Consider the following 138,653-nt stretch of genomic DNA (forward strand, 5'->3'; position numbering starts at 1 on the left):
ATCTGAACCAGTGAATTCCTGGGGTGCCAAAGTGGAGCACACAAACTTACCCACTCGGCCACAGGGCCAGCCCCCAGTTGCTGTTTTACTCTGATGTTTTTGCAAATATGTTTCTTCTTCAGAGAGATTCATGCAAAGGGCTCTGACCCTTGCTCTCAAATGCAGGTTTCTGATAAACATTCAGATTATGAAGCTGACGTGGATAAGTAAGTACAGAACTATAATGGAGAAGCCTCATGAAACTGCTAACAGAAGATCGAAAGTTGATTGTATGGGACTAAATAAATTGATGAGAATGATTATAATATTTATGAGTTTTTGTTTGACATATTGCTGATTTTTTTTAATGTCTTGCTTTTTCAGGTTTAAGGAAAACGTTTTCTCTTTTCTCTTCAGCTAACTATGACTTACAACAATTCGGTAAATTATACTTTTGTAAACGAAATTGAAACATTTACCGTTTCATCCCTATCTGATCCCTCCAGAATTTAAAAACTCTTGATGAGTGAATATTCTTATATTCGTGGCGACATAGTGATTTGCATAAGTTCAATAAAACCTGTGCTCCTGATAGCAGGACCAAATTGGAAACACTGGTTATATTACCAAGGCGTTGCCTGGAATGTCATATTTGAAACCGAAAATGCAGACTCAGATATGAGAAGACAACTTTTGAGGAAGAAAGGTTGGACTTAATGGAATAAAGTCACTTGGAAATATTGGTCTGGTACCTTGCTTACAGGATCCCCAGCAACCTTACCAGGTGAGTAAAGAAGGTCACTTCCCTGACAGGTGCAGGAGCCCCAGGATGTTTTGGGGACCTCGAGAAGAGAGAAATTCACCCAATCTGTAGATATTGCAGGCAGAATATATCGTAGTGTAGTTTTGATTTGTGTTTCCTTGATGATTAGTGATGTTGAACATCTTTTCACGTACCTCTTGGCCATCTGTATATCTTCTTTGGAAAAATGTCTGTTCATATCCTCTGCCCATTTTTTGATCAGGCTGTTTGTTTTTTTGTTGTTCATTTGTGTGAGTTCCTTATATATTATGGAGATTAATCCCTTGTCAGATACATGATTTGCAAATATTTTCTCCCAATGTGTGAGTTGTCTTGTTGTTTTGATCCGAGTTTCTTTTGCCTTGCAGACGCTCTTTAGTCTGAAGAAGTCCCACTTGTTTATTTATTCCTTTGTTTCCCTTGTCTGAGAAGACAGGGTATTCGAAAAGATCCTTTTATGTTCACTGTCAAAGAGTGTACTATCTATATTATCTTCCAGGAGTTTTATGGTTTCAGGACTTATCTTTGAGTTTTTTATCCATTTTGAGTTTTTTTTTGTGTATGGCATGAAATAATGGTCTACTTTCATTCTTTTGCATGTGGCTGTCCAGTTTTCCCAACACCATTTGTTAAAGAGACTATCTTTTCTCTAGTGTATGCTTTTGGCCACTTTGTCGAAGAGTAGCTGTCCGTAGATGTGTGGTTTTATTTCTGGGCTTTCAGTTCGGTTCCATGGCCTTGTGACTATTTTTGTACCAGTACCATGCCGTTTTGATTACTATGGCTTTGTAGTGCATTTTGAAGTCAGGGATTGTGATGCCTCCAGGTTTGTTCTTTTTTTCTCAAGATTGCTTTAGCAATTTGGGGTCTTTGGTTGCCCCATAAGAATTTTAGGATTCTTTGTTGTATTGCTGTGCAGAATGTCATTGGGATTCTGATTGGGACTGCATTGAATGTGTAGATTGCTTTGGGTAGTATGGACATTTTCATTCTATTTATTCTTCCAATGCATGTGCATGGAATCTCTTTCCATCTCTTTAGGTCACCATCTATTTATTTCAATAATGTCTTATATGGGGCCAGTTCCATAGCTAAGCAGTTAAGTTCTCGTGCTCTGCTTCAGTGGCCCGGGGATTTGCCAGTTTCAATCCTGGTTGCAGACATGGCACCGCTCATCGGGCCATGCTGATGTGGCATCCTACGTGTCACAGCTAAAAGGACCCACAACTGCAAAATACATAACTGTGTAGCAGGGGGCGTTGGGAGAAAGAGGGAAAAAATAAAATCTTAAAAGAAAAGAAAATAATGTCTTATAGTTTACATTGTATAATTTCTTTATCTCCTTGGTTAAATTTATTCCTAGATGCTTTATTCTTTTTGTTGCGATTGGCAATGGAATTGTTTTCTTGAGTTCTCTTTCTGTAAGTTTGTTATTACAATATAGAAACACAACCGATTTTTGTAAGTGGATTTTGTTCCTTGCAACTTTACTGTAGTTGTCAATTATTTCTAATAGCTTTCCAATGGATTCTTTAGAGTTTTCTATAGATGAGATCATATCATCTGCAAGCAGTGAGAGTTTCACTTCTTCACTCCCTATTTGGATTCCTTTTATTACTTTCTCTTACCTAAATGCTCTGGGCAAAACGTCCAGTGCTATGTTGAATAACAGTGGTGGTAGTGGGCATCCCTGTCTTGTTGCTGCTCTCAGAGGGATGGTGTTCAGTTTCCCCCATTGAGTGTGATGTTGGCTGTGGGTTTGTCATATACGGCCTTTATTATGTTGAGAAAATTTCCTTCTATCCCCATTTGGTTAAGAAGTTTTATCATAAATGGCTGTTGGATCTTACCAAATGCTTTCTCTGCATCTAGTGAGGTGATCATGTGGTTTTTATTCCTCAGTTTGTTAATGTGGTGTATCCCATTGATCGATTTGCAGACGTTAAACCATCTTTGTGTCCCTGGTATAAATCCCACTTGATCATGATGTATGACCTTTTTCATGTATTGCTGTGTTCAGATTGTTAATATTTTGCTGAGGATTTTTGGAACTATGTTGATCAGCAACGTTGGCCTGTGAGCTTCCTTTTTTGTGTTGTCCTTGTCAGGCTTTGGTATCGGAGTGATGTTTGCCTCATCGAGTGTAGTAGAAAACATTCCATCTTTCCTAATTTTTTGGAATAGCTTGAGAAGGATGGGTATGAAATCGTCTCTGAAAATTCGGTAGAATTCTTCAGGGAAGCTGTCTGGCCCTGGGCATTTATTTTTTGGGATGCTTTTGATTACTGTTTCAATCTCCTTAGTTGTGATTGCTCTATCCAGATCATCTATTTCTTCTTGATCCAGCTTCGGGAAGTTGTAAGAGTCTGAGAATTTATCCATTTGTTCTAGATTGTCCATTTTGTTGGCATATAGCTTTTTGTAGTATTGCCTTACAACCCACTGTATTTCTGTGGTATCTCTGTTCCTTTTCCTCTTTCATTTCTAATTTTATTTATCTGAGCTTTCTCTCTTTCTTTTTTTTCTTGAGGAAGATTAGCCCTGTGCTAACATCTGCTGCCAATCCTCCTCTTTTTGCTGAGGAAGACTGGCTCTGAGCTAACATCCATGCCTATCTTCCTGTACTTTATATGCGGGACACCTACCACAGCATGGCTTGCTAAGCAGTGCAATGTCCGCACCCGGGATCTGAACCGACGAACCCTGCGCTGCCAAAGCAGAACATGCACACTTAACCACTGCACCACCCGGTGGACCCTCTCTTTTTTTCATTGTGAGTCTGGCTAGGGGTTTGCCAATTTTGTTTACCTTCTCAAAGAACCAGCTCTTTGTTTCATTGGTCCTTTCTACTGCTTTTATTTGTTTCAATAGCATTTACTTCTGTTCTGATTTTCATTATTTCTCTCCTTCTACTGACTTTGAGCTGTGTTTGTTCTTCTTTTTCTAATTCACGTAGGTGCAGGTGGAGATTGCTTATTTGGGATTTTTCTCGTTTGTTAAGGTGAGCCTGCATTGTGATGAATTTCCCTCTTAGGACAGCTTTTGCTGCATCCCATATGAGTTGGTATGGTATGTTTTCCCTTAATTTATCTCCGTGTAGTTTTTTATTTATCCTTTAATTTCTTCAATGATCAATAGGTTGTTCAATAGCATGTGGTTTATTTTCCACATCTCTGCCCCTTTCTCTGCTTTTTTCTTGTAATTAATTTCTAACTTTGTAGCATTGTGATCAGAAAAGATGCTTGTTATTATTTCAATCTTCGTAAAGTTTTTGAGGCTTGCCTTGTTTCCCAATAGATGGTCCATCTTTGAGAATATTCCATGCACACTTGAGAAGAACGTATATTCTGCTATTTTTGCGTGGGAGTGTTCTATGCAGGTCTATTAGGTCCAACTGGTCTGGCTTATCATTTAATTCCACTGTTTCCTTGTTAACTTTCTTTCTGGATGGTCTATCCATTGATGAGGTGGCATGTTCAGGTCCCCTACCATTATTGTGTTATTATTAGTATCTTCTTTTAGGTCTGTTAATAGTTGCTTTACGACCTTTGGTGTTCCTGCGTTGAGTGCATAGATATTTATAGGTGTTATGTTTTCTTAGTGGAGTGTCCCTTTGATCATTACATACTGCCCCTCTTTGTCTCTCTTCACCTGTCTTATCTTGAAGTCTACTTTGTGTCATATAACTATTGCAATACCTGCTTTCTTTTGTTTACCATTAGTTTGGAGTTCGTCTTCTATCCCTTCATCTGAGCCTGGGTTTGTCATTGGAGCTGAGATGTGCTTCCCAGAGGAAGCATATTGTTAGGTCTTGTTCTTTAATCCATCTCGCCACTCTGTGTCTTTTTATTGGAGAATTCAATCCATTTACTTACTGGGTGATTATCAATATATAAGTGCTTAATGCTGCCATTTTATCACTCGTTTTCTGGTTCTCCTGCATTTGCTTTGTTTCTTGTCCTGTGTATTTTGGTCTACCCATTGAATCATGTAGTTTTTTGGTGCTGTGTTTCTTTTTTTTCTCCTTATTTATTATTTGTGTCTCTGTTCTGCTTTTTTGTTTAGTGTTTTCCATGAGGTTTGTATTCAAAATGTCATAGATAAGATAGTCTGTTTTCTCATGGCCTCTTATTTCCTTACACTAAACTAATTCAGTCCGTTTGCTCTTCCCCTCCTAAGTTGTTTTTCTCACATCTTATTCCATCTTGTGTTGTGAGTTTGTGATTAAAATGACAAGATTATCTTCATTTTTGGTGTTTTCCTTCCCTTTTTCTTTAATGCTATTCTTGAATATTTGCTAACCTGTTCTGATGTATAGCTACAATTATCTGATTTTGTCTACCTATTTGTCTCCTTACTCTGTGCAATGTAAGCCCTTAGTCCCTTTTTTTTCAGGTACAAGGGCGTTTGTGAGGATTTCTTGTGTGTGTGTGTGTTGGGGTAGGGTCTTGTGGCTGTGAACTCCCTTAGCTGTTGTTCATTTGGGAAAGGTTTTATTTCTCCGTCATATTGGAATGATATTTTTTCTGGTTAGAGTATTCTTGGCTGAAAATTTTTGTCCTTCAAATGTTTGAAGATGTCATTCCAGTCTCTCCTAGCCTGTAAGGTTTCTGCAGAGAAATCCGCTGAAAGCCTGATAGGGGTTCCTTTGTAGGTTATTTTCTTCTGCCTTGCTGCCCTTAGTATTCTTTCTTTGTCATTCACTCTTGCCAGTTTCGCTACTACATGCCTTGCAGTAGGTCTTTTTATGTGGACATATTAGGAGATGTGATAGCCTCTTCCACATGGATTTCCATCTCCTTCCCTAGGTTTGGGAAGTTCTCTGCTATTATTTCTTTGAACAAGCTTTCTGTTCCATTCTCCTTTTCTTCTACCTCTTGAATACCTAGCATTGTTATGTTGCATTTCCCAATTGAGTTGGCTATTTCTCGGAGACTTTCTTTACTCCTTTTTAGTCTTACTTCTCTCTCCTCCTCCATCTGGAGCATTTCAATATGTCTATCCTTGATTATGCTGATTCGCTCCTCTATGATGTCCACTTGATGTTCAGGGAATGCATATTTTGTTTTCTCTCTTCCATGTGTCTTTCATCTCTGATATTTCTGATTGATTCTTCTTTATAGTTTCAATGTCTTTTGGGAAGTAGCTCCTGAACTCGTTGAATTGTTTCTCTATGTTCTCTTTTAACTCATTGAGTTTTTTGATGATATTGATTTTGAATTCTCTGTCATTTAGATTACATATTTCTGTGTCCTCAGGAATGATTTCTGTGTGCATGTCATTTTCTCTCTGGTCTGGAGATTTAATATAATTTTTGATACTACTGGAGGGCGTGGCACTGTCTTTGCCCATCCTAGTATTATTTGGTCTCAGTTACCACCTGTCGCCAGTGGGTGGGGGCCAAGAGCTACGTATTCTGAGCACTCTGCATTCTGCTGGGATCGAGGGGGCGAGGCGGATGGTTGCTTTCTTCTGCATGCTCACCTGCTGCTCTCGCTCTGCCCTGGTTCTCTGCTCTCCCGGGGTGTTGGCTTGATGGAGTCACCCCCACCTTGGCTTTCAGCTCTCTAGGGGCTCTCCCTGAGGCTGCACAGACCCTCAGGCTCCTTAATCTTCCAGCAAACGAATGTCCCCTCCCTTGTTCCTTCCTTCTTGGAGGCCACTCACAGTCCCCAATCCAAGTCTGTTGGGGAGGGAGCGAAGTTTTCTCTTGCCCTGTTCCACCTCCTCAGAGGGGGGCTGCAGCCTCTCCACCCTCCATCTTATGGCTGTGAGAGTCTCAGACGTCTTTTGTGTTGTGTTTGGATGTCTTCTGTTGGAGTACGGATGTCTTTTTCCTTGTATGGGGGAGGGTAGAGATTACCGGGAAAGCTTACTCCACCACGATGCTCAGAAATGATGTTTTAAAACATGTATTGAAGGCTGAAATCAAATCCAACAATTGTGTCTAAAAGACAAGCTATAATTAGAGATTTTGAGAAATATATATCTTAGTTCTCTAGGAATGGAATCCTCCTGAGAATGTAGAAGTACATCATTCCTTCCAGACAGTCTTCCTTTTCACTTTCTTCAATGACTTCTTGAAGGATTTTATTATCAGACGGTTTCCACTGTGCTCATTTTCTGCAATACCAGATATTCATTGAATGTGTCGTTTTAATGACAAAATTTTTAATATTTTAAACATGGCTAACACAAGTTATGGTTATAATAGAATTAATCAGTAAGCAGGAATTCAGGGCTAGTAGTGTGTTCTCACAGCTGACAGTGACCTCCTGGGAAACAAGATGACCTTGTCTCGGGTACCTGTCTTCTTGGTCATAAGATCTTAAATGAGGATATTCTCTCTGTACGTTCTGTAACTTTTAAATCCCTTTTGACATAGTTTTGGTTATGCCACAGTCGACATTCTGAAAGGGTAGCAGGCCCAAGGATTTCCCAGAGGCCTAACATCTGTTTCTAGAGTTAGACGGTGAGCACGCTTCCATCTAGTAGTGACGGGAAATACTGATGGCCCCAGAGCCTTTGCAAAGGCAGGAATAACAGGGTTTGGCAACACACGCAGAGAAGAATCCAGAGAGACTCCCGAAGCACAGGCCCGGAGCCTGGGGAGTCGGGCTGGAGGCGCCGACTTGGGGGCCATGGCAGAGCAATCACAGGTGGGCTCCGAGATGACCCCAGTTCCTGGGGGAAGGAGCCAGAGAGGGCGGGGGCCTGGGCTGTGCTGGAGAACACCCAGAGAGAGGCCAGGGGGAGAGGAGCGGCCCTCGGGGGTAGGAGTTGCCTTCACCAGCTGGAAGCCCAGGGAGTAGAGAAAAGAGGACACTGCCTGGCCACTGCCAGGGTGGGGGGCCTGGGCTGCCATGGACTCCATCATCCTCAGTGTCCGTTCCGGATTCTGGGCTCTGTATCTTCCTGTCTCCATTCCCACTGTCATTTGCATTCTCTGTCCCCAGGAAGCTCCCCTTGGTCTCTGAATCTCTATATATCTGCAGACGGAGGGTCTGCCCTGACACTTGGTGGGCCCACTCCTTCCCTGACGTGGTCACATGCCCCCATGTGCACACACACACCGTCAGAAAAGGGACCTGCCTGTATTTCCCCCAGGACTCACCTGGTGCCAGGTCTCTGCATTGCCTCGGGTCGCAGGGCCCAGAGTTCCACGGGATGCTTAGAGTCTCACACTGTGTCTTCCCTGACGCCAGGGCCCAGCACGTCACAAGAATCGCCCAGACCCAGATATGGTCAATGTGGGTTGCAGGGACGAAAGCCAGGAGGAAACAGACAGGTCCATTAGTGGGTAAGCAGTCAGGTGGCCCCTCCTGGGCACTTCCAGAGGCCAGGAGCAGGCCAGACTGACCTCTGTGCCCTCTAGGGCCCAAGCCCAGGGCTTCAAACAAAATGGGCGTGCACTGAGCAGGGTTGCTTCACAGAGCTGGAGGGCAGAGAAGAGACCCTGGTCTTGGAATTGGACAGCCGCCTTTACCCCTGGCTCTGGGGGGACCGGGAAGGAACGCTGGCTGAGTCCCCTGTCTTCCCTGGTCAGGTCCTGCCCAATTCGGTCATCTAATTGTTGAATTAACTGTGGGTGGGAAGTAGTTTCATTGCCGTTGAAGAGGTGAGGAAATAGCAGCACTGACAAGTGGAGCAATGACATCCTCAGCGTCACTGAGACTGTGAATGCCAGAGTGGGCTTTCACAGAAAGATCCAGAAGGCTGGAAAGCCTGTGCTAGGTCACTCCACCACAGTGCCGCCCGGATGCTCACAGGACACATGCTTCAATTGCCGGCCCCTTTCTGGCTTTGCCCAGGGCTCCCCATGAGCCCAAAGCCAGACCTGCACAAGGACCCCCTCCCAGGACCCGTCTACAGTGCAGTGTCTTAAAGAGCGAGTGCTTTGTGACAGTCGATTAAGACGTCTCTCTACAGAATCCCTCCTTCCTCTCCTTTGCAGCTTCCTGCTCCCTGCCTCTCCTCACTCAGGCGTCAGGCCCCTGAAGGGCCCCAGTTTGGACAGCTAGTGTGGAAACGCTCTCTAGAGAGGAGACAGAAATCAGCATTTTCCTGAAAACGCTTGGCTGGGCACTGAACAAGTGCTGATGTCGTTATTTCAGATGCAGTTTTCAGGGGCTCCTCTGCCCCGACCTGACCAGACTCCTGTCGCCTGTCTCTCTGGTGCTTTTCTTTACAGAATCCTGGGGACAGGAGTGTGGTTCACTCTATCATGTTGGGTGGAACAGACTTTGGTGACCACTTTCCGATGCAGGGCTCTGCCCATTGGCTCTGGACCAGTTCCATCTCCCAGGGATGGATTGACAGGGAGTGCTCGATTGTCCATGTGGACTTTCGTCTTAGCAGTCCGTAAGTGACAGGTCTTTGTTTAAATTGTGGGTATTTCCTTCATTAAGGAATTTGCATTAATCTTGGTTTAAACTATTGCGTTAGAATAGGATGCATCTTGATGATTGAGTTTGTGGAGGTCCTGGAGCTGGGTGCTGAGGTAAGTGCCTTCAGGAGTCTCACCTGGTCCAGGTCCACATGGAGGAGATGAAGAGGGGGTGGGGGCAGCGGGGAGGCCAGGTGATGCCGGGGTCATGAGCCTGATGCCACGGACGTGGGTGCTTCCTTCGTGGAGGGTTCCACCTGCTCTCCATCTACTCCTCTCCCCTGCCCCAACCTGTGCACCAAAACTTCTACAAGCTTCTGCTCTGGGCTCCACCCTGTGCTGAGCCCAAAGTGTGAGGTCCTCACTGTGCAGGGAGGAGCAGGGTGAGGGGCGCCAAGGGGAGAGGAGCCTGGGTCACGGGATGAATGCCATTGTTAGGCTCACAGGATGCTGGAGATTTGCCCAAACTGCAGAGTGACATATTCTCAACCGGAAACCGAGAAGAAGTCAAGCAGGCAGTGCTAGTGCAGAGACCTAGGGCGAGAGTGTGATGGGTGCACGAGGGCCAGCGGGGAGTCTCTGGGTTCAGAGCAGCTGGCCCTGCAGTGGGGAGAGCAGCGCCCTTGCCAGGATCTCCTACGTACTGGGCAGGGGTCTTGCCAGGCCCCCAGGAAGTACCCAAAGGGAGCACTGGGAGCCAACAGGACTGGCACTCTCAGACCAGAGGCTGCCCCAGGACCCTCATCCAGAGTACTTTCCCTCTGTCCAGACCTATCCTAACAGGCACAGCAGGAGGGGTTGCTGGAGCCTGGGGTGACACTGGTCTGGTGGTGCCACCCTGGGACACTGTGACTAGTTTCTGCCATATGGCTCAAAGGCACAAATCCCAGCAGAAACGGACCCCACCTGACCCCAGGTGGAGCCTGAGCAGCTGTGGGGACGAAGGGGCTGGAGCTCTGTTTGACATTCTGTGAGCACCGAGAAGCTTCTCCCCTGAGGGTCCCAGGACTGGGAGGTCCTGCCAGCTGCAGTTGGGCTGGATGAGTCTCCTTGTTGCGCAGGAAGCCCTTGTCCTGGTCTGGCGGGACCCTGGAGTAGCCATCTGGGAGCTCCACCTCATAGCACAGGTAGGTCTTGCATGGCCTGTTCACATTCTGGAAGTTCTCAGTGAAGGTGTTTCGTCCATCAGGCGTCTGGACAAAGGTGAGAGAAACGCAAAGACACCTGGCTCCTGCAGGTGCCACTCAGTTCTCTTCGCTCTGCCCCACACCCCTTCCCTCTCCACCCTGAGCTCCTTCCCCTGTGGCCACGTTGCAGCCAGACCTGTGGAGGACTGGCTTCCACTCACTTTGCTGGAGCCACCAGGCCTTCCTCCCTGACACCACTGGGGCCCCTGGGGACATCAGCCCTGTCCTTTAATCTGGGTCTCCCCCAGGAGTAGTGCAGGGGGCTCAGCGCCTCTGAAGGGGCCCTCTCCCTCTGCTCTTCAGAGACCCAGGAGCCTCATGTACCATCAAAGCACTTCCCTGGAAGCTGCTGAGTGTGTGATGCTGGGCCCCACCTCTTCCTGAGCTCAGGCCATTCATGCCACCCTCGGGAGTGGCACAGAAGCAGGAACTTCTCTGCCCCAATGTCACACCCTAAGTCCTCAAGGACAAGTTTAGGTTTTGGTTTCTCTGTTCTGACCACAGCCCTACCTGGATCCCTCCTGGACTGACCAGGGGATAATGAGGTCTGGGGAGGCAGTGGTCCCTGGGAAGCAGGGACCAGCAAGGCATGAAGTCAGAGGACAGGTGTCCATACCCTGAGGAAGGCCCCGGCTCAGTACACAGAGCCCCAGCGGGCAGGCTCCAGGGCGCCCATCCAGCATCTCCCACAGCAGCAGCACAGGGCGTGGCCTGGTCCAGGGTTCCTGGGGCCAGCTGGTGGAGGGGCCTGTGGGGAGCCAGTGTGGAGGGAGCAATCGGGTCTGAGAGGCAGCCAGCCAGCCTTTACCCCTCGTCCTGGAAGGGAAGTGGATCAATAAGTGCTGAGCTCTCCTGAGGAGCCAGCCAGGTAAGGACAGCAAACTGGACACGAAGCCTTCACTCCCTCCCTGGTTACACGGAGGAGAAAAGGACAGCTCCCAGAGGGGTAGGACAGCCATGACCACACAGGGAGTAGATAGATGCAGGATGGCCACCCATCTGAGAAAGGGCCTCACCTGTGCTCCTTTCTGTCCACCTCACGCCCTGAGGAAAGGGGGAGATTTGTATTCCAGCCCCAGGCGGGACTCTCAGCCCAATTGGCCATGTGTGTCCCCAAAGGGCTGCCCCTCTGTTCTGGGACTCCCCCATCCTGGCTCCTCTCAGACCACACTGTCCTGTCCTGGTGCTCCATCCCAGGGGAGGTACCTTCCTGGGAGGGCTGGAGTGGCCCCCGAGTCCTGCCCTGGACGCCTGCACTGAGCCCAGGCTGCTCACCTCCGGGCTGGCCTCACATCCTCAGGGTGGAGGCCCCAGCACCGTGTCCATGCTCTGCCTTCTCAGGCCGGCAGCCCTCCTCGTGGACAGACCACAAAGGCTGTGCAGGAGCATTTTGGGGGAGACCAAGAAGGGGCTTCATTGCAGGGAGAACGCTTTGCTCACCGGGCATTCCCGAGGGATGTGTTGTCCGTCTCCCCCACTTCTACCTCCGTAGCCACCTGTCCAAGTCTCCTCTTCTGGAATGTGCCCCAGCACCTCCTCCCTCCCCATCCCCACATCCCAGCCTGGCTTGATCACTGCTGGGCTCGTGCTCCCTGCTGAGCCTGCTCATCCCTCTGTATGCAGAGAACCTGGCCCACGTGTCTCCATGTGCGGGACGTCAGTTCTGCACTGAGTGACCAGTTCATGGGCGGCTCAGAGAATCCGTGTCCTATGAAGACTCGAGGGGATGTCACGTGTAGCAATGTCTTCACCTTCCTCCAAAGGTTTCATGTCCTGAGTCACGTATCTGAGTCCCCGCAAGAACGGGCAGGTGGCTGAGGAGGCGTCACCTTAGACCTGGGGGAGCCCCCTCTCTGGGCTCCGACCCCTTGTCCTCCAGGAGCCCCCCCATCCACCCGCACACTCTGGACCCTGACTCCCTCTGGCAGCAGAGGCCCAGTGACGAGTGCTCCCTCCTCCGGTCTCCTTGAGGCCTGGGGAGGACGCACGTCTTAAAGTCATCCACAGGCTGCTCATGAACCCCGGGTCCAAGTTGGCCCTCAGCACCGCTGATATGATGAGATGAAAGCAGGCCGCGTGCGGTCCACGCAGTAAGAAGTAAGACAGAGAGAAATCCTGTTGTTTCGAGGGGATGACGGTCCCTGCCCCCATTTCTGCCTCTGGAACATTGAGTGAAAATGTGAAAAATGCTCACATCTTGCTGGAGTTCCCACCAAAGCATGAGATGGTGTCAGATGGGCAGAGTGGACTGCGGTGCCCCCCGTGGCCGACAAAGGGTGGTCGGAGGAGGGTCGCCCCCTAAGCAGGGTCAGGTTGTGCCTGGATTTGCCTTGTTCCCCCATCGGGAAAACTGGGAACAGGGCGAGGTACCCTGATGGAGCCCACACTGGAGCCAAAGGAACCAGGGCACCTGCAGTGTCCCCTCAGCCAGCATCCCCCTGGGACAAGAACGGATGAGCCTGCAAGCGTCTGGCATCCAGGCCAGGCTGCTCTGTGTGACGTCTCAGCTTTGCCCTCTGTAGGTGGCCTTGCTTCCCCAGAGCCAGGACAGAAGACTGGCTGCCTGTCCCCAGCCCAGGGTCTCAGCAGTGTTCCCAGGCTGTGCCATGTCCTTTCTTCAGGACCTCAGGGCTCCTGTGTCATCGGCAAAGCTCTGAGACCAGGGGCCTCTGAAGAAGGGTGTTACTGGGAGATGGGGCCTAGGGAGATGGGGGCCTGGGGTGCTAGGGAGATGGAGAACACATCTGCATGGACTCGAACCTGACAACACAGGTTCGGGTCCTTTCTCCCAATGTAAGACCACCTGGTTTCCACCCAGGCTGCCCCCTTTGCCCAGAGTGACTGCACATTGTGGATTTTTGGTCACTTGCTTCCAGGAAGGAGGGAGGGCTGCTGACAGAGCCCAGAAATGGAAACCAGGGGGCAGATCTGACGAGCTTCCTCCTGAAACCCTCTCGGGAAGTGTTGACGTCCTCTGATTTCTGGCAGAGCTGAGATGGGTGTTGGGTGTGTCCAGGAACCCTGAGGAGGTTCCCCTCTGTCTTGTGCCCGAGCGTGCGCAAGTGTGTCCTGTGTGTCTGTGTAGGAGGAGCGGCAGAGCCTGTAGCGCAGGCACAGCTGGGTGCAAGCCCCATTTTTTGTCACTTATCTGGCTCCTGAGGTTCAGGCACGTACTGAGGAGGAAGCCACCTGATGTCCACGCCCCAGAGCTCACAGCCCGGGATGGAGGCAAGATGTTCTGCCTCACCACAGCCCCGGGAGGAGCAGGTGTTGGCTGTGATGGGGACACGCTGGTGTCCCTCTTTCTCCTCCCCACCACGCCTTCTCCGGGCTCATAATCCTCCTGCTCAGCCCCCAGTGCTACCCCAGGCCTCCTCCTCTGCTGGATTTGCATCCTGACGCTGGTCCAGCGAAGCGACCCTCAGCCTAGAACAAACACTGGCTGATTGGCTCATAGTATTGATATTCACTTTACCAGTGCACCTCTGCTCAGACAGACACAGATACTCAGGGAGAGGAAAACCTCACAGATCTGTCCAACATACCCAGTTTTCCTGGCTCCCGAGACGAACCTCAACCCCTCCCACACCCTGGGCCCTCCTGCGCCATCTCCGAGTCCTCTGAGGAAGTGTCCCGAGGCTGTTTCTGTTCCTCAGGCTCTGACGACCTGATGTTGTTCCGGAAAGCTGTGGCTGTCACCAGTCCCTGAGTCCTGGGCCAGTGAGAGTGTGGTTCTGTCCTCAGAGGGACCCTCCTCCTTGGCATGAGGACCGAGGCCTCAGGTCTGTGAACTCCTGGATCCATTTCCGCATCCATCTCAGCTTCCTCTGTTGTGCACACAGTTGGTGCTCAGTGTGTGTGTAAATTCAATGACCTGCAGTGACCCCGGGGTAGACAGAAGGGTCGGGGCTGGGAGGCAGGACTCTGGCTTCCCTCCTGGCTCTCAGAAGGAGAGGGTCGAAGCCAACTGTCATGGCTAAAGTGTGGTGGGCATTCCCTCTGTACTGGGCAAACATTAGCTCGCACGCTCCCTGTTTTTCTTTTATTTATGGCATCTTCTGCTGCACAGAAAGCTTCATTTCATAAAGTCAGTGATGCTGTCAGGACCCGGTCCACAGCCCTTCCTCCCTCAGCTCAGCCTCCGGTGCTTGTCTTCTCCTTCTCCTCATGGCTCCAGATGGCTGCCCACCTCCAGACATCACGTCTCATGCCAGGGGGAAGACATCACATCTCATGCCAGAGTCTGTATGAGCTCCTGGTGGATAAGTGTAGTTAGCTACTTTGAGTGTGGCTGATGAGAAACCCACTACCTTACAATTTCTATTGCTGTTTTCATTTCGAGGCCCAATTTGTCCTCCTCCCTCTCTGAAGCCTTCCTGCCCACCTCCCCCTCCTACTGGTTGACCCCCCACCACCACTACCCCCCACCCCCCCGCCAAGGCCCTTGTCTCTCGTGGAGGGTCCTGTCCAACCGCACCCCTCACCTCTCTGTGGTGCTCCTCACCTGCGGCCCCATTCCAATCACTGACCCCTCCTCCTGGGCGGTCCTTCTTCCCCAACCCTGCCCCCTCTGCTCCTGCCTCCCCAGTGTCTGAGCAGCTGCTTGAGTCTTTCCCGTGAAAAGTCCCATGGGCGTGCGTCACAGTCAGAAGGATGTGGCCCTGAACCTGGGCCCGGCCTCCTCCCAGCTCAGGGACCTTGGACTGGACTTCATCTCCGGGCCTCAGGTTCCTCGCCTGGAACTCAGAGACGATGACAGCGATGGACTGTGGGGGCTGTTGTGACAGTTACATGAAAACGTATATGTCAGGGCTTAGGACAATGTCTGAGAGTGAATCCTCAACGAATGATCCTGTTATCATAACAAGAAAGTGGGGAAATCCATCATTCAATAAACCACTCAACCCGCAAATTGTCCACCATGCTTCCAGCACCTTCTGGCTCCTACTGTGTGCAGCCGGACACTGGGGGAGTCGGGGTGCACACGCAGTGTGGGGGCCTCAAGAGAGCAGTGAGGCTGAGACCTGGGACAGGGTCAGTTCCTGGGGAAGGAGCCAGGGAAGGGACGGGTGTCCGGGGCTGTGCCCACGGGAAGGGGCCGGTGGGCACGAGCAGCTCCCAAGAGGCTGAACCACCACACAGGGGAGGGGAGCACAGCCCTGGAGCAGGAGGACAGGCAGCACAGACAGACCACAGTGCCTGGGCCACAGAGGGGTCCCCCGCCCTTCTGCACTGCTTCCTGCCTCTGTGACCTGTGGCTTAATTGCTTAATTACAGCTGGTGGTCCCACCACACGATGTCCTGTGGGAGCTCAGGAGCTGCGTACCTGACAAAGACGGGCCTGGCACACAGCTGTTAGCGGGCGAACAGGCCCAACTGCTTTCCTGATCCACAACACGTGTGCACATACACACACACGCAAACACACACACACGGTGACATGACAAAAAGAATCAGGCTCGACCAGATCCGAGGATGTCGACACTTCCCAGGAGGTTCCGAGAAGAAGCTCATCGTCAGATCTCTCCTTGGTTTCCCTTTCTGGCCTCTGACTCAGCCCTGCCTCCCTTCTTAGAAGCGAGTGTGCAAAAATCCACAAGGTGCAGTCACTCTGGGCACAAGGGGAAGCCCGGGTGGAAACAGGTGGTCTTACACTGGGAGAAGGGACCCCACCATCAGTGCTGTCAGGGGCGGGTCCATGCAGAACTGTTCCCCCTCTCCCTAGGGCCCTGGTGTCACCAGGCTGCCAGTCTCAGAGCTCTGCCCGTGACATGGGGACTGCATCAGAGAGGGGAGCCGGTTGTCAGCAGGGAGCAGAAGGTCCAGGGTGATCTGGGCAGGCGAGGGTGTGGGGAGCAGAGAGCGAGGAGGTGCTGGGAACATTGCAGAATTGGAGATCTGTAAGCTGCTAGCTGAGAAGGTGGACTGGTGGGGAGGTGTCCTCCCAGGGACACAGGAGCAAAACACTCTCCCTACACTATGGCCTTGGTCGCCCTGCCACATGCTCAGGCGCCTTTGCGGTCACAGCTTCAGGGCTGCATTTGCTGGGGAGGGCCAGTGAGGCAGGCTGAGTCCTGCAAGGCTCTGGGGCTCTGGCCATAGGAGCCACCTGGGGAGGGGGGAGCAGGCATGGGGCTCTGACCTGCAGGGCTCCCCAGGACACGGGCTTTGTGCACAGCAGCCCCTCCCCATGACGCCTGCAGCGGGGGGCTCAGAAGCCCTGTGAGGGATGAGGGACTAGAGGAGAATTTGGGGTGAGAGGAGAGCTTGCCCCAGATCACGGTGACATCCTTCCCCCGGGAAGGCAAGACCAGGGGGACCGTGTTGGGGAAATTCTCAGGGACCCCGGGCCTGGTCTCTACAGCCCTGGCTGTTGCAGACATGCTGTAGAGACGCTGCTGGATGTGCAGGTGTGCTGTGTATGGAGACGGTGACCTGGGCAGTGTGGGCGCTGGTCAGGACACACAAGACTCCGCAGACAAGTCCTCACCCTGAAAACACCTGCAACAAAACGGGGGCTGAGCTCCCCCCAGGGCAACGATGTCAGGTTAGAGAGGACCAGGTCTAGAGCAGAGAGGAGATGGGAGGTGACTCCGCACAGGGTGGGTTGGGAGGACACCCTCCTGTCGATCCATGAGGAGAGGTGCCCACCTGAGAAGGTGGGGACACTGTGCTGAGGTCTCCACCCTGAAGATGTGAGGCCAGCCTGGAGGTCAGCAGTCTGGGCCCAGTGCCGGCGCCCAGGGCAGGCTTTGGGGGCTGGTCCAGCTCTCCCAGGACGGGCATCTCCCCTGAGAGTGAGCACCGGGCCAGGATGGGATGGTCTGAGGGGAAGCAGTATGGGGAAGTCTGTGGGACAGAGGGGCAGCCCCTCAGGGAAAAGCACGGCTGGCTGGGGCACAGGGTCCCACCTGGGGCTGGAATACAAATCGCCCCCTTTCCTCAGTTCCTGAGGTGGACAGAAAGGAGCACAGGCGAGGCCCTTTCTCAGGCGGGTGGCCATCCTGCATCCATCTGCACCCTGTGTGGTCATGATTGGGCCGTCCCCTTTGGGAGCCGTCCTTTTCTCCTCCATGTAACCAGGGAGGGAGTGAAGGCTCCATGTCCACTTGCTGTCCTTATCTGGCTGGCTCCTAAGGAGAGCTCAGCACACAGCAGTCCCCTTTCTTTCCAGCATGAGGGGTGAAGGCCGGCTGCCTGTCTCTCGGACTGGATTCTTCCTTCCCCACTGGCTCCCCACAGGCCCCTCCACTCAGCAGGCCCCAAGGAACCTGGACTAGGCCATGCCCTGTGCTGCTGCTGTGGGAGATTCAGGATGGGCGCCCTGGAGCCTGCCCGCTGGGGCTCTGTGTCCTGCACCAGGGCCTTCCTCAGGGTATGGACATCTGTCCTCTGACCCGGTGCCCTGCTGGTCCCTGCTGTCGAGGGACCACTCCCTCCCCAGATCTCATTGTCGCCTGGTCAGTCCAGGAGGCTTCCAGGTAGGACTGTTGTCAGAACAGAGAAACCAAAACCTAAACTTGTCATCGAAGACTTAGGGTGTGACATTGGGGCAGAGAAGTTCCTGCTTCTGTGCCACTCCCGAGGGTGGCATGAATGGCCTGAGCTCAGGAAGAGGTGGGGCCCAGCATCACACACTCAGCAGCTTCCATGGAAGTGCTTCGATGGTATATAAGGCTCCTGGGTCCTTCAAGAGCATCCCAGAAGGAGGACACCCACTGTGAGCAGGCAGAGGAGCAGAGGACACAGAACCAGGGACAGTGAAGGGACTGAGACATGGAGGCCAGTGCAGCGCCCATGGCCAGGTACCACCCATCCCCCCAGCACTCCTGCTCTGGAGCCCCCTCCTCCGGGTTCACTGATGGGGACTCGCCTGCTCCCCTCAGGGCTCCTCCAGACCCCCGGGGGCTCCTCCTCTTCTCTGTCTGTCTCCTGCTGGCCCATCTTCGGTCCAGCTGTGACCCCTCAGCTGATGCCCAGTCTGCTTGTCCAGCCCGCATCCCCCAGGCTCCTGGGGTCTCCTCCTTGCTGGTCCCCGTTCCTCCTCTTCCTCCAATCCCCTCTGAAATCTATCATTTCCGCTTAGGCATCGCCTCTGAACTGTGGGTGAGGAGGTCACTTTCCCTTTAGGATTTGGATTTTGTCTAGGACACACATGATTCCCACAGGTAGAAAAATGTTCGGTGATTCTGTGAGGAGCATAGTCTCTTGCATTCTCTTTCCCCCGTGGTCCCACTCTGGACTGTGTTTGGCCCCGATGCAGCTTGTGGCTCAATTTAACCCTGAAGACAAGAGGAAAAAGCCCCAGTGGGTCCACTTCCCGCAGGGGAGTGGGTCAGCGGGGAGCGAGCTGGGAGGGTGAGGCCAGGAGAGGTGACCCGGCTACTCCAGGCAGAGGGAGAGGGCCACATCGGAGGCGCTGAGCCCCCTGCACTGCTCCTGGGGGAGACCCTGGCTCAAGGATGAGGCTGATGTCCCCAGGGGCTCCCAGACGGTGTCAGAGAGGGACGCCTGGTGGCTCCAGCAAAGAGAGTGGAAGCCAGTCATCTCTTGGTTTGGCTGTGATGTGGGGGCATGGGAGGGAGCTCAGGGTGGAGGGGGAAGGGGTGTAGAGGGGAGGGAACAGCACTGAGTGGTCCCTGAGGGAGCCCCACGTCTTTGGGTTTCTCCCACCTTTGCCCCAGACGCCTGATGCCTGAAGACACCTTCACTGAGAACTTCAACAATGTGGTTTGGCAGAAGGCGACCTATCTGTGCTATGAGGTGGAGCTCCCGGATGGCGACTACAGGGTCCCGCCAGGCCAGGACAAGGACTTCCTGCACAACCAGGTGACTGACCCAGCCCTACTGCAGCTGCGGGACGTCCCAGTCCTGGGACCCTCAGGGGAGAAGCTTCTTGGCTCACAGGGTGTCCCACAGAGCTCTCCCTCCTCGTCCCCGCAGCTGCTGCGGCTCCACCTGGGGTCAGGTGGGGTCCGTTTCTGCTGGGATTGGCGGCTTCAGCCACACGTCAGGAACTAGTCACAGTGTCCCAGGGTGGCACCACCAGCCCAGTGTCACCCCAGGCTCCAGAAACCCCTCCTGTTGTGCCTGTGAGGATAGGTCTGGATAGAGGGAAGGCAGTTGGGACAAGCGTCCTGGGGCAGCCTCTGGTCTCAGAGTGCACGTTGTGTTGGCTCCCGGTGCTCCCTCTGGTGACTCCTGGGGCGCCTGACCGGACCCCAGCCCATTACTTAGGAGATCCGGGCAATGGCGCTGCTCCACACACTGCACGGCCGGCTGCTCTGAGCCCAGGGACGCCCCGCTAGCCCTCGTGCCCCCATCACACTCCCGCCCAAGGTCTCTGCACCTGCACCGGCAGCCTGACTTCTTCTCAGCTTCTGGTGGAGAATCTGTCACTCTGCAGTTTGGGCAAATCACCATCCTCTGAGCCCAGGCACCTCTCCCCTTGGCTCCCCTCACCCCTCTCCTCCCTGCACAGCGAGGACCTCACACACTTGGGCTCAGCACAGGGCGAAGCCCAGAGCAGAAGCTTGCAGAATTGTTGGTGCATGGGTGGGAACAGGGGAGGGGAGTAGACAGAGAGCGGGTGGATTCCTCCACGGAGGAAGCACCCATTTCTGTGGCATCAAGTCCATGAGCCTGGCGGCACCCGGCCTCCTCGTTGACTCCGCCGGCTCTTCATCTCCTCCCTGTGGGGCCAGACCAGGTGAGGCTGCTGAAGGCACTTACCTCTGCACCCAGCTCCAGGAGCTCGACAAACTCAGTCATCAAGATGCATCTGATTTCCTTTTTTCTTTTGCTGAGGAAGATTGGCCCTCAGCTAACACCTGTGGCAGTGTTCCTCTACCTTGTTTGTAGGACACCACCACAGCATGGCCACCGATGAGTGGTGTAGGTCTTCACCCAGGACCCAAACCTGGGCCGCTGAAGTTGAGCATGCCAAGCTTTACCACTTAGCCACGGGGCTGGCCCTATTTTAATGCAATAGTTTAAAAATAAAAATTAACACACATTCCTTGATGAAGGATTGCAAAGAATGTAAATGAAGACTGATCAGAGCCACCCCTGAGGGCCCAGCAGTTACAGCTCAGCGCGCTCTGCTTCGGCGACCCAGGATGGTTTCCCGGTTGAGAAACCACAGCACCCATCAGTCAGCAGCCGTGCTGTGGTGGTTCACGAAGAACTAGAAGGACTTACAGCTAGGAAATACAGCTGTGCTCTGGGGCTTTGGGGAGGAGAAATAAAGGCTGGTCAGTGTCAGTGCTGTGGGGATCCACAGAGAGCTGAGCTGAAATGAAGGCAGCGCTACGGAGCCGGCCCTGTGTAAAGTGGGGATGTGTGTTCACCACGGAGTGTTGCATTGTGTTTGATCATGTAAACACTGCATGGACATCTGATTCATCTTGATGCTGAGGTGGGCGCCCCGCCCCTCTAGTTTTGTGCTGAGGCCAGTGCCTCCCCTGCTCCCCCTGTGCTGCCCTCCCCCTGTGCACAGCAAACGACAGAACACTTTTCTTCTTCTTCTCCACTCAGGGTGGTCACATGGCCGGGCCACCCCGCCACGCAGAGATGCGCTTCCTGGACCTGATCTCTTCTTGGAACCTGGACCAGGATCTGTGCTACAGGGTCACCTGTTTCATCTCCTGGAGCCCCTGTGCTGTGTGTGCTCAGAGACTGGCTGAGTTCCTGCGGGAGAACAGCCACGTGAGCCTGCGCATCTTCGCTTCCCGCATCTACACCAAGGGAGAGAATGGAGACTACAGGGAGGGACTGCGCACCCTGCAGGAGGCTGGGGCCCAAATCGCCATCATGACCTCAAAAGGTCAGCACTCCTGTTCTGGGGATGGGGTCCAGGGGCAGGGAGAAGCCTGTAGGAAGTTGCTAGAAAAGGATGGGCAGGATGCAAATCCCTGGGGGAGGAGCCTTTGTCTGTGGCTTGCAGGGGTGATGCTAGACTCTGGAAAGGACTGTGGGGCTAGTGGAAGGGAGAGTTCAGGGAGGCGAGCTGGTCCTAGGGAGGGAAGGGAGGTTGGGTGGAGGTGCAAGAAGGATGTGGGGCTTCCAGAAAGGAGGAGAATTGGGCTGGCTCAGCTTCCAGTTGGAAGAAAGAGTTTGACGGCTAAGTTCCTGGGGAGAACAGAGAAAAGAGGGCAGTGAAATTGATGGGGAATACTGTCCCTAAGAGTCAGCCAGACTCTGGCCCTTGCCCCTCCCAGGTGGGTCTCAGCCTCATGTCCCCTGTCCCTTCAGAGTTTGAGCACTGCTGGAAGACCTTCGTGGACAACCAGGGAAGGACCTTCCAGGCCTGGGATGAGCTGGATGCTGAGAGTCGCTACTGGTCCATGGAGCTGCAGCGCATTCTACAGCCGACTGCTCCTCCCTCCCTGCCTCCCCTCTACTTTCCTCCCTCCCATCCTGTCCCTGGCCCTTCCTTTCACTCACTCAGAGGCTCCTCTGGGTGATCTAGTCCCTCCTGGGTGGCCAGCTCCATGCCTCCCTTCCCTTCTCACAAGCTCTCTGCTTTCTCCCCTCCCTCCTCCTCTCTCCTCCTCCATCTTGGTGACTGCCCCGCACCTGTGTCCTCTTTCCACCTTTCCACTCCCTGCTCCACCCAGCTACAACTGCTCACCCTCGACTCAGGAACAACAAAGGATGGACCTTACTCTCTCTAAAGAAGGCAGGAGCCCTCCACTGAACCACACATCAAAGCACTTTCTATCAAGAAATGCGAACACACCATTCACCACCATGTCCACATTGATCCAAGGAAACCAGCAAAAGCCTCGGAAGCTCCTAAGAAACAGTTTCAGAAAAAAAACCTCCGAGTGGATTTACTTTTCATAACATCTGTCTTAGGTTCCGGATAAACATCAGTAAGACTACACTCAACACTATCAGAATAGTCTTAAATTTTTAGAGAAATAATTATTCTAATTGATTTTAAACCCAGAGCAGTACAGTGAAATACTAAGAATCTAACGCTGATTTTTTTCTCTGTAAATGTATGATGAAGTCCATATATTTAAATAAACACCTGCTAATGTGCCAACTCCGTGCTCTTTCTTAGTGGACCTTCCGGGGGCGGGGGGGGGCAGTGGTCGCACTATTTCCATCTGTTGTGAGTAACAATCAGCTAAACCCTGTAGGAGGGGAATCTAGAAAACCTTCCCTCATGGACAACCTATCACACTGCTAGCAGTACTGTTTTTGAAATGACCACTGTTTTTGAAAAGGCCACGTGATAAGAGACAGAGAAAGACCAAGTCTAAGAATTGGGAGGGAGCATTTAAATGTGCAGCTAGACGGGTGGCTGGGACTCACTCCAGCCTTCTCCTCGTTCCTAAGTCCTCTGCCTTGGAGAGGAAGCTGAGGGGGAGTTTTGCTGCTCAGAGGATGGCTCCGCCCTTTACGTGCAGGAACCACGCGGAGTCCAGCCCTGGCAGCTGGGCGTCCTGCACAAGGCGTTCCAGGCAACCGGGGCTCCCAGGTCTCTCCTCACAGACATCTGCTGACATGTCAGGGGCCAAACTGTGTCCCAGCCTCACCCAATGACTGTCAAGGGCTGGGGGAGAGGAGTCATTTAGTATGAGACACGGGAGGTATACAGAATGGGGGCATCCTTCAAAGAAAGGATTAAAAACCTTTCACGATGGGATGCAGTCTTTGATTAAGATACAGAAACTTCTAAAAGACAAAATGATTTCAAAAATGGCTACAAAAGACATCTGTTAGCAAAAAGAAAAAAATCTTTGACAGAAGTCGCTTGTTATCTGAACAGGTCCAACTTCCAGAAAAACAGTTTGGATCCAACCGTTCTTTTGAGGTTTTTTTTTTTTTTTTTAAGATTTTATTTTTTTTCTCCCCAAAGGCCCCTGGAACACAGCTGTATATTTTTAGCTGTGGGTCCTTTAGTGGTGGCATGTGGGATGCTGCCTCAGCACGGCCAGATGAGTGGTGCCATGTCCCCGCCCAGGATCTGAACAGGCAAAACCCTTGGCACCCGCAGCAGAACGTGTGAACTTAACCTCTCAGCCACGGGGCTGGCCCCACTTTTGCGTTTTGTACGCGAGACCTGGTTCAAATTTTGAATGTGTCTGTTTGCGTCTGTGTGTCTCTGCCTGTATTTGTCTGCCTCCAGATGATCTAAGTTCTAAAGGAGCTCTATTTAATTGGTTTGGAATAAACACTTTTATAAGTTATTTATAAATGTAATAGAAACTAGCTCAGATGTTTTTCAGGACATGACATAAAATGATCTTTGGTAAAGGCAAACTTGCTTAAGTTTATTGCTTTGATAAAAATAAATATGTTTTCAGAGTTATCAAGTTGGGATGTGGTACAAACATTCTCTCTGTTACATAAGTTGTCAGCAAAACATAATAATTGAGAATAACAGCTGATTTTGTCTGATGTCTCATGAAGGTTTTGTAGGCAATAAAAATATAATTATTGGGAAGAAGAAAACTAAATAGATATGAAGAGGTTTCTGGAGGAACTTTTTAACAATAATTGTGTGTTATGGTAGAGGTACTTAAAACAAGTCAAGATGACGGCTGACTGTCTTAATATCACATTAAGATTTTGAGAGTAATCTAAACATAACTGTTTGGAACACAATTTAAATAGATACAAACTAGAAATAGTTTTGGGTGCAATAATTACGTTTTATGGTGTATGTATATATATATATATATGCTTGAAAAATAGCTTGCAAAATCTTTTTGGTAATTTGAAACTTAGAGTTTTGCTACATTAAGTTAGATGATAAAAATTTGTTGACTATCTCAGCCATTTCCACATAAGATAAAATATTGGAAATTGACTACTAAGCATAGATTTATCTGCCTTGATTTCTTGGCTCAAAGAAACTAAAAGATGCTTGAGTTTATTGATAAACATGTTTTGCACATGCTGAGAAATTTTCTATTAGAAAGCACATGTTTCTAAAAGGTCTATATGCAAGGAAAGTAAAATGTATGTTTTCAGTAAAGAAGGTATAAAGAATAGAGATATTTTGTTTGTTCTATTAAGAAAGATAAATTTGTCCTAAAGTACTAGGAAAGAAGAAAAAAGGAAAGAAGGCATGGGACAAATTCTGAATGTAAAAAGTAATGGCAGAAGGTTTGTGGAAGGAAAACCCTGAGGAGTTTTGTGCATGGTCAAGTTGGCTAAGATTGAAATTAATTTAATTTCAGTATCAAAAGTAAGCTGGTACAAAAGTAGAATTTGGCTTCCTCTCTCTCTCACCTATAAAGATAATTCCCTGGGACTTTTGGTCTTGTATTGATAAAGAGGGTAGAAAAGGACTTTTTAATTTTTGAGTAAGTTTACCTAAACGACAGAAAATGTGTGTTTTGATAAAATAATTTCCTACGTTTACAAGGACTGAGGTCCACCTATGACGGGTTGTTTGAGTGTTTGACTCTCTGTGCCTTTGACTGCTTCTGCTGTCATCCTGAGTCAATCGATAGCTAAACATTGTTTCCATTTTACCAAGCGTTTTAAAACGTTTTGATATTTTTGACAAACTCGCCTCCTCCAAATTAAAGTCTTCCTTTTGACTTAAAAAGGAAACTTTGAGAATTTCCCATCAGCCCTAGGACTTCTCAAAGAATTGGTTCTGTCTGAAAAGAGGGAGATAATAGACTAATTAAACTTATTTGGCATGTTAAATTACATGGAAAGCATTATCAAATAAATGATAACAAACCTTCTTGCGTAACATTGTATGGATAAATGTTATTAACACAAATATTTTAAAAATTACATAACCTTCTGAAAATTCTGATCTCTCCTGAGTGTCAGTCATAGTTCTAGTTATTATCTCAAATTGTTTGTGACGAAAATAACCAAGTGTTTTTGTCAAGCCCAGGGGAGGTGGGGACAGTCCATGTCCTGGGACGGGAGGGCTGGGGGCAGTCATCACACGTAGGAGGGCCTGAGGGAGGGAGCCGCCAGCCCTGGGTCTTGGAATGACCGTGGCCCCAAGTCCAGCAGAGAAAAGGATGAGATGTAGCCACAGGGACCAGCCTGAATTCAGGGCAGGGCAGCTGGGAGGCCACCAGCAAAGGAAACGAAAGCTTCTTGGCTGGGCCCAGGCGTGGGGCTTAGAGAGGAACAAGGGCCTGCAGGGACCCCAGGACAGCGCTGCAGCCTCCCTGCCTCCTCCCGCTCTGGCCCCCAGGTGCCCGAGGCCTCCAGGGGCTTCCACCTCCACCCACTGGCCACAGGGCCGAAGGGCCAAAGGGCAGCACAACCCCTACCCATGCGTCTGGAGCAACTGGCTGGTGTCACCCCGTCTTGCTAGACATTGACGTCCTTCACAGCAGGTGTCAGCCAGGGACAGGCACAGACACGCCCCATGTGCAGGGAAAAAGGTAAAACTCTAGAGATTTCCTCCTTCGGACACCTTTCTTCCCATCAAGTTTAGACCTAAGACGCTGGCAGCGTGGAGTTGGGTGGAGGCGACACAGAAGGAACCCCGAGTCCCAGGTCGCCCCTCAAAGTTCCTCCCACACTCCCACAGGCCTCCCTGGACCATGTTGGGGTGGCCAACACCAGTCACAAGGCCGCCAGAGCCATTCCCTCCAGCCCTGGAGCAGAGCTGCCACCACGGCCACTCGGGGATCTTCCCAGTCTCCCCTGGGCTGGTCTCCAGGAGGTCAGGCCCGGTCACCCCTGCATTCCAGGCCCCCAACCGAGGCATGACCCCGAGAAGGTGCTCAGTTCACCATTACTGGTGAATGAATGAGGCATCAGCCTCGCCTTCCCTGGGCAGAGAGCAGGGTTCCAAAAGGCTGAGCCTGAGGACCCTCATCTGGCTTGCATGGTCTCCCAACCTACCGCCCCGCTCCCTCCTCCTCTGGGGGCCGGGATCTTGCCCCGTGGAGATGCGCCCGTATTCCCATGGACCTTCGGGAGAAGCTGGAGCCACACAGGTGCGTTTCCTGGAGCCCTCGTCCTTATGTGCCCAGACCATGGCCCAGATCCTGACTGAGCACGTGACCTCAGCCTGAGGCCCGACTTCTACAGGGACCTCCAGCAGATCTGCAGGAGCTGAGACCCTGCCCACGCCTGAGGCCTCATGGAGATGATGGCTTCCAGGGGTCAGCTGCCTGGCAGGGGTCTGGTGAGGAGGGCCTAGCTAGTCCCCAGGGGAGTGTCCTGAATTAGGACTGTAGGTGACACTGGGGGCGAGATTTGGGGTCCGAGACATACAGGCGCTGGAGAGGGGCATGTGTGGCCGGGCAGCCTCTGCTCCCTCCTGGAAGCTGACCATCTCCTCTCCCACGGAAGTTTGCAGAACGCTGGGAAGACTTTGTGCTCCACCAGGGAGGGCCTTTGAGCCCTGGCCCAGCCAGCACACAGGCACCAGCAGGCATCCTGGGGGGAGGCGCCCCCGGCCCTCTCTCTCTCTCCCTCTGGCTTACTCTCCCCACCTCCCCGGTCTCTGGCCCTTCCCACCCTTTCTGGGGAGACCTTCCTTCTGTGGGTTTTCCTTTGTCTCCCTTGCTCCCTGCAGCCTCTCTTCTGTCCTCCCTGTGCTCACCTCAGCTTCACTCTCTGCTTTGTCCCCAATCCTGTGTCCCCCTTCCATCCCCTCTGCCTCCCTCCCTCTCTCCCTCCTTCTTTCCCTCTACCTCCTTGCCTCCATCTCCTTCCCTCCCTTCTGTTTCCCTCTTTCTCTCCCTCCCCTCTCCCTCTCTCTCTCTCTCCCTCCCATCTAATTGGTCTTAATTTTCATTTCCCTGATCTCTAGGGAGGAGATGAAAGTGACGCTTTTGTTCTAAGCTCTTTTCAAGGGAAATCCTATCTTTCGCTCACTTCTTTTCTTCCTGTGAGATCTGGCTCTGCTGGCCTGCTATTGGCTCTCCTACTAAGTTCAATGGCCTCATTCTAAAAAAATTTGCAGGTCTTCCAAAATACAGAATGACATAAGCTAGCGATGAAAATGTCAGGGGCTGGCCCCGGGAGCGAGTGGTTAAGTTTGCACGCTCCACTTTGGTGGCCCACGGTTTTGCTGGTTTGGATCCTGGGCCCAGACATAGCACTGCTCGTCAGGCCATGCTGAGGCAGCGTCCCACATGGCACAACTAGAAGGACTCACACCTATGTACTAAGGGGATTTGGGGAGAAAAAGCAGGAAAAAAAGAAAGAAAATGTCCCCTTCCCTCTGCAACAACTGAGGGAGAGCGATCTTGCTGTGCCATTGAAATAATTCAAGAGCTAGTTCCACGAATAGGAACAGAAGATTAAAATCTTACATGCACAGAGAGTCAGTCTGGGTTCTCTGTGCTGTTGGACACTTGTGGGAACACTGGTGACCATGACCAAGTAGTGTGGGGTAGTGGTGGGAGTAGGGACGCCGGAGCCAGCTGCCTGGGTCCAATCCTGCCTCCACCCCTTACTGGATGGCGACATCTGGCAGGTGACTTAGCCAAATAATTGGCCTGTGATATGCAGATAATAGAACTTCCTCATAGGTGGTTGTGAGGCTTCAATGAATTTGTTTATTTTATATCCACATACACTATGGAGAGCACCTGACCCAGAGTAAGCATGATTGAAGTGTTTGCTATTACCTTATTATCAGAAATCTGTCTCTGAGAACAGAGCATTAATCATCATCTTGCAAAAGTCGTAGAAGACCCATACACTGAAAACTGCAAAACATTACCAAGAGAAAGCAAAGACCTAAAAAAATGGAGAGATATACCATGTTCGTGGATGGGAGGGCTCCCCATTAAGTTGTCAATTCTGTAGATTGCATGCACCGTCCCAGCCTCAGTCACATTCTCAAAGCTCTGCCCCCTTGTGGCAGCTTTGCAAAGTGTCGGGCTGGCCCAGTGCACTACATTTCCCACAATTCCCTTTCCAGTAGTTTGGGATCAGGATGGGCCAGGAGAGATCCCTGTGTTCTGGCGACTGAGAGGAGGAAGTGAAGCAGCAGCCTTTCCTGGTGTGCTGCGTATTGAGGTGCTGACGTGACTCATCTCCTTGGTGTGAAGCAGCAACTGCAAGGGCTTCCCCCACCTCCTCCTTGAGCTTCTCCGACCCCGGGGCCAGCTGTGCGTCCTTAGCTCCGTGACCAAGGGCCCCAGCAGGACACCCGGACCACTAAGGTCAGAGGCAAGGAGGAACCCATGGTTTCTGTCCATCCCCGTGTGCCCCACAGCTCTTACTGTGGGGTCCAGCTTGCTCCTGCGCTCCCACACCTCACATCCATCGTCCTTCCCAACTGCTCGTCCTGCAGACTTGAAGCTGCAGCCGCAAACAGGAAGACAGCACCTTCTAGAGACTGCCTCAGCAGCCCCACAATTGCATAGACTCAGAGTCCTATAGGGGATCCTTCTGTACATGTACCGTCGGATCCAGCAATCCCACTTCTGGGTATGTATACATTCGGAGGAAACGAAGTCAGTACCTTGAAGAGGTATCTGCACCCCCATGTTCATTGCAAGGTTATTCACAACAGCCAAGACGTGGAAACAGCCTAAATGTCCCTCAATAGATGTGTGGATAGAAAAGCTATTATATATCTCTCTGTATATTTCATATATATATAATGGAATATTATTAGGCCATAAAAATGAAGGAAGTCCTGCCGTTTGTGACAACCTGGATGAACCTGGAGGGCATTATGTTAAGTGAAATAAGGCAGACGGAGTAGGACAAATACTGTATGGTGTCACTTATATGTGGAATTAAAAAAAAAAAAGTAGGACTCATAGAAACAGAGAGGAGAATGGTGGTTGCCAGGGGCTGGGGTGGTGGAGATGCGGAGAGGTTGGTCAAGGGTACAAACTTTCAGTTATAAGATGAGTAAGTTCTGAGGATCTAATGTGCAGCATGGTGACTATTAATAGTTACGGTTAGTTATTAACACTTACGGTTATTAATGCTGTATTGTAGACTTGAAATTTGCTGGGAGAGTAAATCCTGGGTTCTCACTACATGAAAGGCAATTGTGTGAGGTGATGGATGTGATTAATTAACTTGACTGTGGCAATCATTTCACAATGTGTATGTATATCAGCTCATCACACCGTACACTTTACATATGTACAATTGTGTCTGTCAATTATACCTCAGTAAGGCTGGGAAAAAGAGAAATCATTATATGAAATCCTTATATGAAATATATATATATTGTAGTGGCTCTGCGTTTTGTTTGAATCCTGACTAATACATCCCTGAACTGTTCCCTTCCTCCTTTGTCTTTCCAGAATGTAGTAAAATTGTAATGCTCATTACACTTTGTGTGGTGTATTTGCTTCTTGGGGGACGTGATTAAGTCTGAGCTCTGATTAACCCACGGCCTGGGGACTGAGGGGTATGGATTTCCAGGGGGTTCAGGCGAGGTTGCAGAGTTCTGGCCTGGGAGTGTCAGGATTTGAAGCAGATCCCCGTGTTTCCCTGAGCCCAGCACACTGCCTCTCCTAATGCTTCATGTGTTAAACACACAATTGTAGTGAAAATTGGCCATATTTAGAATTCATTGATTTTTTTAAAAAACAGTACCTATCTAACTTGTGGAATAAACTAAAATAGTACTTAAGAGAAAAATTTATGTCATTAAATGCATGTATTAGAAAAGAAAAAATTGAAGGGCCAGCCGGGTGGTGCAGCGATTAAGTTTGCACATTCCACTTTGGTGGCCTGGGCTTCCCCGGTTCGGATCCCGGCTGTGGACATGGCACCGTTGGGAAGCCATGCTGTGGTAGGCGTCCCACATAGAAAGTAGAGGAAGATGGACACGGATGTTAGCTCAGGGCCAGGCTTCCTCAGCAAAAAGAGGAGGATTGGCGGCAGTTAGCTCACGGCTAATCTTCCTCAAAAAAACCCACAAATAAGCAGAAGAAAAAGAAAAGAAAAAATTGATATTTGAAGTTTAAGTGATCAGTTCAAGAAGTTAGAAAAGGGAATAACAAAAGGATTAAAATTGAAACCTAGCTCTTTGAAGAAAACGATAAAGCTGCAAAATCTCTGCAAACAGAGAGAAAGCAAAAATAGAGTAAATTATGAATAAAAATTGGGGTCATCACTACAGAGACTGGAAAGTCTCTGTACTTCTTACAAAGGTGTGAAGAGTCAGAAGAGAATACTATGAACATACTTAAACCAATAAGTTTGAAAAATGAGGCAGAATGGACAATTTTCTAGAAAAAAAATGAGAAAAAGATACCAAAAGAAATAGAATACATGATTCAACTTTAAACCATTAAAGAAATGCAATGATTAGTTAAAATGTCCACATGAACAACCATATCAAATCACCCACCTGGAAGGTTTATGGTGAGTTATCAACCCTGTCAGTATTAGAATTGAACTTTCCCAGGAAACTGGAAAAAAGTTAAACCTTCCCAGTTGATTTTGGGCAGCTGCTATGTTCTTGGTTTAAAATTGGATAAGAAGAATATGAGAAAGAAAAATTAGAGCCATATTTATTTATAAACATAAGTGCAAAAAAAATCATAATTAAACCATTGGCAAACAAATATTCACGCCAAGAAAGATTTAAAGAATATGGGACTTATAATTTTCTATTTTCCTGTCTTAGAAGAATTTTCCTTAAAGGGGAAGGAGACAAAGAGGCCCTTCATGACTGCCACTGTTCAATGTTGTGCTGTAGTCCAAGCCAGTGCCCCAGGACCACAATAGAAAACAAGAGCTACAGGAATTGGAAAAGGATAGAAGCTACTAGAAATAGGAAGCAAGGTCTCGGCAAAGGTGGTAGATCCAAGTTCAATTTAGAAAAATTAATAGTGTTCTCAGAGAGTGGCCACAAACAAAAGCGTAAAGGTAGATGAAGTCTACATAAGGCCTTTATGAAAAAGTACAAGACTCATTGAAAACGTGAGAGAAGACCTGTGTAAACTGAGGTGTGTACCACGTTAACGGATGGGGAGACTCAGTGTCACAAAGCGTCTATGCTCCTCAAAACGGGTCTGCACGTTGATAAGAGGACTTTTCATGGAACATGAAAAAGCTTGTCCATAAATTCATGTTGATCTATAAAGGACTAATACAATTTCAAAGAATAAGAAGATAAGGCAGCTCTCCACACCGGAAATTAAGATGTGCTCTAAAGACCTAGGGAGACTGGCATGGTAGGCGCCCAGGCACAGACAGAGAAAACAGTGGAGCAGGAGCGTTCAGAGACAGCCTATATATACATACATGTACATGTATGCACACGCACGTACACACAGCAGCCTATACATATACACACACACACGTACACACAGCAGCCTATACATATACATACATATACACACACACGTACACACAGCAGCCTATACATATACATACATATACACACACACGTACACACAGACAGCCTATACATATACACACACACACGTACACACAGCAGCCTATACATATACATACATATACACACACACGTACACACAGACAGCCTATACATATACACACACACACGTACACACAGCAGCCTATACATATACATACATATACACACACACGTACACACAGCAGCCTATACATATACATACATATACACACACACGTACACACAGACAGCCTATACATATACACACACACACGTACACACAGCAGCCTATACATATACATACATATACACACACACGTACACACAGCAGCCTATACATATACATACATATACACACACACGTACACACAGACAGCCTATACATATACACACACACACGTACACACAGCAGCCTATACATATACATACATATACACACACACGTACACACAGACAGCCTATACATATACATACATATACACACACACGCACACACAGACAGCCTATACATATACATACATATACACACACACGCACACACAGCCTATACATATACATACATATATATACACATGTACACACAGACAGCCTATACATATACATACATATATATACACATGTACACACAGACAGCCTATACATATACACACACATGTACACACAGACAGGCATATATACCTATATACACACATACATGCATATACACACATGGACATACATATAGGCACATATGTACCCACATGAGGCATATATACACACACATGTACACACACATACAGGCATACCTCGTTTTGTTGCGCTTCACTTAATTGCAATTTGCAGATATTGCATTTTTCACAAGACCCTCCACCAGCAAAAAGATTATGACTCGCTGAAGGCGCAGATGACGGCTAGCGGTTTTGAGCAATAAAGTTTTTTTAAATTAAGGTATGTGCATTGTTCTTTTGTACATCCTGCTATGGCACACTTAATAGACCACAGTATGGTGTAAACATCACTTTTATATGCACTGGGAAACCAAAAATTTCATATGACTCGCTTTAGTGCAATATTTGCTTTATTGCGGTGGTCTGGAACCCACCCCACAATATCTCCGACGTACACCTACACAGATACACACACACACATATATTAAATAAGTTTATGGCATTACACATCAGTAGGACAGGGGGACATGGATAGAAATTCATTAAATTCTTCTTGTATTGGCCATCCATATACAAAATTAAAAATTAGATATCTATGTCCTATCACATACATACACGGAAAAATTGATACATTTGAAAACATTGAATATTAAAACATCTACATATGGAAAGATATCCTAAACTAGGAGCCTAGCCACAGATTGGAAGAAAGTATTTGCACGGATGGAACTGACAAAGGGTTACTATTCAGAATATCTGAAAATTCTTTTGAAGCAATAAGGAAAGACAAACTACCTAGTAGAAAAATACACAAGGGATTCAGCCAACAGTTTTATAAAAGAGGAAAACAGAACGGACAGAAAAATTTGAAAAGACGCTTGGTCTCAGTAGAAATCAGGAAAATATAAAATAAAACCTCAGTGGAGTAGCTTCTCACATCCCACCAGGCTGGGAAAGTGAGTGGCGTGGTAAGGCCGGTGTCGGGGAGGATGTGGGGGATGGTTAGGCTTGCATTTCTCCTGGGGCGTTTGTCAGCACAAGGGCTCCAGAAAGCAATTTGGCAATGCCAGGTATGGGTGAAGATATCCATACCCCCTTGCCAGCACTTTCCATTCTAGAGCCTTCCTTAGACAAACTTGCTCACAAGTACACAACAGGGGACCCCTGCCAGGCTGTCAGCAGTGGTGGGAAAGGGCGAGCAATCTAACTTCTCCCATGTAGGAGAATATTTCCATTGCCTTCCAATGCTGCGGTGGGAGACTGTAGCCACAACCAAAGCCAGAATTGGATCTCCATGTGGGAACGTGGACTAATCACAGTAGCATAATGTTGAGTGAAAAAGCAAAATAGATAGGCCGGAAAAATAGATACGAATGCTATCACCTAAGAAATGGTGGGAAAAAAGCGCCACATACTGTTTATGGAAAGATACATATGTAAGTAGTAAAACCGGGGAAACGTGGAAGAGAGGGAAACACACAAGTTTTAGGATGTGGTTATCTGTGGAAGGACAAGAAGCAGCAGGAATGGATACTCTATGTCTATCTCTATATAATGGTTATATATTTTCAGACAAATATTTAGAGAGATCTGTAGCAAATATGGGGTAACATAGTATCTATTAAATCTTGGTGGTGAGCACACGGTATCTGTTCTATTCTGTACTCTTCTCTTTGTTTACAGAATTCCATGATTGAAACACACATGCCCGGGGTTCCCTGCAGCGCAGGACCCAATGGAGATGCAGGTGATGGAAGATTCCCAGACGGGAGCCCAGGACAGGAGCCGAGAGTGAACGGAGCCCTGGCCAGCAGCTGACTTCAGCGGACTCAGCTCTTCACCATGTTATCAAGACAGCAAACACACACCCTAGAACAGTTGACTATTACAGACATTACTGAGGAGTTTTTGGAGAAATGAAGGAGGAGGCACACGTCCCAAGGAAGAGCATTCCCTCCCTTGACCCAGGGACTCTGCCCCCAGTCGGCCTCCTGACCCACCTGCGTCTCAAATCGCACCCCCACCCTGTCTCTCACTCTCCCCACCCCCAGCCCCCATAAGGCCCCTCCGATATGGCCTTGTCCCCATGCTTTCTGGGTTATCCCCTCCATTCAGCACCCCAACTTCTTCCTAATTCAAATGCGGAGCAATTGAGACTTCCCAGGTTCCTTTACGCTCACCACCACCACTGTGCCTGTCTCAGGAGTAAGAGATGGTGGCGAGTCACCCAGAGACCCGCTTGGCCCCAGGAAAAGCCCTTCCTTGGAAGGCTACTGGAAACCGTTAGGAGTGACTCTTCTCTCTAGGACAGACACACACATATACGCAAACAGACATGTACACATGGTCACACACAGAAATAAACACAGCGATACACACACACGTATACACATGGACACAAACACAGAGGCAAACACACATCTAATTGTTTCATATATATACTTGTTTTTTAAAAAGATGTGGCATTATAAACCAGGGGGAAGTAAATAAAACGCATTAAATCATGTTGGTACAGTTGGCTATGCCCGCGTGTGTGTGCATGCGTGGTTGTGGATAAAATTGAATTAATGATTCTTTTACCTGAGCGGTTTGGGTTTATTCATGTGCTCTATTTCTTTTTTAATATATTGAGGCGAAATTCACACAACATAAAAAGAGGCTGGGCAGGCGGCAGGCGCAGGGGTTTCCTCCTGATTTCTCGCTCCATGGACTCTGGCTGCTCAGAGTTGGGGGGCTGCTCTGCCGTCCTTGCCTCAGGGCCCCTGACCTGAGCCCGCCCTCAGAGCTGACCGTGACCTGGAGCCTGGGCCACACACAGACAGTCAGGGGGCGGGGGTGGGGGGCTCGCCAGCTGTGGGTCAAAACAGACAGGCTGGCTCTGCCTTCTGCCCTCCCTGAAACCAGGAGTGCTCCAGACCCCTACAGCTCCTTGGATGGATCCTTCCAGAGATCCACCATTTGGTCCCATTTTCCCCAACTCACGCAGGCGCCAGTATCCCTGAGGAGGGCCTGGGGCGCTCGGAGGAGCTGAGGAATCTCTGGGTACCAGGGTGAATCGGGGGAGAGGGTCCACAGCATCTGGGCCATGAATGCCCAGCTGCTTCCTGGGGCCCTCGGAACTGCGTGTGGTCCCTCCACCCTCAGGTCGCCTGGAAGGAGCATTGGCCCTCACCCTTCTCTCTGCAGGTGAGACAGTACAGAGGGGAACATCTCCGTGGCTGTATGGAAACACCACCTGTCATGGCCATGGAATAAAGGATATGGAGGCAACCAAGGTGATATCGAACCTGAAGTGAGTTCCTCACCCGTTGCGCAGCAAGCCAATCTCTGACACCGGGGGTAGTGGAAGAAAGTAGGAATTTTATGACTGCACAGCGCTGAGCAAGGAGAGAGGGCAGCTAATGCTGAAATCCCAAACTCCCCGAAAAGCTAAAAGGAAGGGTTTTTATTTGGGGTTTTAGGTAGGGGAGGGGGAGCATACGGCCTTGCTGGTCAGAGCTTTCCCATCAGCCTGTATTTGGCCTTGAGACTACTTGCAGAGAGGAGGAAGCCTGTGACCTCACTGGCCAGCAGCTTTCCCACCAGCCTGTATCTCTTTTCGGGGAGGAGATGATGAATCCAGGTGCTTGTCCTTGGCGGTATCTGTCTCCATGGAGGATAGTGGATTCCGAAGGCAGGAAGCCAGGGAGTAAGCAGGGAATGAGTGCTTTGGGTTTTTTTGTTTGTTTGTTTGTGTGTTTTGAGGAAGATTAGCCCTGAGCTAACTACTGCCAATCCTCCTCTTTTTGCTGAGGAAGACTGGCCCTGAGCTAACATCCATGCCCATCTTCCTCTACTTTATATGTGAGATACCTACCACAACATGGCTTTTACCAAGTGGTGCCATGTCCGCACCCAGGATCCGAACCGGCTAACCCCGGGCTCCTGAGAAGTGGAACATGCCCACTTAACCACTGCGCCACCAGGCTGGCCCCAGTGCTGTGGTTTTAACCCCATATATGCTGGGTTTAATGTAGGGAAACTGGTATCAGGGCCGGTATCAAAGGGAATCCACACAGGCAAAGAGAGGTGATGGGGCAAGAGCCTTGATGGGGGAGCAGCAGGGGGGACCCATGGCTTGTTCTTCGTTTGTCCATCACACCCAGGGCAGAGGGTGACTCTCCCCACAGCACCTCCCCCTGAGATGGCGCAGCTGCAGGGACAGCTGGCCCTCAGTTTCCTTGAGCGCTCCTCCCGTGAACACCTGCTGTTAAGTAATCTTCTGGGAAGACGCCCCCACGTCCTTTGCTCCTTTTTATTCCCACCAGGAGATCTCCATCCTTAGGGCAGCAATGGCCCAGCTAAAAATCCCCTGCGTTCTGGGCCTCCCAAGGCGGCAGCAAACACGACCTCCGGGAAGGCAGATGTGGGGTCTGGAGCCTCTGCTCTGGTGCCAGGCAGCAGCCCACCCCGTGCAGTGGGGACGGGGCAAACCGTCACCGCCCGTGAGGCAGCAGAAGGAATCCTCTGTGTCCCGGGCTGTGGTGGACTGAACACTCGTGTCACCCAACTTCCTGTGCTGAAGCCCTAACCCTGGTGTGACAGTGTTTGGAGATGGGGCCTTTGTGGTGAGTAAGGTTAGATGAGGTCATGAGGGTGGGCCCCCATGAGGGGATTAGCAGCCTTATATGAAGAGGAAGAGAGGGGCCGGCCCCAGGCACACGGGTTAAGTTCAGTTGCTCCGCTTTGCTGGCCCCGGTACGGTTCCCATGCATAGACCTGCACCCCTTGTCAGCCATGCTGTGGAGGTGACCCACATATAACACAGGGGAAGACTGGCACAGATGCTAGCTCAGGGACTATCTTCCTCACCAAAAAAAGAAGAGGAAGTGAGACCAGAGCTCGCTCTTGCATGTGGGCTCTTTCTCTGCCCTGTGAGGGCTGAGGGGACTTATGCAGAGGGCCAAGCACAGGATTAGGAACTCAAAGCCCACCTGCCCTTTGCTTCTGCTGTGCCGGGAGAAACCACAAGAGGCCCGATCCAAGATCCACACCTTCTCATCACCTCCAGTCACTCAACAGGGAGGTGGAGAGCAACTCGCTGGGCACAGATTGGGGCTAGGAGCATGGGTGGTGTGGAGAAGGCTCTAGCCTGCCCCTCCCCGGAGGAGCCAGCCTCTGTCGTGCTCTCTTCAGCCACCGCCTGACCCATCCCCCCCTCTCTGGCATCATTACTTTCTCTTTCCCTTTGCAACAGTGTTGGGTCCTGCCACACAGAGGGGTGAGCGATGCCAAGAGGGAGGGCTCGAGAGAGGCAGAGAAGGTGAGTCTGAGGCTGAGGAAGACTACCTCCCCCACCCAGGGCCCTCGTAGCCCTGGTGCCTAAGCAGGAAGGAGGTGGGGCCTCGGCTCAGAAGCCAGGGAGGTAACTCTCAGATAAGGGGCTTTCCCAAAGCCAAGGTCTCGGGGATCAGAGGGTCCCCCAGCCTCCCAGGCAAGCGGTAGGGCTGGGTTAAGCCTACTGAGGCGGAGGCTACGTCCAGGCTCCCAGGAACAGGTAAGTCAACAGCCCAGGAGGACGAAAGAAGGTGGATCTGAGCCCAGACGAGCAAAGGCACCATAAGGCCTCCCACCAACCTCCCCAACTCCCAACTCCTAACCACCAACCTCCACTCCGTTACCGTAGCAGGAAGGGTGTGGGCCACCAGTCAGAGAGCTGTGGGAGGACTCTCTCAGATCAGGGGCTTTCCCAAAGCTGGGAGAGGAGATGGAGCCTCAGCGCTGCGTCAAAGGGCAGGGCTGGACCAGCCTTCCCGGGAGGCTAAGCCAATGCCCAGATTAGGTACCACCGCCCCCTCTGTCCTGCTGTGCCCTCTTTCTGCAGCCCCTTCCTTTGTGGTGGGCCCTGCTGTCCCTCTGTCCTCGGCCTCCTCCTCCTCCCCACTCCCAGCCTCGCTTCTCTCCCTCTCTGGGCTCCTTGGCTGCAGGACCCACTGCCATCTGGAGTCTTTGCCCACTGCTGAGGATGCCCTCGCTATTGCCTCTGACCTGATCCTTCCCACACCTCCACTCCCACCATTGGTCCTCCTGGCCCACCTCTGGGTCTGAAAGTCTGTCGGGCGGGGCTGTCCCCGCTGCCTGTGCGACCCTGCCCGCTCTGTGGGTCCTCAGGAAGTTCCGTGCTCTGTTAACACTTAGAATTTGGTCAAAGGATGATTGAAGCAGTTGGTGTATTTAGTTTAAAGCACTTTGATCGATTTCCTATAATATTTACACCATTATAAACATCAGGCGAGACTAGCTCTCTGGGGTGAGAAGATAAATGATCTCTTCCAAGGATAGCTCAACTATGACCAGAAAAGTGAATGCAGACCGTTCATAAACAGACCCACAGGGGCCAGCCCGGTGGCGCAGCGGTTAAATTCGCACGTTTCGCTTCTCAGCGGCCCGGGGTTCGCCGGTTCAGCTCCCGGTTGCAGACATGGCACGGTCAGCAAGGCATGTTGTGGTAGGCAGACCACATAGAAAGTAGAGGAAGATGGGCACGGATGTTAGCTCAGGGCCAGTCTTCCTCAGCAAAAAGAGGAAGATTGGTGGCAGATGTTACCTCAGGGCTAATCTTCCTCAAAATAAAAAAACCAGAGTCACAAGCTAGGCACCCACGCTTCCCGTTGATAACCATGCCACTAATGGAAATTGGAGAAAAGATGCCGCGATCGGGAGAAGCATTCTTATTTTTAAATCAAGTAGAAAAGAAAGCCACATCAAGACTGTGTCCTGCTGTAAGGTCACATAATGGGATAGCCGGAAACGTCCTTGCCTAGACAGGGCCCAGCGCCAGCACTTACTGGCCTGTGACTTGGGCAGGCTGCTCACCTCTCTGTGCCCCGGCTTCCTCCTCTATCAGGGAGGATGGCTCCCACAGGATTTGGGGAGGAGTGGGTGAGTTCAGATGCATAAAGCACGGAGAAGAGTAGCCTGAGCCTCTGAATTTAGGTGTTAACCTGATATTTTAAAAAAAGTCATAGGGGAAAAGTCAGCGATGAATGAAACTGAGGGGTTAAAAGCTATAATTTGGGGGTGGAGGGGTTTTATTCATCCTTTCTGTTTTTCCGATGGGTTGGGAAAGGGTGGGCAGGAAAACTGGGGTGGAGTGTGCTGTTGGAAGGAGCAGAGCCGGGCCTGTGGGAGAGGTCACCCGTGCCTGCTGACCCCATGCCCCTCTCCCCTTCCCCTCCCCCAGTCTTCCTGCCTGGAAAGGCAGCCAGGAATGCTCAGGGCCCAGGAGGGCCCAGGGGGCTGTGTTCAGCAGGCACCAGCCAGGGGGTGCCCCAGGAGGCACTCTCTCTGTTTTCATTTTCCTCTCTTTTGCCCCCAGAAACCCAATGGAGAAGTTGGATCCTGAGACCTTCTCCTTCCACTTCCTCAACATGGAATTTGTCTATGATCGGAACTGCTCCTACCTCTGCTACCAAGTGGAAGGAAGGTTGAGCGGCTCACCTGTCCTCTCTGAACAGGGGGTCTTTCCAAATGAGGTATGGCCTGGACAATACTCCCCTCGCAGGCAGGAGTTAGGCCCGGTGAGGATGCAGAAAAAATTGAGGGAAGTAAAATGCCAGATGGGGGGTTCTCAGTGGGGTATCCTTCTTTCCACAACATCTTCCTAAATCCTCGGCCTGGGATGTCCCTGCTTGGTCCTCCTGGAACCTGCTACACCATGGCCTCTGGCTTATCCCACAAGGCCTTTTGGCAGAGTCTGCAGATGACAAGGCTTGTCATCCGGCTTGGCCTCAGTGATGTTGGAGGCAAGAGTGTCTTTACAAAGTTCGGCCTGATGGACACTTTCTCTGGCCCTGCTAACTGCCCTGCTGTGCGGGTCCTCCCCCGGCCACACCCCTGACTCCTCTCTGTCCAGGACCTGTGATCCCACAGGGAGAACCCACACCCTGGTCCTGCCTGCCTCCCAGCCCACTCCAAACCCGGGGCCCAGGTCTCCCTGGCTGACGACCGCAGAACCAGCAGTTACCAGATTGAGCCCACCACCACCACGCGTCCCCCACAGCAACCACTGACCGCTCCTGCAACACATCCTACCACACGCCTGCCCTCTCTTCTCCATCCAGGAGAAACCGCAGGCTTTTCAGGACCTGTTTGGGAGAGGGAGGAGTGATGGGATGGGAGGGCGCTCTTGTAGTATGATCCCATAGAAACATCACCGAGGTCACATACGTCATTCAACTTTTTCTTGCACCCGGTGTTCAAAAAGTTAAGAGAAACTGATCAAATTAATATTGAGAATGTATTAGGCAACATACCTAAGATATTATTTCAACATACAATTAATATGAAAATTCTTCATCAGATACTTTACATTCCTTTTCATACTAAGTCACTAAAATTAGATGTGTCTTTGCCACACATCTCAATTCAGACGAATCACCTTTCAAGTGCCCAGGAGACATGTGTGGCTAGTGGCTCTGCTGTGGGACAGGGCAGCTCTGTGGCCCTCTGCAGCAGACACAAGCCGGGACCCTACGGGGCCTGGCCTGGAGCAGGTGCTCGGGATGCTTGTAGAATGAATGAAGGGGAGAGTGGCTGTTGGAATTAATGAATGAGTCCGTGAACGTGGGAAGGGATGACTACATAGACAAAGAAGGGAAGGGAGATAGGGAAAGAAGGGCTAAATCAATGAATCACACGCCCCTGGGACTCCTGCGCCCTAGCCCTCCCCGCTCCACCCAGCCCCTGCCACCCCATCTGCTCTGGCAGCTAAGAGGGTCCCCTTTGCTTCTCCGTCCCTCCCAGGTCTGTGGCAAGACTCGCCGCCACGCAGAACTCTGCTTCCTCGATTGGTTCCGCGGCAGGCTGTCCCCTGACGAGTATTACTGTGTCACCTGGTTCATATCCTGGAGCCCCTGCTCCAACTGTGCCAGGGAGGTGGCCGAGTTCCTGAAGCGGCACAGGAACGTGGAGCTGAGCATCTTTGCCGCCCGCCTCTACTATTGCCGAGACCACGAGCAGGGGCTTCAAAGCCTGTGCAATCGTGGAGCCCAGCTGGCCGTGATGTTGCGCAAGGGTGAGAGCAAAGTGCGCTGGGAGCAGGGCTGTGGGGGCGAGGGGCGGCGCCGAGCACTGGGTGGGGCACCTAGATGCTCCCAGGGAGAGTGCATGGGAGGAGAGCCTGGGAAACTGAGGCAGGACTGATGGCACCTAGCAGGGAACCCAGACCCTGAGGGGGGAGGGACAGGAGAGAAAGGCCCTGCCAGGCCCAGACCTGACTGCCCCCTCCCCTCTTCATCTCAGATTTCACATACTGCTGGGACAACTTTGTGCACAACAGTGGAAGGGAATTCAGTCCTTGGGAAAACATTGATGCAAATTCTGATCTCCTGGCCAGAAAGCTTGAGGACCTTCTCAAGTGAGCGCTTCCTCAGCCTCCTCGCTCCCTCCTCTGTGCTCTCCACTGTTGAGAAGGTGGAGCTGTGACCCTGACCTAAGGAGACCTTCCTACCTCTGTCTGGCCTGTCCCCGCTGCCTGTGGGAGCCTGCCCCTCTGTGGGTCCTCAGGAAGTTCCGTCCTCTGTTAACACTTAGAATTGGATCAAAGGATGATTGAAGCAGTTGGTGTATTTAGTTTAAAGCACTTTGATCGATTTCCTATAATATTTGCACCATTATAAACATCAGGCGAGACTAGCTCTCTGAGGCGAGAACATAAATGATCTCTTCCAAGGATAGCTCAACTATGACCAGAAAAGTGAATGCAGACCATTCTTAAACATACCCACAGAGGCCAGCCCGGTGGGGCAGCGGTTAAATTCACACGTTCGGCTTCTCAGCGGCCCGGGGTTCACCGGTTCAGATCCCTGTTGCAGGCATGGCACCGCTCAGCAAGCCATGCTGTGGTAGGCAGACCGCATAGAAAGTAGAGGAAGATGGGCACGGATGTTAGCTCAGGGCCAGTCTTCCTCAGCAAAAAGAGGAAGATTGGTGGCAGATGTTACCTCAGGGCTAATCTTCCTCAAAAAAAAATAAGCATAGCCACAAGCTAGGCACCCATGCTTCCCGTTTATAACCATGCCACTAATGGAAATTGGAGAAAAGATGCCACGATCGGGAGAAGCATTCTTATTTTTAAATCAAGTAGAAAAGAAAGCCACATCAAGACTGTGCACTGCTGTAAGGTCACATAATGGGACAGCTGGGAACGTCCTCGCCTGGACAGGGCCCAGCGCCAGCACTTACTGGCCTGTGACTTGGGCAGGCTGCTCACCTCTCTGTGCCCCGGCTTCCTCCTCTATCAGGGAGGATGGCTCCCACAGCATTTGGGGAGGAGTGGGTGAGTTCAGATGCATAAAGCACGGAGAAGAGTAGCCTGAGCCTCTGAATTTAGGTGTTAACCTGATATTTTAAAAAAAGTCATAGGGGAGAAGTCAGCGATGAATGAAACTGAGGGGTTAAAAGCTACAATTTGGGGGTGGAGGGGTTTTATTCATCCTTTCTGTTTTTCCGATGGGTTGGGAAAGGTGGGCAGGAAAAGTAGGGGTGGAGTGTGCTGTTGGAAGGAGCAGAGCCGGGCCTGTGGGAGAGGTCACCCGTGCCTGCTGTCCCCAGGCCCTCTCCGCTTCCCCTCCCCCAGTCTTCCTGCCAGGAAAGGCAGCCAGGAATGCTCAGGGCCCAGGAGGGCCCAGGGGGCTGGTCCAGGAGGCACCAGCCAGGGGGTGCCCCAGGCGGCACTCTCTCCGTTTTCACTTTCTTCTCTTTTGCCCCCAGAAACCCAATGGAGAAGCTGCATCGAAAGACCTTCTCCTTCCACTTCCGCAACCTGAAATTTGCCAAGGGTCGGAAGTGCTCCTACCTCTGCTACCGAGTGGAAGGAAGGTTGAGCGGCTCACCTGGCCTCTCTGAACAGGGGGTCTTTCTAAATGAGGTATGGCCTGGACGACACTCCCCTCACAGGCAGGAGTTAGGCCCGGTGAGGATGCAGAAAAAATTGTGGGAAGTAAAATGCCAGATGAGGGGTTCTCAGTGGGGTATCCTTCTTTCCACAACATCTTCCTAAATCCTCGGCCCGGGATGTCCCTGCTTGGCCCTCCTGGAACCTGCTACGCCATAGCCTCTGGCTTATCCCACAAGGCCTCTGGGCAGAGTCTGCTGACAAGGCTTGTCATCCGGCTTGGTCTCAGCGATCTTGGAGGCAAGAGTGTCTTTACAAAGTTCGGCCTGATGGACACTTTCTCTGGCCCTGCTAACTGCCCTGCTGTGCGGGTCCTCCCCCGGCCACACCCCTGACTCCTCTCTGTCCAGGACCTGTGATCCCACAGGGAGAACCCACACCCTGGTCCTGCCTGCCTCCCAGCCCACTCCAAACCCGGGGCCCAGGTCTCCCTGGCTGACGACCGCAGAACCAGCAGTTACCAGATCGAGCCAACCACAACTGTGTGGCCCCCGTGCCAACCACTGACCGCTCCTGCGACACCTCCTACCACACGCCTGCCCTCTCTTCTCCATCCAGGAGAAACCGCAGGCTGTTCAGGACCTGCTTGGGGGAAGGAGGAGTGATGGGATGGGCGGGCACTCTTGCAGTATGATCCCATAGAAACATCACCAAGGTCACATACATCATTCAACTTTTTCTTGCACCCAGTGTTCAAAAAGTTAAGAGAAACTGATCAAATTAATATTGAGAACATATTTGGCAACATATCTAGGATATTATTTCAACATACAATTAATATGAAAATTCTTCGTCAGATACTTTACATTCTTTTTCGTACTAAGTCACTAAAATGAGATGTGTCTTCGCCACACATCTCAATTCAGAGGAGCCACCTTCAAGTGCTCAGGAGACACGTGTGGCTAGTGGCTCTGCTGTGGGACAGGGCAGCTCTGTGGCCCTCTCCAACAGACACAAGCCAGGACCCTAGGGCGCCTGGCCTGGAGCAGGTGCTCGGGATGCTTGTAGAATGAATGAAGAGGAGAGGGCTGTTGGAATTAATGAATGAGTCCGGGAACGTGGGAAGGGATGACTACATAGACAAAGAAGAGAGGGGAGAGACAGAAAGAAGGGCTAAATCAATGAATCACACGCCCCTGGGACTCCTGCGACCTCGCCCTCCCCGCTCCACCCAGCCCCTGCCACCCCATCTGCTCTGGCAGCCAAGAGGGTCCCCATTGCTTCTCCGTCCCTCCCAGGTCTGTGACGAGAATTGCCGCCACGCAGAACTCTGCTTCCTCCATTGGTTCCGCGGCAGGCTGTCCCCTCACGCGGATTACCGTGTAACCTGGTTCATATCCTGGAGCCCCTGCTCCAACTGTGCCAGGGAGGTGGCCGAGTTCCTGAAGCAGCACAGGAATGTGGAGCTGCACATCTCCGCCGCCCGCCTCTACTATTGCAGAGACCACGAGCAGGGCCTTCGGAGCCTGTGCAGCAGTGGGGTCCAGCTGGCCATCATGTTCTACCAGGGTGAGAGCAAAGGGCGGTGGGGGCAGGGCTGTGGCGGGGGTGCCTAGCACGGGGTGGGGCACCTAGAATGCTCCCAGGGAGAGCGCATGGGAGGAGAGCCTGGGAAACTGAGGCAGGACTGATGACACCTAGCAGGGAGACCAGACCCTGAGTGGGGAGGGACAGGAGAGAAAGGCCTCACAAGGCCAGGCCCTGACTGCCCCCTCCCCTCTTCATCTCAGATTTCAGAGACTGCTGGCACAACTTTGTGCACAACAGTGGAAGGCACTTCATTCCTTGGAAAAAGATTAATGTAAATTCTCGTCTCCTGGCCACAAAGCTTGAGGACCTTCTCAAGTGAGCGCTTCCTCAGCCTCCTGGCTCCGTCCTTTCCGCTGCTGAGTAGTTGGAGCTGGTACCCTGACCTAAGGAGACCGGCCTAACTCAGAGATATTGCAAGCTTGCTTCCAGACCACCACAAAAAACCTAATATCACAATAAAGCGAGTCACGTGAATTTTTTGGCTTCCCAGTGCATATAAAATTTATATATACATAGAAGTTATATTTAGGGCCCGGCCCAGTGGCTGAGTGATTAAAGTTCTGGGTGCTCTGCTTCGGTGGCCAGGGTCTGTGGGTTTGCATCCTGTGCACAGACATACTCCACTCACCAGCCATGCTGTGGCAGTGACCCACACAAAGAAAAATAGAGGAGGGTTGGCACAGATGTTAGCTCAGGGCGAATCTTCCTCAGCAAAAAAAAAAGATATATTTATACCATACTGGAGTCTATTAAGTGGCAATAGCAGTATGTCTTAAAAAACCCCAATATATATACCTTAATTTAAAAATACTTTATTGCTCAAAAACGTTAACCATGCTCTGAGCCTTCAGCAAGTTGCAATCTTTTTGCTGGTGGGGGCTCCTGCCTCGACGCTGATGCCTGCTGATCAGGGTGGTGGCTGCTGAAGGCTGGGTGGCTGTGGCAACTCCTTGCAACGACACAACAGTGAAGTCTGCCGCATCGATTGACTCTTCCTTTCATGAACGATTGCTCTGCAGCACGCGAAGCTGTTTGACAGCATTTTACCCACAGAAGAACTTCTTTCAAAACTGGAGTCGATCCTCTCCTACTCTACTGCCGCTTTACCAACAAAGTTCATGGAATGTTCTAAATCCTTTCTTGTCATTTCAGCCGTCTTCACAGCGTCTTCACCAGGAGTGCACTCCACCTCACAAAACTGCTTCCCTTGCTCATCCATGAGCAGCAACTCCTCAGCCGTTAGAGTTTATCACGGGATGGCGGCAATTCAGTCTCGTCTTCAGGCTCCACTTCTCATTCTAGTCCTCTTGCTGTTTCCCCTCCATCTGCATTTACTGCCTCCACTGGAGTCTCGAAACCCTCAGAGTCATCCACGAGGGCTGGAATCAAGTTCTTCCGAAGGTCACAGGCTGTGGATTCTGACCCATTCCTCTCGTCTTGCTGAGAATCGCAGATGTTCCTTTCTCTAATGGCCCTTTTGTTTCAATTATGTCCCACGAAGAAGACAGGGGCACCAGCTACCTTGAACTGCTGCAGACCGCACTGCAAGACTGACCCACATGCAGAAGAACCAGGCAGGACCCTAGAGTGACCTTTGCTTCATCGACACGGTAACACCCCCGCCACATAGGGAGCAACAGCACGCTTTTAGGCACACAGGAAGCATGAACACCTAAGGAGCCTGCTCGAGCTTATGCCCACCCCTACACCTAACGACAAAACTTCCGCGTTGAATATTCATTCCCCACCTCACATCAAAAGTACCTGCTTTCCCTTACTCGGGGAGCCACCGTGTGGGAAACTGCGGTCTCCTTATTTGCTGCAAATAAAATTTACTTTGTGGGACAACTGCTCCTGGTGAAGGCTTTGATTTCGACTCACCAAGAAGCGAACTCACGTTGCTCGGTGACACACACTCCGTTTCATGCTCATATTTGGACCTCTTCCCACGAATCACAAATGTTCTTGATGACATCTGGATGGCGCATCCTTTCCAGAGGTTTTCAGTTTACTTTTCCCAAATCCGTCAGAGGAATCAATAGCTATGGCAGCTGTAGCATCATGAAACGTGTTTCTTAAGTAATAAGACCTGCCAGTCGAAATTACTCCTTGATCCATGGGCTACAGAAAGGCTGCGTGTTAGCAGGCATGACAACATTAATCTCGTTGAACATCTCCATCGGAGGTTTTGGGTGAGCAGGTGCGTTGTCAACGAGCAGTAGTATTTTTAAAGGAGTCTTTTCTTTCTGAGCAGCCGTTCTCAACAGTAGGCTTAAAATATGCAGTAAACTGTGCTGCAAACACATGTGCTCTCGTCCAGGCTTTGTTGTTCCAGTGATAGAGCACAGGCAGAGTACATTTAGCATCAGTCTTAAGGGCCCCAGGATTTTCGGGATGGTAAATGAGCATCAGCTTCAGCTTAAAGCAACCAGCTGCGTCAGCCTCTAACAAGAGTCAGCCTGTCCTTTGAATCTTTGAAGCCAGGTGTTGGCTTCTCCTCTCTAGCTATGTAAGTCCTTGATGGCATCTTCTTCTTAGATAAGGATGTTTCATCTTACATTGGAAATCTGTGGTTAAGTGTAGCCCCTTCGTGAATTATCTTAGCTAGATCTTCTGGGAAACCAGCTGCAGCTTTTCCATGAGCACTGGCTGCCTCTCCTCCCACTTCTCTGTTATGGTGACGGCTTCTTTCCTTAAACCTCCTCAACCAGCCGCTGCTGGCTTCAGACTTTTCTCCTGCAGCTTCCTCCCCTCTCTCAGCCTTCACAGAATTCAAGAGGGTCAGGGCCTGGCTCGGGATTAGGCTTTAGCTCAAGGGAAAGTTGTGGCTGGTTTGATCTTCTATCCAGATGCTAAAACTTTCTCCATATCAGCAATCAGGCTGTTTCGCTTTCTTATCATCCGTGTGTCCATTGGAGTAGCACTTTTAATTTCCTTCAAGAACTTTTCCTTGGCATTCACAACTCACCTAACTGGTGCAACAGGCCTCGCTTTTGGCCTGCCTCGGCTTTCTACATGACTTGATCATTTCCAGCTTTCGATTTAAAGTGAGAGACATGCAACCCTTCCCTCCACCTGACCACTTAGGGGCCATTACGGGTTATTAATTGGCTAATTTCAATCTTGCTCCGTCTCAGGGAATAGGGAGGCCCGAGGAGAGGGAGAGAGGCAGGGGAGCAGGCAGGACACACAGAACATTATCAAGTAACTTCGCCATCTTACATGGGTGCACTTGGTGGCACCCCAAAACGACTACAAAAGTAACATCAAAGACAACTGATCACACATCACTGTAACAAACATAATAATTATGAAAACGTTTGAAATATTGCGAGAATCACCAAAACGTGACACAGAGACGCAACGTGAGCAAATGCTGTTGGAAAAATGGATCCCACAGACTTGCTCACTTCCAGATTGCCAAAAACCGTCAATTTGTAAGAAAGGCAGTATCTGCAGAGCACAATACAATGAAGTATGCCTGTATGTCATTTAAAATTGGTAAATAAGGGGATACAAGCCACCCCCACGGGGTCAGCAGGTGGCTCCCTCAGTGTCTGAGCTCCCGCTCTGGGGAAGTGAAATCCAGGGGTGGCTTTGACTCAAGGCGCAGCCTCAGTGCACCCACACAAAGGAAGGAGAGTCACAAGGTTTATTATTACTCGCAGGTCCCAGAAGCCAGGAGGTGCAAGGAGCTGGAGTCCTCTGTTCCAGGTCGTGAGTGAGCAGACCTCACTAACTCTTCATGGCCTTAAATCTAAGCGGCTGTTTTAGAAGCTTCCCGGGGAAAAGCGAAAGCACAGCAGGAACTGTGGCGGGCATCCCAAACTCAAGTCGTTATCTGAACGTCCAGTCCTTGTCCAAATGCGGGCAGGGTTGTCCTACTGCAAAATGCCTGGGCAGCAACTCGGACAAACAAAGCTGTTCTTCTCATCACAGACACCTGCTTCCACTCCACACCTAGCCGCCCCTGGCATCCTCCACCTTGCCGCTCACTCCGTCATCAGCCCGCCACACTCTGCTCCTCCCTTATCCCCTTCCCACATTGCTGCCAGAGAAGCTCTGGGGGGATGCAGCCTAGGGATGGTGATGGTGAAAAAAACAATTAACAGTTAAGTTTCCGTTTAAAGAAGATTTTAGAAGAGAAGTAAGATAGGGTATGTGAGGATTGAGATGATCAGAGCTTTTCCAAAAAGCAGAATAGAAAACGGAAGGTGGCCGAGAATCAGGTGCGAGACACAGCAGCTCAGGCACTCAAGGACAAACAGGAGTGCACGCCTGGTTGTTTGGCCACAGAGCCGACTACCGTGCAAAGGCACTGGGGAAGATCTCAGTGGAGGTTCCAGACAGGGTGGCCTGGACCACGGCACAGCCAAAAGGGAGCAAGAGATCAGCCGGACGCAGTGGGATTCTGGGCAGGCAGAGGCAGAGGCAGAAGAAGGAAGAGCAAGAGGGAAGGGGTTCGCTTTGGAATACATCCATAACATCGTGGTGGAGAACGTCTTGGGTCCCACACGGACCTGCTGGCTCTTCCCCTGTTTGGCCGTCTCAGTGTGAATTGTTGGTGACAGCAGACACTCGTCTCTTCACTACCCCCCACCCCCACTCCGCCCGGTCCACATGGCTGCCCGGGAGTCTAGGGCAGACTCCAGGGGGCTCTCTGGCTGCTGCAGCTCATCTACTTTGATGCCCCCCCGTCCGTGTCTCCTCCAAGGAGGGAGGCACCGAGGGGCACAGATGTGGGTGACACACCTCTTGATCATCTCAGTCATCAGTGGAGAGGCCTCCAGCCTGCCCCTCCCCTGAGGAGCCAGCCTCTGTCCTGCTCTCTTCAGCCAGGGCCTGGCCCATCCCCCTCTCTGGCATCATTACTTTCTCTTTCCCTTTGCAACAGTGTTGGGTCCTGCCCCACAGACCGGCGAGCGCTGCCAAGAGGGAGGGCCCGAGAGAAGCAGAAAAGGTGGGTCAGAGGCTGAGGAAGTCTACCCGCCTCCCTAGGGCCCTACTACCCCTGGTGCCTAAGCAGGAAGCAGGTGGGGCCTCAGCCAAAAGCCGAGTAGGTCACTCTCAGACAAGGGGCTTTGCTGAAGCAAACGCCTGGGAGAGGAAATGGACCCCCAGCCCCCAGGGCAAAGGGCAGTGCTGGTTCAAAACTACTGAGGCGGGGGCTACGTCCAGGCTCCCAGGAACAGGTAAGTCAACAGCCCAGGAGGACGAAAGAAGGTGGATCTGAGCCCAGACGAGCAAAGGCACCATAAGGCCTCCCACCAACCTCCCCAACTCCCAACTCCTAACCACCAACCTCCACTCCGTTATCGTAGCAGGAAGGGTGTGGGCCACCCCTCAGACAGCTGTGGGAGGACTCTCTCAGACCAGGGGCTTTCCCAAAGCTGGGAGAGGAGATGGAGCCTCAGCGCTGGGGACAAAGGGCAGGGCTGGACCAGCCTTCCCGGGAGGCTAAGCCAATGCCCAGATTAGGTACCACCGCCCCCTCTGTCCTGCTGTGCCCTCTTTCTGCAGCCCCTTCCTTTGTGGTGGGCCCTGCTGTCCCTCTGTCCTCGGCCTCCTCCTCCTCCCCACTCCCAGCCTCGCTTCTCTCCCTCTCTGGGCTCCTTGGCTGCAGGACCCACTGCCATCTGGGGTCTTTGCCCACTGCTGAGGATGCCCTCACTATTGCCTCTGACCTGATCCTTCCCACACCTCCACTCCCACCATTGGTCCTCCTGGCCCACCTCTGGGTCTGAAAGTCTGTCGGGCGGGGCTGTCCCCGCTGCCTGTGCGACCCTGCCCGCTCTGTGGGTCCTCAGGAAGTTCCGTGCTCTGTTAACACTTAGAATATGCTCAAAGGATGATTGAAGCAGTTGGTGTATTTAGTTTAAAGCACTTTGATCGATTTCCTATAATATTTACACCATTATAAACATCAGGCGAGACTAGCTCTCTGAGGCGAGAAGATAAATAATCTCTTCCAAGGATAGCTCAACTATGACCAGAAAAGTGAATGCAGACCGTTCTTAAACAGACCCACAGGGGCCAGCCCGGTGGCGCAGCGGTTAAATTCCCACATTCGCCTTCTCAGCGGCCCGGGGTTCACCGGTTCAGATCCCGGTTGCAGACATGGCACCCTCCAGCAAGCCTAGCTGTGGTAGGCAGACCACATAGAAAGTAGAAGATGGGCACGGATGTTAGCTCAGGGCCCGCCTTCCACAGCAAAAAGAGGAGGATTGGTGGCAGATGTTACCTCAGGGCTAATCATCCTTAAAAATAAAAAAAAAATACCCACAAGCTAGGCACTCACGCTTCCCGTTTATAACCATGCCACTAATGGAAATTGGAGAAAAGATGCCACGATTGGGAGAAGCATTCTTATTTTAAAATCAAGTAGAAAAGAAAGCCACATCAAGACTGTGCCCTGCTGTAAGGTCACATAACGGGACAGCTGGAAACGTCCTCGCCTGGACAGGGCCCAGCGCCATCACTTACTGGCCTGTGACTTGGGCAGGCTGCTCACCTCTCTGTGCCCCGGCTTCCTCCTCTATCAGGGAGGATGGCTCCCACAGGATTTGGGGAGGAGTGGGTGAGTTCAGATGCATAAAGCACGGAGAAGAGTAGCCTGAGCCTCTGAATTTAGGTGTTAACCTGATATTTTAAAAAACGCATAGGGGAAAAGTCAGCGATGAATGAAACTGAGGGGTTAAAAGCTATAATTTGGGGATAGAGGGGTTTTATTCATCCTTTCTGTTTTTCCGATGGGTTGGGAAAGGGTGGGCAGGAAAAGTGGGGGTGGAGTGTGCTGTTGGAAGGAGCAGAGCCGGGCCTGTGGGAGAGGTCACCCGTGCCTGCTGACCCCGTGCCCCTCTCCCCTTCCCCTCCCCCAGTCTTCCTGCCAGGAAAGGCAGCCAGGAATGCTCAGGGCCCAGGAGGGCCCAGGGGGCTGTGTTCAGGAGGCACCAGCCAGGGGGTGCCCCAGGCGGCACTCTCTCCGTTTTCACTTTCCTCTCTTTTGCCCCCAGAAACCCAATGGAGAAGTTGGATGCCGAGGTCTTCTCCTTCCACTTCCGCAACCTGGAATTTGCCTATGGTCGGAACTGCTCCTACCTCTGCTACCGAGTGGAAGGAAGGTTGAGCGGCTCACCTGGCCCCTCTGAACAGGGGGTCTTTGTGAATGAGGTACGGCCTGGACGACACTCCCCTCACAGGCAGGAGTTAGGCCCGGTGAGGATGCAGAAAAAATTGAGGGAAGTAAAATGCCAGATGGGGGGTTCTCAGTGGGGTATCCTTCTTTCCGCAACATCTTCCTAAATCCTCGGCCCTGGATGTCCCTGCTTGGCCCTCCTGGAACCTGCTACACCATTGCCTCTGGCTTATCCCACAAGGCCTCTGGGCAGAGTCTGCTGATGACAAGGCTTGTCATCCGGCTTGGTCTCAGCAATCTTGGAGGCAAGAGTGTCTTTACAAAGTTCGGCCTGATGGACGCTTTCTCTGGCCCTGCTAACTGCCCTGCTGGGCGGGTCCTCCCCCAGCCACACCCCTGACTCCTCTCTGTCCAGGACCTGTGATCCCACAGGGAGAACCCACACCCTGGTCCTGCCTGCCTCCCAGCCCACTCCAAACCCGGGGCCCAGGTCTCCCTGGCTGACCACCGCAGAACCAGCAGTTACCAGATCGAGCCCACCCCCACCACGCGGCCCCCGCGACAACCACTGACCGCTCCTACGACACCTCCTACCACACGCCTGCCCTTTCTTCTCCATCCAGGAGAAACCGCAGGCTTTTCAGGACCTGTTTGGATGAGAGAGGAGTGATGGGATAGGAGGGCGCTCTAACAGTGTGATCCCATAGAAACATCATCAAGGTCACATAGATCATTCAACTTTTTCTTGCACCCAGTGTTCAAAAAGTTAAGAGAAACTGATCAAATTAATATTGAGAATGTATTCGGCAACATATCTAGGATATTATTTCAACGTATAATTAATATGAAAATTCTTCGTCAGATACTTACATTCTTTTTCATACTAAGTCATTAACATGAGATGTGTCTTCGCCACACATCTCAATTCAGAGGAGCCACCTTTCAAGTGCTCAGGAGACACGTGTGGCTAGTGGCTCTGCTGTGGGACAGGGCAGCTCTGTGGCCCTCTCCAACAGACACAAGCCAGGACCCTAGGGCGCCTGGCCTGGAGCAGGTGCTCGGGATGCTTGTAGAATGAATGAAGGGGAGAGTGGCTGTTGGAATTAATGAATGAGTCCGGGAACGTGGGAAGGGATGACTACATAGACAAAGAAGAGAGGGGAGAGACGGAAAGAAGGGCTAAATCAATGAATAACATGCCACTGGGACTCCTGCGCCCTCGCCCTCCCCGCTCCACCCAGCCCCTGCCACCCCGCCTGCTCTGGCAGCCAAGAGGGTCCCCTTTGATTCTCCGTCCCTCCCAGGTCTGTGGCAAGACTCGCTGCCACGCAGAACTCTGCTTCCTCGATTGGTTCCGCCTCAGGCTGTCCCCTGACGAGTATTACCGTGTCACCTGGTTCATATCCTGGAGCCCCTGCTTCTACTGTGCCAGGGAGGTGGCCGACTTCCTGAAGCAGCACCGGAACGTCAAGCTGAGCATCTTTGCCGCCCGCCTCTACTATTACTGAGACCACGCACAGGGCCTTCGAAGCCTGTGCAGCAGTGGGGCCCAGCTGGCCATCATGTTCTTCTGGGGTGAGAGCAAAGGGCGCTGGGGGCAGGGCTGTGGCGGGGGTGCCTAGCACGGGTTGGGGCACCTAGAATGCTCCCAGGGAGAGTGCATGGGAGGAGAGCCTGGGAAACTGAGGCAGGACTGATGGCACCTAGCAGGGAGACCAGACCCTGAGCGGGGAGGGACAGGAGAGAAAGGCCTCGCCAGGCACGGCCCTGACTGCCCCCTCCCCTCTTCATCTCAGATTTCAGATACTGCTGGGACAACTTTGTGCACAACAGTGGAAGGGAATTCAGTCCTTGGAAAAAGATTAATGTAAATTCTCGTCTCCTGGCCACAAAGCTTGAGGAGATTCTCAAGTGAGCGCTTCCTCAGCCTCCTGGCTCCATCCTTTCCGCTGCTGAGTAGCTGGAGCTGGTACCCTGACCTAAGGAGACCGGCCTACCTCAGAGATGTTGCAAGCTTGCTTCCAGACCACCACAAAAAACCTAATATCACAATAAAGCGAGTCACGTGAATTTTTTGGCTTCCCAGTGCATATAAAAGTTTTATATATATATAAAAGCTATATTTAGGGCCCGGCCCAGTGGCTGATTGATTAAAGTTCTGGGTGCTCTGCTTCGGTGGCCCGGGTCTGTGGGTTTGCATCCTGTGCACAGACATACTCCACTCACCAGCCATGCTCTGGCAGTGACCCACACAAAGAAAAATAGAGGAGGGTTGGCACAGATGTTAGCTCAGGGCGAATCTTCCTCAGCAAAAAAAAAGATATATTTATACCATACTGGAGTCTATTAAGTGGCAATAGCAGTCTGTCTTTAAAAACCCCAATGTATATACCTTAATTTAAAAATACTTTATTGCTCAAAAACGTTAACCATCCTCTGAGCCTTCAGTGAGTTGCAATCTTTTTGCTGGTGGGGGCTCCTGCCTCGACGTTGATGCCTGCTGATCAGGGTGGTGGCTGCTGAAGGCTGGGTGGCTGTGGCAACTCCTTGCAACGAGACAACAGTGAAGTTTGCCACATCGATTGACTCTTCCTTTCATGAACGATTGCTCTGCAGCACACGATGCTGTTTGACAGCATTTTACCCACAGAAGAACTTCTTTCAAAACTGGAGTCGATCCTCTCCGACTCTGCTGCCGCTTTACCAACAAAGTTCATGGAATGTTCTAAATCCTTTCTTGTCATTTCAGCCGTCTTCACAGCGTCTTCACCAGGAGTGCACTCCACCTCACAAAACTGCTTCCCTTCCCTCATCCATGAGCAGCAACTCCTCAGCCGTTAGAGTTTATCACGGGATGGCGGCAATTCAGTCTCGTCTTCAGGCTCCACTTCTCATTCTAGTCCTCTTGCTGTTTCCCCTCCATCTGCATTTACTGCCTCCAGTGGAGTCTCGAAACCCTCAGAGTCATCCACGAGGGCTGGAATCAAGTTCTTCCGAAGGTCACAGGCTGTGGATTCTGACCCATTCCTCTCGTCTTGCTGAGAATCGCAGATGTTCCTTTCTCTAATGGCCCTTTTGTTTCAATTACGTCCCACGAAGAAGACAGGGGCACCAGCTACCTTGAACTGCTGCAGACCGCACTGCAAGACTGACCCACATGCAGAAGAACCAGGCAGGACCCTAGAGTGACCTTTGCTTCATCGACACGGTAACACCCCCGCCACGTAGGGAGCAACAGCACGCCTTTAGGCACACAGGAAGCACAAACACCTAAGGAGCCTGCTCGAGCTTATGCCCACCCCTACACCTAACGACAAAACTTCAACGTTGAATATTCATTCCCCACCTCACATCAAAACTACCTGCTTTCCCTTACTTGGGGAGCCACGGCGTGGGAAACTGCGGTCTCCTTATTTGCTGCAAATAAAATTTACTTTGTGGGACAACTGCTCCTGGTGAAGGCTTTGATTTCGACTCACCAAGAAGCGAACTCACGTTGCTCGGTGACACACACTCCGTTTCATGCTCATATTTGGACCTCTTCCCACGAATCACAAATGTTCTTGATGACATCTGGATGGCGCATCCTTTCCAGAGGTTTTCAGTTTACTTTTCCCAAATCCGTCAGAGGAATCAATAGCTATGGCAGCTGTAGCATCATGAAATGTGTTTCTTAAGTCATAAGACCTGCCAGTCGAACCCTTCCTTCCACCTGACCACTTCCTTGATCCATGGGCTGCAGAAAGGCTGCGTGTTAGCAGGCATGACAACATTACTCTCATTGAACATCTCCATCGGAGGTTTCAGGTGAGCAGGTGGGTTGCCAACGAGCAGTAATATTTTTAAAGGAGTCTTTTGTTTCTGAGCAGCCGTTCTCAACAGTAGGCTTAAAATATGCAGTAAACTGTGCTGCAGATAGATGTGCTCTCGTCCAGGCTTTGTTGTTCCAGTGATAGAGCACAGGCAGAGTACATTTAGCATCAGTCTTAAGGGCCCCAGGATTTTCGGGATGGTAAATGAGCATCAGCTTCAGCTTAAAGCAACCAGCTGCGTCAGCCTCTAACAAGAGTCAGCCTGTCCTTTGAATCTTTGAAGCCAGGTGTTGGCTTCTCCTCTCTAGCGATGTAAGTCCTAGATGGCATCTTCTTCCTAGATAAGGATGTTTCATCTTACATTGGAAATCTGTTGTTAAGTGTACCCCTTCGTGAATTATCTTAGCTAGATCTTCTGGGAAACCAGCTGCAGCTTCTCCATGAGCACTGGCTGCCTCTCCTCCCACTTCTCTGTTATGGAGACGGCTTCTTTCCTTAAACCTCCTCAACCAGCCTCTGCTGGCTTCAGACTTTTCTCCTGCAGCTTCCTCCCCTCTCTCAGCCTTCACAGAATTCAAGAGGGTCAGGGCCTGGCTCGGGATTAGGCTTTAGCTTAAGGGAAAGTTGTGGCTGGTTTGATCTTCTATCCAGATGCTAAAACTTTCTCCATATCAGCAATCAGGCTGTTTCGCTTTCTTATCATCCGTGCGTCCATTGGAGTAGCACTTTTAATTTCCTTCAAGAACTTGTCCTTGGCATTCACCACTCACCTAACTGGTGCAACAGGCCTGGCTTTTGGCCTGCCTCGGCTTTCTAGATAACTTGATCATTTCTAGCTTTCGATTTGAAGTGAGAGACATGCAACCCTTCCCTCCACCTGACCACTTAGGGGCCATTATGGGTTATTAATTGGCTAATTTCAATCTTGTTCCATCTCAGGGAATAGGGAGGCCCGAGGAGAGGGAGAGAGGCAGGGGAGGAGGCAGGACACACAGAACATTATCAAGTAACTTCGCCATCTTATATGGGTGCAGTTGGTGGCACCCCAAAACGACTACAAAAGTATCAGCAAAGACAACTGATCACACATCACCGTAACAAACATAATAATTATGAAAACGCTTGAAATATTGCAAGAATTACCAAAACGTGAAACAGACATGCAAAGTGAGCAAATGCTATTGGAAAAATGGAGCCCACAGACTTGCTCAATTCCAGATTGCCGAAAACCTTCAATTTGTAAAAAAGGCAGAGCACAATACAATGAAGTATGCCTGTATGTCATTTAAAATTGGTAAATAAGGGGGCACAAGCCACCCCCACGGGGTCAGCAGGTGGCTCCCTCAGTGTCTGAGCTCCCGTTCTGGGGAAGTGAAATCCAGGGGTGGCTTTGACTCAAGGCACAGCCTCAGTGCACCCACACAAAGGAAGGAGAGTCACAACGTTTATTATTACTCACAGATCGAGAAGCCAGGAGGTGCAAGGAGCTGGAGTCCTCTGTTCCAGGTCGTGAGTGAGCAGACCTCACTAACTCTTCATGGCCTTAAATCTAAGCGGCTGTTTTAGAAGCTTCCCGGGGAAAAGCGAAAGCACAGCAGGAACTGTGGCGGGCATCCCAATCTCAAGTCGTTATCTGAACGTCCAGTCCTTGTCCAAATGCGGGCAGGGTTGTCCTACTGCAAAATGCCTGGGCAGCAACTCGGACAAACAAAGCTGTTCTTCTCATCACAGACACCTGCTTCCACTCCACACCCAGCCGCCCCTGGCATCGTCCACCTTGCCGCTCACTCCGTCATCAGCCCGCCACACTCTGCTCCTCCCTTATCTCCTTCCCACATTGTTGCCAGAGAAGCTCTGGGGGGATTCAGCCTAGGGATGGTGATGGCGAAAAAAACAATTGACAGTTAAGTTTCTGTTTAAATAAGTTTTTAGAAGAAAAGTAGGATGAGGTATGTGAGGATTGAGATGATCAGAGCTTTTACAAAAAGCAGAATAGAAAATGGACAGCGGCCGAGAATCAGGTGAGAGAAACAGCAGCTCAGGCACTCAAGGTCAAACAGGAGTGCACGCCTGGTTGTTTGGCCACAGAGCCGACTACCGTGCAAAGGCACTGGGGAAGGTCTCAGTGGAGGTTCCAGACAGGGTGGCCTGGACCACGGCACAGCCAAAAGGGAGCAAGAGATCAGCCGGACGCAGTGGGATTCTGGGCAGGCAGAGGCAGAGGCAGAAGAAGGAAGAGCAAGAGGGAAGGGGTTCGCTTTGGAATACATCCATAACATCGTGGTGGAGAACGTCTTGGGTCCCACACGGACCTGCTGGCTCTTCCCCTGATTGGCCGTCTCAGTGTGAATTGTTGGTGACAGCAGACACTCGTCTCTTCACTACCCCCCACCCCCACTCCGCCCGGTCCACATGGCTGCCCGGGAGTCTAGGGCAGACTCCAGGGGGCTCTCTGGCTGCTGCAGCTCATCTACTTTGATGCCCCCCCGTCCGTGTCTCCTCCAAGGAGGGAGGCACCGAGGGGCACAGATGTGGGTGACACACCTCTTGATCATCTCAGTCATCAGTGGAGAGGCCTCCAGCCTGCCCCTCCCCTGAGGAGCCAGCCTCTGTCCTGCTCTCTTCAGCCAGGGCCTGGCCCATCCCCCTCTCTGGCATCATTACTTTCTCTTTCCCTTTGCAGCAGTGTTGGGTCCTGCCCCACAGACCGGCGAGTGCCGCCAAGACGGAGGGCCCCAGAGAGGCAGAGAAGGTGGGTCTGAGGCTGAGGAAGTCTACCTCCAACCCTCCGCCCCCGCCCGGGCCCTCGCACCCCTGGTGCCTAACCAGGCAAAGGGGTGGCCTCAGCCAGAAGCCAGGGAGATCACTCTCAGATAAGGGGCTTTCCCTAAGCCAAGGTCTCGGGGAGCAGAGGGCCCCCCACTTCCCCAGGTCAAGGGCAGTGCTGGTACAAGCTTACTGAGGTGGGGGCTACGTCCAGGCTCCCAGGAACAGGTAAGTCAACAGCCCGGGAGGACGAAAGAAGGTGGATCTGAGCCCAGAGGAGCAAAGGCACCCTAGGGCCTCCTACAAACCCCGCCCCCAACTCCTAACTCCTAACCACCAAACTCCACTCCGTTATCGTTATCGTAGCAGGAAGGGTGTGGGCCACCCCTCAGACAGCTGTGGGAGGACTCTCTCAGATCAGGGGCTTTCCCAAAGCTGGAAGAGGAGAGGGAGCCTCAGCGCTGGGGACAAAGGGCAGGGCTGGACCAGCCTTCCCGGGAGGCTAAGCCAATGCCCAGATTAGGTACCACCGCCCCCTCTGTCCTGCTGTGCCCTCTTTCTGCAGCCCCTTCCTTTGTGGTGGGCCCTGCTGTCCCTCTGTCCTCGGCCTCCTCCTCCTCCCCACTCCCAGCCTCGCTTCTCTCCCTCTCTGGGCTCCTTGGCTGCAGGACCCACTGCCATCTGGAGTCTTTGCCCACTGCTGAGGATGCCCTCACTATTGCCTCTGACCTGATCCTTCCCACACCTCCACTCCCACCATTGGTCCTCCTGGCCCACCTCTGGGTCTGAAAGTCTGTCGGGCGGGGCTGTCCCCGCTGCCTGTGCGACCCTGCCCGCTCTGTGGGTCCTCAGGAAGTTCCGTGCTCTGTTAACACTTAGAATTTGGTCAAAGGATGATTGAAGCAGTTGGTGTATTTAGTTTAAAGCACTTTGATCGATTTCCTATAATATTTACACCATTATAAACATCAGGCGAGACTAGGTCTCTGAGGCGAGAAGATAAATGATCTCTTCCAAGGATAGCTCAACCATGACCAGAAAAGTGAATGCAGACCGTTCTTAAACAGACCCACAGGGGCCAGCCCGGTGGCGCAGCGGTTAAATTCGCACGGTCGGCATCTCAGCGGCCCGGGGTTCGCCAGTTCAGATCCCGGTTGCAGACATGGCAACGCTCAGCAAGCCATGCTGTGGTAGGCAAACCACATGCAAAGTATAGGAAGATGGGCACGGATGTTACCTCAGGGTCAGTCTTCCTCAGCAAAAAGAGGAGGATTGGTGGCCGATGTTAGCTCAGGGCTAATCTTCCTCAAAAGAGAAAAAAACATACCCACAAGCTAGGCACCCATGCTTCAAGTTTATAACCACGGCACTAATGGAAATTAGAGAAAAGATGTCGCGATCGGGAGAAGCATTCTTATTTTTAAATCAAGTAGAAAAGAAAGCCACATCAAGACTGAGCACTGCTGTAAGGTCACATAACGGGACAGCTGGAAACGTCCTCGCCTGGACAGGGCCCAGCGCCAGCACTTACTGGCCTGCGACTTGGGCAGGCTGCTCACCTCTCTGTGCCCCGGCTTCCTCCTCTATCAGTGAGGATGGCTCCCACAGGATTTGGGGAGGAGTGGGTGAGTTCAGATGCATAAAGCACGGAGAAGAGTAGCCTGAGCCTCTGAATTTAGGTGTTAACCTGATATTTTAAAAAAATGCATAGGGGAAAAGACAGAGATGAATGAAACTGAGGGGTTGAAAGCTATAATTTGGGGGTGGAGGGGTTTTATTTGTCCTTTCTGTTTTTCTGGTGGGTTGGGAAAGGGTGGGTAGGAAAAGTGGGGGTGGAATGTGCTGTTGGAAGGAGAAGAGCCGGGCCTGTGGGAGAGGTCACCCGTGCCTGCTGACCCCATGCCCCTCTCCCCTTCCCCTCCCCCAGTCTTCCTGCCAGGAAAGGCAGCCAGGAATGCTCATGGCCCAGGAGGGCCCAGGGGGCTGTTTTCAGGAGGAACCAGCCAGGGGGTGCCCCAGGCGGCACTCTCTCAGTCTTCACTTTCCTCTCTTTTGCCCCTAGAAACCCAATGGAGAAGTTGGATCCTGAGACCTTCTCCTTCCACTTCCTTAACATGGAATTTGTCTATGGTCGGAACTGCTCCTACCTCTGCTACCAAGTGGAAGGAAGGTTGAGCGGCTCACCTGGCCTCTCTGAACAGGGGGTCTTTGTGAATGAGGTATGGCCTGGACGACACTCCCCTCGCAGGCAGGAGTTTGGCCCTTGGAGGATGCAGAAAAAATTGAGGGAAGTAAAATGCCAGATGGGGGGTTCTCAGTGGGGTATCCTTCTTTCCACAACAACTTCCTAAATCCTCGGCCGTGATGTCCCTGCTTGGCCCTCCTGGAACCTGCTATGCCATGGCCTCTGGCTTATCCCACAAGGTGTCTAGGCAGAGTCTGCTGATGACAAGGCTTGTCATCTGGCTTGGCCTCAGCGATCTTGGAGGCAAGAGTGTCTTTACAAAGTTCGGCCTGATGAACGCTTTCTCTGGCCCTGCTAACTGCCCTGCTGGGCGGGTCCTCCCCCGGCCACACCCCTGACTCCTCTCTGTCCAGGACCTGTGATCCCACAGGGAGAACCCACACCCTGGTCCTGCCTGCCTCCCAGCCCACTCCAAACCCGGGGCCCAGGTCTCCCTGGCTGACCACCGCAGAACCAGCAGTTACCAGATCGAGCCAACCACAACTGTGTGGCCCCAGCGCCAACCACTGACCGCTCCTGCGACACCTCCTACCACACGCCTGCCCTCTCTTCTCCATCCAGGAGAAACCACAGGCTGTTCAGGACCTGTTTGGGGGAGGGAGGAGTGATGGGATGGGAGGGCGCTCTAGCAGTGTGATCCCATAGAAACATCATCGAGTTCACATAGATCATTCAACTTTTTCTTGCACCCAGTGTTCAAAAAGTTAAGAGAAACTGATCAAATTAATATTGAGAATGTATTCGGCAACATATCTAGGATATTATTTCAACATACAATTAATATGAAAATTCTTCGTCAGATACTTTACATGCTTTTTCATACTAAGTCATTAAAATGAGATGTGTCTTGGCCACACATCTCAGTTCAGAGGAGCCACCTTTCAAGTGCCCAGGAGACACGTGTGGCTAGTGGCTCTGCTGTGGGACAGGGCAGCTCTGTGGCCCTCTCCAGCAGACACAAGCCGGGACCCTACGGGGCCTGGCCTGGAGCAGGTGCTCGGGATGCTTGTAGAATGAATGAAGGGGAGAGTGGCTGTTGGAATTAATGAATGAGTCCGTGAACGTGGGAAGGGATGACTACATAGACAAAGAAGAGAGGGGAGAGACAGAAAGAAGGGCTAAATCAATGAATGACACGCCCCTGGGACTCCTGGGCCCTCGCCCTCCCCGCTCCATCCAGCCCCTGCCACCCCGTCTGCTCTGGCAGCCAAGAGGGTCCCCTTTGATTCTCCCTCACGCCCAGGTCTGTGGTGACACTGGCGGCCACGCAGAACTCTGCTTCCTCCATTGGTTCCGCGGCAGACTGTCCCCTCACGAGTATTACCGTGTCACCTGGTTCATATCCTGGAGCCCCTGCTCCAACTGTGCCAGGGAGGTGGCCAAGTTCCTGAAGCGGCACCGGAACGTGGAGCTGAGCATCCTCGCCGCCCGCCTCTACTATTGCCGAGACCACGAGCAGGGCCTTCGGAGCCTGTGCAACAGTGGGGCCGAGCTGGCCATCATGGTCTTCAGGGGTGAGAGCAAAGGGCACTGGGGGCAGGGCTGTGGTGGGGGTGCCTAGCACGGGTTGGGGCACCTAGAATGCTCCCAGGGAGAGTGCATGGGAGGAGAGCCTGGGAAACTGAGGCAGGACTGATGGCACCTAGCAGGGAGACCAGACCCTGAGCGGGGAGGGATAGGAGAGAAAGTCCTCGCCAGGCCCGGCCCTGACTGCCCCCTCCCCTCTTCATCTCAGATTTCAGATACTGCTGGGACAACTTTGTGTACCATCATGGAAGGCACTTCATTCCTTGGGAAAACATTGATGCAAATTCTGATCTCCTGGCCAGAAAGCTTGAGGACCTTCTCAAGTGAGCGCTTCCTCAGCCTCCTCGCTCCCTCCTCTGTGCTCTCCACTGTTGAGAAGGTGGAGCTGTGACCCTGACCTAAGGAGACCTTCCCACCTCTGTCTGGCCTGTCCCCGCTGCCTGTGGGAGCCTGCCCCCTCTGTGGGTCCTCAGGAAGTTCCATGCTCTGTTAACACTTAGAATTGGATGAAAGGATGATTGAAGCAGTTGGTGTATTTAGTTTAAAGCACTTTAATCGATTTCCTATAATATTTGCACCATTATAAACATCAGGCGAGACTAGCTCTCTGAGGCAAGAAGATAAATGATCTCTTTCAAGGATAGCTCAACTATGACCAGAGAAGTGAATGCAGACCATTCTTAAACATACCCACAGGGCCAGCCCTGTGGTGCAGCGCTTAAGTTCGCAGGTTCCGCCTCTCAGAGGCCCGGGGTTCCCCGGTTCAGATCCCGGTTGCAGACATGGCACCACTCAGCAAGCCATGCTGTGGTAGGCATCCCACAAAGAAAGTAGAGGAATATGGGCACGGAGGTTAGGTCAGGGCCAGTCTTCCTCAGCAAAAAGAGGAGGATTGGTGGCAGATGTTACCTCAGGGCTAATCTTCCTCAAAAAAAAATAAGCATAGCCACAAGCTGGGCACTCACGCTTCCCGTTTATGACCATGCCACTAATGGAAATTGGAGAAAAGATGCCGCGATCGGGAGAAGCATTCTTATTTTTAAATCAAGTAGAAAAGAAAGCCACATCAAGACTGTGCACTGCTGTAAGGTCACATAACGGGACAGCTGGAAACGTCCTCGCCTGGACAGGGCCCAGCGCCATCACTTATTGGCCTGTGACTTGGGCAGGCTGCTCACCTCTCTGTGCCCCGGCTTCCTCCTCTATCAGTGAGGGTGGCTCCCACAGGATTTGGGGAGGAGTGGGTGAGTTCAGATGCATAAAGCACGGAGAAGAGTAGCCTGAGCCTCTGAATTTAGGTGTTAACCTGTTATTTTGAAAAAACGCATACGGGGAAAGTCAGCGATGAATGAAACTGAGGGGTTAAAAGCTATAATTTGGGGGTGGAAGGGTTTTATTCATCCTTTCTGTTTTTCCGATGGGTTGGGAAAGGTTAGGCAGGAAAAGTGGGGGTGGAGTGTGCTGTTGGAAGAAGCAGAGCCGGGCCTGTGGGAGAGGTCACCCATGCCTGCTGACCCCATGCCCCTCTCCCCTTCCCCTCCCCCAGTCTTCCTGCCAGGAAAGGCAGCCAGGAGTGCTCATGGCCCAGGAGGGCCCAGGGGGCGGGTCCAGGAGGCACCAGCCTGGAGTGGCCCAGACGGAACCCTCTCCATTTTCACTTTCCTCTCTTTTGCCCCAGAAACCCATTGGAGAAGCTGCATCCCAACACCTTCTCCTTCCACTTCTGCAACCTGGAATTTGCCTATGATCGGAAGTACTCCTACCTCTGCTACCAAGTGGAAGGAAGGTTGAGCGGCTCACCTGGCCTCTCTGAACAGGGGGTCTTTCTAAATGAGGTATGGCCTGGACGACACTCCCCTCGCAGGCAGGAGTTAGGCCCGGTGAGGATGCAGAAAAAATTGTGGGAAGTAAAATGCCAGATGAGGGGTTCTCAGTGGGGTATCCTTCTTTCCGAAACATCTTCCTAAATCCTCGGCCCGTGATTTCCCTGCTTGGCCCTCCGGGAACCTGCTACTCCATGGCCTCTGGCTTATCCCACAAGGTGTCTAGGCAGAGTCTGCTGATGACAAGGCTTGTCACCTGGCTTGGCCTCAGCGATCTTGGAGGCAAGAGTGTCATTACAAAGTTCCCCCTGATGGACGCTTTCTCTGGCCCTGCTAACTTCCCTGCTGGGCGGGTCCTCCCCCAGCCACACCCCTGACTCCTCTCTGTCCAGGACCTGTGATCCCACAGGGAGAACCCACACCCTGGTCCTGCCTGCCTCCCAGCCCACTCCAAACCCGGGGCCCAGGTCTCCCTGGCTGACCACCGCAGAACCAGCAGTTACCAGATCGAGCCAACCACAACTGTGTGGCCCCAGCGCCAACCACTGACCGCTCCTGCGACACCTCCTACCACACGCCTGCCCTCTCTTCTCCATCCAGGAGAAACCACAGGCTGTTCAGGACCTGTTTGGGGGAGGGAGGAGTGATGGGATGGGAGGGCGCTCTAGCAGTGTGATCCCATAGAAACATCATCGAGTTCACATAGATCATTCAACTTTTTCTTGTACCTAGTGTTCAAAAAGTTAAGAGAAACTGATCAAATTAATATTGAGAATGTATTCGGCAACATATCTAGGATAATATTTCAACATACAATTAATATGAAAATTCTTCGTCAGATACTTTACATGCTTTTTCATACTAAGTCATTAAAATGAGATGTGTCTTCGCCACACATCTCAGTTCAGAGGAGCCACCTTTCAAGTGCCCAGGAGACACGTGTGGCTAGTGGCTCTGCTGTGGGACAGGGCAGCTCTGTGGCCCTCTCCAGCAGACACAAGCCGGGACCCTACGGGGCCTGGCCTGGAGCAGGTGCTCGGGATGCTTGTAGAATGAATGAAGGGGAGAGTGGCTGTTGGAATTAATGAATGAGTCCGTGAACGTGGGAAGGGATGACTACATAAACAAAGAAGGGAGGGGAGATAGGGAAAGAAGGGCCAAATCAATGAATCACACGCCCCTGGGACTCCTGCGCCCTCGCCCTCCCCGCTCCACCCAGCCCCTGCAACCCCGTCTGCTCTGGCAGCCAAGAGGGTCCCCTTTGCTTCTCCGTCCCTCCCAGGTCTGTGACGAGAATTGCCGCCACGCAGAACTCTGCTTCCTCCATTGGTTCCGCGGCAGGCTGTCCCCTGACGAGTATTACCATGTCACCTGGTTCATATCCTGGAGCCCCTGCTCCAACTGTGCCAGGGAGGTGGCCGAGTTCCTGAAGCGGCACAGGAACGTGGAGCTGAGCATCTTCGCCGCCCGCCTCTACTATTGGCAAAGGAATAAGCCGGACCTTCGGAACCTGTGCAGCAGTGGGGCCCAGCTGGCCATCATGTTCTACCAGGGTGAGAGCAAAGGGCGCTGGGGGCAGGGCTGTGGTGGGGGTGCCTAGCACGGGTTGGGGCACCTAGAATGCTCCCAGGGAGAGTGCATGGGAGGAGAGCCTGGGAAACTGAGGCAGGACTGATGGCACCTAGCAGGGAGACCAGACCCTGAGCGGGGAGGGACAGGAGAGAAAGGCCTCGCCAGGCACGGCCCTGACTGCCCCCTCCCCTCTTCATCTCAGATTTCAGATACTGCTGGGACAACTTTGTGCACAACAGTGGAAGGGAATTCATTCCTTGGGAAAAGATTAATGTAAATTCTCGTCTCCTGGCCACAAACCTTGAGGAGATTCTCAAGTGAGCGCTTCCTCAGCCTCCTGGCTCCATCCTTTCCGCTGCTGAGTAGCTGGAGCTGGTACCCTGACCTAAGGAGACCGGCCTACCTCAGAGATGTTGCAAGCTTGCTTCCAGACCACCACAAAAAACCTAATATCACAATAAAGCGAGTCACGTGAATTTTTTGGCTTCCCAGTGCATATAAAAGTGATATATATATATAAAAGTTGTATTTAGGGCCTGGCCCAGTGGCTGATTGATTAAAGTTCTGGGTGCTCTGCTTCGGTGGCCCGGGTCTGTGGGTTTGCATCCTGTGCACAGACATACTCCACTCACCAGCCATGCTCTGGCAGTGACCCACACAAAGAAAAATAGAGGAGGGTTGGCACAGATGTTAGCTCAGGGCGAATCTTCCTCAGCAAAAAAAAAGATATATTTATACCATACTGGAGTCTATTAAGTGGCAATAGCAGTATGTCTTAAAAAACCCCAATATATATACCTTAATTTAAAAATACTTTATTGCTCAAAAATGTTAACCATCCTCTGAGCCTTCAGGGAGTTGCAATCTTTTTGCTGGTGGGGGCTCCTGCCTCGACGCTGATGCCTGCTGATCAGGGTGGTGGCTGCTGAAGGCTGGGTGGCTGTGGCAACTCCTTGCAACGAGACAACAGTGAAGTTTGCCGCATCGATTGACTCTTCCTTTCATGAACGATTGCTCTGCAGCACGCGAAGCTGATTGACAGCATTTTACCCACAGAAGAACTTCTTTCAAAACTGGAGTCGATCCTCTCCGACTCTGCTGCCGTTTTACCAACAAAGTTCATGGAATGTTCTAAATCCTTTCTTGTCATTTCAGCCGTCTTCACAGCGTCTTCACCAGGAGTGCACTCCACCTCACAAAACTGCTTCCCTTGCTCATCTGTGAGCAGCAACTCCTCACGCATTAGAGTTTATCACGGGATGGTGGCAATTCAGTCTCGTCTTCAGGCTCCACTTCTCATTCTAGTCCTCTTGCTGTTTCCCCTCCATCTGCATTTACTGCCTCCAGTGGAGTCTCGAAACCCTCAGAGTCATCCACGAGGGCTGGAATCAAGTTCTTCCGAAGGTCACTGGCTGTGGATTCTGACCCATTCCTCTCGTCTTGCTGAGAATCGCAGGGGTTCCTTTCTCTAATGGCCCTTTTGATTCAATTATGTCCCACGAAGAAAACAGGGGCACCAGCTACCTTGAACTGCTGCAGACTGCACTGCAAGACTGACCCACATGCAGAAGAACCAGGCAGGACCCTAGAGTGACCTTTGCTTCATCGACACGGTAACACCCCCGCCACGTAGGGAGCAACAGCACGCTTTTAGGCACACAGGAAGCACGAACACCTAAGGAGCCTGCTCGAGCTTATGCCCACCCCTACACCTAACGACAAAACTTCCACGTTGAATATTTATTCCCCACCTCACATCAACAGTACCTGCTTTCCCTTACTCGGGGAGCCACGGCGTGGGAAACTGCGGTCTCCTTATTTGCTGCAAATAAAATTTACTTTGTGGGACAACTGCTCCTGGTGAAGGCTTTGATTTCGACTCACCAAGAAGCGAACTCACGTTGCTCGGCGACACACACTCCGTTTCATGCTCATATTTGGACCTCTTCCCACGAATCACAAATGTTCTTGATGACATCTGGATGGCGCATCCTTTCCAGAGGTTTTCAGTTTACTTTTCCCAAATCCGTCAGAGGAATCAATAGCTATGGCAGCTGTAGCATCATGAAATGTGTTTCTTCTTAAGTGATAAGACTTGCCAGTTGAAATTACTCCTTGATCCATGGGCTGCAGAAAGGCTGCGTGTTAGCAGGCATGACAACATTAATCTCGTTGAACATCTCCATCGGAGGTTTTGGGTGAGCAGGTGCGTTGTCAACGAGCAGTAGTATTTTTAAAGGAGTCTTTTCTTTCTGAGCAGCCGTTCTCAACAGTAGGCTTAAAATATGCAGTAAACTGTGCTGCAAACACATGTGCTCTCGTCCAGGCTTTGTTGTTCCAGTGATAGAGCACAGGCAGAGTACATTTAGCATCAGTCTTAAGGGCCCCAGGATTTTCGGGATGGTAAATGAGCATCAGCTTCAGCTTAAAGCAACCAGCTGCGTCAGCCTCTAACAAGAGTCAGCCTGTCCTTTGAATCTTTGAAGCCAGGTGTTGGCTTCTCCTCTCTAGCGATGTAAGTCCTAGATGGCATCTTCTTCCTAGATAAGGATGTTTCATCTTACATTGGAAATCTGTGGTTAAGTGTAGCCCCTTCGTGAATTATCTTAGCTAGATCTTCTGGGAAACCAGCTGCAGCTTTTCCATGAGCACTGACTGCCTCTCCTCCCACTTCTCTGTTATGGTGACGGCTTCTTTCCTTAACCCTCCTCAACCAGCCTCTGCTGGCTTCAGACTTTTCTCCTGCAGCTTCCTCCCCTCTCTCAGCCTTCACAGAATTCAAGAGGGTCAGGGCCTGGGTCGGGATTAGGCTTTAGCTTAAGGGAAAGTTGTGGCTGGTTTGATCTTCTATCCAGATGCTAAAACTTTCTCCATATCAGCAATCAGGCTGTTTCGCTTTCTTATCATCCGTGTGTCCATTGGAGTAGCACTTTTAATTTCCTTCAAGAACTTTTCCTTGGCATTCACAACTCACCTAACTGGTGCAACAGGCCTCGCTTTTGGCCTGCCTCGGCTTTCTACATGACTTGATCATTTCTAGCTTTCGATTTAAAGTGAGAGACATGCAACCCTTCCCTCCACCTGACCACTTAGGGGCCATTACGGGTTATTAATTGGCTAATTTCAATCTTGCTCCGTCTCAGGGAATAGGGAGGCCCGAGGAGAGGGAGAGAGGCAGGGGAGCAGGCAGGACACACAGAACATTATCAAGTAGCTTCGCCATCTTACATGGGTGCACTTGGTGGCACCCCAAAACGACTACAAAAGTAACATCAAAGACAACTGATCACACATCACTGTAACAAACATAATACTTATGAAAACGTTTGAAATATTGTGAGAATCACCAAAACGTGAAACAGAGACGCAACGTGAGCAAATGCTGTTGGAAAAATGGATCCCACAGACTTGCTCACTTCCAGATTGCCAAAAACCGTCAATTTGTAAGAAAGGCAGTATCTGCAGAGCACAATACAATGAAGTATGCCTGTATGTCATTTAAAATTGGTAAATAAGGGGATACAAGCCACCCCCACGGGGTCAGCAGGTGGCTCCCTCAGTGTCTGAGCTCCCGCTCTGGGGAAGTGAAATCCAGGGGTGGCTTTGACTCAAGGCGCAGCCTCAGTGCACCCACACAAAGGAAGGAGAGTCACAAGGTTTATTATTACTCGCAGGTCCCAGAAGCCAGGAGGTGCAAGGAGCTGGAGTCCTCTGTTCCAGGTCGTGAGTGAGCAGACCTCACTAACTCTTCATGGCCTTAAATCTAAGCGGCTGTTTTAGAAGCTTCCCGGGGAAAAGCGAAAGCACAGCAGGAACTGTGGCGGGCATCCCAAACTCAAGTCGTTATCTGAACGTCCAGTCCTTGTCCAAATGCGGGCAGGGTTGTCCTACTGCAAAATGCCTGTGCGGCAACTCGGACAAACAAAGCTGTTCTTCTCATCACAGACACCTGCTTCCACTCCACACCTAGCCGGCCCTGGCATCGTCCACCTTGCCGCTCACTCCGTCATCAGCCCGCCACACTCTGCTCCTCCCTTATCCCCTTCCCACATTGCTGCCAGAGAAGCTCTGGGGGGATGCAGCCTAGGGATGGTGATGGCGAAAAAAACAATTAACAGTTAAGTTTCCGTTTAAATAAGTTTTTAGAAGAGAAATAGGATAGGGTATGTGAGGATTGAGATGATCAGAGCTTTTCCAAGAAGCAGAATAGAAAACGGAAGGTGGCCGAGAATCAGGTGCGAGACACAGCAGCTCAGGCACTCAAGGACAAACAGGAGTGCACGCCTGGTTGTTTGGCCACAGAGCCGACTACCGTGCAAAGGCACTGGGGAAGATCTCAGTGGAGGTTCCAGACAGGGTGGCCTGGACCACGGCACAGCCAAAAGGGAGCAAGAGATCAGCCGGACGCAGTGGGATTCTGGGCAGGCAGAGGCAGAGGCAGAAGAAGGAAGAGCAAGAGGGAAGGGGTTCGCTTTGGAATACATCCATAACATCGTGGTGGAGAACGTCTTGGGTCCCACACGGACCTGCTGGCTCTTCCCCTGTTTGGCCGTCTCAGTGTGAATTGTTGGTGACAGCAGACACTCGTCTCTTCACTACCCCCCACCCCCACTCCGCCCCGTCCACATGGCTGCCCGGGAGTCTAGGGCAGACTCCAGGGGGCTCTCTGGCTGCTGCAGCTCATCTACTTTGATGCTCCCCCGTCCGTGTCTCCTCCAAGGAGGGAGGCACCGAGGGGCACAGATGTGGGTGACACACCTCTTGATCATCTCAGTCATCAGTGGAGAGGCCTCCAGCCTGCCCCTCCCCTGAGGAGCCAGCCTCTGTCCTGCTCTCTTCAGCCAGGGCCTGGCCCATCCCCCTCTCTGGCATCATTACTTTCTCTTTCCCTTTGCAACAGTGTTGGGTCCTGCCCCACAGACCGGCGAGCGCTGCCAAGAGGGAGGGCCCGAGAGAAGCAGAAAAGGTGGGTCAGAGGCTGAGGAAGTCTACCCGCCTCCCTAGGGCCCTACTACCCCTGGTGCCTAAGCAGGAAGCAGGTGGGGCCTCAGCCAAAAGCCGAGTAGGTCACTCTCAGACAAGGGGCTTTGCTGAAGCAAACGCCTGGGAGAGGAAATGGACCCCCAGCCCCCAGGGCAAAGGGCAGTGCTGGTTCAAAACTACTGAGGCGGGGGCTACGTCCAGGCTCCCAGGAACAGGTAAGTCAACAGCCCAGGAGGACGAAAGAAGGTGGATCTGAGCCCAGACGAGCAAAGGCACCATAAGGCCTCCCACCAACCTCCCCAACTCCCAACTCCTAACCACCAACCTCCACTCCGTTATCGTAGCAGGAAGGGTGTGGGCCACCCCTCAGACAGCTGTGGGAGGACTCTCTCAGACCAGGGGCTTTCCCAAAGCTGGGAGAGGAGATGGAGCCTCAGCGCTGGGGACAAAGGGCAGGGCTGGACCAGCCTTCCCGGGAGGCTAAGCCAATGCCCAGATTAGGTACCACCGCCCCCTCTGTCCTGCTGTGCCCTCTTTCTGCAGCCCCTTCCTTTGTGGTGGGCCCTGCTGTCCCTCTGTCCTCGGCCTCCTCCTCCTCCCCACTCCCAGCCTCGCTTCTCTCCCTCTCTGGGCTCCTTGGCTGCAGGACCCACTCCCATCTGGGGTCTTTGCCCACTGCTGAGGATGCCCTCACTATTGCCTCTGACCTGATCCTTCCCACACCTCCACTCCCACCATTGGTCCTCCTGGCCCACCTCTGGGTCTGAAAGTCTGTCGGGCGGGGCTGTCCCGCTGCCTGTGCGACCCTGCCCCCTCTGTGGGTCCTCAGGAAGTTCCGTGCTCTGTTAACACTTAGAATTTGGTCAAAGGATGATTGAAGCAGTTGGTGTATTTAGTTTAAAGCACTTTGATCGATTTCCTATAATATTTACACCATTATAAACATCAGGCGAGACTAGGTCTCTGAGGCGAGAAGATAAATAATCTCTTCCAAGGATAGTTCAACTATGACCAGAAAAGTGAATGCAGACCGTTCATAAACAGACCCACAGGGGCCAGCCCGGTGGCGCAGCGGTTAAATTCCCACATTCGCCTTCTCAGCGGCCCGGGGTTCACCGGTTCAGATCCCGGTTGCAGACATGGCACCCCCTAGCAAGCCTAGCTGTGGTAGGCAGACCATATAGAAAGTAGAAGATGGGCGCTGATGTTAGCTCAGGGCCCGCCTTCCACAGCAAAAAGAGGAGGATTGGTGGCCGATGTTACCTCAGGGCTAATCATCCTTAAAAAAAAAAAAAAACATACCCACAAGCTAGGCACTCACGCTTCCCGTTTATAACTATGCCACTAATGGAAATTGGAGAAAAGATGCCACGATTGGGAGAAGCATTCTTATTTTAAAATCAAGTAGAAAAGAAAGCCACATCAAGACTGTGTCCTGCTGTAAGGTCACATAACGGGACAGCTGGAAACGTCCTCGCCTGGACAGGGCCCAGCGCCATCACTTACTGGCCTGTGACTTGGGCAGGCTGCTCACCTCTCTGTGCCCCGGCTTCCTCCTCTATCAGTGAGGATGGCTCCCACAGGATTTGGGGAGGAGTGGGTGAGTTCAGATGCATAAAGCACGGAGAAGAGTAGCCTGAGCCTCTGAATTTAGGTGTTAACCTGATATTTTAAAAAAACACATAGGGGAAAGTCAGAGATGAATGAAACTGAGGGGTTGAAAGCTATAATTTGGGGGTGGAGGGGTTTTATTCATCCTTTCTGTTTTTCCGATGGGTTGGGAAAGGGTGGGCAGGAAAAGTGGGGGTGGAGTGTGCTGTTGGAAGGAGCAGAGCCGGGCCTGTGGGAGAGGTCACCCGTGCCTGCTGTCCCCGTGCCCCTCTCCCCTTCCCCTCCCCCAGTCTTCCTGCCAGGAAAGGCAGCCAGGAATGCTCAGGGCCCAGGAGGGCCCAGGGGGCTGTGTTCAGGAGGCACCATCCAGGGGGTGCCCCAGGCGGCACTCTCTCCGTTTTCACTTTCCTCTCTTTTGCCCCCAGAAACCCAATGGAGAAGTTGCATCCCAAGACCTTCTCCTTCCACTTCCGCAACCTGGAATTTGCCTATGGTCGGAACTGCTCCTACATCTGTTACCGAGTGGAAGGAAGGTTGAGCGGCTCACCTGGCCTCTCTGAACAGGGGGTCTTTGTGAATGAGGTATGGCCTGGACGACACTCCCCTCACAGGCAGGAGTTAGGTCCGGTGAGGATGCAGAAAAAATTGAGGGAAGTAAAATGCCAGATGGGGGGTTCTCAGTGGGGTATCCTTCTTTCCCCAACAAATTCCTAAATCCTCGGCCCGGCCCGGGATGTCCCTGCTTGGCCCTCCTGGAACCTGCTACACCATGGCCTCTGGCTTATCCCACAAGGCCTCTGGGCAGAGTCTGCTGATGACAAGGCTTGTCATCCGGCTTGGTCTCAGCAATCTTGGAGGCAAGAGTGTCTTTACAAAGTTCGGCCTGATGGACGCTTTCTCTGGCCCTACTAACTTCCCTGCTGGGCGGGTCCTCCCCCGGCCACACCCCTGACTCCTCTCTGTCCAGGACCTGTGATCCCACAGGGAGAACCCACACCCTGGTCATGCCTGCCTCCCAGCCCACTCCAAACCCGGGGCCCAGGTCTCCCTGGCTGACCACCGCAGAACCAGCAGTTACCAGATCGAGCCCACCCCCACCACGCGGCCCCCGCGACAACCACTGACCGCTCCTGCGACACCTCCTACCACACGCCTGCCCTTTCTTCTCCATCCAGGAGAAACCGCAGGCTTTTCAGGACCTGTTTGGATGAGAGAGGAGTGATGGGATAGGAGGGCGCTCTAACAGTGTGATCCCATAGAAACATCATCAAGGTCACATAGATCATTCAACTTTTTCTTGCACCCAGTGTTCAAAAAGTTAAGAGAAACTGATCAAATTAATATTGAGAATGTATTCGGCAACATATCTAGGATATTATTTCAACATATAATTAATATGAAAATTCTTCGTCAGATACTTTACATTCTTTTTCATACTAAGTCATTAAAATGAGATGTGTCTTCGCCACACATCTCAATTCAGAGGAGCCACCTTTCAAGTGCTCAGGAGACACGTGTGGCTAGTGGCTCTGCTGTGGGACAGGGCAGCTCTGTGCCCTCTCCAGCAGACACAAGCCAGGACCCTAGGGGGCCTGGCCTGGAGCAGGTGCTCAGGATGCTTGTAGAATGAATGAAGGGGAGAGTGGCTGTTGGAATTAATGAATGAGTCCGTGAACGTGGGAAGGGATGATTACATAGACAAAGAAGAGAGGGGAGATAGGGAAAGAAGGGCTAAATCAATGAATCACACGCCCCTGGGACTCCTGCGCCCTCGCCCTCCCCGCTCCACCCAGCCCCTGCCACCCCGCCTGCTCTGGCAGCCAAGAGGGTCCCCTTTGATTCTCCCTCCCTCCCAGGTCTGTGGCAAGACTCGCCGCCACGCAGAACTCTGCTTCCTCGATTGGTTCCGCGTCAGGCTGTCCCCTGACGAGTATTACCGTGTCACCTGGTTCATATCCTGGAGCCCCTGCTCTTACTGTGCCAGGGAGGTGGCTGACTTCATGAAGCAGTACCGGAACGTCAAGCTGAGCATCTTTGCCGCCCGCCTCTACTATTGCCGAGACCATGCGCAGGGCCTTCGGAGCCTGTGCAGCAGTGGGGCCCAGCTGGCCATCATGTTCTTCTGGGGTGAGAGCAAAGGGCGCTGGGGGCAGGGCTGTGGTGGGGGTGCCTAGCACGGGGTGGGGCACCTAGAATGCTCCCAGGGAGAGTGCATGGGAGGAGAGCCTGGGAAACTGAGGCAGGACTGATGGCACCTAGCAGGGAGACCAGAACCTGAGTGGGGAGGGACAGGAGAGAAAGGCCTCGCCAGGCACGGCCCTGACTGCCCCCTCCCCTCTTCATCTCAGATTTCAGATACTGCTGGGACAACTTTGTGCACAACAGTGGAAGGGAATTCAGACCTTGGAAAAAGATTAATGTAAATTCTCGTCTCCTGGCCACAAAGCTTGAGGACATTCTCAAGTGAGCGCTTCCTCAGCCTCCTGGCCCCATCCTCTCCGCTGCTGAGTAGCTGGAGCTGGTACCCTGACCTAAGGAGACCGGCCTACCTCAGAGATGTTGCAAGCTTGCTTCCAGACCACCACAAAAAACCTAATATCACAATAAAGCGAGTCACGTGAATTTTTTGGCTTCCCAGTGCATATAAAAGTTTTATATATATATAAAAGCTATATTTAGGGCCCGGCCCAGTGGCTGAGTGATTAAAGTTCTGGGTGCTCTGCTTCGGTGGCCCGGGTCTGTGGGTTTGCATCCTGTGCACAGACATACTCCACTCACCAGCCATGCTCTGGCAGTGACCCACACAAAGAAAAATAGAGGAGGGTTGGCACAGATGTTAGCTCAGGGCGAATCTTCCTCAGCAAAAAAAAAAGATATATTTATACCATACGGGAGTCTATTAAGTGGCAATAGCAGTCTGTCTTTAAAAACCCCAATGTATATACCTTAATTTAAAAATACTTTATTGCTCAAAAACGTTAACCATCCTCTGAGCCTTCAGTGAGTTGCAATCTTTTTGCTGGTGGGGGCTCCTGCCTCGACATTGATGCCTGCTGATGAGGGTGGTGGCTGCTGAAGGCTGGGTGGCTGTGGCAACTCCTTGCAACGAGACAACAGTGAAGTTTGCCGCATCGATTGACTCTTCCTTTCATGAACGATTGCTCTGCAGCACGCGATGCTGTTTGACAGCATTTTACCCACAGAAGAACTTCTTTCAAAACTGGAGTCGATCCTCTCCGACTCTGCTGCTGTTTTACCAACAAAGTTCATGGAATGTTCTAAATCCTTTCTTGTCATTTCAGCCGTCTTCACAGCGTCTTCACCAGGAGTGCACTCCACCTCACAAAACTGCTTCCCTTGCTCATCCATGAGCAGCAACTCCTCAGCCGTTAGAGTTTATCACGGGATGGCGGCAATTCAGTCTCGTCTTCAGGCTCCACTTCTCATTCTAGTCCTCTTGCTGTTTCCCCTCCATCTGCATTTACTGCCTCCACTGGAGTCTCGAAACCCTCAGAGTCATCCACGAGGGCTGGAATCAAGTTCTTCCGAAGGTCACAGGCTGTGGATTCTGACCCATTCCTCTCGTCTTGCTGAGAATCGCAGATGTTCCTTTCTCTAATGGCCCTTTTGTTTCAATTACGTCCCACGAAGAAGACAGGGGCACCAGCTACCTTGAACTGCTGCAGACTGCACTGCAAGACTGACCCACATGCAGAAGAACCAGGCAGGACCCTAGAGTGACCTTTGCTTCATCGACACGGTAACACCCCCACCACGTAGGGAGCAACAGCACGCCTTTAGGCACACAGGAAGCACGAACACCTAAGGAGCCTGCTCGAGCTTATGCCCACCCCTACAGCTAACGACAAATCTTCAACGTTGAATATTCATTCCCCACCTCACATCAAAACTACCTGCTTTCCCTTACTTGGGGAGCCACGGCGTGGGAAACTGCGGTCTCCTTATTTGCTGCAAATAAAATTTACTTTGTGGGACAACTGCTCCTGGTGAAGGCTTTGATTTCGACTCACCAAGAAGCGAACTCACGTTGCTCGGTGACACACACTCCGTTTCATGCTCATATTTGGACCTCTTCTCACGAATCACAAATGTTCTTGATGACATCTGGAATGGCGAATCCTTTCCAGAGGTTTTCAGTTTACTTTTCCCAAATCTATCAGAGGAATCAATATCTATGGCAGCTGTAGCATCATGAAATGTGTTTCTTAAGTCATAAGACTTGCCAGTCGAAATTACTCCTTGATCCATGGGCTGCAGAAAGGCTGCGTGTTAGCAGGCATGACAACATTAATCTCGTTGAACATCTCCATCAGAGGTTTCGGGTGAGCAGGTGCGTTGTCAACGAGCAGTAGTATTTTTAAAGGAGTCTTTTGTTTCTGAGCAGCCATTCTCAACAGTAGGCTTAAAATATGCAGTAAACTGTGCTGCAAACACATGTGCTCTCGTCCAGGCTTTGTTGTTCCAGTGATAGAGCACAGGCAGAGTACATTTAGCATCATTCTTAAGGGCCCCAGGATTTTCGGGATGGTAAGTGAGCATCAGCTTCAGCTTAAAGCAACCAGCTGTCAGCCTCTACCCAGAGTCAGCCTGTCCTTTGAATCTTTGAAGCCAGGTGTTGGCTTCTCCTCTCTAGCTATGTAAGTCCTTGATGGCATCTTCTTCTTAGATAAGGATGTTTCATCTTACGTTGGAAACCTGTTGTTAAGTGTAGCCCCTTCGTGAATTATCTTAGCTAGATCTTCTGGGAAACCAGCTGCAGCTTCTCCATGAGCACTGGCTGCCTCTCCTCCCACTTCTACATTACAGAGACGACTTCTTTCCTTAAACCTCCTCAACCAGCCTCTGCTGGCTTCAGACTTTTCTCCTGCAGCTTCCTCCCCTCTCTCAGCCTTCACAGAATTCAAGAGGGTCAGGGCCTGGCTCGGGAGTAGGCTTTGGCTTAAGGGAATGTTGTGGCTGGTTTGATCTTCTATCCAGATGCTAAAACTTTCTCCATATCAGCAATCAGGCTGTTTCGCTTTCTTATCATTCGTGTGTCCATTGGAGTAGCACTTTTCATTTCCTTCAAGAACTTGTCCTTGGCATTCACAACTCACCTAACTGGTGCAACAGGCCTCGCTTTTGGCCTGCCTTGGCTTTCTACATGACTTGATCATTTCCAGCTTTCGATTTAAAGTGAGAGACATGCAACCCTTCCTTCCACTTGACTACTTAGGGGTCATTGTGGGTTATTAATTGGCTAATTTCACTCTTGTTCCATCTCAGGGAATAGGGAGGCCCGAGGAGAGGGAGAGAGGCAGGGGAGCAGGCAGGACACACAGAACATTATCAAGTAACTTCGCCATCCTATATGGGTACAGTTGGTGGCACCCGAAAACAACTACAAAAGTATCAGCAAAGACAACTGATCACACATCACCGTAACAAACATAATAATTATGAAAACGTTTGAAATATTGCAAGAATTACTGAAACGTGACACAGAGACGCAAAGTGAGCAAATGCTGTTGGAAAAATGGAGCCCACAGACTTGCTCAATTCCAGATTGCCGAAAACCTTCAATTTGTAAAAAAGGCAGTGTCTACAGAACACAATACAATGAAGTATGCCTGTATGTCATTTAAAATTGGTAAATAAGGGGGCACAAGCCACCCCACGGGGTCAGCAGGTGGCTCCCTCAGTCTGTGAGCTCCCACTCTGGGGAAGTGAAATCCAGGGGTGGCTTTGACTCAAGGCACAGCCTCAGTGCACCCACACAAAGGAAGGAGAGTCACAACGTTTATTATTACCCACAGATCGAGAAGCCAGGAGGTGCAAGGAGCTGGAGTCCTCTGTTCCAGGTCGTGAGTGAGCAGACCTCACTAACTCTTCATGGCCTTAAATCTAAGCGGCTGTTTTAGAAGCTTCCCGGGGAAAAGCGAAAGCACAGCAGGAACTGTGGCGGGCATCCCAAACTCAAGTCGTTATCTGAACGTCCAGTCCTTGTCCAAATGCGGGCAGGGTTGTCCTACTGCAAAATGCCTGTGCGGCAACTCGGACAAACAAAGCTGTTCTTCTCATCACAGACACCTGCTTCCACTCCACACCTAGCCGGCCCTGGCATCGTCCACCTTGCCGCTCACTCCGTCATCAGCCCGCCACACTCTGCTCCTCCCTTATCCCCTTCCCACATTGCTGCCAGAGAAGCTCTGGGGGGATGCAGCCTAGGGATGGTGATGGCGAAAAAAACAATTAACAGTTAAGTTTCCGTTTAAAGAAGATTTTAGAAGAGAAGTAGGATAGGGTATGTGAGGATTGAGATGATCAGAGCTTTTCCAAAAAGCAGAATAGAAAACGGAAGGTGGCCGAGAATCAGGTGCGAGACACAGCAGCTCAGGCACTCAAGGACAAACAGGAGTGCACGCCTGGTTGTTTGGCCACAGAGCCGACTACCGTGCAAAGGCACCGGGGAAGATCTCAGTGGAGGTTCCAGACAGGGTGGCCTGGACCACGGCACAGCCAAAAGGGAGCAAGAGATCAGCCGGACGCAGTGGGATTCTGGGCAGGCAGAGGCAGAGGCAGAAGAAGGAAGAGCAAGAGGGAAGGGGTTCGCTTTGGAATACATCCATAACATCGTGGTGGAGAACGTCTTGGGTCCCACACGGACCTGCTGGCTCTTCCCCTGTTTGGCCGTCTCAGTGTGAATTGTTGGTGGCAGCAGACACTCGTCTCTTCACTACCCCCCACCCCCACTCCGCCCGGTCCACATGGCTGCCCGGGAGTCTAGGGCAGACTCCAGGGGGCTCTCTGGCTGCTGCAGCTCATCTACTTTGATGCTCCCCCGTCCGTGTCTCCTCCAAGGAGGGAGGCACCGAGGGGCACAGATGTGGGTGACACACCTCTTGATCATCTCAGTCATCAGTGGAGAGGCCTCCAGCCTGCCCCTCCCCTGAGGAGCCAGCCTCTGTCCTGCTCTCTTCAGCCAGGGCCTGGTCCATCCCCCTCTCTGGCATCATTACTTTCTCTTTCCCTTTGCAACAGTGTTGGGTCCTGCCCCACAGACCAGCGAGCGCTGGCAAGAGAGAGGGCCCGAGAGAGGCAGAGAACGTGGGTTGTGGGTCGGAGGCTGAGGAAGTCTACCCGCCTCCCTAGGGCCCTCCTACCCCTGGTGCCTAAGCAGGAAGCAGGTGGGGCCTCAGCCAGAAGCCAGGGAGGTCACTCTCAGATAAGCGGCTTTCCTAAAGCAAAGGCCTGGGAGACCAAATGGACCCCCAGGCCCCGACACAAAGGGGAGGCCTGGGTCAAGCCTACCAAGGCGGGGACTATGTCCAGGCTCCCGGGAACGGGTAAGTCAACTGCCTGGGAGGAGGAAAGAAGGCACCCTAGGGCCTCCCACAGGCCCTGTCCTGAACTTCCAGGCCCCCTATAACCCCTACCCCAATACTGATTTTGGCAGGAAGGGGTGGTCCACCCGGCAGACAGCTGTGGGAGGACTCTGCAGATGAGGGGCTTTCCCACGCCCAGGGGCAGCCTCGTGAGAGGGAGCAGGAGCTGGAGCGCCCAGTGTCTAGGGCAGGCTGGGACAAGCCTGCTAGTGGGGCTGTGGCCGGGCTGCAGGGACCAGGCACCGCTGCCTGCTCTCTTCTCTGCCTCCGGCTCTGCCTCCTGCCTCCTCCTGGCTCCAGGCCCTCGGTTCTCTCCCTCTCTGGATCCTTCTCTGTGGAGCCTGCTCGGGCCTCAGGCCCCCAGCCCTGCCTCTGCAGATGCCCCCTGCAGCCTGGCTCTCTGCATCCCTGCCCACAGCCCATAGGCGCGGCCCCCGGCTCCTCCTGATGCTCCTTGTTCATGCTCGATTGTAGACTTTAGGTTCAAGGATGGTGGAAACAATTGTGGGAGTCAGTTCTAAACGCATATTCACAAATTTTGTTTTAAAGACTTGCACAATTTTGCACAGAATGTTCTCGTTTCTGCTCTGTGGAGGGAAAACGCTCCAAGGCAAGAAGAGAAATTGTTTCCCATAAAGACACTACCAAGTGTGAAAAATTAAATTGGTCTTTAAATTCTTCCTACAAGTTGTTTTTTATCATCATACCTACAGTTTTAGCTGTTCAAGGTCCAGGTTCGACGTCTGTGCCATTAACATAGTGCATTTGGGGCCGGCCCACAGCTGAGGGGTTAAGTTCGGGCGCTCCGCTTTGGTGGCCCAGGGTTTTGCTGGTTTGGATCCTGGGCACGGACACGGCACCACTCATCAGGCCACGTTGAGGCGGTGTCCCACATAGCACAACCAGAAGGACCCACAACTAAAAATACACAGCTATGTACTGAGGGTCTCTGGGGAGAAGAAAAAAAAAAGATTGGCAACAGGTGTTAGCTCAGGGCCAATCTTTAAGAAAATAAAAGGTGCATTTGTCTAAAATTTGAACTGTTTCAGCCTTGAGTGGCTGGGTTTGCCAGGACTGGGGAATTTTCCAGAAGAAGGGAACTTCCGCGCTAAAATCAGGAAGATTCCTGAGTCCAGTCAGTGGTGTCCGTGGTGTGCTCGGAATGGTGTGTTTCCATTCCAGTCCTCACCCTGAAGGCGGCCCGTTCCCGCAACCGGGAGCTCGAACTTCACGTAAGAGCACGGGCTGGTATCAAAGGCCACAGTGGAGAGACAGTCTCTTCAGCAATTGTCCTGACATTCCAAACCCACCTGAGATTTTCACTAACTAGCACAAAGGGGTCAGAGCTCGGTTTCCACTGAGGAAACTAGTGGGTTTGTTAGCTAGCGTCACAGATGTCAGAAATGGTTCTTCGTTGATAGAATTACCGCTGCTCAAGTGAGTTGGCTGGAAATAAGGGGCAGGCATTTCTGGCCTTGCAGGAGCAAGGTATGGAAATCAATTGTGCCCCTTGGTCTGTGCCCTGAGGGATGGCACCCGTGGCTTAATTCCTGTGTCCAGATGCAAGTCCTAAGGGGTTGTGGTCACCTGAGACTGGCTTGATGGTCAGCCAGGTCACATTCGCCTGAGATGAAGTGTCCAGAGGGACAGCAGGCTGGGGCGCCATCAAGCCTCCGAAGTTTGTTCAGATCGTTTGGCATCCGCTGGGTCATGAATGTCCACATGCGGCAGGGCCCCAGCATGGCATGGCTCTGTCCACCTACTCCTACCTGTGCAGGGCCAACAGCACTATCAAAAGGACGCCAGTGCATCTGCATGCCCACACGGGCCAGGTCACTTTGCACTATAGTAGTAAATGAGAAAAAAGCGAGACACAAAATGAATACCCTGCAGACTATAACAGGGGGAGGAGAAGGTATCTGAGTCTTGCAGCCCCAAGTCTCTGTCACAACCCTCGGTGACAACAGTTTTTCCTATTCACCCGCCTCTGTGCTCTTTGTACAGACGAAATTGTGATACACACACCCAAGCAGAGGACAGAGTTCGAGGAAGTACCAGCTTCCATCCCCACTCCCCAAAGAGAAGGGTTCTGACACCAGACGCGGGTTGAGATGCCTGGGACCTGAACAGACGGGTCTGGACAGCGGCATGTGAGCCAAGGAAGGCCACGTGGTGTCCAGTTCTCTGCCCACCCCCCCCATCCAGCCCAGGCATCCTGCCTGCAATGGCCTCCAGCATGGGGGAGGGCAGTCTGCCAGGCTGGAGGTGGGAGGCAGTGGGCACGGTGGGGGAGCCCACCCTCCACCTCCTCCCTCCCCAGTCCTCCTGGCCAACAAAGGAGATCCTCCTTTACCTCTCCTCAGGGGCCCAAGGGAACCAAAGGTGTTGGGTTCAGAAGGCGACAGAGCCTGAAGGCGCTCTGCGTCTCCGCTTTCTCCTCCCTATTGCGTAGAAACACACAGCATCTGCTAAGTGAGGATGTATTCAAAAAGCAGTTTGGCAACCAGCGCCGGGTCACCAAGCCCTACTACCGGAGAAAGACCTACGTGTGCTACCAGCTGAAGCTGCTCCGTGGCCCCACGATTGCCAAAGGCTACTTTCGAAACAAGGTGCCAAGCAGGTTCTCCCAGCACAGGGCAGGTGGGGGCTAACCCTGCCCAACGCTAGGGGAAAAGACTGAGGCTCAGCGGGGTCTGAGTCAGCCCAGCTGTCATCCCGGGCCTCCGCACGACAGTCCCCCCAGCAGAGTGCTCCTGCCCGTTTGAGAAGTTGGTGCTCACTGTCCGCCAGACCCCAGCTCAGTGGCTGCTTTGGGGAAGCCGAGTGCGCTCCCCAGCCTGAGCACTAACTCCAGCCGCAGACCTCCATCACATTTCTGCTTCGCGCCTGTCTCCCACTCTGCCCCGTCCCTCCTCCCTCCCGCTCTGCCCCGCTCCTTGGGACCCCCAGGTCCAAACATCTCCAGACAACCTCCTGGGCAAGTGCCCAAAGGCGAGGTCTGCAGAGCATTCGGGACTGTGCCGTGGGGCGTCTGCGTGCCGACCCATCTCCTCTGCGTACCGGACTCTGGTCTGATTCGGACCCAGCTGCAGGTGCTTTGAGGGTGTTGAATTAACGGATGAGGAAGTGAGTGAAGGAGTGAATGACGAAGGAAGGAAGGAGGTTCTTTCTCTGTCCTAGGCAAGTTCACATACTCCAAGTCCACAGCAGAGCCCCTCATCCCCAACTCCGCCCTCAGTACATGACCTCTGGCCTCTGCCCTCTAACCTTCTTTCTCTCTGTCTGGGACCCTCCCCAGAAAAAGCGCCATGCAGAGATTCGCTTTATTGACAAGATCAACTCACTGGGCCTAGACCAAGACCAGAGCTACGAAATCACCTGCTATGTCACGTGGAGCCCCTGCGCCACCTGTGCCTGCAAGCTGATTAAGTTCACCAGAAAATTCCCCAACCTGAGCCTGCGGATCTTCGTCTCCCGCCTCTACTACCACTGGTTCAGGCAGAATCAGCAGGGGCTGCGACAGCTGTGGGCATCCAGCATCCCCGTGGTTGTCATGGGTTACCAAGGTTGGAAGGGAGACAGAGCTGTCAGTGGATGGGAGGGTTTGCAGTTCCAAGAGGGAAAAGCCACTGAGGGGGGCCACTGGGAAGGCGGGGAGCTGGACCAGAAGGATGGTGGCCCAGCCAAAGCCCAAGATGTGATACCACCTGGGAGGGAAAATTCCAGGGAGAGACTAAAGCCCTGGGAGAGGAGGAGAAGGGAGGGGAAAGGAAGGAGGACCCTGTGGGGACTGCAGGCTTGCTGCTGCCCCACCCCCGGGGCCTGACTCGCTCCCCATCTTTCATCTCAGAGTTTGCTGACTGCTGGGAAAACTTTGCAGACAACAGGGGAAACCCTTTCCAGAGCTGGGAGAAGCTTACAGAATACAGTAAAGGCATAAAGCGACGGCTCCAGAAGATCCTGGAGGTGAGAAGCTGTCCCTGCTGCGGGCCCCTGGCCTCCCTCTCCCAGACCCCACCCTCCCAGCCTCAGCCCCCCTTCCCTGTCACTGCTCTCCTTGCTCTCTCCCGACTGCCCCCACTCCTTTCTCTTTTCCCACCATGCCCTTTTTCGCTCTCCGGCCGGGGGCATCCGGTTCCGTCCTTCTCTCCCTTTCTCAGGCTGTCGTCAGCCTTCTGTATCTCTCAAGGCCTCCTTGGCCCAGTTCTTTTCTCATCCCAGGTTTTCAGTGTCACCTCCCCTTCCCTTCCTCCAGCACGGTTTCCTGCCAATCAACCAGTGGATGCTTCCTAACGTCTGTCCTTCTCTCTCAGCAGCCCTTGAACCTGAATGGTTTAGAGGACGCCATGGGAAATCTGAAACTTGGGTCGGTTGACCTCGGGTAACTGAAACCGTGGATAGCGAAACTGCGATAAGGGGCAAATACTGTTTATATTTTTATAATTGAAAAAATAAAGATAATTTTCAAGTCTATAAAACTTGGGTTACTTTTTTTTTTAATATTTTTTTATTTTTTTTCCTTCTTCTCCCCAAAGCCCCCCGGTACATAGTTGTATATTCTTTGTTGTGGGTCCTTCTAGCTGTGGCATGTGGGACACTGCCTCAGCGTGGCTTGATGAGCAGTGCCATGTCTGCGTCCAGGATATGAACCAATGAAACACTGGGCCGCCTGCAGCGGAGCGCGCGAACTTAACCACTTGGCCACAGGGCCAGCCCCTTGGGTTACTTTTTAAAGGGGAAATCAGGTCTTTCTCTCATAAAAATGAGTATAAAGGAGTTTTACTCTGCATCACCAAGAAAAGAATTTATTTGAGAATTCCCTGTGTATTCTAGAATAGTTGGATCATTTTGTGGTCCAAGTAGCCTCTATTCCTTCTCATTATCTAATATGTGTCTAAATAAATAAGGTAAAACTTTATCATGTGGAGTTGCCCCATAGAGTCCCACTTGGAACTGTGTTATTCAGTGTTCTTGGCTGAAGCAACAAACACCAACTGTGGCTAATTAAAACAAAAAAAGATTTGTTAAACAGCTGTTGAGTGTCTCGCTGAATCTCTGGGAAAGATGGAGGACTAGATTTGGAGGTCACCAAGCCGGGAAGGAGACCGCAGGCTGCGCTCAAAGCCTGTCTAGTGCAGACAGCATTGCTGGTGGCGGTTTGCTCCATCCACACCAACCGCGCCTGAAGCCGTCGTTAAAATACTAAGTAAAACAGAAAATACTGAAGTACAGGAAAAGATTGCTCTGAAAAAGATAGCAAGAAATATTTAAATGGCAAGATAGTAAAACCAATTAAATCGAGAATGTGACAGGGACGGTGTACGTCACCATTTAGTCCACGCGCTCCTGGAGGTCTAAGGAATGTAAGCAGACAGAGAAGTTTTGGAAAAGAAGACGTGCACTTTCTCCTGTCGTTGTTGTTGACGATTTTATACCTTCCGAAACCGAGAGGCTTGAATTTGGGGAGGGAGGGGAAGACTCCGAGTAAATCAAAGGGCCGAACACAAAATGAAGACATGAAAACTTTTCTTTCTATATTGACAATAATCATCGGAAAATGGAAAAGGGGAAACACACTTGAAATAGCAATAAAAATTATCAAGCCAAATCAACATACAAAAATCAGTTGCGTTTCTAGACACTAACAATGAACATTCCAATGAGGAAATTAAGAAAACAGCCCCATTTATAATAAAATAAAAAAGAATAAAATATTTAGTAGTAAACTTAACCAAAGAGGCGAAAGACCTATTCGTGGAAAACTGCAAAACATTGCCGAGAGAAATTAAAGGCACGAATATGGAGAGACCTCTCACGATCATGGATGGGAAAACTTAACATTGTTGAAATGTCCACATTACTCGAAGTACCCACAGTTTCAGTGCGATCCCTATCAACAACTCAACCTCACTTTTTGCAGAAATAGGAAAAACCATCCTAAAATCCATGTGAAATCCAAATGACTCTGACTTGCCATGCAAACTTAGAAAATGCAGAAATTCTTGGAAAGACACCAAGCTGCAAAAATTAAGATCTCTATGACGAAGAGAAACTTAACAGTCTCTGATGCCACAAATGGATAGCTATTTTTATTTAAAAAGAGGCTCAGCCTAATGATCAAAGATTTCAGTTTAAATCTGCTTGGTTTGTGCATCTCAGTGAGGAAGCAGTCATTACATTACTTGGATCCTGCAATCTCGATCAGTCTGAAATATTTGATTTGTGTATGTTTGGCCTGTTATTTAAGATGTCTGCAGGGTTCGAAGAATCAGTCATACTAGATTTGTAACTGCCATTGAAGTTTTAAGTGACAGTAATTAACCAAATTAATAATAATGTTTAAATGCTCAAGGAAAACTGATTTTTCTGAGTTATATTACTTTCATAAATTATACAATAAGCCAAGTACCAATACTATTGAGTATTCCCCTCCAGGCACAAAAACCTCCTGGATATTGAAGAAACTATCAGAAATCTATTATATTAGTTAAAATTAAGATTGCCTGAAAGTAACGGAAACTCCAAAACCAGGGGCTTAAACCAGACAGAAGCAGGGCCTCTGAGGATGACCATGCAGTCTGTTCACCTCACAACTCCAAGGTCTTCCCTCAGGTCCTCTGCCGTGTGAGCGGTGCCCCTGGGCTCGTGCAGCATGCAGCCCAGTATGGACGTTTATCTCAAACAGAAAAGTCCAGATGTAAGCTGCAGAGCTGGGACAATGACTCCAAGTCATTCAGGACCCAGGCTGCTTCCAGCCTTCTGCTGTGCCATCCTCAGGGTGTGTGGCGCCTGTGTCCTTGTGGCCCAACATGGAGCCAGTCATAACATCTGTGTTCCATCAACTAGACGGGAGAAGAGGAGTTGAAGGGGGCAAACGATCACACTAGCTGCTTCTTAGGGAAGGGTCCCAGAAGCTGCTGTGTGGCATTTATCTTCACATCCCACTGACCAGGACTTAGTCACTTGACCACAACCAGCAGCAAAGGAGTCTGGGAAATGTAGCCTTTATTTTGGACCGCCGTGTAACTTGCTAAAAGTCAGGGATTATACACTGAAAAGAAAAAAAGAACAAATAGAGTGGGACAATTAGTAGTCTCTACCATAGATGTGAAAAAGGTTTTAATAACAAGTGTGAAATATATAGTCACTGGGCTGGACAGCATCTCCCCAAAATTCATGTCCTCCCCAGAAACTCAGAATGTGACCTTCTTTGGAAATAGAGTCCTTGCAGATGTAATTATTTAAGATGAGGTCGTTCTGAAGTATGGTGGGCCCTCACTCCAATACAGCTGGTGTCCTTATAAGAAGAGGAGAGACACAGACCCAGACTCAAAGGGAAGCCATGCGAAGACAGGGAGAGACTGGAGTGATGTGTCCACAAGCCAAGGATTGCCAGCAACACCAGAAGGAAAAAGACCCCACCCGCAGAGCGAGACAGGCATCTTGGGCTGGGTGGGGCCCTAGGTTGAAACAAGTCTGCACAAACAGGAAGCCACATCTGCCTGAAGTCGGCCAAACATCCTGGCGACAAGAGTGAAACCGGCCCTGATATCAGTTCTCCTACATTAAACCTAACATGCGTGGGGTTAAAACCAAAAGCACTCTTTCCCTGCTTCTCTAAGTTGCATTCATATGTAAATATCGGTTCTTTTAAACCTTTGCATCCCTGAACTTCACAAGGCAAATAGAAGTTACAAGTTTTTAGAGCCCAGGTGGCCTCATGCTAACATTTTGGCTAGTCACAGTCCTCTGAAGTTTTGTTACAGGGAAACTGATGTCCAGAGAATATCAAGGAGCTGGAGCTTCCCAGACCCCAACTCCTGGGCTTCCTGCACAGAATCCACCATCCACCAGGGGGGCTGACAACCAAGGACATCCACCTGCACATTCCCTTATCTCGCCACCCTCCGTCCTGCAGGCAGCCTCCCAAGGCCAAACGCAGGCTGGTGGGAAGGCGCCGACCTGCAAGGCCACAGGCTCCCCTCCCTACAAGCAGCTGCCTTCCTTGCAGCCTTTAAAACCCTTGCCTCCCATCATTCGGGGAGACGAGATGAATTTGAGGGCTCACTCTCGTCTCCCAGCTGATATCACCTGAAATAAAAACCCATTCCTTGCCATAAGCCTGGCGTTCCAGTTTTTATTTGGCCCCTCCTGTGTGGCGGGTAAAGAACCTGTGTTTTTGTCCGGTAACAAGAGGACACAGAAAAGATCCTGCCCAGGAGCCTTCAGAGAAAGCACAGCCTGCTGACAGCCCGATTTTAGACTTCTCCCTCCAGAACTGTGAGCACATCAGTTCCTATGGCAGTGGGGGCCGGCCCAGATCCCGCGTGCGGACATGGCACCACTTGGCAGGCCATGCTGTGGTAGGCGTCCCACATATAAAGTGGAGGAAGATGGGCACAGATGTTAGCTCAGGGCCAGGCTTCCTCAGCAAAAAAAAAAAAAAAAAAAAAAAGAGGAGGACTGGCAGTAGTTAGCTCAGGGCTAATCTTCCTCAAAAAATAAAAAAATAAAAATAAAGCCACCCAGTGTGTGCTACTTTGTTATGTGTCCTAAGAAACTGTTACAATCATATATAAACAGTGGTCCTATAAACTAGTGCTAACCAACTTAAAAATATTTGTTTGTGTTCAGGGGGATGCTACGCACAACTGTAGCAAAAAGTATGAACCGTCTAGGAAGACCCTAAGGAGAAATACGCACACTTCATGGATACGATTTGACAACTTTAATAAAGGCCTCACAAAGAAGCTGCATGGTGAAGAAAGGCTTCATGTTCCTAGAGAAAATATTTTACTTTTCTGCCTTTTTCTTCTATAAATTCAAATCAATCTTAACCAAAATTTCACTTGAATTTTTTACATAATTTGACAAATCAATTCTAAAATCAATAGAGAAATAAAAAATCGGCAAGAATAGTCAAGATAATTCTGAAAAAGAATAACAATGTTGGGGGAGGGGGTTGCCCTACCAAGTCATAAAAAACTTTTAAAATATTAAAATGTTAAATGTTAAACATACCCTAAACCTATAGTAGTGACAATAGCTTAAAAGGGCTCCCACTGGCCAAATCTGAGAAATTTTGAGCATTCAAGTAAAAAATGATAATAATGGATTATAGACCCTTGAATAAAATAGGAAACCATGAACCCATATTAATGTAAGTAAATAACTACATTGAAAATGTGATGAAGAATGGGATATTTACATAGTTTTAAATCACCTCCTCCGGGAAATAGTTATTAATTTCAACAGGAAAAAGAGTAAGTTCACAACGGGGAAGCCTGGCAGACGCCCCCTTAGTCAAATGATCAAAGTGGACATCACGAGCGATGGGACAAACCAAAATCATGTGCCACCTGATGCGGTACAGTGAGAGGAACACAGTGTCACTTTGGTGCTGTTCCTGCCCAAGACGCATGAGCTGAATCTGATCACGAGGGGACATGGGAGAAGCACCAGCTCAGGGGCTCACTACACACGCTCACTTACCTGTCGTTGGTCACCGGGCACACCTAGCTGTGGGGGGCTGGGGAGGGGGCTGGGGAAGTGAGCGTTTCATTGGATAATTGCCACTTCCTCCCCTCCCACAGATAGGAAGTTTCTATTAGCAGAAGGATGAGTTGGGTGTTGATAGGCAACTGTCAAGGGCTGAACTGTGTCCCCTGCCAATTCATATTCAGAGTCCTAACCCCCAGGACCTCAGAATGTGACTGCATTTGGAGAGAGGGCCTTTAAAGAGGTGATTAGGTTCAACGAGGTCCTATAGGTGGGCCCTAGTCCAACATGACTGCGGTCCTTATAAGAAGAGATTAGGACACAGACACACAGAGGGAAGACCGTGTGAAGACGCAGGGGGAAGACGGTGCCTGCAAGCCGAGGAGAGGGGCCTCAGGAGCAACAACCCTGCTGGCAGCTTGATCTTGGACTTCTAGCCTCCAGAACTGTGAGACATAAGTCCAGTTGTTTGGGCCCCAGTCTGTGGTCCTCTGTTGGGGCAGCCCTAATGCTAACACAGCGACCAACAGTGTCAGCCTCAGCGAGGCGCTGGGGAGTCGGCCTGCTGGGGCCTCCTTCAACGAGAAGGGGGTACAAGACACCGGGGGTTCGCAGCCATCGGGGCCACTTTATTCCCTCTTCAATGTTGTGTCCCCTGACCCTGATGTCCACGTCAGAGGCCTATTGGGAAAGACCGCCTGTAGGAGCCCACCTGCCAGTCATTTCTGGGGAGCTCCTGGCTCAGCCAGCCACTTTGTTCAGTCCAGAGGCCCTAAAATAGGTCACCAAGTCCAGAGCCGGGCCGTTCTCCAGGTCTGTTTGAAAAACTAGACTCTTTGTAGCTCGAGAGCACCCCTCCCATCCCCTACCTGTCCTCCTGGACATGCCCTCTACCTGCTGCCCCTTTGGCTCCGATCTGTCCATCTGCTACTCTGACCTCAGCCACTTTTACACCTTCCGGAAACTGCTCAGCCTTCCTGGCTCATTGGATGCCCCCCTTCCTGTTTGCCAATCCTGATTCCATCTTTCCCCTGTTTTAGCTCTCCTTTTACTGACTGGTTGCTTGACGGTCATTTAGCCGGGATTTTGGGAGGGAGGACAGACGGCCGCTTGGGCTCGGCTCGCCGTTTGAACCCAGAGGTGCAGTTGGTGTTAGCTGAATGAGTGGACAGATGAGAGGATGCAGAGGAAAGTGAACGAACAGCAGACGAAAAACGTGCGCTCCTCCTGGAGGACAAAGCATACAGGACTCCGGTGCCTGAGAGCCGGCAGTGGACAGCTGCTGGCGTCAGCCTGACCACGTGCTCGGTTATTCAACCAGAACCCTACCCCATCCTTCTCGGCCGCCCTGAGACTCCCCCGGCCGCACAGCTTGCTTGGCAGGACTCCTTCCTGTCTGCGGTGGGCAAGGGCCCACATCCTCCCAAAGCCGTAATGTACCCAGTGGGGAGAGAGGCTGAAGAAACAACCGAAAGCAGAAGTGACTAGAGGAGGGCGGGAGAGATCAGACTTCCAGGAAAGAGGACCAGGGTGTGAAGGTGTTAGGGTCACACCAGGCTCAGACACCGTCTGACTTCCTCTCAAAAGTGGGGTTCAGGGGAAGACCAAAGGCCCTGTCGTGCAGCGCGAGGGGACAGATGGTGGGCCTGGCCCGGGGCATGTGGGGCTTGCAGCCCCCAGTCCTGGACCCAGCTGTTTCTTCCCCTTTCCCCTCAGATTTCAAGGACAGCCGGGAACCTTTGGAAAGCCAGGAAGGCTGCTGGCTGCCCCCCATAGTCCGAGCAAGGGTGGTCCCCCTGTCCCAGCCCCTCTGCCTCCTCTCTGCCCCCGCAAAATGTTCTCTCCCTTCCCCCACCTCTGGGGTGGTGGTCCTCTTCCCTTCCTTTTCACCGCAGCTGGCCCTGTGGTTCTCCACGTGGCTTCTCATGCGTGGTGCCTTCCTTTCCTCCCAACCCCCCTCTCCAGACCTGGGGTGGGGGTGATGGGATGGGGGTCAGTCCACTTGCCTTAAATCTCTCCTCTCTTGTCTATCTTTTCTCCCACTGCCTCTTTCCCCTTCCCTCCCTCCCTCCAATGTTTCACAGAAACTTCCTCCACTTTCTTTCTTGTTCTTTGGCTTTTCCTTCTAGGAGGCAGTGAAGAGTGAAGCTGGGATGTTGATAGCTGACCTCAAGAAAAGTCACCCGCAGTGGGCTCTCTTAAGGCCTCAACCAGGAGAGACCAATGAGGGTGCCACACGCCTTTGTGGAAAGGGCTGGAACCAGGTCTCAACCCAGCCAGAGAGCTCACAAGGAGAAAAGCAGTGCTCTCCAGTGCGGTCCACGGAGCCCCGGAGTCCCAGGACCCCTTCAGAGGTCTTCGAGGCCTAAAGGTTTTCATAATAATTCTTAAGACATTATTTGTCTTTCCCACTGTTACGAGTGTATGGTGGAATTTTCTAGAGGCTGCATGCCATGGGATATTGGGACAGACAATGCAGGGGCAGGTGCGAGAATCCAGCTGTCTTCTATTAAGCCAGACATTAAAGAGATTTGGGAAAAAAAGGTAAAACGATGCCAGTTCTTCTCTAAATTTTTTGTTTTGGAAAATGTTGTTTTTCATAAAATGTTATTTATATTAACATGCAATGGGTTTATTATTGTAAAAAATTAATTAATAAATATTTTAAATTTTTTTCCATTCTAATTTCGAATATGGCAAATGTTGGCAGATATAACCCACATACATAAAAACTCTTTGAGATTCTCCATAATTTTTAACAATGTAAACGGGTCCTGACAAAAAAATATTGAGAGCTGCTGTAAAGGTTAGTGAGACCCGGGTTCCAACTCCTGCTTCACTCTCCGAGCTGGGCGGCCTGGACCAACTGGCTGTAAGCTCTTTGTCTCCGCCCATAGAAACGGGGGCGACGAGAGTGCCCACCACAGAAGGCTGCGCTCAGGCACCGGCTGAGAGTCAGGCTGCGCCCTTGTCCCAGGGTGCTGATGTGACTTTTGGGGGGACCCAGAATTAGCGTCAAAGCTCAAAGCTGAGGGCAAAGTATGCTAAGTCCTGCGCTTTCGAAAGGGAGATGAGGAGCCGCCCGGGACGAGTGCCAGATGCCCCCCAGTGTGGGAACTCAGAGGCGGCAGAGCACACGTTTCCCACCCCACCCACTGCCCTCTCTCCTCCGAACCCTGACCCCGGACCCCTCCCACCACTGCTGGGCCCACGAACCGCGCACCTGCGTCCCAGCAAATGTGGGATAACACTGGTGAGGACCAAGTTCAGGTGAGGGGGGCCGGGGGCTGCTTACACTGTCGCCTCTACTTCTGTCTATGTTTGAACTTTCTCATAATAAAAAGTTTAAAAAATATGACACTGCATCAGGTGTGTTTTTCTCCCCAAGATTCAGAACCATGTGTGCTGGTGGGACCTCTCTGCCTGAACACTCGCAAACAGCTTAAACTCAGAATGGAGAACTGGCCGCATCGCCTTCCTTGCTCTACAGGACACTTGTGTTTGGCACCTCGTGTCCTCTGTCCTCGTCTGAGCTGCCGTGGCCGGGGTGGCCCCTCTTCACTTCCTGCCCAGGGGGCTCCTCTGATGCCGGCAGGAGCTCCCTTGGCCTCTGCACGAACACAGCTCCTAAGTAGAGGGAGTCAATGCCCCAGGCACCCTTGACAGTGAGAGACGCGAGCCTGTGGATAATCACTCCATCTTCCGGGCAGACAATTTGAGGAGGCGTTTGAAAACTTCTCAGCAAGTCCAGACGGAGTCCAGTCCCCGTTGCCCACAGCATCCACCTCAATGAGACAGCTTCTCTCAGCTTTTCCTCCTTCCCTGTCCCTCTCTCCCCAGCCCTCGCTCCTGTTCCCTAGGGCCACCTCCCAAATAAAGTGCCTAGAGCCAAGCCTAGTCAGACTTTGTTCTCTCAGACCCTGTAGCAGTGTGCTGCAGAGGCCGTAACCAAGACGGAGGGGCTTAAACGATGGAAATGTCTTGTCTCGCAGTCTGGAGGCTGGAAGTCCAAAATCACGGTGTTGGCAGGGCTGGTTTCTGAGGCCTGTGTGGGAAGGACGGTCCAGGCCTCTCCCCTTGGCTTGCAGATGCCATCTACTCCCGGTGTCTCTGCACTTCATCTTCCCTTTGTGTCTGTCACGGGGTCCCAATTTTCCCCTTTTAGGAGGACACCAGTCACACTGAATTAGGGCCCATCCTAATGACCTCGTTTTCACTTGATTATCTCTGTAAAGACTCTGTCTCCAAATGAAGTCCTATTTGGAAGTCCCGGAGGTCAGGACTTCAATAGAGAGAGGCGGGGGGAAAGGGCTCACGATTCGACCCATGACAGATAGCAAAGCCAAGACAGACACGGACCTCAAAAGCGCATTTTCAGGTGGGATGTGGAACTGGATCCCCTACTAGTCAGACAGCAGCAAGGACCCAAGGCTGGAAAAGACAGGGAGGTGGGGCTGGCCCCGTGGCCGAGTGGTTAAGTTCGTGCGCTCCGCTGCAGGCGGCCCAGTGTTTCGTCAGTTCGAATCCTGGGCGCGGACATGGCACTGCTCATCAAGCCACGCTGAGGCAGCGTCCCACATGCCACAACTAGAAGGACCCACAACGAAGAATATGCAACTATGTACCTGGGGGCTTTGGGGAGAAAAAGGAAAAAAAAAATAAAATCTTTAAAAAAAAAAAAAAAAGAAAAGACAGGGAGGTGATCATCCCTGAGGTGCTGCAGCCTCACCACCTGTGGACCAGGAAGGGATGCAGAGATGCGATGCAGCCCTGGGACACGCACAGCTCTGGGCCTTGAATGGTGGAGCTGGCTCAATGCAAAACCCTGAAGAAAGAAAATGGCAGCCTCAAGTCAGCCGACTCTCAACTCAGGCCGTGCTGTGAAAGCAGGCCTCTTCTGAGTTTTGGAAAATAAAGTTATTTTCCACATATATATTTTTTTTTTCACCCTTTACATATGACAGTGTTTAAAGGGCCATGCTCTCTTGCCACGGGGCATATCCAGCTGACCATCAGGCCCGACATTTGGTTATAAGAGGTGCAGAGCTGCAAAGGAGATGTAAGGCACAGCCTCGGCAGGCCCCTTGTGCTAAGCTGAGGGCCCTGACAGGGAAGGAACAGAACCCTAAGCCATAGGTTGAGGACATTTGACATAAAGGGTCTGAGAAGCTTGACCACCAGAATCCTCTGGGTCCTCAGGCTGGCCTCGGAAGCCTGTCACCCTGACTAGGGAAGAGCAGACCCCTTGCCTGGTGGCCACGCGAAGGCCTCATCTGAGGCCAATACCCCTCAAGATGGCACTTTTCCTTCTCAAGAGTCACCTTCGCCTCCCCTCCTCATCCCAGCACAGACCCAGGCAGTCCCACTAGCAAGACCCACTAACACACACAAGAAGGAAGGTGGGGTGCACATGTGGGGTTGGACTTGAGGGTTTGAGACTTGGAGGGGAAAATAAACTGGACAGGGAGAGGGGCTGACGGGATGGTGCTCTCCACGAGTCAGGGTTTAACAAACTGACAAGGACACTGGCGCCAGTCCCAGTGCACTGCCAAGATGGCTCCATGCGCCTGGGCATGACGACAGCCTCCTACAGGACAGAGATGCTGTCATGGAGTCTGAATCCCTTTTTGATGCTCAACTGCTGACAGCTTTTAAGCCTCATTTCTCTCTCTTCCCCTTGTGCCCTCATCTGAGCAAGCTGATAAGAAAGCCTGGTGTGCCTTCTTGGGCACCGGCAGGAGATTTGAACCACGCAGGCCTCTGCTCACACAGGAATGCTCAGCCCAGCCCACCATCCAGCCCCGGGAAACCCTGACCAGTGCCTTTCCTGGCTCTCTTTGACCATTCTGACCTGCTTGAGAGGCCCGCCCTGCTCTCCCCAGAGACCTCAATGATGTATGGAATTGATATTTTCATACCCTCTTGGTGTGTGCGCGTGTGTGTGTGTGTGTGTGGCATAAATCTTAACATCTGAATCAAATTTTGGGTGAGTGGCTCCATCTGCCTCTGCAAGTGACCATAATGATGCTAAAGCAGCCTTGGCATAGGTTTGAGAAAGGAGCCAGAAGGCTCAGGTTGGTAGAAATTCGGGGATGGATTTACTATATCTGACTATGTTTTCTTGAAGGGGTCAGACTGTATCTCAGATTTGTGCCCACTGGAGAGCACTCACTGTGGAGAAGACTCAAGAAACAGGAGGATAGGATGATCCATCCATCCATCTATCCATCTGACAGTGGGAGGCAGCCGGCCAGTCCTTGCCATCCGGTGCCTACACAATCAGCCCACCAATTGACAGGCCACAGTGGATGAAATGGAGGCTACGCATGGGCCCAACAGCATGGGCTTCCTTTCACAAAGCCGGTCCCACGACTAGTGCCCACAGCTGATGAACGTGCAACCTGTCAGAGGCAGATACTGATGGTGAGCCCTCGATGCAGGACCATCCCTCAAGGAGATCAGCTGGATAGTTCATGGCAAGTTGATTGCACAGTACTCCTTCCCCGCTGGAGAGGTCAGCACTTCACACTTACCAGACTGCATGCCCACTCAGGACGTGGGTTTGCCTTCACAGCCCACAGTCTACACCGTCACCAGCACCAGCACCTGCGGAGCTGGGCACGGTCCTCCAGGGCTAGTGCATGCACTGAACCAATGGAGCCACGTCCAGGGAGGGCCAAGGGGTGGAAGCCTGACTGGCCCTCCTCACCACTGCAGCTCGGACCCTGGCAGATCAGAGGTCTAACGCTTCTACCAGGGGACAGTGTAAGGAATTCCCCAGAAACTGGAGCTGCAACTACCACCGGGTCACTGTGGCAGAAAGAGTGGAAATTAAACTGATGAGGTTAACTGACGGTGATTACAAGAGATGCCGGGTCGCTGCTCCGTACTGTGGGCAGAGAGGACTCGGTCTGTCACTGAGCATGTCTCGGTGCCCACAGGTGACTGTAAACGGCACTTGCTGCAGCCTCAGCCTGATGGGACAAGGACAATCAACGAAATTCAGACTCTTCATGGACAAGAGGTTGAGTCACCCCACCAGGCAAATAACCTAGACGAGTGGGAAGGCTGGCTGAGTGGGGGGCAGAGAGTGATGAAGGAGGGAGACGATGGGTATCACTTACAGCCTTGGGGCCAGCAGCAGCACCGAGGACTGTGGTTTGTCCCACTAACCATCAGTTATTGTCTTCATTTATAGAGATTGTAACTGGCCACCTCTTTGAAGATTCAGCAAAAGAGTGGATTTATTATGGATAATGCGCAAAGTGGAGCGCTGCAAGGGGTGGACTGTGTCAGACACCTTGAGTGGCCCCCTTGGGCACTCGTGGCTTGGCCTCAACTCTGATTGCAGCTGTGGATGGGGTAGACAGTTCCACATGGGGTTGTACTGGGTGCACATCTCCACTTTCTACCCGAGGCTCTTCCAGTACAATGGACGGGGTAACAGACAGGTGGAAGCTGGCATATGCAGAGCTTGGAAGCTGGGGTGTTGGTTAGCACACCCAAGGGCAACCCTCAAACAAAGATGGATGGCACTCAATGGATAATGCTCCCATCCCTCATCCTTTGGGAGTGGACAATTCTAGGGGACATCTGTATACTTCTTGGGTGATCTCAGGTAGGATGACATGCCAATCGCCATAATGGTGACCTCATTAATGCTCCTTATCATGACTTTTCTTTCTTCCCTCACCCATTCTAATCCCCCATCCCCGCTTTTTGGATCACTTCCCAAATACACCCTCTGCCTATAAAACCCTTGTTTAGGCTCTGTTTTTTGGGGTGACCAAGGCACCTCCAAACCTGCTTCTCCTTCTTCAGTCTCCATCCAGATAAAGAGCCACCATTACACAGTTCTCCAAACTGGAAACCTGGGCATAACTGTGACACCTCCCTGCGCCTCACACCACATGATGGCAAAAATGCCATGTCGCGACAATCCTACCACCTAAGTCTACCTCCAGCCTATCCATTCTCCCCCTTTCACAGACACGTCCATGGCTGTAGCCACCACCATCCCCACCTGGGGGGCTGCAGCAGCATCTTACCTGTCCTCCACGCTGCCAGCCCTGCCCCCTCCCACGCACACTTGGAGAACTCTCCCTTCACTCACTCTTTTTTGCTCTGACCACCACTCTCTGGGTTGGTTGAACACAACGGTAGATGAGAGTTAGGCCATGACAGTCCTGGCTTCCAGAAGCTGCAACTGGAGAGGCCTAGGATGCTGGACACCCCAGGTTCTAGAACACAATACTCGTGGCAGGGAGCAGAGACCAGCAGCTCTGCTTGGCCTCTGATGATGCCCTGCAGGGACCACCGCAGTGGGCACCTGCTCATCTACTCTCCAATTTCCGGTTCCACCCATCACCCAAATCAATCTTCACGGTACGTCTGGAGGGCTCAGAAAACGGAATGACCTATCCAAGAAAACGGTCAGTCACTGGCCGAGCTGGGACCTACATCCCAGGCTGCTGTCCCAGGGGCTGAAGCACTTTCCTTGGTACAACTGTGACACCATCAAAAGGAAGGATCGAATGCAAGAGCTTTTTTAAAATCATCTTTAATGTATTTTTAATAATTTTTTGCCTCATTTACCAGATAAATCATCTAAATAAATAGATGCTATACAGTCTCTTACCAATATCAGTACAAAAATAAAACCGTGCTCTGCATCCACACTAGCTCTCCCCAGCACACACTCACTCAGAAAAGGCATGTGCTTGGAATCAACTCGGCCCCAAACCCTCCCAAATACATTCATTTCGTCTGAACAAAACTCGATGCCCATTCTGTGCAAAGGAAGCGTTCTCGTGCTGGGACCCGGAGGCCAGGCTGCCACTTACAGAGCAAAAGTAAAACCACCTCCTGGCAGCACAGTGCCTTCCCCGAGCCGGAGAGGAGGAGAAAGTTGGCAATGCGATCATCGATCATCGATCACTGTCCTAGGAGGGGTGATCTTCAGGACGCCCAAAGGGCTCGGCCCCAAGTGGCCGTGCCAGGGGGAGGAACACTGTCCTCGCCCCAGCCCACGGCAAAAGAAAAGTACCAGCCAGTCTCTCTACATTCAAAACGGGTGGGGCTGGGGGTAGGAAAGACCAGTGGTCCAACTCTTTCTGAGCCTCCCACCCCCGGGAGTACTGGCCTTCTGGGGTGGCGGTGGTGGGGTCAGGAGGTCAGTGTCGGCCTCACTCCCTCTCGCCTCACTGTGCTGGGATGCTCAGGGCTGGGAGGAGGACTGCCCGCCACACCCAGCCCCTCAGAGAGGTCTCTCGCCCACAGCCCTTCCCCCAGGGGCCAGTCTGCTGAGGGTTCAGCCCCCGAGCCTCAGGGCGCCCTGTGGGCCATGAAGGGCTAAGAGGCAAGAAGGTTCCGCAGCAGCTGCCAGAAAACAGCTGCTCATTCCACAAAAGGGCCCCCAAACCCACAAAGTGCACAAAGAGCTCTTTGAGAGTGCCCATGAGGCGGGGGAGGTCCCACGTCCCCGAGGATGGGGAGGATGACTTCTATTGGCAGCTGCCAGCCACGTCCCAAAGCCACGGCCGACAGCATGCAGTTAGAGAGGCCCCTCCACCACCTCGCCTCTGCCAGGAGCCCCCGTCCTGGGAGAGCCCCAACTCCTAGCTGCCCTTTGACCCCCACGGCCCCACAGTTGGGAAGGTGGGGTTCCCTGCTGCCCCCCTTTCCCTGACACACCCCGCAGACTCCCCTAGATTCCACTCCTCAGGCTGGGGGTGAGTCAAGCCCCCGTGAGGGGACATCCCCCAATGGAAGCACTGAATTGACCCTGGACAATGAAGGATTAACGAGGAAGGGGAGAGAGACTCAGGGATTTGGGAATCTTGCCAGCAGGGCACCCCAAACAGAAATGGGGTGCAGGCTGTCTTTGGCTTGGGAATGTGGGAAGGGGTCTGTGGGAAGAGTCGCCCCATCCTTGCCTCAGCAGGGGTTCTGCTGACTTCCTCAGGACACAGCAGAGGGCGGGGGACAGCCCTGGGCGGAGGGCGAGCGGGGCACAGCAGTGCCCCAACCCTGACAATGGGGGGCAGGGAGCCAGCCTTGTACTGGCTCCCCCAGCGCCCACCCCACTCTGGCTTTCTCACCCCACAGGGCTGGGAGAGGGGAGACGTCACTCCTCAATGCCAGGGAGGCTGCTAGCCCACAGGACACATTTGTGCAAACTAGAAAGCTTCCATCTGGCAAACACAGTCACTTGCCAGGGCGCGGGGCTGTGCACAGCCTGACCCACCATCCACTGCTGCAGCCGACCACGAAAAGACACAGCCAAGGTACTCCCCACCGCCGCCCCTGTCCCCGCAGAAGAACAGTTGGTCAGCCCCAGCTGTGGCATTTAGGGTGGATGGAGAGGGACACAGGATGGAAGGGCAAAGGGCATGAGGAGTCGAGGCTGCCCTGAGAAGGTGGTGGGACACTCCCTCCTCCTGGCCACCCACACTGCGCCTGGGTTGGCCGAGTTGGAAGGGAGGGCAGAGAAAGAGGGGAGTGGGATGGGCTGAAAAGCCACCTGAGTCAGAGAGGACGAGAGCCCCAGGAGAGGAAGGACAGGGCCCTGAGAGCCTCGGAGCATGTGCTGGCGCCCAGCCCCCCTGCACGCTGCAGCTGGCCAGGTGGAGCCCCAAGAACACATCTGCATGCCTGGGACGTCCACAGCTGGACCCTGCCCTCCGCTGACAGCTGTGAGCACAATGAGCTAGGAGAGATGCTGTCCCGTGACGGGCCATGCACGGTGGGGTGAGTGTGGGGTGCCCATGGCAAGTTCCTTTGCGCTGTGAATCACCGCATGTTCACCTGGTCAGGGCTTCTAAACAGGAGGTTTGCAAGACCCACTGCACACATCTGCAGACACGTGCACGCAGTCACAAGGGCGCGAGGGGCAGTGTGTGCACACCTGTGCGGCTGGGTGTGCACAGAAGCATTTCTCACAGGCCAGGTCGGGCGGGCAGAGCTCTCGGCCGAAGGGGCTCAGCTGGCAACTGCCCCCAGGAAGGCAGAGGCCTCGCTGAAGGGCGTGGGTGCACCCCAGCAATCTCAAACCCTTCCTCCTACCCTCCTCTCTGACCAGTCACTTTTGGCCAAAGCCAGCCTCCACATCCCCCCACAAAGCTGGAGTGGCAAGTCAAAAATAAAGACCCCTCCCCCAAAAAAGGAAAGGGGGACCAACCAGAAAGGCTGGGGTGGGCTGCTCACAGGGGAGGGTTGGGGCCTTCCCACCCTCCTTTAGTTTCTAGGACCAGCTGCTGTGTCTGTGGAGAAGAACGGTGACAGAGGTGTCCAGGGGAGAGCGGGTCTGTCCCCACTCTGCCCTGGAGATGACATCCCAACTGACAGAGCAGTGCCAGGCCTCCCGGCCCCCGAAACAGAGCCCACGGCTTCTCCATAAACATCACGCGTAGAGAAAGGGGCAGAGGGGCAGGTGGGGGTGAGATCTCCCCCCACATCTCCTGTTCCATATTTTCTTAAATAAAATAATTACCCCACCCCAATCCCTCCCCATCTCTGGAAGTCCCCACCCCAAGCCCTAAAGAAAACAGTTTAAGAAGAGTAAAAACGGTGACTCAGAACTTCCCGCTGCGGTCTCGGAAGAAGCCCTCAGCCGCTTGGGCCTCGCGGAAGGTGACGGTGATGGAGTTGGCGGTGATATCGGTCACTGTCACTTCACTTGGGGGGAGCGTGGGTGTCCAGGGAGGGGGGCCCTCGGCCAGGTCTGCATCTGCTGCAGCCATGGGAAAAAGACAGACAGACAGACAGGGGACAGCATTGATGACAAGGTGGGAAGGTGGGAGCAGGTGGTAACATGCAGACTGCCCCCCTCCAGCACTGGGTCCTCCTCTGAGTCTCCAGTCAGGTCAGGGCCTGGCTCAAGGCTGGACACACGGAGGGGGTCACTACCTTTATCTTCCCTGGCTGGACAAGAGCTCATCTGGAGTGGGACCACAGAAAGAGCTCTGGGCTGGGTGTGAGAGTCCCTGCAGGCTGTGCAGCCTCGGGAGCACCTGGGCCCTCTCTGGGCACTGATGACTCGGGGACCTTTCCAGGCTGAGGGTCTCTGGGCCTGGGCCACCTTACCCTCCTCTTCAGGGGGCTGCTCAGCAGGCTCCCACTCGCCGGTCGCCTGCAAGACGTCCGGGGCCGGCGACTCCTGCAGGAAGAGCTCCCGTCGATGGCTGTGACTCTCCAGGTTGGGCCCGCGGGGCGGGAACTTCTTGCGTGAGAGCCGCAGGTACTTGTGGGCCTTGCGCGGCTTGCGGAGCGAGAAAGGCAGGGCGGGCACCAAGGGGCCCTTGTCCACCAGCTCGGGCGCCCCCGCCTTGACCACCCCCTCGGGGCTCCCGCTGCCGAGTGGGCGCGTCAGGGAGAAGCAGAGCTTCTCCTTGCCCTTGGCCTTGTGGGAGCTCCGCAGGTCCATGCTGTACAGCCGCTGCGGGGGCAAGCCAGGGCACGGCGGGTCAGCCCTGCCCTCCCACCCGCTGCCGCGCCTTTGCTCATGCTGTTCCTCCCCCCGAGCCAGCGAGCACCCCTACCCCACCCCAGCCCCGAGAGCCACCCCTGACCAGCCCCAGCCCCAGGCCCAGCCCGGCCCAGCCGCTCATCGTGGCCCCACAGTGCAGCCTCATCTCCCCAGGGGGCTGTAAGTGGCTCAGGGATGGGGGCCAGGGCATATTCCTTTGGTACACAGCAGAGGAGCGTACGAGAGGTACAAACTGAAAACTGACCAACAAAAACAAATCTGGATTTACGAAGCAGATAAATTAAGGAGTTATTCCTCATTACAGAAAGGAATCTTTGCTTACTAAAGGACTCCCAAAGCTGAAACAGCTAGCTTTTAGGGAGATGGTGTGATGCAGAGGGCTAAGTTTCTTGGGACAAGTCAGCCAAAGGGTACACACAGCACTGGGGTGCACCACATCAGACAGACACCAGGACGGAGCTCTGCCAGCAGCCGGGGGCGCCTCTCCATCCCTCCAGGCGCTCCTCGGCTCTGAGCTACAGTGCGGTCCCTCGTGGGTCCCGCCCTCTGTTGATGCCCCATCTCACTCTCGTTAAAACGGGGCTGGAAGCCACATGCTTCCACCACTCAAGGGCTGGAGTTTTGTAATTTGGGGATTTGTCTTATTGACTTTGGGGCAAATTTATACAAATCCAAGAAAGATTCCTGGTGTTGAGGTGTTGGGAGGGCCTGGATCACTCTGGGACAGTACCTTCTACTGCCACCTGTCACCAGAGGCCAAGAGCTCCTAGGAAGAGAGTGAGGCCATCAGACGGAACTTGTAGGTCAAACATCTCCAAGTTGGGAGCAGAGATCACACGCGCAGGCTCTATTTGCAGTTGGGCCTGCTAATGCCCATCACCAGGCACAGGGCCCGGGCTGTTCTGGGACGGGAGGAGGGCTGAACTGAGAGGGTATTGGGAAAATATAGTCATGCGCCGCATAACGTTTCGGTCAACAACGGACCACGTACAGGACGGCTGTCCCATCAGATTAGTACCACAGCGCCCAGTGCGTAGTAGGCTACACCATCCAGGTTTGACACCTAGAAATCACCCAACGATATATTTCTCAGAACGTGTCCCTGTCATTAAGCTATGCATGACCGTACTGCAAAGCTAGGAGGGCTGATCCTAGACGCAGCTTTACCAAAACCCGCTCCTTCAGCCTGGCTCGTAGGCCGTCACAAGCCCAGTAACACTCCCATGATTCTACATGGTGAACTCGTCTTTGTCCTTCTCCACCTCACCATGAGAAAACTACAGCTACTAACAGGGCTCCAGGAGCACCAGGAGTCAGCTCTGGGTTATAACCCAGCTGGGGGCCCTGGTAAACTAGTGACCTCCCTGAGCCTCGGTTTCCCCATCAGTGAAACCACGAAGAACCTGCAGTAGCCAGCCCCGAAGACAGCCCCGGGGACACCCGCCTCCAGGAAAGCACGCATGCGGTCCCCTCTGCAGGGGTGCTGTGGGGCTCCTGAGGCCGGGTCGCTAGAGATACTATGCTTCCTCCCTGCTGTCTCTCGGATCACCCACTGTGGGGAAGCCGGTAGCTGTACTGTGAGGCCACTCAGCAGCCCTCTGGAGAGGCCCATGTGGTAAGGAACCAGGCCTCCTGTCAACATCCAGCACTGACTCGCCGGGCATGTGCGCAGCCACCTTGGAAGCAGATGGTCCAGCCCCAGCCAGCCTTCAGAGGAGCGCAGCCCTGGCTGACATCAGGACTGTAACCGGCACCAGAATCACGAAAGAAGCAACTAAAGGGCTCCCAGGTTCCTGACCTGAGGGGCTGGGTGACACATGAACTCTGTATTGCTTTAAGTTGCTTAGTTAGGGGTAACTCATTACACAGCAACAGATAGCTCCTACACCATCCCCACGGGGCGAGAGTGTGGAGGGAGTGTGCTCACTGTGAGCAGCATTCGCAGGGAGAAGACGTCTGACGGATGCTACTTTCCTTCCTGGGACCCAGTTCACACCACTCCGTGGAAAATGCCCACGACATCAAGGGAGGCCCATCTACTCTGGTAAAGCCCCAGGTGATCTAGAATCAAGAGTGGGCAGGAGGCTGGCCATGGCTCACACTACACGTGGACCAGGAAGCCTTATGTTTTGGCTCCAAACACCTTATTAAGGAGAAGAGCTATTCTTATCATCCTGATCCTACAGACGAGAAAACTCAAGCTCAGAGAAGCTAAAAGACTTGCCTCAAATCACACAACCAAACCACTGCAGACCCAGCCGCCTTTCGGTGCAAAGCAGTGAGGTCAGCAAAGTGCCCCCAAGACCTGGGCAACTCGGGGTGCTGCCAAGTCTAGACGCCCCCTGGCAGAGGATTGGAAAAGGAGGCCCTGGAGGTTTTTTCTCACTCAAAAATGTCATGTTTCTAGGACATTCCAAGGCTATGGTTCCAGAATTTTAAGAGTCTCCTTTTCTTAGATTCTAGAATTCCAGGCTCCCATGTTTCCTCAGTTCTAACATTTATGTTTCTAAGGTTCTCAAATATTACAATTTTGTGTTTTGGGGACTTTGAGCATCCAAAAGGCTTACCTACAAGGTTCTAAGGTTTCAGAATTCTAGGATCCCATTAGCCATATATCCCCTCCCTCCCATCACAGTCCCTCCCCGCAAGGCTGTCTTCCTGGGGCACTAGCCCCATATTCCAACTTTTCCCAACTCCTCCCACTGAAACTTACCCGCTAGGTGTCCCACCCACAGTGCCCCGGGCAGAGCCGAGGAGGGTACGTGGTTCAGCTCCACTAGCTGGTGCAAAGGCACAGATGGGGGGCTGGTGGGAGGAGCAAGGGGGACCCGTGGGTGAGCACCAAAGCTGGCGGGGTTACCTGCAGCAGAAGCCGCTTGGGTTTCGGACCTCTCTTCCTATACCCCGACGCTCGGTCTCTCTCCTCCCTGGGGTGCAAAGCAGACGGCAGAAGAAAAGGAAACACTGGTGACATTTAAGGGACTATAAGGCATCCACTCCACCCGCCCTCTGCTGTCTATTGGGGAGGGGGCACTCTCGTGGGGGTACCCCCCATCCTAGGGTGGGGGCTTCTCCTCTTTGTTCTCTTGAGGCCATAACAACAGGCTCATGTGTTCCACTCCCAGGGCCTCGGTCTTCCCTCTGATGAAAGGCGAGGCCACAGCCAAGGGTCCCAATCGCTGAGGTGGGACTCGGGTGGCATCTCCAAAAATATGTGGGTCTTTACTGGACTCCAGGGTCGTGCCAGAGCTCCACTCTACAAGCCACTGGGAATCCCCTCAAAGCAATGAGTTCCAGCTTCCACTTGTAGCAGAGCTGTATAGAAACCTGTCAGTCCAATTTGCCTTGACTGTCCGGGGAGCTGATGCAAAGGGGAACAGTCTTTTCTAAGTGAGGCTCTGCCCAGGGTCTCCCCCATTTGGGATCTGCTTGATAATCTGGTCAGGGAAGGGCAGAAAAACTAGCCTGTGTTGAGTCTCTACTAGATACCAGACTCTCTGCTGGGTGCCTTCTCCACACCCCAAACCCACAGACACACAGGCACAACCTGAGGATCCCACAAAGTCACGCACGACACACACACTGGGAGAGACTCCAAGAGCAGCGCCGGAAGAGGTGGGAAAATTCAGTCATTTCGTTTCATCCTGCCTCTTTCCACCCCATCACACTTTCTGTAGCCTCCACCGCAGAGGCCACGTGGACGGCAGGAAGAACATGCAGGTCGGAGTTCGCCCTGTTTCCCTTACTGGCTGTGTGGCCTGAGGCCGGTCTCAGGCCGAGCTCAGCTGTATCAGTGATCCCGGGCGGCTGTTTCCACGTTCGCCCCCCTCAGGGACTGACATCAGTCTCAGGGGCGCTGGGGGAAGTGCGCCCTGTGGAGGGCCCTCCCTCCCCATGGAGTCACCCATGGGCCGCAGAACCAGCATGTGAAAGAAGCCTGCGGGCCCTGTGCTGCCAGCCCCAGGTGGCTCGCCAGGACAGACCTCCCAGCCTTCGGGGGTGAGCGTCTCAGCTCAGCACCTGAGCTGGGCGCCAGGAGGCCTGTTCCAGGCCCAGCACTGTCCTGACCCACGGGGACCATGGCTGTCGCTTCCCATCTGGGCCACAGGGCCTCATTTGGAGCAGGAGGCTCCCTTCTCAGCTGGCCACAGGGCTCCTGGGAACAGCAAGGGAGGTCCTGGTGTGTATCAAATGGGGCTAGAAAGGCTAAAATAAGGAAGCGCAGAGGGAGAGAGGGAGGAAAGGAGAGAGAGGAAGAGGAGGAGGAAGCAGAGAGGAGAAGGGAAGGACCTGGGGAAAAAGAATAAGAATAATGATAACAATGCATCTGTGCTGTTTATCATTATCATTCTCACCTTCTGGACACTCTGTACAAGGCACCGCCCTAGATGCGTTAACCCTCACAACCACACTGTGCTCACTTTCTAGTTGGGGAAACTGAGGCACAGAGAGGTTAAGTCACTTGCCCGATGACCAAATTCTGACAACTTCTGTCACTGGTGAAAATGCTGAGCTCCGGGCTGCAGGACAGTCAGGGCCAGCAGGGCAGGCCAGGAGTCCCGGGCACATGCTCCAGCAGGAGTCCCCAGAAGGGTGCTCCTGCCCTGCACAGTGTGGGTGGGGGAGAGTGGGGTTGGGGGCAGGGTGGCGGATAGGTGTGGGCAGGTCTATTCTATCCAGCCCTTACCTACCCAGGGCCTGGTTTCTGTTGGCCCTGGACACTTGGCCCACTAGTGTCCAGGGCTGTAGGGTGGAGGTCCCCAGGTCGTGGTCCCATAAGCCCTCAGCTCCCTCTCAGCCCCTCCAGTCGTGAGGGGCTCCCTGTTAGAGCCCCTTTGCCTGACTTGTTCTGAGTCTCTCAAAAGCCCTGTGAGGCAGGTGTTAAGATGGGCGTCCCCACCATCCCTTTCATCCAGACTGAGGGAGAAAGAGTAGGCCAAGAGCCATGCGGTGGTCTGCAGAAGTCCCCAAGCTCCAAGTTGTTCCTTAACTAGTGACTTTCTGACTCACTCAAAATAACATCCACATCCTCTCCCAGGACTCACACAGCCCTCCCTGAGCTGCCACCCCCGCCCCCCAGCTGCCCTGCCCCTGCCTCATCTCCCACACCTTCCCCAGCTCACACCACTCCAGTCAGCCACACTCAGAGCCACACTCACCTCCACACTGTTCCTTAAACACAGGCCTCCACCCCAGGGCCTTTGCACTCACTCTTCTCTTCACCTGGCTGTTCTTCTCTGAAATACCCACTGGGCTCATTCCCACACTTAATTCGGGTCTCTGGTCAAACACCACCAGGTAACCAGCCCATTGGAACCAGCCCCCACCCACCCCCTCTCCTGAGCCCACTGGCTCGGCAGTGGTTATCACCATCTGCTACCATGTCTGCTTAGTGGGGTACTTTCTATTGCCTGTCTCCACACTGGAATGTGAGCCCCAGGAGGGTGGGCACGTCGGTTGGTTTTATTCCTTGCTGTGTCCCCATCACCAGGAACAGTGCCTGGCACATAGTAAGACTTCAATAAAGACTTGTCAAACAAAGAATGACCTAGCTGACCCCTGACTACCATCAGGAGGATAATTCTCATGTGGGCCACACTCACTAACTCACAAAGTGTTCTCACATACCTTCCCTCCCCCCAAGAGCACATGAGGTCAGCACTGTCATCCCCACTTCGCAGACGGGCACACTGAGGCTCGGCGGGGAGAAGGCCATGCCCGACTCCCCACAGCTGGTGAGCAGCACAGCCAGGATTCTAATCAGGCCTTTGTCACCCGTCCAGCGTCCTCCTTACCACAGTCCAGGACAGCACACAGGCTGCTCCCAGTGTCACAGCCTTTTGGGATCAAGGCCCCACCAAGCACCCGGGAACCAGAAAGATCATGGGACAGGGAGAGCCTGACTTTTAAAGGAAAGAACAGTGGAAACTTCTTTGAATGCACAGCAGGAAAGCTCCTGGGGGAGCAGAGCGGGAAGGAGGACAGAGGCAGCAGCCCCGGGCTGAGGTCTGGTGGGGCCACTTCCCAGCTGTGAGGCTCCTGGACAAGTCCCTCAGTTCTTCAGAGCCTCAGTTTCCCCATCTGTCAAATGAGACCCACATCCCTATATCAGGAGCTTACTGGAAGGAGTCAAATAAAAACGACTTTATAAAGCGATCCTGCACTGTACAGGGTCGGTGGGTCGGGGAGGGCAGAAGGACTGGGGCTGCCCGCTGGCCGGGCGGTCAGTAATGCTGGGGCTCACACAGCGGAAGGGAAAGGCTAGATTACGCTCAAAAGGCCCCCGACCAGGAGAAACCCCATTTTTGAGAGAGGCTCCGCCTCGTCACCCATCAGAGGAGCTGCCAAGCAGTAACCAAGCTGAGGATTGCAGTAGATGGGCCACGTGTGGCTGTGCCCAACACCACTCCACTTGGAGATGGCCCAGCGGGACATACCAGAACTCAGATATCCCGGCTCCAAAGCCACGCTCCCCCCGGCCTTTCTTGAGCCTCATCAGACTGCCTTCTCTTGGTGGGAGACTCTCCAGGGAGAATCTCTCTCTGCTCTGTCACCAAGGGCATGACTGGGCATTACTGATCTTGCTGCCCCTCTCATGCAGGGCATCTCTGTGAAACTTTCACATTCCGCACCGCAGCTTATGGGAAAATCAGGGCAGGTGTTATTAGGGTGGCCCACTTCACAGCAGAGAGACCGAGGCCTGGGGAGGTAAGGGAAGTGGCCAACATCACCCAGTAACAGGAGAGGGACCAGAGCCCCTGGCTGCCCTGGGACCCGGTGCCCATCACCTTCCCCCAGCTACAGACTAGACCGTGGTATCCCTGCCAGACGCACCCCCACACCCATGACTCTTGTTCAGAGCCCAGCCAGCGGCAGGCTCCCTAGGAAACCTCGGCGCCCGCCTTCTACCCAGCCCCAGGGGCAGGCTGCGCCCCCTTACTTCTCCTCGTAGGCCATGACCAGGCGGGGGTCCAAGATGTGCTCTTCTGGCTCCCACGTGCTGTACCTGGGGAGAGAGACCAGAGGTGAGAGTCGCCCTGCCCCTAGCCCCAGCACTCACAGGGGCCGCAGCTGCTCCACTGGGCCCACTGTCTGCAGGCCCGTGCCCCTTCCTGGTCCAGTATAATTGTCGCCTACTCCCAGGAGCCATCCCTGGCTACCCAGGCCAGGTCAGGGGCCTCCTGTGGCTCCAATGACAGCAGAACTCCCCTCATTCTTAGCACTGATCACAACACTCTATAATAACTGTGTCAACCCCCCATGTTCATCTCAGAACAATAGGTGCCTGGAAGGGGCAGGCCCCGTAAACCCCAGTTTCCCTCCCCGAGAGACACAGAGCATGTGCTAAAGGGCAGGCGCTCTGGAGCCAGACTGCCTGGGCTCACATCCCAGCTCCGGCCTTGCTAGCTGTGCAACCTTGAACAGTTTGCTTAATGTCTCTGTGCCTCCATTTCCCCATCTGTAAAGGACTCATGATTAAATGCGTCCATGTGTCTAAGTGTTAGAGCAGTGCCTGGCTCACAGGAAGTGCTCTGTGTCTGTTACTGTTGCTGTCCCTACCCACCCCTCCATCCCCAGCCCAGCAGGGCCTCCTCTGCCAGGGTGAGCTGCTCGCTCCCTCTCTGTGCTCTGAAGTCCCCTGGTCTCGGGGCCTGGCCCACAGCAGGAATTCGGTAAATGTCCAGTGACCGGACGGTGCAGCAATCCTGTGGCAGAGCCTGTGGTATTTCCACAGGGGACCTTCTACCACCCCCAGACTGGAGAGCATCCCCTGATGGGACAGACCTGGGCGGTGACAGCTCAGCAGTTCCCGAGCTCAGCCATCCTCGTTCCACCTGCACATGTACTTACTTAGTATCTGCCTTTAAAGCAGCCCACTTTTTTGTTTAAATAATTTTATTTTAAAAGCAAACTTTAGGGGCCAGCCCGGTGGCAGAGCAGTTAAGTTCACATGTTCCGCTTCGGCGGCCTGGGGTTCACCAGTTTGGATCCTGGGCACAAACCTATGCACTGCTTATCGAGCCATGCTGTGGTAGGCATCCCATATATAAAGTAGAGGAAGATGGGCATGGATGTTAGCTCAGGGCCAGTCTTCCTCAGCAAAAAGAGGAGACTTGGCAGCAGATGTTAGCTCAAGGCCAATCTTCCTCAAAAAAAAAAAAACCTTTATGACTTCTATAAATGGAAAAACCACTATCACTCACCACAAACAGATGCTAGTGCATACAAAAATTTAAACTTTAAAATATATACGTGTGTATATATATGCATGCACACAAATACACAATATACATACAAACATACAAATACACATATACGTGTGCATGTGTGTACAAGCAGAAACAAAGCCGTGGACTACAACTCTGGCTGAGGCTGCAGCCAGCTGGGCTGGATGAGAAGGGAGGCGAGCGGGTATTGGGGCCGGACCAGGAAGCAGAAAGAGGTGGGCAGAGCCCCCGCCCCTGCCGACTCCTAATGCGCGAGCTAAAGCCTTCACCTTACACTGTCTGGAACACAGAGACACCTGACAGTAGTCCGATCTAGGTTCGAACCACCTGCTCCCCGAGGGCAGCATCCTTCCCTCCCTTCTTCCTGACACTGCTGCACACCTACTCGCACCAGGCAGGGTCCCACCGCCCTTGCTTTGCACATGCTCTGCGCTCCTCCCGGAGTGCTGTCCCTCGTCCTTTAAGAGCCAGGTCCTTGTAGCTTCCCCTGACTCTCCAAACTGTCTCACTAGAAGCAGAAAGAACCCTCCCCTCGCCTGCCCCACTCTTACTGCTGCACTTTGCACCTGCCATGGTTATTGATGAACCCAGCGGGCATCCTGGCCGCAGACACAGATGGTAACCGTCCACCCACCCACGTGAAAGCGCCCAGCCCCGCACGCCCAGGTGCTCTGGAAATGAATGAAGGCCCCGCAGTTCCGCTAACCCTGAAGAAATGCTCGAAGTGAAACTGGGGTTTTTATAGTTTGGGTAGAGCCCAATCTATAACCAACCAGAGGCTGGCAGGGACTCCAAGCCTTCCTCCCCTAAGACAAAGGGTGAATTTCCTCAACTCTAACTAGCAACGAGAGGGCGGATTCTGTGCGCCTCGGGTGTGGTCTGCCTCGCCCTCTCTCTCACTGTTGAAAAGTCTCTACCGCGCTCCAGTCCTCTCCGCCCTGCCCACTTCCCCACTGCCCTGCCCATTTTCTGCTGATGTAGCTGCTGTGTGGTTCCTGGCAAGTCCCTAACCTTCTCTGGACTTCAATTTCCTCCTCTTAAGAATAACTGCCACCACCACAGTAACAGGAGGTGCGAGAGCACGACTACCGCCAGGGACGCATCCCTTCCTCATAACACCCTTATGAGGTAGGTTATCCCCATCTTACACATGAAGAAACTGAGGCACAGAGGGTTTGCATCTTGCCAAGGTCACTGAGCTAGTTAAGTGGCCAGTCTGTAGCTGGAACTCAGCTGAATCTCAGCCACCCTCTCTCTACCTGCGGGTCCCTCACATGTCACTGTATCCGGCTCCCCCAGGCTGCGACGTCCTTGGGAGGGGGCTCGGTCTGATTGACCACATCCTGGGTGTCTGACCCCGGGCCTGGCACACAGCGGATTCACGGGGGACTGTTCTGGCCTGGGGCAGCTGGGGGTCTGAGGCCACCAGACAGGACTAGTCTTGGCGGCAGGAGGCCTGGCCCTTCCTCGTGCAGGGGGATGGGGAGGGGGCCTGCCAAGGGTCTCCCCGACGCGCGCGGCCCCCTAAGATGGAGGCCGCTAGCGCCGCCCCGCCGCGTGGGGAGCCGGAGGCCACAGCGAAGGCAAGCCCGCTCTGGGAAGAGCCGGGCGCAGGCAGGACAGGAGCGCGCAGCGGCTGGGCCCGGGCGGGAGGGGAGCGGGGCCGGGACTCCTGCCGGGAGCTCAGAGGGAGGCGGCGCAGCTGGGCGGGAACCGAGCGCGCCGCGGGGGCGGAGGGCCCCTCGCCCCGCCCCCTCCCGCAGCCGGGCCACCGCGCGCGCGCGCGCACGCACGCACGCACGGGGTCGCGCGCCGAGTTACCGAGCCAACCAATGGGGGGCGGGGGCGGGGGCGGGGGCGGGGCGGGGCCGGCGCGCGCCGGCTCGGAGGTAAACACGGCCACGTGACCGCCGCCCCGCCCCCCCCCCCCCCCCCCCCCCCCCCCAGGCCCGGTAAACAGGCCGGCGGCCGCCCCGCCCGCGGCCCTCCGCGCAGGCTCCCGCCGTGCTGGGGGCGGGGCGACGGGGCCCAGCAGCGCCCGGCCCGCCGCAGCCCGTCCAATTCACGGTCGCCCCCAGGAGCAGCTGCGCGGCGGGCTCGGGTAGAGCCTGCCAGGTACGGCGGCGCGCGAGGGACTCGGTCTCTGGGGCCTTCGTCTCCCCAGGCCTCTCTTTTAGGGCTGATGTGACAACTGGATGTGTTCAGCCACGGAAAGCACTTACATCAGTGTGGTACATAATAAATGCAAATAAGCGTTAATTAAATAAATTTTAAAAGCCTAGAGAGCGCAGAAACCTGCCAGGACCCGAACCCCAGACTCTGCTGCTGCTGCCGCTGCCCAACCCGTCTTGGAGGAGGAGGAAGCACCTCCTCCGCCTGTGGCTGTGTTAGGAACCTTTTCTGGTCTCAGGCAGCCTTCAGCAGGACCATGGAGTCCAGGCCCTCATCTTACAGGTGAGGAAAGGGAGGCAGAGAGAGGCTGAGGGCTTTGCCCTGGGCCACACAGCTGGTAAATTTACAGAACCTGGGTTCAAAGGCAGTCTGCTCTGGCTCGGAACCTGACCACTTCCTACTGAACTGGCCAAAAGGCCACCACACAAGGGATCCTTGGTCATCGTTGGTAGAGCTGGCTGTGTTTCACTGGGGCTAGGCCCCCAAGCCCTGCCGTCTGGCAGCTCGTCCCAGCTGTATGGCCCTGGGCAAGGACCATTCTGCTGAGGGTTTTTCTCTCCATCTATAAAATGGGTTTCCGAGATGCAATTAAATGGGCCATCGCCTGATCATGATAGGGGCTGATTGATTGGCAGCCTGGTTATGAGCTTACCCACTGACAATATCATTACTAAAGCTCCATGGAGGCAGTCCTCCTAAAAGATGGGGTAGCATTCACCAGTGGGAAGGGAAGGACAGAACAGCAGTCCCGGGCAGGCTGCAAGGAGAAGGGGAGAGCTGAGGGTCGCTGCAGGACTGAGAGCACCTGTAGCTGATGATTCAGCATCCTCTGCCCTCCGTGCCCTCAGCCCCTGCCTGTGCCATTTGCTGTACCTTCCAGAACAACCAAGACAGCTCCTCTGCCCCATCTGCTGGGGAGGAAGGGCAGTCATTTGTCTCCTGTCTGGGAGAGAAAATAGACAAAGCGTGTAAAGGCTTAACAGACGCCTGGCACAGAGCGATCATTGTGGAAACCGTGGTTCCTGTTATGTTTCTGTTATTACTACAGGCCTCCCTGCCCAGGGTGAGGAGGGTGCTGCGGAGAGGGGCCTCTGACTCCCTCCCCGCCGCGGCTGGCACTGCCCCAGCCAACGCTCCCAGGCCGGCAGGGAGCAGCCTGCCCGACTCCCCCGCCTTTCTCAGCCTCTGCTCCACGCAAAGCCCCCTGAGGAGGGGAGAGTGAGGACCAAGTGGGTTACAAAGGAGCCCTGGTCCCCCCTCGTCTTCCCCCGCAACTGAACCTCTGTTTTCCCCCAAGCGAAGTGGGGTGGCACAGTGGATGCATGAAGTGGGTACCACACTGCACCAAGTTGGCAGTACTATTCTTGTAATGACCTCCTTTCTCTGGGCCTCAGTTTCCCCATCTGAAAAATTAGAAGACTGATCTAAATGATTTCTACGGCTGCTTTGAGCTCCTGTGAGAAGTGGAATCCCCTAGATCCTCTCCCAGCCTGGGGTGCCCCAGAAGCCCAGCTGTCTAACTTTCTGTTAACAGCAAACGTTTACCAAGTGCTGGAGTGGGCTGAGCACGTGCCAGGTACTTTATAGCTGTCATCTAATCCTCAGAACAGTGCTGCGGCAGAGGCTTTATTATTCCAGTTTGGCGATGAGGAAGCAGAGGCCTCGCCATGTCGGGTAACTGCCAGGGACTCACAGCTGTCCAGCGGGCAGCCAGGCCAGGAGCCCAGCACCAAAGCGTGGGGGAGTCACAGGTGTCCCAGGTCATCTGGTCAAACAGGGCTCCCAGAACACCCTTGAGGGGTCACAAAAGGCAGTCATGAGGGCCCATCTGGTGGTCTCAGGCCAGCAGAAACACGGAGGGACTGCTCCTGGAGCACTGGGTCCTGCCCTCCGGAGGGACGCTCTAGTGGGCAGACATATTCATTTGGGATTAATCAAAGTGGGAGAAGGAACTTTTAATTCTAAGTACCTCTGTTTCGAGAAGGAAATCTTTCAAAAGATGGAGTCTACAGAGGAGGAAAAATGGCCAACAGTGCCTTGAAGGCCAACAGGCTGGTGACCACACTCCGACACGATGCTTTCTGGTGCTGAAGCTAAGGGAGCAACGAGGACCCAAGGAGCCAGTGCTGGGCTGCACCCTGGCATCTTCCTCTTCTAGCTCTCCCGCTCCTCTTACTACCCCTTCGCCCAGGCCGGAAGTCCAGCTCTCATCTGCCCAGTGGAGGAGGGGATCCTCCTTCAGTCCCGGGGTGTTGGGGAAGGGGCAGCAGGAGTGGAAGGGCCAGCCACCGACCCCAATCATTAGGATGCCTGTGGGTCACCCTGAACACGTGCCCGGGCCTTTCACCCCACAAGGTGAAGGAGCCTGTGAGAGGATGGCAGAGCCTGGACTATTGAACCCATTTTGCAGAAAGGGAAGCTGAGGCAGCATGGGCTGTCTTCCCCTCTGCTGTGACTCCACTATGCCCCCAAAACGCTCCCAGGACCCAATACCAGCTCAGCCCCCAAAACCAGCACAGCAGAAAGCCCCTGGCACAGACAGCAGAGGCTCTGGGCAGAGGGGGTTTCCAGCAGTCTCTGGGAGGCAGGGCAGGGGGTGGGGCACCCACAGACCAATGGGGAGGCCCCACGACGTGCTCATTCCCTCCCCCTACAACAACTCCCTACTGGGAGGCGATTGGTTGGTGGGAAGGTTCCTGATTGGGCCTCAGCAGGAGAGGTGGGGCCACAGGGAGAGGTCCTGGACCCAGTTCCCTGCCCCCTCAACTCTCAGATGGAGGAGGCACAGAGGAGATACCCGAACACCGAACACGGGGAGGTCTACTTCAACTCCCAACTCTGCCTCCACTTCCTGTGCGACCTAAGGCAAGCTGCTTACCTTCTCTGAGCCTGTTTCCTCATCTTTAGAGATCACACCACACCTGCCTCACAAGGCTGCCTGGGAACCTGCTCTGTAGACTGGAGAGTGCTGTCCAAAGGCGAGGCGGCCTCAGGCTCTGTCCCTGGCTCTATGGCTCTGAGGACCCGTGCCCTGCTCGCTCCACTTGTTTTACCCAGCCCCACAAACCCCCACCCTGCACTGTACCTGCTGCGGCTTCGGGGCCCCTCCACCTGGCCAGCAGTCATCTCTGAAGCTAAGAGGCTGGACCTTCACCTCCCAGGTACCAGGAAAAGCCAGACAGAGGGGAGGGGAGGCTCCAACGACCAGATGGAGCTCCGTTTAGAGGGGAGCAGGTGAGAAGAGAAGCTGGAGCCCACCTTGACCCTCATGTGCTCCAAGCCCCTCAGCTGGCAGAGGGGAAACTGAGACCCAAAGAAGAGGATGATCTAATCAAGGTCTGCTGGCCAATTACTAGAACAGCTGGAGCTAAAAGCCAGGCAGGAGAGAGCGCAAAAGGTGGCTGGAAGGACTCAAGGCAGACACACACACACAGGAGCCTTACTTTGGGGGCCATCCTTTCCACTTCACCAGATATTCGACTTTACCCTGGAAGAAAGAGAGAGAAGCAGACACAGTGAGATACACGGCTGCCCCACGACCACTTTCAGAACAGTCAGGCCCACCCTCTCTGCAGACAGACATCCAACAACATATACACACCATCCAGGGTCGCCCATCAGATCCCCACCAACTCAGAGCCCCCCAGACTTTGGCTGCTGCGTGACCACCCCAGACCACCCCCCCTAGTAGAGTGCAGGAGTACATCTGGCCCCAAACACCTCTGGGACTCCTGTGGCAGAAGCTCAGAGTGCATGTCACATGTGGGGAAACTGAGACCACACAGGGGCGTGCATCACCAAGGATCCAGTATCCAGAGTCCCAGTGCTAAGACCAGGACTCTCTTTCCTATTTAGATCCGAAGACTCTCCATGTCCTAGAAAATTCTTCAATGGGGCCTTCCCCATGGCTCTAAGCCCCTCTAGCCCCCTCCCTGGGAGAGGCTGCCTCTGGCCCAGAGGTGACAGACCAGTGACTTTAGGACTCTCCACTCGAAAGGCCCTGGCAGGAACCCAGAGAAGGCTAACAAAGTCTCCGCCTTCAGAAATGGTGGCCACCCCTCCAGTAGTTAGAAAACTGAGCCAGGCGCCTCCCTTCCTCACAGCTGACAGGGCCCTTTAAAAGTTTCCAGTCCAACCCCATCCAATAAGTGAAACCCCTCCACCCAGGTGCTCTAAGACCAAGATATGTCACCTCCTCAAAGAGGCCTGCCCTGGCTAGCCTTTCTAATGCCAACCTCCCACCTCACGCTTCTCTTTCTGCATAGACCACAGCCCCATGTGAGGCATCTGTGTTTATTTCCTCCTTCACTGTGTCTCCTCCGCCAGAACCCCAGCTCCATGAGGGAAGGGAGGTACCCCTCCCTGGGGCTTAGGATGGTGCCTGGTACATAACAGATCCTCCGTAAACATATTTCAAAAGAATGGCTGAAGGAAAGATGCTCCTCACCCTGGCCCCTTGTAGAAGGGGCATATAATTGCTGGACCTGCTTAGGCTACACAGCATGGAAAGCACTGGGCTTTGCGGAAGAAATTAAAATCGAGGAAACCCTGGAGGAAGGGAGAAGGAGGAGGAGGAGCAACCCCAACCTGAAGACAGAGCTCAACCCCCCTAGAGCTGGGGGAAGAAAAGCAGCTCATGGCCCACCTTGACCTTCACCCTTGGCCCAAGATGCCAGGACTGAGTTTTCTCTCCCAAAAGAAGATGCACTGGCAATCAGCCAGCTTCAGCCCCTGCTCTACCTCCATCTCTACCTTGCCGAGTGACCTTGACCAGGTCACTTCCCCTGCCTTGGCCTCGGTTTCTGCCTCTGTCAAATGGGAGGAGGTGACCTCTAAGACCTCGCCCAGCCCTGCGGCTGGGGCCTCCCAAGGGGCTGCAGGGAGGAGATAAGGGAAAAGGATGGTGGTGAGTGCCCGAGAGGAACTTTCCTCAAGGACTTCCATCTCCAACCTCCAGTCTGAGGCGAGCTCACTCTACAAACATGTGCACAGGAAGTGGGGACCGCCAAAGTCCAGCCCCGAGGCGCGGGGACCCGAACTCAGCAGAGCAGACGCCTCCTTAAATTGCAGGCTGTATGTTTTGGAGGCGAAGGCGAAGGGGGAGGAGCTTCGAGGATGCCCCAGCGCTGTAGGCGGCTTCGCTGAGCCGGCCGGGCGGGCGGGGCTGAGAGCTGGGGTGGGGACGACGGAGGGGTGTGCACTGGAAGAAGGGGAGAAAGGCGGAGGTGAGGGTGTAGAAGGGATCGGAAAAGGTCCAAGTCCAGCAATTAGACATCAGACGCGGGAGCTTGTTGCACAGCTCCGCCTCCATCTTCACAGGTCTTGGTACCAAAAGTCCAGAGTTCTGAGTTCGAGACCCAGTCCGACGCTAACACACTAGGCAAGCCGTTTCCTCAACTTGGGCCTCAGTCTCCCCAAATTTAGAATGAAGGGAGGATGAGGAAGCAAGGCATTTGGGATCCCTACAGTCCGATCCGAATCTCCAGCTCTGGCGGGCTCAGATGCCCCAACATCCGGGGGCGACAACTTTTATTCTACTCGCCCTACGAGGTGGCGGGGGAAACTGAGGCACGGACTGGGGAGACGAGCCCAGCAGCGCGGGGCTGCCTGGGGCCCCCCGCCCCACTTTCTCCCCCGCCCCCAGCGTGGAAGGGACGGTGCTGGGAACAGGAGGGGACCCCACAGGGGTCCTGGGAGCCGCCCCCGGGCAGCCTCACCTTCCGCACGCGCTTCTTCCGGATGCTCTCCACAGCGAACACCTGCTCGCCGATGGCTGACAGCTCCATGCGGGGCGGCGGGCGAGCGGGCCCGGGGCCGGGCCGGGCCGGGGGCGGAGCTGCGGGGCCGCGGCTGCGGCGCGCGATGCTCGGGCCGGCGGGGTCCCCGTCACCCTCGCCCGGGCGCGCACGCGCACGCGCACGCGCGCACACCCCCTCGCGCTCCCTCACGCCGCCGACGTTCCATTTTTGAACCTGCGCAACGTTTTCCTCGGCGCGAGCGAGCGAGCGGGCGCGCGGGAGGGGGCGGGGCGGGGGCTCGGCTCGCGCCCGGCAGGTCACGCCCCTCCCTCCCGACCTCCCTCTCCAGGCCCCGCCCCCGCCGGCCTCGGCCACGCCCCCCGGAGCCCCGCCCCCGCCGGGAGCCGAGCCGCGGGCCCGCGGGACTTATTTGGCGCGGGCGCCGCTGCGCCGGGACGATCCCGGATCCCAACACCCAGACGCGTTTCCTAAAATCCTCCCGGTGACTCTGCGGGGCGGAAGCGGCATGGCTGGGGCTGGGCACATAAGGAAAGAGGCAGAGCCGGGAGGCCGCTCGCCCCGCCTCCCACCAGGGAGCGACCAGGGCCGGGGCGCGGACCTCCAGCCGCGGGAGGGCGCGGACGGCCCGGTTTCCCACCCTGTCGGGGGTCAGGGGACCTAGGTCTCTCTGGATCGGGGCTGCGGAGCGGCGCGGATTGGCCGGTTCGGAGCAGACGCCTCCACGTCCATCAGTCCGTCTGTCCGCTGCCTCCGGGGCCCCCGCTCGACAGTAATCCTCGGCCGGTGTGGCCGCGGCGGGGACAAGTGCTCACCGGCGCGGGGTTTGCTGCCACGCTGCCCCGAGTCCCCCCACACACGCGCTTGGGGCTGGACACTTAGTAGGTGTTCGACCATTTGTGCAATGAATGGATCTTGAGGTCCCAGGCGAACTCATCCTCACCTACCCCGACCCCCGTCCGTGTCTACGGCGCCTCCATTCATCCTCGCTGGAAACCCGGAGCCATCTGTGCCTCTCCCGCGCCCACCGCCTCGCTGCATTGATCCCAAGCTCGGCCTCTCTGATCTCCCCGACACATCCCCCGTCCTTTCTCTGGATTGCAGCAACCTTCTCACTGAGCCGCCATCCCCTCCCAGGCAGTGTCCACGCAGGGCCACAGTGCGCTTTCTAAAATGCAGACAGGACCGGTCACCCTAGTGCTTAAAAACCTTCCATGCCTCCCTGTTTCCCTCGGAGTAGAGTCCAAAGGCTTCTGTCTGGCGCACAGAAAAAAGAAGTGATAGATTTACACTTGACTTTTTGTCGGGAACAACTGAAGCCAGAGGCAGTGGAATGACTATCCAGTGTCCCGAAAAAAGAAATAGCCATCATCTTAGAGTTAGATATCCAGTGAAAATTTCTTTCAAGAATTATGTACCCAGTGAAAATATCTTTCCAGAACGAGGTGAAATAATAACATTTACAAAGACAAAAACTCAGCCTTTGCCACTAGCAGACACTCCCTAAAGGAAATTCCAAGGGAGGAACTTCAAGCGGGAGGAAGATGATCACAGAGAGGTCTGATGCCACAGGGAATAAAGAACAATGGACGATGATGATATAAAACAATAACAATGTCTTCCAGATAAAAATGGAATTAAAACACACAACAACAATGGCACATAACTTGCCATTGTGAGTGGAGTTAAAGTATTCTAAGATCCTTATATTGTTCAGAAGGAAAGTAAAGATAGATACCAAATACATGTAGACTTTGATGAGTTAAGAGTACAAGCTGTCATTACCAGGGTAAACGCTAAAAGAATGGAAATGCAGTGTGTATTTATCCAAATTATAATACAAAGATTATCAGACTAGATAAAAATCCAACTACATGCAATTTACAAGAGACATCCCCAAGAGACCTTTCCAAAACATAAGGGGACTGAAAGGGTGACAGTAATATAGGATGCAAAGGCTAACGAAAAGAAGGCCAGTGAAGTTATTTTAATATCGGAAAACCTCACTAGAGATAAAGGAGGTCACTTTATAATGAAAATGGTCCAATTTACTGGAAAGATAGAACAATTTCAAATGTATTTGCAAATACCATAGTCTTAAAATATAAGAAACATGAAGCGAACTACACAGAGAAATAGATCCACAATTATAGTGGGAGATTTTAAAACACGTCCCTCTGTAATTGATAGAACAAGCAGAAATATATTCAGTAAGGATATGATGTAGAACCTTGACTAATGGACCTCTATAGAAACACTGCGGCTACAATTGCAGAATACTCTCCTTTTCAAGACATTTGGAATATTTACAAAAAACAGTAAATATCAAGAAATTTCAAAAGTCAGAAATCATATAGAGTACATTCTCCGACCACAACACAAATAAGCCAGAGATCGATAACGAAAAGATAACTTCAAAAGCCCCATAGGTCTGGAAATTAAAAAGTACATTTCTAAATAACTGATGGATCAAAAAATGATTATGGAAATTATATTTTTAACTGAATGAGAATGGAAATATTACATATAAAAAATTGTGGCATACAGCTCCAACAGGACTTAAAGGGAAGTTTATGGCCTTTAACACTTATATTAGAGAAGAGAAAGGCTGAAAGCAATAAATAAATGCCCATCTCAAGAAGCCAGAAAAAGAGCAGTAAAGTAAACCAAAGAAAACAAAAGGAGAGATAAAGGTAAGGCAGAAAGTAATGAAATAGGATCCACAGAAACAAAAATTATTTCTTTGAAGAGACTAAAAGTATTGACAACCCCCTGGTGAAACTGATCAAGAAAAAAGAGAGAAAGCATGATTAACCAATATCAAGAATGAAAAGCTGAAGAGTCTGCAGACATTGGAAAAAGAAAAGATAAAGGATATTATGAATAACTTTATTACAATAGCTTGAAATTTTTAATGAAATAGACAAATTCCAAGAAAAATATAATTTACCAAAATTAACTCAAGAGAAAACTTGAATGAGCACCAGCCCAGGTCGTAATACCAAAATATTTAACAACCAGGCACTGAGCATTCGTAACAGGTGCCAGCCTTAGCAGTGAGCAGAGTCCAAGAGGCCCCTGGCGATGCCAGGCAGTAACTCTTTGATCTATATGTCATCGGAAGGTCCAGGGTCTCTGGGGCAGCCGTGATGGGGTTATTACACGTAGGAGGTTGGGAGTGGTGGGTGTATACCAACTTGTATGAAACTATTTTGGTACTGCAGCAACCTGAAGTCCCGTGGCATCGGCTAAATATCAGACCTCCCCACAGCCATTAAAGGAATTGAATTGTTCATCAGTAGTGTTCCCACAAAGAAAACTCAGGCCAGAGGGCTTCACCTTGAAGTTATTTAACGGAGAAATAATTCCAGTCTTACCCCAACTTTTCCACATAATAGAAAAAGAGGGAATACTTCCCAATTCTTTTTATGACAAATACAGTATAAAAAAATTATAGGCCAGTGTCACTCATGAATAGAGATACAGAAATCCTAAACAAAACTTTAGCAAACCACATCTGGCAGTATGTAAAAATGATAATACTTTGTGACAAAATCGGGTCTTGTCCAGAAATGCAAGGTTGTTTTAACGTTTGAAAATCAGTTAAGGTAATTCACCACATTAAACGTTAAAGGAGGAAGACATGGTCATCTCCTTAGAAGGAAAAATTTGCCATCCGTTAATGTTTTAAAACTTGTAGCAAACTAGGAATATAAGAGAATGTCTTTATCCTCATAAAGGTATCTGCAAAAACCGTACAGCAAATATCCTAATTAAAGGTGAACATTGAAAGCATTCTCCGTGAGACTGGTCACAAAGCAAGGATGAATGGACTCCCCATTTCCATTAAACACTGCACGGGACATCCTAGAGCCGAGTTGCCCAATGTGGTGGCCAGTAGCCACCTGTGCCTACTGAGAATTTGAAATGTGACTAGTCTGAATTGAGATATAAGAGCAAAGTTAAATACACACTGGATTTTAAAAACTTAGTACAAAAGAAAACCACCATAAAATGTCTCATTAATAATTTATATATTGATTACATATTGCAACAATGGTATTTTTGATACATTGGGTTATATGAAATACATTATAAAATTAATTTCATTTGCTTCTTCTAAGTTTTTAATGTAGTTGCTAGAAAATTTCAAATGCTGCCCGTGGCTGGCATGTGTGATTCGCATCAGCTTTCTATTGGACAGCGCTGTCTAGTGTCTAATGAAACAAAGGTGAAAATATTAGAAATAAATCAACAAGACTCATTATTTCCAGATTTTATGCAGAAAATCCAAAAAATTCTTCAAATTGTTTATCAGAATTAGTAAGAATTTAGCAAAACTGATGGATTAAAAACATCAATATACAAAACTCTGTTGTTTTGTGTTTCTCTGTGCAAGCAATAAACAATTAGGAAATGAAGAAAAGCAAGATATCATTTGTAAGATAATAAAAATATGTAAACTAGCTAGGAATAAATCTGATGAAAATGTGCAAAGTCCTTATGAAATAAAATCATAAAATTTTATTGTGAGACGTTAAGGAAGATCTGAAAATGCACGGTTGAGCCACTATCACGGATTGAGAAACTCAGTACTAGAACTATGCCGATTCCGTCCACGCTGGTCTACAGAGTCAAGGCAATCCTCACCAAAATCACCGCAGGTATTTTTTGGAACTGGATAAGCTGAATGTAAAATTTACATGCACGTGCAAAGGGCTGAGACCAGCCAAGGCGCCCTTGAAGGAGGAGGGCGGGGAGAGGGTGATGATGGAATCAGTCCCGGTCGACAGCAAGACATTACAAAGCTACAGCAAAAAGGGAGTGTGTTACTGACACGAAGACAGGCAAGTAGGACAACGGAACAAAAATGAAATCCCAGGAAAGAGAGAGAGAGACTGAGTCTGCTGGCCAGTAGGTATGAACTTTTCAATAAATGGTGCCGGGATTATCAGTTATCCATAAGGGAAAAAAATAAAATGAGTCCTGCTACATCACAAAAATTAACTCCACATGACTTAAAAGCCTAAACATGAAAGGCAAAACTCTGAAACTTTTAGAAGATGGTGTTTTGAAATATCTTTATTAACATGAGGCAGGGAATATTCTTACACAGGAAACAAAGAGCATAAGTCTCCTGGAAAAGATAACTTTGGCTACATTAAAATTACAAACTCTCTTTATCGAAAGATGATATAGAGAGTGAAAAGATATAGAAAGTATTTAAAACACTCATAAAGTCACAAAGGAGAATATGTGACCAATTCCTGTGAATCAATAAGGAGGATAGAGAACGAATTGGAGCGAAAATACAGGAGTGGAGAAGAAGGGCAGAAGACTTGAACAGGCACCTGACGAAGAGGAGCCACAGTGATCAATCGAATGAAAAGTTGCCCGACCTCGTGAGTAACGCAAACACAAGCCCCCAGTGAAATACGACTGCAACTTGATTATCCAAAATTTTTAAGTCTGATAATAGCAAGTCCTGGTAAGAATGCGAACAACGTGAACACTCGGATACTGCTCGTAGGAACAAGGATTCAGCCACTTTGGCATCAGTTTGACACTACTGAGTAAATTTAAACCTGCACGTAAGCTGTGAGCCAGCAACCGTCTCCCAGGGACACACCTTAGAGCAGGTCTTACACACATGCACCAGAAAACCTGTTTTTAAATGTTCGTAGCAACAATATTTGTCAAAACTGGAAACTGGAAACAGCCCCCAGTCCCAGTGGGCTGGGCTAATAAAGTCTAGAATATTCACACACTGGATTATCATCCCACATTGAAATGGAAGGAGCTACAGTGATACACATCAACTCAGATGAATCTTTCAAAATAACGTTTAGCAAAAGAAATGAGAACACAAACCCCGGGCAGAGCTAAACACTGTTTTGCATAGGGATGCTTGTGTCGACGGTTAAACTAATGAGGCAAAAGAAGATGAGGATTGCAGAGATCGGAATGAGATCTCCTCATGGGGAGGGAGGTGGGCGTGAATGCGGAGGGACACCCAGTCCTGGCGAGGAGCCCTGTCTTAATTTGGAAGTTGTCCATGTGGGTGTTAGCTTGACTACGCTTCTTCGAGCGTCCGTGTGTTTTATACACTCTTATGGATGTATTATGTATCACAATGCAAAAATTAAATTAAATTGAAAAGCAAAGTTTCTAAAGCTGTGGTCTGTACAGAGTATTTTAGGCTGTGTTAGGGATTTTTGTCCTTCTCCTAAAAGTACCAGATAGTAGAAGGAAAGAGAAAGACTAAGAGTCATAGAACAAACGGACTCAGAAAATAATAGTAATTCAGGATATAAAAGATAACTTTAGGATGAAAGCTCCTCGGAGATATTTTAGGAGATACCACATGTGCAAAACAAAAATAAGATGCTTTGAGGAGGGGCCATCAGAAAATAAGAAAGAATTCTTAAACATTAAAAATATTGCTGAAATTTTAAAAATTAATAGGAGTTAGTGGATCCTAGAACATAGACAACAAAGATGGAGAATATGAAAGAAAAGATATAAAGGATGTGTCCAGGCTCAAGATCTGTTATCAGGAGTTTCAGAACGAGAAGTGGGGAGAGCTAAGGGGTGGAAACGGGCAAATAGAAGAGAATTTCCCAGAGCTGAGCAGAGACACAGCCATCAAATTGAAAGGCTTGTTAAGTGATGAGCAGGATGGATTTTTAGAAAACCAACACCTATACACACTAAGAAATATCTGATCATCAAGGATAAAAAGAACATTAATTTAAAAGCTTTCTGTTTAAAAAAAATTTGCAGAGAAAGGAGCATGAATCAGTCTGGCATCACCAATAACAGAGGCCAGAAGACAGCAGAGAAGTCTTCAAATTCTAAAGGAAAACTACTTTGAACTTAAAATTACATATCTTCTGAGCCAGTTAAAAATGTTCTATGTAACAGAAAATATGACTTAAGTGCCTTAAACAAATAGGAGACGACACTCATCTAATCGGATATCTGGAGGAAGCATTGCTTGCTTTTCAGTGGATCAGAGCTAGCATCTCTCTGATTCTACAGACTTTACCGTATATTTGTTGCCACATGGTCGCAAGATAAATGCTACAGCTCCAGACATCACACCCATGTTATTTTCAGGAAGGAGGAGGAAGGGTGGTGCCACGTACAAATGTTCCCTTTTATCCTGATTTTATCAGGAAAACAGAGCTTACCCAGGAACACTTGTACTTATGGTTCAGTTGCCAGAAATGCGTCAGCTGCCAAAGAGAAAGCAAGTATTTAGCCAGCTGATGTTGCTGCCCCATACATGGGAAAGGGGTTCTGTGAGCAATAAATAAGTGAGGGGGTGGCTATCAGGTAGGCAACTAGCAGGTTAGACTCACTAGACAAACTCCAATGTGAGGGCTAAATAAAGACATTTTTCAGACATGCAAGAGCTCTGAAAATTTACCTCCTGAACATCCTTCTTTAGGAAGTTATCTGAGAATCCACTTCAGCAAGAATGGCAATGTATTAGTCAGGGTAAGTAGTGCTAGCTGTTACACCAAATACACACACACATACACAGAGTCTTAGCAGTTCAATACACTAAAGGTTCATTTCTTGACCACCTTAGGGTCCAGTTCGGGCTAGTGGGGTCCAGGGCAGGGGCGGCTGCTCCACACAAGTCATTCAGGACCCAGACTTCGTCCATCTAGTGGTTCTGCCATCCCCTGGGGTCTCAGAGTCCCCCACAGGAACACTGTCTGCTGGACAAGGGAAGAGAGAGAGGAAAGAAGGCACCCGTCACTTCCATGGAAGTAACACACCCTCCAGGCACATTTCAATGGCAAGAACTAGTCACGCACCCAACACGGTGCAAGGAATTGGGTCGTCATCTCCCACAGCGCCAAGGAAACAGAGGAGCTCACAGACTTGGTGAGCGCCTGCAGACGCTGTAAGAGGTGGAAACCAACCACGAGGAAGGGATGGGTGATAAGAACAAAGGGATTTATCCAGGAGTCCACTGGAAAGAAATCTCAGGAGCCTAGAAGGCAATTGCCATGTCTCATGGGTACAAACCCAGGAGTGGGATCACTGGCTTCTAAATGGCGCATGTTTAAGAAACTGTCAAACTGTTTCCTACAATGGCTGGACTATTTTACATTCCCACTAACACTGTTTGAGAGTTCTGGTTGCTCCACATCCTTGCCAAGACTTGGCATCATCAATCTTTTCCATTTTCACTGTTTATTGCACGTGCATTGATGGAGTGTAAAGAATTCACATTTGTCTAATGACTAATGATGTTGAGCATCTTGTCATGTGCTGAATTGCCATTCGTATATCCTCTTTGGTAGAATGTGTTTTCAAATCTTTTGCCCATTTTTTAAATCAGATTTTCTTCTTATTTTTGAGTTATAAGAATTCTTTATATATTCCAAGTCTTTCATCAGATATATGTTTTGCAAATATTTTCTCCCAGACAGTAGCTTGTATTTTAATTTTCTTAACGCTGTCTTTCAAAGAACAAAAGTTCTTACGTTTACGTATATGATCCTTTATGAGTAAATTTTTACATATGAAGTGAGGTGAGGATCAAGGTTCATTTTTATCCGTATGTCCATTTTTGTCCATCTTGTCGATTTCTACAAAAAAAAAAAGAGTGATGGAATTTTTATTGGGATTATGTTGAATCTGTAGCCCAGTTTGGAAAGGATTGGCATCTTAACAATATTGAATTTTCCAATCCGTGAAAATGTTATAACTCTCCATGTAACAACATTTAACCTTTAGTTCCTGTTCAGTTTCTTTCAACAATGTTGAAACTTTCAGCAATGCTCAGTTGCTACACTCTTTGTCTGTTATCCCTAAGTGTTTCACTCCTCTTGTAAGTTGATTTCTAAATTTGTTTCCAATTGTTCATGACTAGTACATAGAACTAAATCTGATTTTTATATTGACCTTGTATCCTTCAACATCACTAAACTCACTTGTTAGCTCTATTCAGGTTTTAGAAATTCCATCCACTTTTCCATGATGATCCACTGTTAGATGATCATGGCTCTGAATAAAGACAGTTTTCCTTCAGGCCGACCCGGTGGTGTAGTGGTTAAGTTCATGCACAGTGGCCCGGGGTTGGCGAGTTTGGATCCTGGGTGGGGACCTACACACCGCTCATCAAGCCATGCTGTGGTGGCATGCCATGTACAAAATAGGGGAAGGTGGGCACAGATGTTAGCTCAGGACCAATCTTCCTCACCAAAAAAGAAAAAAAAAGGCAGTTTTCCTTCCTTTCTAGCCTGTATGTCTTTGTTTTTCTTGCTTTATTGCACTGGCAAAGATCTCCAGCACGATGCTGACTCAAAGTATTAAGTATCTCTGCCTTTTTCCTGATCTTAGGGAGAGAACACTAAGATTTTTACCAGTACTTATGATATCAGCTATAGATTTTTTTTAGACACCCTTTATTAGACTGTTTCCTTCAGTTCCTAGTTTGCTGAGAATTTTTACTATATCAGACTGCCACATTTTGCCAAATGTTTTTTCTGCATCTAGTGGGATGATCATCTGGTTTTTCTTTTTAGTTAATTAATATGGTGTATTAACATTTGATTTTTAAAATCAATAATATAGTTAAATTTTTTTTTTTTTGGTGAGGAAGATTGTCGCTGAGCTAACATCTGTGCCAGTCTTCCTCTATTTTGCATGTGGGTCACCCCCAGAATATGGCTTGATGAGCAGCGTGTAGGTCTGCTCCTGGGATTGGAACCCGCAAACCCAGGCCGCCGAAGCAGTGCTCGTGAATTTAAACACTATGCCACCAGGCCAGCCCCTTAAATATATTTTTTAAAGTTTTATTTTTTAACATAACAATGCAGACTCTCAGGCCCCGAGGGGTGTCCCAGGCCCCCCTTCTGGCTCACCTCCCACCCACCTTTCAATTTCATCCACTTCTCCCATGGCCTGTGGTCGCCATCACACCACCACCCTCCCTCCCAGATCAAGCCACCGGCACCTCTCCCTTCGGCCCCTGCCACTTCCTCCATCCAGCACTGGCAGCCAGAGTGACCCCCTCACTCCCTAGTGTCGACGAAAATAATCCATAACCAATCTATAAATGAAAATTTGGGTGAGTTTATTCTGAGCTTAAATCTGAGGATTATAACCTGGGAGAGTCTTTCCACAAAGAAACAGAGCACTCCAAAGAAGTGGGGGTATACAGGGTGGTTACATACCCTCAAAGAGTATGTTTCACATATGATTGAAATGTCCCTTTTACAATAGTCACAAGGCTGTTCTATCAGCACAGCGATTGATGGAAACAGCAGATAGGCCTGCTGTCTCAGTGAACCCCGCACGCTGGCAGGTGTGTTGCCTTGGGCTGGGGGGTCACAGATGAGTGCTGCAATCAGTTCCCAGCCTAAAGAAAGATGCTTAATCTTTAAGGAGACGCCAACGTTGGGAGGGGGAGGGAAGTTTCACCTTTATCTCAAAGGCCTTTGCTCTTGCCAGAGGGAATATCTAAAGCAGATATACAATGCATGCTCAACGGCCTCGGTCAGGCCTTCTTGGAAAGACAAGGTCAGGCCGAATTAGGTTTACACCAAATGGCTTCCTCATATACTCCAATATATCCTATTACTTGCCATTTTTATTTGTCACTAGTAATCATCTGTGAGATTGCGATTTATAACAAGAGATGTACATTTGGTCCTCTTCCCCGTTTCCGGCACAGAACTCCTAAAACCCTTGGAATTTCCTAAGCAGTCAGAGCTCTACAGGTGTCTTGATATTCACAACAAACCCCTTTCAACCGCCTCTGAGTTTATGTTAATGAAGGGACTTTGAAAGCAATGAAGGGTGGGGGCTGGTTGCCCAGGGAACCAACCAGGTGGTCCAAAGTTCCAACTGTCACCACCCCCCACCACCCCACCCCACCCCACCCCCGGCCCCCGTCTGACCTCTGGGAGGGGAGACAGACTGGAGGTTGGATCAATAGCCAATGGCCGGTGATTTAATCCATCGTGCCCATGTAATGAAGCCTCCATAAAACCCCGAAGGACGGGGTTCAGAGAGCCTCCGGGCTGGGGAACACCTGGAGGTTTTGGGAGAGTGGCACATCTGGAGAGCGCGTCCCTCTCTCCCGTCTGGCTGTTCCTGAGCTGCATCCTTTTATAATAAACCGGTAATCTAGCAGGTAGACTGTTTTCCTTAGTTCTGCGAGCCGCTCTAGTGAATTAGTCGAATCCGAGGAAGAGTTCGTGGGAACCTCCGATTGATCACTGGTCAGTTGGTCAGCAGCACAGGTGACAACCTGGACTTGGAACTGGCAGCTGAAGCGGGGGCGGGGCAGCGGAGCAGACTCCCGGGCCTGAGCCCTTAACATGTGGGAATCCGACACTATCCCCAGGTGGGGAGGGTCAGAATTAAGTTAATTGCTTGGTGGTGTGGGAAAAAACACGCACCGGACCACCCTTCAGCTCAGGGCCTCCTTTCTCTGCTCCCCGTACCCTTCATTGGGGTCCCTCCCCACCCCTCCTCTGATTTGCTAAGGGCCCCTAACAGTCGCGATTGCGTCCATCCTTCAAAATGAACGAGTCTTCTCCTCTGTGAAGCCCCCTGGGCTATCCCCTGTCTGCAGCCCCCCCCCCCCCCCCCCCCCCCGCCCCGGGGAAAACCTCCGGGCTTCCCTCCGTCACAGCCCTGATCCTGCTGTCGTCTGTGTGCGTCTCCCCATCATACTGGGAGCTCCTCCAGGACAGGGAACACTTCTGGTTCATCTCACCATCCTGGTGCTCTGCCTAGGGCCAGGCACGCAGTAGAGGTTTAGTGTTTGTTGAGTGAATAAATAAATGCTCAGTGAGAGGCTGGCCTTCAGCAAGGCACGAAGAGGGCGGAAGATGGAGGCTACACAGTGGGAGGTGGGAGGGCTGTTAGAGAGCTAGGCGGGGTTGAAAACGTAATTGCAGAGGGCTGACTACAGGATGCAGGGCGCCCAGAGTTCCCCGCCTGAGCCCTGGAGGACCGTGGGACTCGCTCTGACCACCAGGTGGCGCCAGGCTCCCAGGTGTCTGCCCTGCCCTGGCTCCCCAATTTTCCTCTGAGATGCAGCCCCAGGGAGGCCAGAGCGGGAACCTGCAGGACCCAGAGCAGCAACGGGAGAGGGTCCCTCGGGCCAGCCCCCGGTGTCAGCTCAGGTCCTCAGGGGACCTCCCCATCTGCTCTTCTGTGCCTGAGATTCTGCCACTAGAGATGGATGCCTGCTCTAGGCTGCAAAACCCCGCGCGGAAGAGCACCTTGGTGATGGGGTGTCACAAGACAGACGGAAGAGAGCCGGCCTCGGATCCAGGAGGCGTGGGCCCAAGTCCAAACCCTGGCATGTGGCTGTGCGACTTGGCGGCTCCGAGGCTTGTGTGCAGGCACCTTCTGAGCCTTTTGCCTTTGTTACTCAGTTAATCTGTCCACCACCCTAGGATGCAGGAATCACTATGAGCCCCATTTTACAGATGAGGGACCAGAAGCACAGAGAAGTTAAGTAGCAAGCTAAACGTTACATAGCTAGGGGATGGGTCCTGGTCCACTGAGATCCTGCCGGGAGTGTGTGTTGGGAGGGGATTCAATGTGGATGCAATGCCTGGGGCCAGGAGGAGAGAAGAGGGTGGAGGCAGAGGGCCCAGGGTCCAGGCTGGCAGGGGAAGCCAACCAGACAGAGGAGGAGAACCACAGAGCCAAGCGGGAGAGAGATAAGGAAGGTGCTGAAGGCAGCTGAGAGGTGTGGCACCGGGCGAAGGTGGGGAGGCAGTGTGGACAAAGGAGGGGGAGAAGAGTTGGTGGGAGCTGGGGTTCAAGGGGCTTGTCTGTCGGGTTTTCGGGCAGAGGCTTGAGGGTGAGTCTGGACTGTGGGGGGAGAAGCAGCAGAGGGGCGTCTTGTGGGAGGGGAGGAGCTGGTGATTCTGGAAGGGGCAGGCAGGAGAGAGGAACGGGAGCCGCTCCTGGACGCAGGCTGTGAGGAACCTCCGCAGTGTGGTGTCCCGGGTCCTCGCACTTCCAACTCGTGCTACAGAGGAGACACTGAAGGCTTGACAGGTAAGTGATGGCTGAGAAGCCCAGGCCGGGTCCTCTCCCGCTGTGCGCCGAGCCCCGCCCAGTCCAGGGAGGGAGACCCGCAAAGCCAGGCCCAATGGCTCAAGCCCACAGTGACCATGATCAGGGCCAGCAGACAGAGGCCCAGGGAGACAGTGGTCCCAACCTCTGGGTCTCAGTTTCCCACTTTCCCTCCCTGCTTCTCTGCCTGTTCCCATCTCTGTCCTGGGGTCAAGGCAACCACAGGGTCTGGAAGTGGAGCTGTCCCAGGGTCCCGGTTAGAAAGCATCTTAGGATGGCTCTCAGGGCACTGACAGCCTGCTCGGCGCTGGCCTGCCTTAGTAGGTGTACTAACTCTCTGGGTCCTCCAGCACCCCAGGAGGAGGGTGCTGTGACAATCCTCTTCCTGTAGGCGGGAAAACAGGTACAGAGACATTGAGCATCTTGCCCAAGTCACACAGCTAGCGAGTGATGGAGCCAGAACATTTCCACACTGCAGACCATATCACATCCTGTGTTATTAAAACGCCCCACTATTGGGTCTGTCTGACGAGGCTGTGGGGCCAGGCCTGAGCCCAGACGGTGCAGTTGCTGACCCACACTCCTAACGGTCGGCCTGCTGCTCCCCCAGAGTCAGAGCCCCTCATTTCACAGATGGGGAAACTGAGGCCCAGAGAAGGAATAAGTCTACAGAGACCTACCCCTGGTGTGGAGCAGAACCAAGACAGGACTCTGGCTTGGTGGCTCCAAGGACAGTGCCCCGTCCTCCACCCTTTGTCCCATCCTGCCCTGGGAGACCCTCCCTGTTCCCGTCAGGCCCCCTGGCCCCACCCTTCATGGCCAGCTTGCCTCCCTCACCAGCTCCAGACTCAGGACGCCCACGCCTGCCTTTCCTGCAGCCCGTTTCACCAGCCCCCACGAGGATGTCCCCCGGGATCGGAGGAGCTCTTTGCCCCTCCCCACCCTGGGGCAGGTGCGTGAGGGGTGCCGGATGCGGAGGCAGGAGGACGGGTGTGGGCAGGCCAGGCCTTTCCGGGTCCCACCTGAGGCCCTCAGGTGCAGCCCTGAAACCGTTCGCTGTGTTTGGGGCTGGCTTCCGGCTGCGCAGGCCCAGGGCCTGAGGGCCACGGCCCCGGAGTGAGACTCACTTCCTCCGGGCCCCTGGCCGCACCTGCTCCTGCCCCTCACCACGTCTGCCTCTCCTCCCCCTCGCCAAGCCCTGGGCTCCGCTCCTTTTCCTGCGGGACACCCCGCAGTGATCTGATCTCCTCATACCCCCCTCCTTCCCTCCCCGTCTCAGCCTTCCTCCAGCTGGGCCGGGGCAGCCTCCCTGCTCTCCAGGCTGCAGCTCCTCACTGGGGCTGGGGGTGGCAGAGCTCAGAGGGGCCTGGGCCTTTGTCCACCACTTCCTGGTCTATGGCTGGGGAAACTGAGGCCATTAACCCAGGGGCTCCTCAGAGCTATGGCTTAGGCTTGATCATCTGTGTGTCCCCAAGACCTGGCATGGAGCTGGCACAGGGCAAATACTGCAGTGTGGCACGCCTGAGATGGCAGGTGGAGTCAGCCAGCCTGGAATTCGGCTCCACCATTACATGCTGTGCAGCCTGGGGCAAGTCCCTCAACCTCTCTGAGCCTCCATTTTCTCATTTGTAAAAATCGGGAAGAATGAAGCCTACTTCTTAGGGTTGTAGTGAGAATTAGACAATGTATGCAAAATAAATATCTCAGAATAAGGTGGCTATCATTCATTCCTTTATTAAATACTGATTGAGCACCTATTAAATGTCATTATTATTGAGTTCAAAAGAAAAGAAACTAAGTCAGCAGACCCCAGGTGCCCTGATCTTCCTATGCTTTCTCCTGGTGTGTCCCTCATCCTAATCTGTCCTGAGGCATCTCCCTAAATTACCCGATTGCACACCTCACTGCCCTGGCTCCTGGTGCCCGGAGTACCAGACCCCATCTCCTGGGTGTGGCATTCAAGGTCCTTAGTAATCTGGCTCCAGCCTCTCTTTCCCATCAGGTCTCCCCTTATTTTGCGACACCAGATCTCACTGCGGTCACATGAGCCCGGTTCCCATGCCCAGCACATTTTGGACGTTCTCATCAATACACCTTTGCACACGCTGTGCCCCTGGGTAGAACAGCTAACCCCTTTCATCACTGCCAAACAACTGTCAGCTTTTTCTGATCCAGTTCCTCCACGTGGCCCCGCTGACTGCCCAGGGCCGGGCTCTGAAGCTCGGTCAGCCTCTTCACTGAGTGTCCCATCCCCTGTGCCCCAGCCTCGGCCCCACGCTGTTCCCACTGCTAGGCCAGCAGCAGGCGCTGGATGGTCTGCATGGCAGCAGACGGCCTGCACTCTGCCACCGTCCAGCTGCTGTCATTCATACTCATCACGTTCCTAAGGATTTGAATGGTGGCCTCCTCTGCCCCAGAGCCTGCTTAGCTTTGTCTGAGGTCCTAATCCCCTTCCAGGTAATGGAGAGAGAGCCCGGGGTCCCGCCACCTCCAGCAGCACCCCCAGCCACAGGCTCCCCTCCACAGTTGTGGCGCGGGCACCAGCCACATACCAGAGCAGACTGCATTATCCGGACGGGGTTGGGCCGGGCGGGGGCCTCAGCCACCGGGAGGGAGGGGGGCTTGAGGGTCCTCTGCTGCACCCTCCCCAACCCCAGGGCTCGGTCCCCTCTGCAATTCCCGCCAAGTCTTCCCAGCCTCTGTTTGCCCACCTCTCCTGACGGGGAGCTCTGTCCCTCACGGGGCACCCTGTCCGTCTCCGACTGTTGGTTCACACTGAGCTGAAAAGTGCCTCCATGGAACTTCTGCCTGGTGCATTCCTTCTCTCACTAGTTCATTCAACAAACATTGAGCGCCTACTGTAGGCGGTTGACATGCCAACTCATTTAGGCTTCCCAACACCTCAGTGAGCTGGGCGGGGGCGGGGGGTGGGTGATGCTGACCATGGTGACAGTGGTGATGATGGGAAACTAGTGAAGAAACTGAGGCTCAAGAGAGATGTCACCGCCCAGCGTCTCAGGTCGAGCATTGGAGGGCTCTAGGGGCCGTGCTCTCTCCTCCACTGAGCTGATGCCGCCCTTGCAGGACCTGGGAGTAATGATGCTGGGGGTGGGGGGTGGGGGGAGACTAGCCAGTCTGGTCCCCCACAGCCTTCAGGGGAGTTTACAGAGCTGGGCCTGCGTCAGGGCTGCGGGGGGAGGCAGGGGGGAGCCAGGCCAACGTTTGGGGGCGCAGCAGAGCCCCTGGGAAGGACCCCTCTTCCCCCCAGGAGCCTTCTTCTGAGAAGGAAGTATTATTTAACGGACATTGTGTTGGGAGGGGAACGTGGGGTCCTTGGAGTTCAGCCAGCCTCCTGCCTTCAGGCTGTTTGGCTTTGTTTGGTTTTGGGGCCCTTTTTTTTTTCTCCTTTTTCTTTGGGCTAATTGTTCTCATTAAATCTTTTTGTCCTGTTTTGTTTTTACGGCTGACAATGCTGCGCAGTGCTCAGCGCCGCTTCCTGTGTTTCTGCCCCGGCTCAGGCCTCCGTGGGGCCTTGCTTCCTGTTGTGAGCTGTCGCCACGGCGACTCGAGGCCCGGTGGGCTCTGCAGGGGTGGGGAGGGGGTGACACGGCTGACATCACCGGCGAGCGGGCGAGGGGCCGGGGTCCGGCGCGGGTTGATCTGGCCAGGCAGGCAGCGGCGGGCGCGCATTGCTGAGGGCTGACTCACAGCCTGGGAAGGGGAAGAATGCCCTCACATTCTTTTGGGAGGTAAACAAGGTCAGGAGTGCGGCTGGGATCCTGTTTACCTGACCCCGGCCCCCTGGGGGACCAGGAGCCGGTGCAGGACAACACACTGGAACAGAACCAGCCAGACCTCAGGGGCTAGGGGACCTGGCGGGAAGGCCAGGGTAAGGTGAGTGTCCAGCGGCTCCAGCCAGACCCCCTTCGTGCGGGCGGGCGGGCGCCAGAGACCGGGATTCAAATCACAGCTCTGCTGGGTGACAGCTCTGTGACTTTGGGCAGGTCGCCTGGCCGCCCTGAGCCTCGGTTTCCCCGATTTCAAATGGGTTGATCCCCTTGTGTAGATGGCCCCTTGTTCCGCACTCACTGGGGGCCTGGTTTCGGGTCTGGGCAGCCCCTGCAGCACAGCCAAGGTTCTGCAGTCCTCTCTGTCCCCTCCACTGGCCAACGGGCCTGGGCCAGGGCTGGGCCCTCCCAACCCTCCTGTAGACTCTCGGGTCAGGGGGCAGGAGGGCTGCACCTGAACCAGACACAGTGATGCCCCAGAGGCGCAGTCTAGCCAAAGAGCTGGGAGCCAGCTCCCTCAGGAGGGAGGACATGGGGGCACGGCCTGCGGGGATGACACCTCGAGAATCAGGGCTGGATCCAGGTGCAGCTCGTGCTCTCCCCCCACCCCTGCATCTCCCTTCAGCCTTCCTGGAGCCTCACCTCCAATTCTGCCCCCCCCCCCCCCCGCCCGGAGCAACAGCCCCCACTGCCCATCACAGAGGGTCCCAAGGAGCCCCTCCTGGGGCCAGTGGCCTGACCCCTGGTCAGACTGGGGTTCCCAGGTCCTGGGACTCTGCAGGAACAGCCAGGGCGGGTGTTGGGGCTGAGTGTCCAGCCCCTGTATCTCAGAGACAAACCTCCCATAGTGGCCCTTTGCCAGCTGCAAAACAGACTAGCTACCGACAAGAAGGGGCTGCCTCTCTGCAGTGCACCCCTATCCTCTGCAGGGGTCATGGGGGACACCAGGAGATGCCAGCCTGCAGCCACAGTGGCATTAAGGCCACCCAGCCTAGTGGCTGCGAGCGTGGACTTCAGCGTCAGACTGGCCTGGATCAAGGCCGGCTTTGCCACTTGCTAGTTGGTGCCCTCGGGCAGGTCCCTCAGCCCCTCAGAGCCTCAATTTCCTAATCTGTAAAACAGAACCTCCCAGGGGTGCTGTGTGATTGAGTGAGTTAATCCATATGGGTCACTTAGCACAGAGTAGGTCCTCAACACACACTGGACGCACACAGACCCGCTGTGTCCTGCCCAGCAGTGCCAGACCCCGAGGCTCCCCTGTACCGAGTGTGGTCCCAGGGCAGGAACGGTGCCCACGACATGCTCTGCGGTTTTCCCATAAGAGGGCCGGGCTCGGGCTTCCCTGGACAGGGAATATCCTGTTCTCGGCGTGGGGGAGGAAGAGGAGCGGGGAGCACACAGCCGCTCCGCATTCCTGGCATTCTTGGCGGCAGCCCCGTCCAGCTGCCTCTCGCTGCCGCTGCTGGGGGCACTGGCCCCGTGCCACGCTGTCCCGGCATGGCAGAACAGCATCCCACTTGAGGTACCGCTTGGACTTGGGGTGACAGGGGACCCCTCTTGGGCCAGTCCCACTCACCCCAGGCTATCACAGAAGCAGACAAATCCCAACCCTGGAAGGAGAGGTTGGGGGGGGGGTCTGGGGGCAGTCAGTCAAGAGGGGAGGGCTTTCTGCCTTCAGTTCTACCTTGTGGGGGCCCCCAGCTGCCCCCCGCCCCAGGGAGGCTCTGGAGAGTGGTCAGGGGCAGGGATGGATGGCTGGGGGAGGCAGAGGGCTCCTGGTTCCAGTCTGCAGTGTCTGGGACAGTTTCTTCCCCTCTCTGGGACTCAGTTTCTCCAAACTGGAAGGCTTGTCTCCGTCCTCAGCACGGCTGCACTGTGGTGTCACCATCTAGTAATCGTCCCTTTGCAGAGCCTCTTGCCCTGACCGAGAGCAGAAACCCAGGACCCCTCTGCACCTGGCCTGGTCCAGGCAGGCTGTAGTGGTTTCCACCGTCTGTCTAGGGCCAACTCCATCTGCAGCCATGGTCTGCAGACTTCTGAGTCTCAGGAAAGGGCTGGAAACAACACAGTCCTGGGGGGTGGGGTCAGGCTCCCGAGCTTCCTGCCTGGCGTGTCCTGGAGGTCCTAGGAGGAAAACGACTTGTCCAGGACCACACAGCGGCCAGGTCCAGCTAACTCCGGACCCCACGCATCTGCTGCTCCTGCACAAAGCCACCCAGAGCTGAGTTCCTTCTTTTCCGTGTTTTTCTGCAAAGAGTCTCTGGTTTCAGATCCTCAAGAGCCAGAGCAGACTGAGGAGGGGCCAGGACAGGGCGGCTCCCCAGGGGACTGCCTCAGAGACCTCCTCTCCACAGGGAAGCCCTGACACTGGCAGCCCTGCCTCTCTCCGCGGCCTTCTGTAGTCGAGGAGCCTGGAGGAGGCACACAGGACCCAGGGGGGAGAAGAGGAGGTGCTTGCTGGGATGGACACATCTGAGGTCAAGCCTGGGGTGCCAGTCTCTGGACTCCCTTCCTCTCCTCTTCTGCAGCTCAAGGACCACGCCAAGCCCCTCTGCCCAGTCCTAGAGACCCCCCCCAGAGCAGTCTGTACTCAACGCCCCATTGCCCAGTTCAAGATCTCACTCTGCTGCTGGGGACAGAGACCAGGGGAACCTGGCCCAGGCCACAGAGGGACTCAGAAGGTTTCTTTCCTGGAGTCAGGAGCCCGGAGAGGCCCCCACCATTGGACTTCAGCTCCTCTATCGCCCATGGAGGGCTGGACAAGATGGTCCCCCCGAGCCAGCCCCACTCAGACCCTGTGGGTCCCAGGATTGTGAGGTTCAAGTTTCCAGTTCTGTGACCGTTCACTGCCCTCTACTGCTATCGCCTCCACCTTCCCCTGGCGCCCTCTACCTCCCGCACACTCTCCCTGTCTGCCTGTCCTGTCTGTGTCCATCCCACTATCCGTCTGTCTGAGGGACAGGAGGAGGAGCAGGCTGGAACCCACGCTGCTGGGTCCACGTGACCAGCGCTCTGTCCACCCTCTGCAGGACAATCACCTCCATCCGTGGAGACCAGGGGCCACGGGAGTGTGTGGGGGTGTGCTTGGGGGGTGGGGGTTTTTAAGTGTGTGGAGGACGGGGGACGGTGCACGTGTCACGATCATTCGTGGTGGAATGCTCGCTTACATAGGTTATGATAAGCTGACACAGTGGAATATCATGCAGCCATTAAATGTGATGTCTGAAGAACAGCGATGACATAAGAAATGGTCATGACGTAAGATTTAGTAAAAGAAAAACTGCGCGCCCGGAAGAAGCAGTTGAAGTGAATACTTTGAGTGCAGAGATAATCATCATTAACTCTGATTATCTCTGGATTGCTAAATCGTGAGTAATCTGGTCTTTCCTTTATACGCTTGCATGTTTTCCACAATGAGCACGTTAGCTTTATAATCAGAAAGGAGAATAAATGTCACAAAAAATTTAAAGATGAACTAGAAAACAAATAAACGTGACTTAAAATAAAAGAAACAAAGGTCCAATAGAAAATATTCCAAGTGCCGGCCCCGTGGCCGAGTAGTTAAATTCGCGCACTCTGCTTTGGCAGCCCAGGGTTTTGTTGGTTCGGATCCTGGGTGAGGACATGGCACCGCTCATCAGGCCATGCTGAGGCAGCGTCCCACATGCCACAACTAGAAGGAGCCAGAACTAAAAATATACAACTGTGTACTGGGGGCTTTGGGGAGAAAAAGGAAAAATAAAATCTTAAAAAAAAAAAAAGAAGGTATTCAACATAAACCTGAGTCAAATGTTGGACTCGAGTTGGCAAAAACAGAGTGAGCACCTGCTGTGTGTCGAGGCTCTGCTGAGCTCAGAGTTACAGAAATACCCAGGACCCAGCCCTCCGTGTAGAGTGTAATGTCCATCTGGAAGGTAGGACAGTCACCAGTCACAGATAACGCAGACACAGCGCAATACGGGCCCCCTGGAAGGGCACCAGAGAGAGACAGGGATAAATGAGGAGGGTTTCAGGGAGGACGTGCGGTAGTGG

The 138,653-nt window shown here is 52.4% G+C and overlaps 7 protein-coding genes and 1 long non-coding RNA gene across 18 annotated transcripts; 6 read left to right on the plus strand and 2 right to left on the minus strand.

The window, feature by feature from the left end:
• Nucleotides 1-18,051: 18,051 nt before the first annotated feature.
• Nucleotides 18,052-21,994, plus strand: APOBEC3Z1B (apolipoprotein B mRNA-editing enzyme-catalytic polypeptide-like 3Z1b). The gene is made up of 4 exons (NM_001163680.2): nt 18,052-18,159; nt 19,039-19,183; nt 20,891-21,179; nt 21,608-21,994. The coding sequence occupies exons 1-4, from the start codon at nt 18,131-18,133 to the stop codon at nt 21,817-21,819; spliced, it is 675 nt and encodes a 224-aa protein (NP_001157152.2). The 5' UTR covers nt 18,052-18,130; the 3' UTR covers nt 21,820-21,994.
• Nucleotides 21,995-37,660: 15,666 nt separating this feature from the next.
• On the plus strand, nt 37,661-45,239 carry APOBEC3Z2A-Z2 (apolipoprotein B mRNA editing enzyme, catalytic polypeptide). Of its 2 annotated transcripts, NM_001163681.2 has the most exon segments (9): nt 37,661-37,835; nt 39,657-39,813; nt 41,084-41,354; nt 41,582-41,696; nt 43,052-43,208; nt 44,474-44,671; nt 44,674-44,680; nt 44,682-44,744; nt 44,966-45,237. In NM_001163681.2, coding segments are annotated over 8 exon segments (1,080 nt in total). In that variant the 5' UTR covers nt 37,661-37,835; nt 39,657-39,663; the 3' UTR covers nt 45,085-45,237.
• A 4,119-nt stretch (nt 45,240-49,358) lies between these two features.
• On the plus strand, nt 49,359-66,127 carry A3F2 (apolipoprotein B mRNA editing enzyme, catalytic polypeptide 3F-like). 4 transcript variants are annotated; one of them, NM_001434488.1, is given in 7 exon segments: nt 49,359-49,725; nt 60,541-60,697; nt 61,967-62,237; nt 62,459-62,573; nt 63,929-64,085; nt 65,356-65,626; nt 65,848-66,112. In NM_001434488.1, coding segments are annotated over 6 exon segments (1,083 nt in total). In that variant the 5' UTR covers nt 49,359-49,725; nt 60,541-60,547; the 3' UTR covers nt 65,967-66,112.
• Nucleotides 49,641-53,970, plus strand: LOC138921136 (DNA dC->dU-editing enzyme APOBEC-3F-like). Its single transcript, XM_070253637.1, is given in 4 exon segments — nt 49,641-49,957; nt 51,779-51,935; nt 53,205-53,475; nt 53,697-53,970. Coding segments are annotated over 3 exon segments (540 nt in total). The 5' UTR covers nt 49,641-49,957; nt 51,779-51,785; the 3' UTR covers nt 53,816-53,970.
• LOC138921137 (uncharacterized) lies at nt 57,144-58,779 on the minus strand. Its single transcript, XR_011433445.1, has 2 exons — nt 58,672-58,779; nt 57,144-57,581 (listed from the first exon to the last, which is right to left on the minus strand). It is a non-coding gene; the product is annotated as an uncharacterized lncRNA (long non-coding RNA).
• A 4,359-nt stretch (nt 66,128-70,486) lies between the features above and the next one.
• On the plus strand, nt 70,487-79,316 carry APOBEC3Z2E (apolipoprotein B mRNA-editing enzyme-catalytic polypeptide-like 3Z2e). 4 transcript variants are annotated; one of them, XM_070253605.1, is made up of 5 exons: nt 70,487-70,611; nt 72,665-72,821; nt 74,096-74,366; nt 74,588-74,702; nt 75,542-79,316. In XM_070253605.1, exons 2-5 carry the CDS (start codon nt 72,672-72,674, stop codon nt 75,630-75,632), a joined length of 627 nt encoding a protein of 208 aa, XP_070109706.1. In that variant the 5' UTR covers nt 70,487-70,611; nt 72,665-72,671; the 3' UTR covers nt 75,633-79,316.
• Nucleotides 79,317-79,445: 129 nt separating this feature from the next.
• On the plus strand, nt 79,446-84,102 carry APOBEC3H (apolipoprotein B mRNA editing enzyme catalytic subunit 3H). Of its 2 annotated transcripts, none has more exons than XM_005606478.4 (5): nt 79,446-79,585; nt 82,077-82,233; nt 82,923-83,190; nt 83,475-83,590; nt 83,941-84,102. In XM_005606478.4, the coding sequence occupies exons 1-5, from the start codon at nt 79,503-79,505 to the stop codon at nt 84,007-84,009; spliced, it is 693 nt and encodes a 230-aa protein (XP_005606535.1). In that variant the 5' UTR covers nt 79,446-79,502; the 3' UTR covers nt 84,010-84,102. The 2 variants fall into 2 exon arrangements, with proteins under 2 accessions (XP_005606535.1, NP_001229380.1); NM_001242451.1 differs by having other exon boundaries at nt 79,503-79,585; nt 83,938-84,009.
• Nucleotides 84,103-97,666: 13,564 nt separating this feature from the next.
• CBX7 (chromobox 7) lies at nt 97,667-118,022 on the minus strand. Of its 3 annotated transcripts, none has more exons than XM_023631193.2 (6): nt 117,727-118,022; nt 115,453-115,496; nt 108,550-108,615; nt 104,470-104,536; nt 101,207-101,558; nt 97,667-100,853 (listed from the first exon to the last, which is right to left on the minus strand). In XM_023631193.2, the coding sequence occupies exons 1-6, from the start codon at nt 117,793-117,795 to the stop codon at nt 100,696-100,698; spliced, it is 756 nt and encodes a 251-aa protein (XP_023486961.1). In that variant the 5' UTR covers nt 117,796-118,022; the 3' UTR covers nt 97,667-100,695. The 3 variants fall into 3 exon arrangements, with proteins under 3 accessions (XP_023486961.1, XP_023486962.1, XP_023486963.1); XM_023631194.2 differs by having other exon boundaries at nt 97,667-100,850; nt 117,727-118,006; XM_023631195.2 differs by having other exon boundaries at nt 101,207-101,279; nt 117,727-117,977.
• Nucleotides 118,023-138,653: the final 20,631 nt, after the last annotated feature.

Source organism: Equus caballus, chromosome 28, assembly GCF_041296265.1.
Source record: "Equus caballus isolate H_3958 breed thoroughbred chromosome 28, TB-T2T, whole genome shotgun sequence".
NCBI lineage: Eukaryota > Metazoa > Chordata > Mammalia > Perissodactyla > Equidae > Equus > Equus caballus.

What these genes read in the sequence shown, in the direction of transcription:
- CBX7 (XM_023631193.2), bottom strand. Translation starts at nt 117,795, where the DNA reads ATGGAGCTGTCAGCCATCGGCGAGCAGGTGTTCGCTGTGGAGAGCATC. An exon ending in GTCATGGCCTACGAGGAGAA is followed by an intron (nt 104,537 to 108,549) that starts GTAAGGGGGCGC and finishes TTTGCACCCCAG; the next exon opens with GGAGGAGAGAGACCGAGCGT. An exon ending in GCAGCCCCCTGAAGAGGAGG is followed by an intron (nt 100,854 to 101,206) that starts GTAAGGTGGCCC and finishes CCATGGCTGCAG; the next exon opens with CAGATGCAGACCTGGCCGAG.
- A3F2 (XM_023631192.2), top strand. Translation starts at nt 60,548, where the DNA reads ATGGAGAAGTTGGATCCTGAGACCTTCTCCTTCCACTTCCTTAACATG. An exon ending in AGGGGGTCTTTGTGAATGAG is followed by an intron (nt 60,698 to 61,966) that starts GTATGGCCTGGA and finishes CCTCACGCCCAG; the next exon opens with GTCTGTGGTGACACTGGCGG. An exon ending in AAGCTTGAGGACCTTCTCAA is followed by an intron (nt 62,574 to 63,928) that starts GTGAGCGCTTCC and finishes CTTTTGCCCCAG; the next exon opens with AAACCCATTGGAGAAGCTGC.
- APOBEC3Z2E (XM_070253605.1), top strand. Translation starts at nt 72,672, where the DNA reads ATGGAGAAGTTGCATCCCAAGACCTTCTCCTTCCACTTCCGCAACCTG. An exon ending in AGGGGGTCTTTGTGAATGAG is followed by an intron (nt 72,822 to 74,095) that starts GTATGGCCTGGA and finishes CCTCCCTCCCAG; the next exon opens with GTCTGTGGCAAGACTCGCCG. An exon ending in AAGCTTGAGGACATTCTCAA is followed by an intron (nt 74,703 to 75,541) that starts GTGAGCGCTTCC and finishes TTGTCATTTCAG; the next exon opens with CCGTCTTCACAGCGTCTTCA.
- APOBEC3H (NM_001242451.1), top strand. Translation starts at nt 79,503, where the DNA reads ATGGACCCCCAGGCCCCGACACAAAGGGGAGGCCTGGGTCAAGCCTAC. An exon ending in GTCCAGGCTCCCGGGAACGG is followed by an intron (nt 79,586 to 82,076) that starts GTAAGTCAACTG and finishes CCTATTGCGTAG; the next exon opens with AAACACACAGCATCTGCTAA. An exon ending in GGTTGTCATGGGTTACCAAG is followed by an intron (nt 83,191 to 83,474) that starts GTTGGAAGGGAG and finishes CTTTCATCTCAG; the next exon opens with AGTTTGCTGACTGCTGGGAA.
- APOBEC3Z2A-Z2 (XM_070253599.1), top strand. Translation starts at nt 43,059, where the DNA reads ATGGAGAAGCTGCATCGAAAGACCTTCTCCTTCCACTTCCGCAACCTG. An exon ending in AGGGGGTCTTTCTAAATGAG is followed by an intron (nt 43,209 to 44,473) that starts GTATGGCCTGGA and finishes CGTCCCTCCCAG; the next exon opens with GTCTGTGACGAGAATTGCCG. An exon ending in GGCCATCATGTTCTACCAGG is followed by an intron (nt 44,745 to 44,965) that starts GTGAGAGCAAAG and finishes TCTTCATCTCAG; the next exon opens with ATTTCAGAGACTGCTGGCAC.
- APOBEC3Z1B (NM_001163680.2), top strand. Translation starts at nt 18,131, where the DNA reads ATGGAGGCCAGTGCAGCGCCCATGGCCAG. An exon ending in AGTGCAGCGCCCATGGCCAG is followed by an intron (nt 18,160 to 19,038) that starts GTACCACCCATC and finishes CCTTTGCCCCAG; the next exon opens with ACGCCTGATGCCTGAAGACA. An exon ending in AGGACTTCCTGCACAACCAG is followed by an intron (nt 19,184 to 20,890) that starts GTGACTGACCCA and finishes TTCTCCACTCAG; the next exon opens with GGTGGTCACATGGCCGGGCC.